The sequence below is a fragment of the Bombina bombina genome, chromosome 1, assembly GCF_027579735.1.
Source record: "Bombina bombina isolate aBomBom1 chromosome 1, aBomBom1.pri, whole genome shotgun sequence".
Lineage (NCBI taxonomy): Eukaryota > Metazoa > Chordata > Amphibia > Anura > Bombinatoridae > Bombina > Bombina bombina.
The window spans coordinates 871,952,342-872,096,520 of NC_069499.1; the positions used below are offsets into that span (position 1 = coordinate 871,952,342).

Consider the following 144,179-nt stretch of genomic DNA (forward strand, 5'->3'; position numbering starts at 1 on the left):
TCAATGGGATCTTTCTAACGCTGGTATTTAGAGTCGTTTCTGAAGTGAGCGTTAGAGCTCTAACGACAAGATTCCAGCCGCCTGAAAATAGCAGGAGTTAAGAGCTTTCTGGCTAACGCCGGTTCATAAAGCTCTTAACTACTGTACCCTAAAGTACACTAACACCCATAAACTACCTATGTACCCCTAAACCGAGCTCCCCCCACATCGCCGCCACTCGATTAAAATTTTTAACCCCTAATCTGCCGACCGCCACCTACGTTATACTTATGTACCCCTAATCTGCTGCCCCTAACCCCGCCGACCCCTGTATTACATTTATTAACCCCTAACCTGCCCCCCACAACGTCGCCGCCAGCTACTTAAAATAATTAACCCCTAATCTTCCAAACCGCAAAGCGCCGCCACCTACGTTATCCCTATGTACCCCTAATCTGCTACCCCTAACACCGCCGACCCCTATATTATATTTATTAACCCCTAATCTGTCCCCCTCAACGTCGCCGACACCTGCCTACACTTATTAACCCCTAATCTGCCGAGCGGACCTGAGCCCTACTATAATAAAGTTATTAACCCCTAATCCGCATCACTAACCCTATCATAAATAGTATTAACCCCTAATCTGCCCTCCCTAACATCGCCGACAGCTACCTTCAATTATTAACCCCTAATCTGCCGAGCGGACCTCACCGCTATTCTAATAAATGGATTAACCCCTAAAGCTAAGTCTAACCCTAACACTAACACCCCCCTAAGTTAAATATAATTTACATCTAACGAAATAAATTAACTCTTATTAAATAAATTATTCCTATTTAAAGCTAAATACTTACCTGTAAAATAAACCCTAATATAGCTACAATATAAATTATAATTATATTATAGCTATTTTAGGATTAATATTTATTTTACAGGCAACTTTGTAATTATTTTAACCAGGTACAATAGCTATTAAATAGTTAAGAAAATAATAACAAATTTACCTGTAAAATAAATCCTAACCTAAGTTATAATTAAACCTAACACTACCCTATCAATAAAATAATTAAATAAACTACCTACAATTACCTACAATTAACCTAACACTACACTATCAATAAATTAATTAAACACAATTCCTACAAATAAATACAATTAAATAAACTAGCTAAAGTACAAAAAATAAAAAAGAACTAAGTTACAGAAAATAAAAAAATATACCCCTAATCTAACCCAAACCCCCTTAAAGAAACCTAACACTAAGCCCCTGAAGATCTTCCTACCTTGTCTTCACCATACCAGGTTCACCGATCCGTCCTGGCTCCAACATCTTCATCCAACCCAAGCGGGGGTTGGCGATCCATAATCCGGTCCAGAAGAGGCTCCAAAGTCTTCCTCCTATCCGGCAAGAAGAGGACATCCGGACCGGCAAACATCTTCTCCAAGCGGCATCTTCGATCTTCTTCCATCCGGAGCGAAGCGGCAGGATCCTGAAGACATCCAGCGCGGAACATCCATCCGGACCGACGACTGAACGACGAATGACTGTTCCTTTAAGGGACGTCATCCAAGATGGCGTCCCTCGAATTCCGATTGGCTGATAGGATTCTATCAGCCAATCGGAATTAAGGTAGGAATTTTCTGATTGGCTGATGGAATCAGCCAATCAGAATCAAGTTCAATCCGATTGGCTGATCCAATCAGCCAATCAGATTGAGCTCGCATTCTATTGGCTGTTCCGATCAGCCAATCAGAAAATTCCTACCTTAATTCCGATTGGCTGTAACTTTTTTAATTTAGAATAGGGTAGGGAATTTTTTATTTTGGGGGGCTTTGTTATTTTATTAGGGGGCTTAGAGTAGGTGTAATTAGTTTAAAATTGTTGTAATATTTTTCTTATGTTTGTAAATATTTTTTTATTTTCTGTAACTTAGTTCTTTTTTATTTTTTGTACTTTAGTTAGTTTATTTAATTGTATTTATTTGTAGGAATTGTGTTTAATTAATTTATTGATAGTGTAGTGTTAGGTTAATTGTAGGTAATTGTAGGTAGTTTATTTAATTATTTTATTGATAGGGTAGTGTTAGGTTTAATTATAACTTAGGTTAGGATTTATTTTACAGGTAAATTTGTTATTATTTTAACTAGGTAACTATTAAATAGTTCTTAACTATTTAATAGCTATTGTACCTGGTTAAAATAATTACAAAGTTGCCTGTAAAATAAATATTAATCCTAAAATAGCTATAATATAATTATAATTTATATTGTAGCTATATTAGGGTTTATTTTACAGGTAAGTATTTAGCTTTAAATAGGAATAATTTATTTAATAAGAGTTAATTTATTTCGTTAGATAAATATTATATTTAACTTAGGGGGGTGTTAGTGTTAGGGTTAGACTTAGCTTTAGGGGTTAATCCATTTATTAGAATAGCGGTGAGCTCCGATCGGAAGATTAGGGGTTAATAATTGAAGTTAGGTGTCGGCGATGTTAGGGAGGGCAGATTAGGGGTTAATACTATTTATGATAGGGTTAGTGAGGCGGATTAGGGGTTAATAACTTTATTATAGTAGCGCTCAGGTCCGCTCGGCAGATTAGGGGTTAATAAGTGTAGGCAGGTGTCGGCGACGTTGTGGGGGGCAGGTTAGGGGTTAATAAATATAATATAGGGGTCGGCGGTGTTAGGGGTAGCAGATTAGGGGTACATAGGGATAACGTAGGTGGCGGCGGTTTACGGAGCGGCAGATTAGGGGTTTAAAAAAATATGCAGGGGTCAGCGATAGCGGGGGCGGCAGATTAGGGGTTAATAAGTGTAAGGTTAGGGGTGTTTAGACTCGGGGTACATGTTAGAGTGTTAGGTGCAGACGTAGGAAGTGTTTCCCCATAGGAAACAATGGGGCTGCGTTAGGAGCTGAACGCTGCTTTTTTGCAGGTGTTAGGTTTTTTTTCAGCTCAAACAGCCCCATTGTTTCCTATGGGGGAATCGTGCACGAGCACGTTTTTGAGGCCGGCCGCGTCCGTAAGCAACTCTGGTATCGAGAGTTGCATTTGCAGTAAAAATTCTCTACGCTCCTTTTTTGGAGCCTAACGCAGCATTTGTTTGAACTCTCGATACCAGAGTTAATTTTATGGTGCGGCCAGAAAAAAGCCCGCGGAGCGTTAACAGCCCTTTTACCGCCGAACTCCAAATCTAGGCCTTAATTTCTTGGGGAACTGACTTAGGATTGCAATGTAATAAAGCTGTAGGAAGGAAGGGAAAACTTACGTTTTTTTCAAGTTCGTTATTTGTTACATAATCTTTATTTAGTATCCAGTCTACTACTATTCGAGCAAGAAAAGCCAAATTGTAGAATTGTATATCTGGTAGTGCAAGCACGCCATATTTCTTAGGTAATGAAAGTTTTAGTAGTGAAATTCTAGGTTTTTTGTTCTGCCATATGAAATTTCTTATCATACTATTAATTTTTCCGGTATCCTTTCGTTTAAGAATTATTGAAGTGTTCTGTAAGATATATAACATTTTCGGAAGAAGAATCATTTTAAACGCAGCAATGCGGCCTGAGATTGAAAGTGGGAGCTTTTGCCATAATTTCATACTAGTCCCAAAGTCTTTTAATATTGGTGCTACATTAAGATTGTAGAATTTATCTGAGTCCGCAATGAGCTCTATTCTCAGATATCTAAGGGATTCTGGGACTTCAAAAGATATATCTGATAAAGAGTCAGGGTTCTTTCTAATCCATAGTAGCTCTGATTTTGAGGCATTGATCCTATATCCTGAAAAGGATCCAAATTGTTCTATAATTGAAATAATTAGGGGTATATTGTTTCGTAGATTAGAAACATATAACAGGATATCATCCGCGTAAAGCGCGATCTTGAGCTCTTTCCTTCCTATCCTGATACCTTCTATTTGTTTTCTTATTGCTATCGCCAAGGGTTCAATCGAGATGTTGAAGAGAAGAGGGGAGAGGGGGCAGCCCTGCCGTGTTCCTCTTTCCAAAAGTATCTCCTGAGACAGTGTATTGTTAACAATTATTCTTGTATGTGCTTTTTTGTATAGGTTCTCCACAAATTTGAGTAGATTCCCTCTGAGACCGAATTTGTAAAGTGAGAGGAGTAGGTGGTCATGATGAATTGAATCAAACGCTTTCTCTGCATCGATTGAAACTATTGCTAGATCTGGGAGGTCCCCCTCTCCCCTCTGCCCCGCCACCCCGATTGATTTGAAGTAGTCTATTGTTAATAATACTTCCCTGATTTTTGCTGATGAGTTACGCTTCTGTATAAATCCTGCTTGGTCTTTGTGAATTATTTCAGAGAGTACCGTTTGTAATCTTTTAGCTATAATAGAAGTCAGAATCTTATAGTCGACATTTAATAACGCTATAGGCCTATAGGATTCCTTCTTCGTTGGGTCTTTGCCAGGTTTAGGAATCAGAGTGGTATATGATGCACTAAATTGAGGAGAGGCTACATTCCCGTCGACATATAGATAATTAAAGAGTTTAATCAAAGGAGAGACAATGAGTGGTGTAAGAGCTTTGTAAAATTCGCTAGGAAGCGAATCAGGACCTGATGCTTTATTTAATGGTAAATCTTGGATAACCTTTAGAATCTCTTCTTCCGAGATTGGAGCATTCAGAGCTAACATTTTTTCGTTATCAAGTATAGGATGGATAATTTTACTCCAGAATTCATCAGATTTAACCTTATTTGAGTTTCTGGAAGAATAGATTTCTGTAAAATAATCTGCAAAGATATTAGAAATGTCTTTTGTATCTATGTGAGTTTTCTGGTTATGATTAAGTTCATCAATTAGTGGAGATCTTTTTTCCCTTTTTAGCAAATTAGCCAATAACTTTCCTGCTTTGTTACCATAACGGTAAAGTCTTGACTGGAACTTAAGATCCTTCTGTGTTTCTCTGTAAATTAAAAACGAATCTCTTTCGTTTTTTGCTCTAGTGTATTTAGCCCAGTTTTCCGCTGAGTTGACAAGTATATAGGAGTTATACGAGTTAGTTACAGATTTTATCACTTCTAGTTCTCTTGCTTTTAATGTTTTAACTCTATTAGCGGTATATGAAATTATATCGCCCCTAAGAACTGCCTTTGCAGCTTCCCAGAAGACATCTGGGCGATTAATATAGGCTTTGTTAAACTCGGCATATTCTTCATATCTACTCTTCAACCAACTTTTAAATTTTAGGTCATTCATCAGCCACGTGGGGAAGAAAAAGCGAGAAGATCTTAATCTAGGCTCATTATAATGTATTTCTAATGTAATGGGACTATGATCTGATATAGAAATAGGTAAGATTTTTGCTTTAATTTGCTTTCTACATAATCTTTCGTCAACAAGAAATAAATCTATCCTTGATAAAGTTTTATGGGCTCTAGATGAACAGGTAAAGTCTCTTCCATCTGGATTCTGTATTCTCCATATATCCTTAACCATCAGATTTTGCATTATTTTCTTAAACATCTTGATTTCTAAACTGTCTCGCTTGTTCTTCCCCAGCATAGGCTTCTGTCTGAGCCTGTCCAATGGATAATTAGGAGCCATATTATAATCCCCCCCTAGGATTAAATATTCTACTGATTCGGTGAGAATCTTGGACTGCAAAGTATCCCAGAAAACTGGGTCAAACACATTTGGAGCATAGAGATTACAAAGTGTGTACATGATTCCTTCTATTTTTAATTTTAAAATTATATATCTCCCTTCTGAATCTGAGATGTGATGCAGAATTTCATATTTATTTCTTTTTCCTAAAAGGATTGCCACCCCTCTCTTCCTCTTTACTCCTGTGGAGGCGAACACCTCCTTAACCCACGAAGACTTTAGCTTTAATACCTCTTCTAAATTTAGATGGGTTTCTTGAAGGAAAGCTATATCGGTGTCAATTTTTCACAGGTGGGCTAGAATTAGTTTTCGTTTAATGGGAGAGGTAAGTCCCCCAATGTTCCAAGAAGTTATTTTACATTTATCTATTTTGCTCATCCCTTAACCAACCAGAGAGAACATAGCGATAGAGCAGAGAGGAGGGGGGGGGGGAGAGATGGAGAGAGAGAGAGAGAAAAAAAAAAAAAAAACGGGAAAAAGAAAAAAAAAAAAAAAAAAAAAGAAAAAAACCCCAAAATGACAACACAAGAATCCCCCTCCCCAGCGGCTCTGATGCCGGGGAGGATTCCTAAAATTAGATACAACCCTAGTGCGGGAAAACCCCCTGGGGCCCCGCATAACCCCTTGATGACCCTTATACCTTGTATCATAGATGAAGTAATAATTTCCAAGGTAAAAAGTGAGAAAGAAAAAAGAAAAAAGGATAACCAAAGAATTACAGCCAGAAGAAGCTAAATTTTCTATCACCTATTAACATTTTTCTCTAATTCTTCTACAAATTTTTCTGCTTCTCTAGCAGATTCAAAAAAGTGAACTTCACTATCAACTGTGACCTTTAGTTTTGCCGGATAAATTATAGTAGCATTATATCCCCCCTTGATAAGCTTTGTACAAATAGGGGATAGCTCTTTCCTTTTCCCCGCTGTTTCAGCGGAGAAATCTTGAAATAAAAGTATGTTAGCATCCCCAAAAGAGATTGGTTGATTTTTCCGATAGTACTGAAATATAGTGATTTTATCCTGGAAGTTTAACAGTTTTGCAATAATTGGCCTTGCTCTAACCTTTCCCCTGCCCTCTTCTACTTGACGACCTATTCTATGGGCCCTTTCGACCAGTATTGAAGGGTATGCAGGGGGTAGTCCTAGTAGTTGCACTAGGGTTTCTGATATAAATTTCCCTAGATCTTCAGACTGTTTCCCCTCAGGGACCCCTATTATTCTTATATTATTCCGCCTAGAGCGGTTCTCCAGGTCTTCAATTTTAGCTTGCATTTTAGACAGTATTCTCTCTGTAGCTTCTAGTTTGGTTGTATGAGTTGTACTGTTATCCTCCAAGTCTGACACTCTTTGTTCTACTTCTTCAAGCCTATTTGAAAATTGTCTGACTTCATTAGTAAGGGAAAGAATGTCTTGCTTAATCTCAAGTTTCAGAGAGTCAAATCTTGGGGCGAGTGCCTCCGTGATACTGGCTACTAGGATCTGAGTATCTGGTACTTCTTTGTTATATAAAGGATTGATAGAAACTGGATGAATGTCCACTTGGGTTTCTATAGTGTTTTTATTTTTCCTATCTCTGTGCCTTGCCGCCATGGCTGGTGAAGGAGTCTTAGTGTGTGCGTGTACAAATTTATCCATAAGTTAATTGTGTTTTATAGAAGGTGGGGGAGAGTGCCCCCTACCTAAAAAGTGCCGATTGTGAGAGAGAGAAAAAAATAAAAATAAAATAAATAAATAAATAAATAAATAAATAAATGGGGGAAAACAGGGAAAGGGGGGAAGTGAAGGTGGATGTGAATGTGAAGGTATTGCGTGAGGACGTGTGGGGGAAAGAAAAAGGGAGTGACAAAAAGGAAAAAGGAAAGAAGTGACTTATTGCCACAATTTATGTTAATTTTGTGAGATTAGGTAAAAATTACTTCATGTTAGCAGACTTTTAAAATAATGATCACATCCAGTCTATCTGAAGTACACTTTGTGATATCTTATCTAGTAACTTGTCAGAAAAAGCAAGTGTCACCTAGGACTACAGTACCCCTTAGTAGGTTTAAACCAAATTTTGTGTGTATTCTATGTGTTAAATCTACCTGTGTCCAATTTATCTATACTCTAAACCAAGCTACCTTTTATGTGTGTACAAAGTTTGATTAGTCGACTATTACCAAGAGTAGATCCCAATTCACCTTTCAGATGATCTGATTCTTATATTTTTTTTTTTTTATTTTTTTTTTCTTTTCCCCTCTTTTCTCTAAATATAATCTGGGAATCTCAGGATGTATTTTTATTTTAAAATACTGTGATGGAGTCTAACCTTATAGATAGTGATGGATTAGTTTCCCAGAATAAAAATAGATGATCCAAGTTGACTTTGTACACCTTCTAACTATTATGTTTTTGAGGTACCTCTATCTATTTAGCTAAATTAATACCTAATGTGTTAGCAGGTTATATTATTCAAGGCTTTAAGAATTATACCTTGCTATTGTACACAATGCAGTTATCTCTCAAAAAAAAAACCAAGTCTAAATTAGTCTTCTATCTTTTACACACCTAGAGCATAATATATAATCTCCCTCTCCCAGCCAAAGTGGGAAGAAGAAGTAAATGTGCACTCCTTGCAAATTGTTTGCCTAACCCTTATGTATACAAGTAGATATAGATGATTCACACTTTTCTCCAGTTACTTAAAAAATAATCTAGATGTTATCTGCGGTATTTGTTACACATTGATACTTTGTACACAAGGCCACATTATTCAATTGTTTAGCTTGTTTTAGCTTTGGTTACTAGAAATTTGGCACAAATTGGTTACAAATTATAAGCATAACCCAATATTTTCTTATTCACCATAGCATTACTATACAATGTATAATATTTTTTAGACCCTTTAGCGTTATACCTTAAATAAGGATTTTTTTTTTTATTTTTTTTTTCTCCTGATTCTTTCTTTACATAGAAGACCAAAAAAAAAAAAAAAAAACAGCTTAGCGCTATTCTCTATTTTTTACTTAATACTTAAATTATCATTTAAACTCCCTATGACCACTTAAACTTATGCTTCTATAGTTTTACATAGCAGGTAGCCCGTGATTAGATTTGCAGTTTTAGAGAACTTAAAATGTATTTATAGTTTCCATTCTTTCTTCCTTGCATCAAAGAAAAATAAGGATAGGCAAAAAATAAGAAAAGGAGCAAGCAAGCAGTCAGTAGCGTTGCAAGAGATTGTTAGCACAAGCAGTTAGTACAGCAGATGCAGTTCTCTCCTTTTTTTCCCCTTTCCTTCCTTCCTTAGAAGAGAAGATTAGCCACAAAATGTCTCTTTCCTTTTGAGATATTCTTTAATTTCTTCAGTCTTAATAAATGTAAAGGTTGTTTTGTACAGAATGTTGGGCTTATTTTCTCTAAGTGAGTAATTGTAGCTAAGGAGACTTTCTGAAAAAGGTTTTTTTTCCGATATTTTGAGCCATTGTTTAAACAAAAAAATGTACCTTTAACCATGCAGCTCTGTGCATTAGTTAGCTCCGAGATTCAAACTCTGTTCTCTTGCTTGGCCTATCCTCCAGTCTGTGGTAAAGAATAAGGGTTGGCGCTAACTGTAATCCTAAAAGCCTAGTTATGAAAACTACTCCTCCTTAGTAGTTTGATTAAAGTTAAATACAGAATACTGGAAATGAATAACTGGCGCTAAATGAATAGCTAGGATTACACTACCTACGGTGGAAATAGATTCAATACCTATATATTGGACGTCAGTGGTGAATAAAAACTCGTATGGCAAAAATCACATATATGTGAATTACCTATAGAAAACAAGTGCACTTGCTACTTGGTGTCAAACCTTAAAAAGCAAATAATAAAACTCTGTGGTCTAATCCGTACTATAGTGTGTACTAGAATCTAACAATAGCCTTAACTAGTATTAAAATGCAGGAAAAGGATACAGTGTGTAAAGGATGCAGTGTGTAAAAATATATATCAAAATACAATGTGTAAAAAAATATATCAAAATACATCAAAATACAAATGCGGTGTATAGCGGTCTGCTAAGTGAAACAAAAATCTGTTGCAGTATATAGGATCCGGTATATGCAAATAAATCTCTCTTACTATAGTTTAAAAATCATAAATATATTTAATATTAGACATTAAACATTCGTATAAAAAAATGGCTGACTGATATATAAAACTCACACTAGGGACGTCTCCCTTGAGTGTATTAGGCAAGAAACAAGTATTGGCTCCAAATAGAATTAATATATCAACAGATGTCTGATACAACAAAGTTCCTGTATGATGGGAAAGTCACAGTTTTATAACTAGTAAGGTACCTTACTGAACTCGGAGTTACGGGAGCTGACAGCTCGACCATATATTGATTCCTAGTGCTTACTTCGGCGTCTGTGTCTTACGGGGTATTTCGCGGCTAAACAACAAACCGCCCGCTTCCGTGATGATTGGCGGTTTGGGCCACACACCCTTTCTTTGATATGCCGGATGGATCCTCTTACTGAGTATGTGTGACGGTATCTCTGATGATAGGTGTAACCGTCCGGTCAATGTTACAACGTCCCAAGGTGCCTGTGACCCTTAGATTTGGTGGAAGTGTTCCTTAAAAACTGCACTTCATGTAGTATGAGCAGCAAAATAGGACCACTAATATTGGCGCTGATCAGATCCCTGGTCCTCAAGTGGCAGTTAGCTTTGTTCGTCCACAAGAGGGGGCTGGATCGCAGCTATTAGTGTTGTATAAGTCTCTTAGTGTCCAATAGTAAAAACAAATCACTGGAGTAAATTTCTACGCGTTTCACCCCAGGAGGGCTTGCGATCCAGCCCCCTCTTGTGGACGAACAAAGCTAACTGCCACTTGAGGACCAGGGATCTGATCAGCGCCAATATTAGTGGTCCTATTTTGCTGCTCATACTACATGAAGTGCAGTTTTTAAGGAACACTTCCACCAAATCTAAGGGTCACAGGCACCTTGGGACGTTGTAACATTGACCGGACGGTTACACCTATCATCAGAGATACCGTCACACATACTCAGTAAGAGGATCCATCCGGCATATCAAAGAAAGGGTGTGTGGCCCAAACCGCCAATCATCACGGAAGCGGGCGGTTTGTTGTTTAGCCGCGAAATACCCCGTAAGACACAGACGCCGAAGTAAGCACTAGGAATCAATATATGGTCGAGCTGTCAGCTCCCGTAACTCCGAGTTCAGTAAGGTACCTTACTAGTTATAAAACTGTGACTATCCCATCATACAGGAACTTTGTTGTATCAGACATCTGTTGATATATTAATTCTATTTGGAGCCAATACTTGTTTCTTGCCTAATACACTCAAGGGAGACGTCCCTAGTGTGAGTTTTATATATCAGTCAGCCATTTTTTTATACGAATGTTTAATGTCTAATATTAAATATATTTATGATTTTTAAACTATAGTAAGAGAGATTTATTTGCATATACCGGATCCTATATACTGCAACAGATTTTTGTTTCACTTAGCAGACCGCTATACACCGCATTTGTATTTTGATGTATTTTGATATATTTTTTTACACATTGTATTTTGATATATATTTTTACACACTGCATCCTTTACACACTGTATCCTTTTCCTGCATTTTAATACTAGTTAAGGCTATTGTTAGATTCTAGTACACACTATAGTACGGATTAGACCACAGAGTTTTATTATTTGCTTTTTAAGGTTTGACACCAAGTAGCAAGTGCACTTGTTTTCTATAGGTAATTCACATATATGTGATTTTTGCCATACGAGTTTTTATTCACCACTGACGTCCAATATATAGGTATTGAATCTATTTCCACCGTAGGTAGTGTAATCCTAGCTATTCATTTAGCGCCAGTTATTCATTTCCAGTATTCTATCCTCCAGTCTGCCTAGAGTATACACGGCATTTCCCGTCACAGCCTTAATATAGTGACCAAAAAATAAGCTGTTTTTTTCTCCTTTTCTTCCTTCTCAGGTCTGTGACCTGTCTACTTCTATGAGGCTGATGTCTTATCGTGCCGTGTCCTCCTTACACACCAGTGTTGGGGGAAATGAAGACCAGCAGCCAGACTCACTCTGTACTATTCCGGCTGGGGAAGCCACAACATTTCTCGATGTGGGAAAGGATCCTCCGATTTGCGCTTCACCTGCTGCGGCGTGCGGCAACCATATCACAGCAGCTATGCCTCCGTCTCAGCCCAGGAAGATCCGTCTCCGGTGTCTGCATCCGCTCCACCACCTCACGCAACACCGGTGGGAGGGGTGGAGATCAAGCCACACACCTTTGCTTCTTTTCGGCGTCAGCGCCCGTGAGTATGTTCTCCTCGGCTTCCTCTCACAACACTAATGGGAGGAGGAGGGTCCGTGAGAAAAGTCCGTTAGCACTGTCTCAGCCAGGGAGACCAGTTATGACTTTGGGTATCAAGCAGTCCCAGAGGATATATTCGTTTTTAGTATGGAGCCTTCAGGTAATTATGCGCTGTGTTATAGCGCTCAGCATAGGCAAAGAGAAAACCGCCTTTGATTCAAATGTTCTTTTTGCCGGTTTTACAGCAACGGCGGAAGGGATAGAAGTCAAGCCACCCAGGCTTCCCCCTTGTCTCCCCCTAGAAGGGAGAGGGAGAACAAGCCCAAAAGATCAGCCCGTTTTCAGGGGGGGCAAGGAAGCACAAAAAGGTATGCGGGTAAAAGCCCTCTGGTGCGGTTTAGTGGCACCTCTGTGGAACCGGTATCCTGAGTTTCTTTAGATAGATAGTCACCCTGGACTAGGGTTTCGGCGCGAGTTGCCGCCAATGACTCAAACGGGAGTTAGTAGAGAGAGCTTGCTCAGAGCCTGTCCAGCATTCAGTCTCCTCCCCCGGAACCAGCACATTTCCTCCACCTGATTTTATTGTTTTAATAAATGTTATTTTTAACCAACATTGGAACCTTTGCTGAGTGCCATATTTTTACTACCTTCCAATCATTACCACTGGGACCGGATCTGCTTATTGTGGAGGTCTCTGTGGCTCATTTGTTGTTTGCCTGAGTTCTGTGGAGCTTCTCCTGTTGGCAATCCATACAAGCTCTAGGATATTAGAGCCAAAGTGTCCCTGTACACACGGTGGAGAGTCCAGCAAGCTGGGTTGCTGTTGATTACCGAGTATGCGCCTAATAGCACTGTGTGAGTGCTTCACTAAAATGTGAGTATCCTGTTGTGGGTGAATATAAGCTGTTTTACCTGCTAAACTGGTACACACAAGCGCCTCTCTTTTTTTCCCTATCTTCGTGTCTGATGGGTTCTAGCTTGATTGAAAGACCACTGTCTCTTCACAAAAGTAGAAAAGTGCCAATTCCATCAAGCTACCATAAAATTCCTTGGATAAGTAATCTCTTCTACCGGTGTTCAAATGGACACTGAAAAAGTATCTACAATCATAAATTGGCCTAAACCTACTACAAACAAAGGCCCTTCAGAGTTTTCTTGGCTTTGCCAACTTTTACAGAAAGTTTATCTCTCATAATTCTACCATTGTCAAACCTCTCACACAGCTAACTGGAAAACAACACTATATCTGGTTTTCAGAAGCAGAATTGGCATTTAGTCAATTGAAGCAAAGCTTCACATCGGCTCCTATCCTCCATTTACCTGATCCAGACAAGCAATTTATACTTGAGGTGGATGCCTCCAACAATGGATTAGGAGTGATTCTTTCCCAAAGGAGTATTCATCAGCCTTACACTCTATTGCCAATTTTTCAAGAACCTTAACACCTACAGAACTTAAATATACAGTCAGAGACAAAGAACTACTGGCAATTAAATCATCCCTGGAGATTTGGCGATACCTGCTGGAAGGCATGAAATACCCTTTCATCATCTACACAGATCACAAAACTTGGAATATCTTTGAAGGAATAAAACTCTCTCTTCTAGACAAGTTCATTGGTCCTTATTCTTCAAAAGATTTGATTCCTTATTACTTACAGATTGGATGAGAAAAATGTTAAGGCATGAAAAGTCATCTACAGTTGAAAATCCTGACTATATTGTACGCCTTACAAGCACTAAACTCAGATATACAAATACCAAAGTCAAAACTCATAAGGAAATCTTCTGGACTCTACTATCACTTGGATCGTCTTTACATTCCCCCATCACTATGTGATTATCTGCTTCAGCACTTCCATGATGCACCTCTTTCGGGACATCCTGGAAGACTTTAAACCATATAAAAAGATATTTCTGGTGGCCCCAGTTAGACAAGACCATTTATGATTATGTCAGACGCTGTGATACCTGTGCTTGCAATAAAGTCAATCACAACAGACCTTTTGGTAGTCTTATGCCTTTACCCATCCCCAGTACACCATGGGGTTTTATTTTGATGGATTTTATCGTGGATCTTCCTTTATCCTACGGATATAATACTATTTTTGTTGTCATTGATCATTTGATGAAACTTGCACATTTCATCCCTCTCAAGAAATTACCCACAGCACTAGAAACTGCTGAAGATATGTAATGCTTGTGGGATACAACAGACCTTTTGGTAGTCTTATGCCTTTACCCATCCCCAGTACACCATGGGGTTTTATTTTGATGGATTTTATCGTGGATCTTCCTTTATCCTACGGATATAATACTATTTTTGTTGTCATTGATCATTTGATGAAACTTGCACATTTCATCCCTCTCAAGAAATTACCCACAGCACTAGAAACTGCTGAAGATATGTAATGCTTGTGGGATACTCCTCTATCAGACCGAACTCGGCCAGTAGTCTTGTTCTCCTGGAGTCGAGCCGGAATGATAGGGGATATCCCAGAGCAGAGAAAGTTAGTAAGATGAGGAAGGCGGCACTCACCACAGGCAGGACAATCCCCAGCGGTAACTGCAGAGCAGTCCAAGGCAAATCACTAGAATGGTCAGACGGGCAGGGTTTGGCAACAGTAAAGCAGTCCAAGGGCAAACCACTAGAATGGTCAAGCAGGCAGAGTTTGGCAATGGTAAAGCTGTCCAAGGGCACACCACTAGAATAGTCAGGCAGGCAGGGTTTCGGCAACAAAGGGGCAATCCAGAACAACGGGGGTTAATAAGCAGAGTAGTCAGATAAGAAGAGTTCAGCAGCAGTAAATCAATCCAGCAGTTAAGGGGTAAAGCAAGCAGAGTAGTCAGACAAGCAGAGTTCAGCAGCAGTATATCAATCCAGCAATTAAGGTGTAAAGCAGTCAGGGTAGTCAGACAAGCAGAGTTCAGCAGCAGTATATCAATCCAGCAATTTAGGGGTTAAACAGGCAGAGTAGTCAGACAGGCAGAGATCATACACAAAAAGGCTAATTTAAGCAACGATCTATCACACCCAGCAGCACACAAAGTAACACTTATAGTTGGGCAGTGATAGATTGTTGTAACAGGACTTACATAGGCGCAGGATTCGCGCCACAGACATCCAGACTGGCATCAGGGAGAGAGGAGCTTGCGGCGATGAAGTCAGTGCCGTACGCATCCGGAACTTAATAAAACCCCTAGCAATGAGCAGGGAAGGAGATGTTGCACCACTAGCAAAGTCTAGAGCGGTGCGGCTGTACATAGCCCCCTTCCCAAAGGTTCCCTCCGGGAACCAGAATCGGCCTCAAAGGATGAGCAGCATGGAATCTGGAGACCAAAGAAGGAGCATGCACATCACGGGCAGGATCTCAGGAACGGTCTGCCACACAGTAACCCTTCCAATGTATCAGATACTGCAGTTACCTGTGCCTGTTTCTGGAGTCCAGGATCTTAGCTACCTCATATTCAGGGTCACCACGGACCAGGAGCGGAGGAGTAGAAGCTTGGAGCCAGGTATATCTATTCTTGATGTAAGGCTTGAGTAGTGAGATGTGGAAGACTGGGTGTATGCGCAGGGTTTTGGGCAAGGCCACTTTGTAGGCATTAGGAGACAGTCTTTTCAGGACCTTGTAAGGTCCGAAAAACCTAGGCCCCAATTTGTGACAGGGTTGATATAGACGAATATGTCAAATAGAGATCCAAACACATTCACCCACTGGGATGGCACATACAGAACTCTATGACGATCAGCAAACTTCTTATATCTAGAGACAGCTGAACGTAGCTGAAAGCGAATACGTTGAAAATGAGTGGTGAGTTCAGTAACGTGTTGGTCTGCAGCAGGAACCCCAGCTGGCTGAGCAGAAACAGGGAAGACACGAGGTTGATACCCTGCTGCAGCTTGAAATGAAGAACATCTAAGAGAAGAGTAACAATGAGTGTTTCTTGCCAGCTCAGCTAGGGCTAACAACTCAGACCAGTTGGTATGGCAAGCGTTGACAAAGGCTCTAAGGTAGGCTTCAAGATCCTGGTTTACTCTCTGTTAGTCCATTGGTCTGAGGATGGTAGCCAGAAGACAAGGAAACAGTGGTTCCAATCAACTTACAAAGGGCTCTCCAAAAGGTAGAGATGAACTGTGGACCTCTGTTGGAAATAATATTTACAGGAATGCCATGAAGTCGTACCACATGCAAGAGAAAAAGAGACAATAATTCTTTGGCAGAAGGACTGGTTAGAGGTACAAAATGAGCCTGGAAAAGCGATCCACCACAACCCAAATAACTGTATGGTGGTCAGAAGTGAGGAAGGTCCACAATTAAATCCATTGTTATGTGTCCTTGGTTGTTTGGGAATGGAAAATGGTTGGAGAAAGCCAGGAGGCAAGGATTGGGGAGTCTTGTTGGCAGCACAAGTTGTGCAGGCTTTCACATAATCCTGAGCATCAGACTTCATAGTAGGCCACCATACATGTTGGGAAAGACGCTTAAAAGTCCTAGTCAAACCAGGATTTTCTGAGAGTTTACTATCATGAGCCCAGGATAGCACAGGGGTGCGTAGATTCAGAGGTACAAAGAGGGTATCGGAGGCCACGGGGGCTCCACAAGGTTTACTAGACTGGGCACGTTGCAATCTTTGCAGAAGGGTGGTATTTAGTTGAGCAACCACACAGGAGGGAGGTATGATGTGTTCAATAGGAGCTTCAGAGGAGTCACTTGACTGAGGGAACTGATGGGAAAGGGCATCCACCTTCTTGTTCTTGGTCCCAGGAAGATAAGATACCACAAAGTTAAAACGGGAAAAGAACAAGGTCCACCTGGCCTGTCGAGGAAAGAGTCGATGAGCAGTCTCTAGGTAAGTCAGATTCTTGTGGTCGGTGAGAATCTGAATGTGATTGGCGGTGCCCTCTAACCAATTACGCCATTCAGTCAAAGCCATCTTAATGGCTAAGAGTTCATGATTACCCACATCGTAATTCCTCTCAGCAGGAGTAAAGCGTTTAGAGAAAAAGGCTACAGGTTGTGACTTGGAAGTCAAAGGATCCCTTTGGGTTAGAACTGCTTCAGCCCCTATCTCAGAGGCATCAACCACTAAAGTGAACTGTAGGTCAGGATCAGGATGGTAGAGCACAGGAGCAGAACAGAAAGCCTTTTTCAGACAAGAGAAGGCATTTATGGCTTCAGGAGGCCAATGTTTACAGTCTTTGTTCCGTTTTGTCAATTCAGTGAGAGGAGCGACTGTTTGTGAAAAGTTCTTTATAAACTTGCAGTAATAATTGGAGAACCCGAAAACCCTCTGTAATTCCTTTAAAGAAGTAGGTTGAGGCCATTCTAGAACTGCGGTAAATTTAGCAGGAACCATGGAAAAACATTCCTTTGAGATGATATAACCAAGGAATTGGATTTAAACTTGATCAAACTCACATTTTTCTAGCTTGGCTACCAAAGAATTGTCTCTGAGACGTAGAAGAACTTGTCACACGTGTTTATGATGCTCCTCTAAAGTGGAAGAGAAAACAAGGATGTCATCCAGATAGACGATGACAGTGCGGTTGAGGTCACAGAAGACATCGTTGATAAATGCCTGGAAGACTGCAGGGGCGTAACACAGCTCAAAGGGCATTACAAGGTATTTGTAATGCCCAGATCTTGTGTTGAAGGCGGTCTTCCATTCATGGCCTGGAAAGATACGAATCAGATTGTATGCCCCACGTAAGTCCAACTTGGTGAAAAAGTGAGCATCCTGGAGCCAGTCATACTATTCAGTGATCAAAGGAATGGGATAGCGATTCTTGATAGTTATGTTGTTCAAGGCTCTGTAGTCGATGCAAGGTCTGAGCCCACCATCCTTCTTACTGACGAAAAAGATGCCTGCCCCAGCAGGAGAGGAGGAAGGGTGGATGAAAACGTTAGCTAGGTTCTCTTGAATGTACTCCTCCATGGATTTGGTTTCATCTTTGGAGAGTGGATAAGTCCTACCTTTAGGAAGTGGGGCTCCGGGAAAGAGGTCGATCTTACAGTCATAAGGATGGTGGGGTGGCAGCACGTCAGATGCTTTTTTCTCAAATACATCTGCAAAGTCCGCATATACTGAAGGATGGTTTGGAGGAGTCTGTATACTGGCTATGGGAATGCAGAGCAGAGGAGTGACTTAAGCAAGGCAGGAGTGGAAACAGGAGGCACCCCAAGAGGCCAGTTGTCCCTCAGCCCAGTCAAACTGTGGATTGTGTATACAAAGCCAAGGAAGACCAAGGATAACAGGCTGTGCTGGGGAATGAATGACCTCGAACTGCAGCTATTCGGTATTAAGGACTCCCACAGTCAGGGTCAGGGGTGCTGACTCAAAATGGATCAGCCCTGAACTAAGGGGGTGCCATACAGAGTAGTTATTTTGAGACAATGTCTTTTCTGCAAAAGAGGCAAACCAGCTTGAATCATGAAACGGTGATCCATGAAGTTTCCAGCTGCCCCTGAATCAATGAAGGCTTTAGTGTGGACAGTATTCTGAAGGAAGGTAAGGGTAACTAACAGGTACCAGGATCCGAGAGGAGTGAGGCAAATGTATCCGGGTTATACGTCCAGAAGCAGAGGAAGAAGTTGCAGTAGTAGGAGTAGGGACTGGCAGTGAAACAACAGGAGCAGTATTTCTTGCTGTAACTAGTAAGGAGAGTTGAGTGGTAATAGCCTCTAGCTTGGAATCCATATTCTGCAACTGTGTGGTATGGGTTCCCAAAATCTGTCCCTGAAGATAAACAGCTCGTGCCACCTCATCTGGCTCCATGGCCCAAGTATAATGTAATGCTTGTGGGATACTCCTCTATCACACTGAAATTGACCAGTAGTCTTATCCCAGTGTCGAGCCGGAATGATAGGGAATATCCCAGAGCAGAGAAATTTAGTAAGATGAGGAAGGCGGCACTCACCACAGGCAGGACAATCCTAAGCGGCAACGGCAGAGCAGTCAAAGGCAAATCACTAGAATGGTCAGACAGGCAGGGCTTGGTAACAGTAAAGGATTCCAAGGGCAAACCACTAGAATGATCAGGCAGGCAGGGTTTGGTAACAGTAAAGCAGTCCAAGGGCAAACCACTAGAATGGTTAGGCATGCAGAATTTGGCAATGGTAAAGCAGTCCAAGGGCACACCACTAGAATGGTCAGGCAGGCAGGGTTCGGCAACAAAGAGGCAATCCAGAACAACGGGGTTTAATATGCAGAGTAGTCAGACAAGCAGAGTTCAGCAGCAGTAAATCAATCCAGCAGTTAAGGGGTAAAACAGGCAGAGTAGTCAGACAAGTAGAGTTCAGCAGCAGTATATCAATCCAGCAATTTAGGGGTTAAACAGGCAGAATAGTCAGACAGGCAGGGATCATACACAAATAGGCTAATTGAAGCAACAAAGTAACACCTATACTTGGGCAGTGATAGATCGTTGTAACAAGACTTACATAGGCGCAGGATTTGCGCTACGGGCGTCCGGACCGGCATCAGGGGGAGAGGAGCTTGCGGCAATGATGTCAGCGCCGCACGCATCCAGACCCGATACAACCCCTGGCAATGAGCAGGGAAGGAGACGCCATGCCCCTAGCAATGGCTAGAGCGGCGCGGCATGACATCATATAGTTAAGCTGCACGGTCTTCCAACTTCAATTCTAAGTGATAGAGGATCTCAATTCACTTCCAGATTTTGGAAACAACTTTGCCATATCCTAAAAATCAAAAGCAGACTCTCAAGTGCCTATCATCCTCAGACAAATGGACTCATTGAAAGGATTAACCAGATACTTGAGCAATATCTCCATTGCTACACTTCCCATCTCCAAGACAACTGGGTCAAAAAAACTCCCAATGGCAGAATTTGCCTACAATAATTCTACAAGTATCTCCACAACAACTTCTCCTTTTTACACCATGGCCTCTAGTTATGAAGCTCCATATTTCCCTGCATTCGCCGGCCCAATACGCTCGCCTAAGCTCGCCTAACATCGCCGCCGCGGACCTGAATACGTTCGCCAAAGTTATCAAAAAAGCTGTCAAGAAGCCGCGCACCAAGTACGGAGCGATGAGCAGCGGACTGTTGTTAACTGACAGTCATCGATCTCGCTGCTCATCGGCTTCTTCACAGCTTTCTTGCTAGCCTGTCACTAAGCACCCACACTAAAATATACTGTTATATCCCCTAAACCGCCGCTCCCGGAGCCCCCTGCACCTAAATAAAGTTATTACCCCCTAAACCGCTGATCCAGGACCCCTCCGCAACTATAATAAATATATGAACCCCTAAACCGCCGCTCCCGGACCCCGCCGCCACCTACATTATACCTATTAACGCCTAATCTGCCCCCCTACACCGCCGCCTCTACTTATACTTATTAACCCCTAAACCGCCGCTCCCGGACCCCGCCGCAACTATAATAAATATATGAACCCCTAAACCGCCGCTCCCGGACCCCGCCGCCACCTACATTATACCTATTAACCCCTAATCTGCCCCCCCTACACCGCCGCCACCTACTTATACTTATTAACCCTAAACCGCTGCTCCCGGACCCCGCCGCAACGATAATAAATATATGAACCCCTAAACTGCCGCTCCCGGACTCCGCCGCCACCTACATTATACCTATTAACCCCTAATCTGCCGCCCCCTATACTGCCGTCACCTACATAAAGTTATTAACCCCTTTCCTGCCTATCCCGGACCCTACCGCAAATAAATTAATTGTTTAACCCCTAAACAGCCGCACCCGGACCCCGCTGCCACCTACATTACATTTATTAACCCCTATCCTGCCCCACCTATACCGCCACCACCTACAGTACATTGATTAACCCCTAATCTACCCCCCCTACACCGCCGCCAATATATTAAATTAATTAACCCCAAAACCTAAGTCTAACCCTAACACCCCCCTAACTTAAATATTATTTAAATTAATCTAAATAAATATTCCTATAATTAAAAAAAATATTCCTATTTAAAACTAAATACTTACCTATAAAATAAACTCTAAGCTAGCTACAATATAACAAATAGTTACATTGTAGCTATTTTAGGGTTTATTTTTATTTTACAGGCAACTTTGTATTTATTTTAACTAGATACAATAGCTATTAAATAGTTATTAACTATTTAATAGCTACCTAGCTAAAATAACTATAAAATTACCTGTAAAATAAATCCTAACCTAAGTTACAAATACACCTAACACTACACTATCAATAAATTAAATAAATTAACTACAATTATCTATAATAAAATACATTTAAATAAACTAAAAAAAATTACAAAAAATAAAAAAATATTACAAGAAGTTTAATCTAATTACACCTAATCTAAGCCCCCTAATAAAATAAAAAAGCCCCCCAAAATAATAAAATTCCCTATCCTAAACTAAATTACAAATAGTAGTAATCAGCTCTTTTACCAGTCCTTAAAAGGGTCTTTGGCGGGGCATTGCCCCAAAGTAATCAGCTCTTTTACTTGTAAAAAAAAGAAATGCAATACCCCCCCAACATTACAACCCACCACTCACACACCCCTACTCTAAAACCCACCCGATCCCTGCTTAAATAAACCTAACACTACCCCATTGAAGATCACCCTACCTTGAGCCGTCTTCACCCAGCCGGGCACCACTGGTCATACGATGCGGCAGAAGAGGACATCCGGACCGGCAGAAGTATTCATCCGATCGGGGCAGAAGAGGTCCTCCATCCGGCAGAAATCTTCATCCAAGCGGCATCTTCTATCTTCATCCTTCCGGCGATGAGCGGCTCCATCTTGAAGACCTCCGGTGCGGAACATCCTTCTCTGCCGACGACTACCCGACGAATGGCTGGTCCTTTAAATGACGTCATCCAAGATGGCGTCCCTCGAATTCCGATTGGCTGATAGGATTCTATCAGCCAATCGTAATTAAGGTAGGAAAAATCCCATTGAACTTCAATCCGATTGGCTCATTACATCAGCCAATGGGATTTTTCCTACCTTAATTCCGATTGGCTGATAGAATCCTATCAGCCAATCGGAATTCAAGGGATGCCATCTTGGATTCTTCAAGATGGAGCCGCTCATTGCCGGAAGGATGAAGATAGAAGATGCCGCTTGGATGAAGATTTCTGCCGGATGAAGGACCTCTTCTGCCCCGATCGGATGCAGACTTCTGCCAGTCCGGATGTCCTCTTCTACCACATCGGATGACCAGTGCTGCCCGGCTGGGTGAAGACGGCTCAAGGTTTTTACAGGTAAAAGAGCTGATTACTTTGGGGCAATGCCCCGCCAAAGCCCCTTTTAAGGGCTGGTAAAAGAGCTGATTACTACTATTTGTAATTTAGTTTAGGATAGGGAATTTTATTATTTTGGGGGGCTTTTTTATTTTATTAGGGGGCTTAGATTAGGTGTAATTAGATTAAACTTCTTGTAATATTTTTTTATTTTTTGTAAAAAAAATTTAGTTTATTTAATTGTATTTTATTATAGATAATTGTAGTTAATTTATTTCATTTATTGATAGTGTAGTGTTAGGTGTATTTGTAACTTAGGTTAGGATTTATTTTACAGGTAATTTTGAAGTTATTTTAGCTAGGTAGCTATTAAATAGTTAATAACTATTTAATAGCTATTGTACCAAGTTAAAATAAATACAAAGTAGCCTGTAAAATAAAAATAAACCCTAAAATAGCTACAATGTAATTATTAATAATATTGTAGCTATCTTAGGGTTTATTTTATAGGTAAGTACTTAGTTTTAAATAGGAATAATTTATTTAATTATAGGAATATTTATTTAGATAAATTTAAATAATATTTAAGTTAGGGGGGTGTTAGGGTTAGACTTAGGTTTTGGGGTTAATTCATTTAATATATTGGTGGCGGTGTAGGGGGGTAGATTAAGGGTTAATCAATGTACTGTAGGTGGCGGCGGTGTAGGGGGGGAAGGATAGGGGTTAATAAATGTAATGTAGGTGGCGGCGGGGTCCGGGTGCAGCGGTTTAGGGGTTAAACAATTAATTTATTTGCGGCGGGGTCCGGGATCGGCAGGATAGGGGTTAATAACTTTATGTAGGTGGCGGCGGTATAGGGGGCGGCAGATTAGGGGTTAATAGGTATAATGTAGGTGGTGGTGGGGTCCGGGAGTGGCGGTTTAGGGGTTCATATATTTATTTAGTTGCGGTGGGGTCCGGGAGCGGCGGTTTAGGGGTTCATATATTTATTATAGTTGCGGCGGGGTCCGGGAGCGGTGGTTTAGGGGTTAATAAGTATAGGGGGGACAGATTAGGGGTGTTTAGACTCGGGGTACATGTTAGGGTGTTAGGTGCAGACACTTCCCATAGGAATCAATGGGATATCGGGCAGCAGCGAACATGAGCTTTCGCTGCTATCAGACTCCCATTGATTCCTATGGGATTGAAAACCAGGTACGCTGGGCCGGAATAGTGCCGAGCGTACCTGCTAGTTCTTTGATAACTAGCAAAAGTAGTCAGATTGTGCCGAACTTGCGTTCAGAACATCTGTAGTGACGTAACCATCGATCTGTGTCGGAGTCCGGCGGATCGTATTTTACCTCACTATATTCTACTTTTGCCGGGCTGTAGGGCTTGAAAACTATGGCGAATCAGCCTCGCCACAAATACGCTGTGGAATTCCAGCATATTTGCGGTTGACGGCTTGATAACTAGAGGCCCATCCATGTATGGTTATCACCCAAACATACTACCTCCTTCTACGATATCTCATTCTTCACCTGTTGCCATGACTTCTCTAAAAACATCAAGGATTGGTTGAAGTTGTTAAAAACTAATTTATCTGAGGCTAAATCTAAACAAAAGTATTATGATAATAATACTGCTCCAAATAATCAATACAGCAATCTCCCAATCAACAAAGACAGATTGCATAAATACAAATTGTATTATGCACAAAACTTTTACCAATCATTCTGCTATGGTAGTGAACATTATTCAGTGCAGTTCCTACATACTGCCCTGAGGTTACTATCAGCTACATTTACAACTCAGTCAATTACTATGTACCTGACATCAGGAATAGATACATACTATCCTATCCAATGACCCAAGGTAAATCACTAAACTGAAATACAGTTTATGTATTGCAGGTAGGTTGGAACAATGAAACCCTTGTTGCCGCCTTTGCTCATGGGCTTTCCGATGTGATTAAAGATGAAATTGCTGCCAGTGATTTACCATAGGATCTTGAGGCCCTGGTGTCTTTTCTAATCCTAATTGACATCAGATTAAGAGAGAGGCCCTCCTTCAAGGAGCGTGTGTGGAAGCCTCCTGTCGAGTGGGCTCCTACGTTTTCGTGCCCACACATTCCTCCCTCACCTCCCATGCCTCATGGTTCCGAGACCCCAGGTACTGTTGAACCTGCAGCTGGGATTCACGTGCCTTTCCACATCAGAGAGGGCCTTTAGGAGGAGGGAGGGGTTCTGCCTCTATTGTGAGCTACAAGCCCACCTTTTAAAGTCTTGTCCTACACGTCATGGAAACACTCACACCTAAGGTCCTGTCAGGTACAGACCTTGGGTGGTTTATGCTCGTCCCCAGAACCTCAAAAAGAGAAACCATTGGTCATGGTTGTCCTCTCATGAGTGGACTCCTCTATAGTCACCCAGGTTCTTGTAGACTCTGGTGCTGCAGTCTATTTAAAATAATAAAGAATAAAGCCATGGAGTAGTACGTTGCCAATGCTGTTTCATGGGGAATCATCCACAAACCCTCCAGTAGGGGCTGTCTTTTTCTTCGTGAATAAGGACAGCGAATCATGTCTGCCCGGCACTTTAAATTGACCCTAATATATCTCTTTTAAACACTTTGTATATTTTAATATGATTTACCTTTTGTTTTATTATACTTTTCTTGTAGCCCTAACACTTTACTTAATTTCTCAGGTTGCGCTAACTTTTTTAGTGCTGTTCTATAAATTTCAACTTGTAATATGAGAGATGATTAGCGAGGTTGCATTTTCCATTGAAAGTATAGGATGGGCTAAAGGGATATCTAGTAATTCTGTTTTACTGTTGACTTGTAATAGCTAATTGCACATTAATCTTAGTGCTGTCTAGCAATATGGAAAGCGCACCCTGTGCTATCAGAAGCGCTCCACTTATAATCTAGGCCTGTATGTGGAATGCAATTTTGAGGTCTGTGCCTTAAACAGATTGTTGATGATGATGACCCCCTCTGCTATTTGTTATTCTTTTTTCCCTTCAAACTCCTTCCCCAGCTCTCAGGCATATGTCCCTGCATGCTGCTGTCTCCTTTTTGTCCTTCTGCTACATCTTATACTTGCTGATGCCTGATATTGGGAAGTTAGTGATGTAAAGGCAGAGGGAGGAGGGGGCAGCCTGTTAAGTACAATGTCCTTTTAAAACATGAAATGCATTAGCAGAATGGAATCATTTTGCTAACATTATGTAACATTGTTATCTCAGGGTTGTAACACCCAAAGGCAATATTTACTCTAAATAAATAGTGCAGGGATAATATTTACTAGGAATTTTTACTTTGGAATTGGAATCTGTATCCTTTATCTGTGCAGTTCCTCTTCCCTATTTTTATTTCCTACGCTGCTGCATTTATTTACTCTATTCTCTAATCAGTATTTACTCTGTTTATTTTCATACTATTTTCTGCATGTCTGCCTTAGTTGTCTCTCTCTCTCTACTTGGGAAAACTCTCACTCTACCTTAGCTGTTAACATTTTAAAAATTATGCCAGGGAGACTTTGCAGCAGAGCAATTAACCCCTTAATGACTACAAGGTACGCTGTACGTCGCTGGTCGTTAAGGATTTTTCAGGCCATAATAGCACGGGTCTCGCTGCGAGCAGCAGGACAAAGCTATTATGACCTCCCTTCCTTCTGCAGGCATCCTTGATTAGCATGGTCTTGTCGCTGGCAGTGATGTACAGGGTACATCGCTGGTCGTTAAGGAGTTAAGTAAGCGCCTTACACAGTCCATTAAAATGTGACGATAAACTGCTGAGGGTGGATAGAAGGCCAGACCATCCTACCTGTGACAATCCTGCAGGACGGTTTAGAGATATGAACTTTTTATTATTCAATGTGATCTGTAAATTCATAGATGTACGTTGATCAAATTACACCATGGAACAGGAAGCCAAAAACTAGGACTGTCCCAGGAAAATACGGCAGGTAACAATTGTGCCTGAACTATTCCTCTTGCCTGATAATCTTCTCCAGTTTTCCACAGTGTTCCATGTCACAACTGACAACTGTTTTTTTGTTGTTGTTTTTTTTAGTGAGGAATCCAAACTTCTAACACCTAAATCTATTCATAAACTTGACTTCATAACACCAGGTAGAGAGGTTGCCCAGAGTGGGGAGTGAAAATATGGCTCATCGCCCCAATCTACCATGCCCTGCTTTAAAAGGACATAAATGCATTACATCATTTTATTATTGCCTTATTTCTTGCACACAGCTGTGGCCTAGTTTCCATTGAAGTGGTAAAGTTTGGAAACTGGTGGTAACATAGAAAATCTCCATAGACTTTAGTGGAGATAAATGTTTTTACCACCATTTTTCAAACGTTACCACCTCAATGAAAATTAGCCCTGTGTATTTAAAGGGTTAAACATAGTTAAAGTCTGCTCCAGAATTGCAATGCACTACTGGCACACAGCTGAACACCTCTGGTTAGCTAATGACAAGAAGCATATGTATGTTGCCACCAAATAGCAGGTAGCTACCATGAGTGCATTGTTGCTTCTGGTGTGCTTAAGAGAACAAAGTAAATTTGATTAAAAAAAGTAGGATTTTCAAATGACATGTGCATTCCATGAAAGTTTTATCTTGAGAGCCGCCAGTCTTTAATGATAGAGCATCTTTGCAGGGTAGTTACATGACAAAAAACGCTTTAATACTGTAGAGCATTTTCTTTCTGCCTGTATATGTCCTTTTAACTCTTAAAGGGATAGTCTAGTCAATCAGCAAGCGCTACCCAGGTGCTGAACCAAAAATGGTCCGTCTTTTAAGCATACATTCTTGCTTTTTCATATAAAGATACCAAGAGAATCAAGAAAAGTTGATAATAGGAGTATATTAGAAAGTTGCTTAAAATTGCATGCTCTATCTGAATCATGAAAGTTTCATTTAGACTAGACTGTCCCTTTAACTCTTGCTTTGGCTATCTGCCCTCAAAGGGTAATAGCTATCTCTATCCCTCCATTATCTCTATCCCTCCATTTTTGATTTGTATGTTTAGTTATTTTATTACAGTTCTGTATTATTATACACTGTACAATATCTCATTTGAATGTATGTGCTTTGGCTCTACCACTCCATTTGCACAAATGTACAATGATCTAGATGATTAAATATTTTAAATATGTTTATATTCATGAAGCTGTTATAGATTTATTTATATGAAAAATATATTCATTTCAGCTACTAACAAAACAAGAACTCTAAACATATTCTGATATATGTTACTAAACTTCTAAGAGTATTTATTTCAACATAGTCTTTTATATATTTTTTTAGCCTCTTTGTTCAGTGTTTTTCATAACATCGGACAAGACAACTCTGAATTTCCTCTTACGGAAGTGTAATGCGAAGAAATTAGGAATCACATGTGCTGTCTTTAGTATGTATGTATTCATTGTCTAAGGGAAAATAAATCTATTCATATAGATGAACAACTACTTATTCCACCATCCCGTGATACTGTCTTCTATAAATTATAATAATCTGTTTGCAAAATTTTTAAAAAGAAGCAGACGCTGGGGAAAATAAAGATCTCTGCTAGTCCCTTTAAAGGACATTAAACACCTCTTGCTTTTGTGTAAAACATTTGTGCTTGTCTCATATACTGTCCATTAAACCATAAAGCAAATTCTGTAATCAATGTTTTCTTAGAAATGCTGAAAAGTTGCCTATATTTGCCGCCTGCCATGCAGCATTTTGAAGATAACCTTGGTTATAGTATATGCTTTTTGGCATCTTATGAAGCGTAGGAAAAGCATAGTTTTTATACAAAAGAAAGAGGTGTTTTATGCCTCTTTAAACTTAACTCATAACATTCCAGGATATTTCAGGACTGTCATTGGTTGAAAAAGTCTGCCCACTGTCCCTCCTATAATTTTCCCTTGATTTTGAGAAACTGCCCTGGTTCCACCACTCCAACTATGACATGCTTTGATGTATCCTTATTCATCCATCTTTTATTAACAGGTCTAATCTGAAAAATTCTAATATGTTTAATATGTCCCCACACGTCACTCCACTTGAGAGAGAGGCTCATAGTGTATATAGAAGCAGCATCCAACTGCTAAAGACAATGGTGACGATTTATCAATGTCTGTCCGACATGATACGCTGTAGCGTATCATGTCCGACAGACATCGCTGAATGCCGACAGCATACGCTGTCAGCATTTAACATTGCACAAGCAGTTCTGGTAAACTGTGCAATGCCGCCCCAGCAGGGGGTGTCAATCAACCTGATCGTATAGGATCGGGCGGATTGATGTCCGCAGTCTCAGAGGCAGCGGACCAGTTAAGGAGTAGTGGTCTTAAGACCGCTACTTCATAATTGCTGTTTCCGGCGAGCCTGAATGCTCGTGCGGGAACTGGCACATCAGGGGCCATTCGGCCCTTGATAAATCGGCCCCTGTGTATTGTATGCTTTAGATCCTTTGCTGTAACTCATTGCATGCTGTATTGTAGTTTGTTTTTGACTCTACAACAAACAAGTCATCTTTCCAAGCTATGCATAACACATGTACCTGTGTTGTCTTCCTCGTCTCAGGGTTGCTGAAGTTAGGTGTGGTATGAGGCTTCAGCATTCAAGATATTAGTGAATATGGTTTAGAGTTTAAAAAATCTCCAAAATTAGAAGACCAGTAACTTAGAGGATTGTATAAAACTCAGATGAGTGCTTTTAATCATTTTTTAACATTGATAAGATATTTTTTTAATCATTAATAGGCCAGCTATGTTGTTGAGAATCTTGATTCAGTAAAAAACCATTGTACAACCTGTGCAATAAACAACATGAGACCTAAAAAAAAACAAGTATTGCAGACTGGCCTGGATAGTTTAGCTTATATTGCATGGCGTTAATAGTACAGCTGGGAGACAATTCAATATATCTACAAACCTTCAATCTTACTCTAAATTTAGAGAACAGTAAAGGGTGTTTAATATTTTCTATTAAAACATACATACTTCTGCTGCAAAAGAGTTGTTCTTCTCTGACTTCATCTGTAATATCCATGAAAAATGCATGTGAATGGGAACCATTTGTATTTCAGATGGCAAGCAATAGTTTTTTTCTTCAATATTCTAAGAGAACTGGCAATTTTAAACAACTTTCCAGCTTACTTCAATTATCTAATTTGCTCCACTCTCTTGATATCCTTTGTTGAAAAGCATACCTAGGTAGGTCCAGGAGCAGTGATGCGCTACTGAGAGCTAGCTGCTAATTGGTGCCTGCACATATATGCCTCACTTATTGTGTTCAGCTAGCTCCCATCAGTGCATTACTGCTCCTTCAACAAAGGATACAAAGCAAATTTGACAATAGAAGTAAATTGGAAAGTAGTTTAAAATTGTATGCGCTCTCTGAATAATAAAAGAAAAATGTGGGATTTCATGTCCCTTTAAATTATTACTATATTTTATTTTTATCTTATTTGCCTTGCAACTTTGTATGCACATGAGCAGCTCATGTGGCAAGCTCCCTTCCCTATGGTCTGAATCAATAGGCTGAGCCTGATGATGCTAAGTGAAAGTTGTGCTTTCTATAGTTATTCTTGCACGTAGGAGCTGTTTTTAAAACACTAGGATTTACCAGTGCTACAAATAAAGGGGACTTTCAGTCATGAAGTAAAAAATACTTCATGCTGAAAGTTTCTTTACAGCGAGTTTATGCCGAGCTGAGCACTTCAGGCCTCCCATGGCAAAACACTATTTTTTTTCAATAAGGAAACGTTTCTGCCTCTTAGCCAATCAGCAAAATGCCAGATGGCTAGCATGCTATTTGCTATGAGGTGAAAACGTCACCTCATTGAGGAAATAGCGTCTTGCTATGGGCTGCCAGAGGCACTCAGCTCATCATAAACTTGCTGCAACTTTCAGCAGGAAGGATTTATATTTCATGACTGAAAGTCCCAGGGGTCAAGTCTAGGGTTACCACCTCGGCCATGTTTTCCTGGACACTTATGAGTTACACATGCTGCAGGGTATACAGAGAGGAACATGAATAGTGCTGTCTAGGATCGCTATTAGTGTGTTGTCCAGGAGTGCAATTCATGTTTCCCTCTGCACACCCTGCAGCATGTTTAACTAATAAGTGTCCAGGAAAACATGGCTGAGGTGGTAGTCAAGTCCTACAAAAAAAAAAGTGTGGGAACTCACCAAGACTTCTATCCCCCCTCACAATTAATAATGTATTTTATCCACTGCTGATATCTTAATACGCAAGCTTAAGGCCTCGGGATTAAATTATAAATCGTTAAAGGGATAGAAAGGTCAAAAATTAAATGTGCATGGGTGCACTCCAATTGCAAATATAAGCATTTTTGCAATATACTTCCATTAGCAAAAATGCTTCTTGTAAAATAAAATGAGTTTTTTTTCTGCAGCATACGCACATGTCCTGTGAGGTCTTGTGAACCATTATTCAGATGCTACACCTTCTTAGCAGTGGTTTGTATGACACAAATTACAACTTCAGAAGCAATACAAACCACTGCCAGCTCTTTGAGAAGGTGCGCTGTTTGCATACTGGTACATGGGCCCTCACAGCATATGTGCGTATGCTTCAGAAAACCTGTAATAGCTTTTACTAGAAGCATTTTTGCTAATGGAAGTATATTGCAAACATGCTTCTATTTCAAATTGAAATGTATCTATGCACATTTCAATTTTTACATTTATATCTCTTTACATTGGTTCTGCTCTTATTTATCACACAAATCTCAATTTTTGTCTATTTCTAACAATGTTTCCGGCTGTCTCAAAGCAATGTGCGGTATACCCTAGGGTTCCTCTTGTTCTCCATATTCATAAATGATCTTCCGTTAGTTTGCAAAACCTCAACTGTACACGTATGCGAATGACACTATAATATATGCTGTGTTGCAGCAGGATTTTTCAGAGGTTGAAAGATGGATCTGTAAAAATAAACTGTTTACTAAACACTGACAAAACAGTAACCGTGGTTTTTGGGACGAATTTAAAAAAATCAAATAACGCAGAGCTAAACATAATTACATTATCAAACTGTAGGCTGGTCCCTGTCAACTCCTATAAGTATCTCGGTATTAGGCTTGATCCTAACCTGTCGTTTGTACCTCATATTAACCAACTATTGTCCAAACTGTACCCTAAAATTAGAGCCCTTTTTAGAAATAAATTCTGTCTAAATCTTGAGGCTAGGAAACGTATTTTACAACAAATGCTGATCCCGGCAATTGCTTACAGGATGTTGTTTGTCTGCGCCTCAGATCCATCTCAGTAAACTTGCAACTCTCTATAAGTCGTTATGCTGATTTATCCTGCAATGTGATTACGAAGCTCATCAATGTGATATGTTAAAAGAACTAAACTGGCTCTCTCTTGACTCTAGACATTTTCTTCACCTCTCTTGCCTTACCTATAACCACTTTTCAGAAAAACTCCTGCGCTACCTGAGCAGTATGCTCACCCCTGCTCCACCTATAACTTAAAGGGACAGTGTAGTCAAAATTAAACTTTCCTGATTTGGATAGGGCATGCAGTTTTAAACAACTTGCCCTTTTACTTTTATCATCAAATTAGTTTTTTTTAACTCTTGGTATTCTTTGCTGAAAGCTAAACTGAGGTAGGCTTGTATGCTAATTTCTAAGCCCTTGAAGGCTGCCTCTTATCTCAGTGCATTGATAGATTTTCACAGCTAGAAAGCGCTAGTTCATGTAACACTGTACTCACTCCCGTGGAGTTATTTATGAGTCAGCACTGATTGGCTAAAATGCAAGTCTGTCAAAAGAACTGAAATAAGGGGCTAGCTCGTTTTTATACCGTGAGCAGCTCGAAGTGTCTGCCACTACCCAGCAATTTCTAGTATCATCATTTTTATTTCTCCAAGATCACAAAGCTGTAGATATTTGCTAAGGCTCATGCACGTACATTAAGATTGTTTGACAGGACAGCAAACAACAACTACTACAAGTATTATACCACACTTATATGGTATCCGGATTTTTCTAGTAAACATGCTAGCCTGGGAACATGAGTATAAGTTTTTTTTTTCTGCAAGCAAAAAACAGTTTTAATATATTTTAATATTGTAACTGTTCTTTCAAGGCCAACACACAGAATAAGCAAGCATTAGTTTATTTCCATAGTTAGCCTGGGAACATGAGTATATTACTTTATTATTATTTATGATTTAGACAGAGCATGCAATATTAAACAACTTTCCAATTTACTTTTATCAAATGTGTTTGGTCTTTTGGTATTCTTTGTTAAAGGTTAAACCTAGGTAGGCTCATATGCTAATTTCTAAACCCTTGAAAGCCGCCTCTTATCTGCATTGTATTATCTTTTCACAGGCAGACAGTGCTTGTTCATATGCGTCATATTAGATAACATTGTGCTCACTTTCATGGAGTTATTTATGAGTCAGCACTAATTGTCTGAAATGCAAGTCTGTCAAAAGAACTGAGATCTGAGCCTGCAAAGGCTTAGATACAAGGTAATCACAGAGGTAAACAGTACATTAATATAACCGTGTGGGTTATGCAAAACTGTGGAATTGGTAATAAAGGGATTAACTATATTTTTTAACAACAAAAAATCTGGAGTAGACTGTTTCTTTAAGGTCCTCTTCCATTCTACTCTCTACATTTAGCCACCAATCAGCAAGCACAACCCTGGTGCTAAACCAAAAATGGGCCGGTTCCTAAGCTTACATTCCTGCCTTTTCAAATAAAGATACCAAGAGAACAAAGAAAAAAAAATTATAATAGGAGTAAATTAGAACGTTGCTTTAAACTGCATGCTCTATCTGAATCATAAAAGATACAAAAAAATGGGTTTTATATCCCTTTAAAATAAGCACATTGCAGCAGCATACGGCGGTAAGTATATTAAACTGCTAACAAAATATATTCTGCATGTCACCTTACTTGACATTTCAGAAGTCATTTAGCGAGCAGTTTCGAAATGCTTCATGTCTTACGGCGCCCCATGACATATTCACTGTTAGAGGTTATCGTGAGGACATGTTGTCAAACAATGACACAAACAATCATAATGGACGCGTAACATGTTATTTTCGACAACGTATAACATCTTATCTCACAGCCTTATGTGTTTTCTACACGCAAGAGGGAATGTAATTCCCTTTCCCTAATCAGCGCAATAATATCCGCTTCTGTTAACGAGCGGCAGCAAACAAATTCAATACACAAATCATTATGCTCATAGGGGAGGGTCTATATTGCTAAGAGCTGATGGATGGGTGTAATAGGTGGAGTTTCCTTGAATATATTACAGACATTAGCAATCGTCTAGTTGCTTTGTAATAAATGTTACTAGGAAAGAAGTGTGCGGTACTTGACTGCTCTGATCTTATGCTCACAGGTTTGCCGGGTGTCTCTAGGTCAGAATACGGCGTGCGATTAAGGACATAATTGCGCAAGAGTCGTAGTGCAAGGAGTCAGTTATATATCGGTGTCTGAGATCCTAGAGCTTATACCTCTCATACTCTTGTTTGTTCCTATTAACTCTTGTCCCGTCCAAATTCCTTTTGTTTTATCCCCCTATTCTTACTGTATCTTTTCAAACTCTTGTCCCTTCCAGTTTGTCTGTACGGAGTTACCCTCACATTATTGTCCCAAGACCCCTCACACTAATCTATTCGTCTCTTTACTCTCTGCTCTTTTTTTTACTGCCCCAGCCCCGTCTCCTTGCCTTTCACTGACGTTATGCTCGGTTAGACATGTTTCCAGGAGTCAGGTCCCTGCGGCTCTACCAGCTTTTCTATGTCTTCCTCCTGCTCTTCCCTCCTAGCATCCTTTCGCTGCCTTACCGTGGTCCTACGTGTGGCATGTCCGGGTGTTCCCCGGGTCCGCCAGTGGTGCTAGGTGAGTCCTTAATTTGTATCTCAGTATAGTGGGTAACATTACAATGGGGTTAATACTAACGCTCGTTTGTTTGATGTTGTCACTCATCAAGTTCCATAGCAATTCAGCCGGATCTTGTCTGATATAATGAGCTAAATATGGAATCTGGCAGCAAATTTTATTATTAACTATTGTGTAATTGCCGAGCTACGACCAATATAATGCTAGATAAACACACCTTACAGTTCCATTATGTGACTAGTAAGTTAAACCGCATCTATGTAGGTAGGGCATGGACTGATATCCTGTAAATAGAGGGGCTGCTTAGAACATGAATCCTGTAAATAGAGGGGCTGCTTAGAACATGAATACAGCATATTATGAGACCAGCTGTTCTCTAGAATGCTCAGTCCCTCATAAAGATAATATTTCACTTGATAACAATGCAATCGCAACCATGTTTACGAGTGTTTTGCGTTTGTACCTCCTTGTTTACTACTAGACTATTATCAGGGTTACTAGGGTAAGGGTGTTAGGGATTGATATATAATCACATTTTACCTCTTGGTGACGATGCCAGCACTGCTCTGGTTATGTAGGGGTTAAGCAAAATAATGCAGGTTCGTAGAGATCTCGTTATAGAATGATAAACTTGTTTATCAGGAATCTTGTATGTGTCAGAAATGCATAGCTCATAATCTTGTATTTCCTTACCTTCAGGTAATCCACATCTAAATATGGTTTCTGATTCATAAGTAACCTGTTTGATTTCTATCTTTAATATACATTGGTGTATAGTAATACTTGCTCACTTTGTTTTATGACTACACATTTATGAGCAACCAAGCTTATGCTTTTTATTTCTACTTAAAATCAATTTTAAATCGTGATCTAAATCAAATGACCCATAACGAACTATAAACCATCTCCCAGGGATGATGGGAGGATCAACGAGAGATGGAAAGAACAGGTTGTGGTAATTATTAACTAAAATCTCATGTGACTGCTAACTAGACACAAGAAATGAAAACAAGGAAGCCTTGGGCTATTATGTGCTGACAGTGTGTAGTAAACCTGCTGAGAGTTTTTTTAAGATCAGTTCTTAGAATGCTACATAACACAGAAAGGCCTCCCTGTTTCCCAGGCAGTGTAGCAGTAACATCTCATGCCATTTGTGTATAACATGAATGTGATGAGTCATGTGATGTAGCAAAGCAGTACTGTCTTATGATTGGCTGTAATCTGATACCACCCAGACCCTCACCCCTTCCATTTGTTTATTTTGTTGATGTTGGATACATAATCCTTTCAATACCAATTTTCAAATTCTTGGCAGGTGTAGAATGACAAATGCTGTATTGGTGAATGTATTTACATGAATAAATTGTAAACATTCAAGCATAACTTTCTGTATCAGTGTGTGCAATATTTTATAACTTAACTCTTCGGTTTCCAGAGTTTGCCAAAACATCTGATTGCATTGCTGTTGTCAAGGAGTTGAGTTCTTTAAAATATTTGAGGGATGCATTCTAGCAGTGATTTTGAGGAAAATAGGAAATTATGTAGTTGAATCAGTTTAGCTTTTTCCCCCCAGCTAAAACACATACATTATTTCCTCTTGTAAGTGTATACATGTTTTCTTGTTGCACTGAGCCTGTTCATAGCATAATATCATATGAGCTGTTTTACAAAGAAAAACACTTATCCCTGTCTAAACAATACAAAGTCCTTTCCAGATGGTCATAGACAGCCCATCCAAGAAATGGATGGGTCCCCCGGGGGAATGGCACAATATATGTATAGGATGGTTTCAAAGGGCTTTTTTCCTTCTACCATAAGAAATCATTCTGTAAATTTAACTTTTCATGGATGGACTGTCTTACATTGATATCCGTTACAATATTGTATTGGCATACCTTATGCCTTCAGTAACCCTTCCCATATGGTGTCCTGCAATAAATTGGGATATTTTATGCCTTCAGTCACCAACCCCATATGGTGTCCTGCAATAAATTGGGATATCTTATGCCTTCAGTCACCCACCCCTTATGGTATCCTGGAATAAATGTGTCCCAATGCAGACAGGACAGAAAAGTCTGAGTACAGGCTTCCAAAACATACTTAAAAGCATTTTACCAGTATAATGAAACTTGAATGGAGCTTATCTATATAAGTATCATTTTATGCATATTGTTTTGCCTTCACAGTAATGGTAACACTCTTTTTATTTATTTTTTCTCTCATGGAAAGTAATATGTGTTTGTGTGGCACATGCAACATGACCATTGCAATATAAAATAAAACTGCTGAGGATCATAGTTTTTTTTTCATTTACAGGTGGTATTGTATGCTAGTTTATGCCATGGATAGCACATGACAGTTTCTGAGTCCTTCTCCATTTCTTATCTGCAGTTGTATTCACCAGTTTATGTGCATTCTGACTGTTCCCTTTCATTCACATGCTTCTTCTCCAACAGTACCTGGAGATCTTGGAAATCAAATAGAGGCAAAGCTGGATAAACCATCAGTTGTACACTACATGTGCTCAAAGAAAACAGATTATTATTTCACTCTGTGGCTGAACCTTGAATTGCTGCTGCCTCTGGTGATTGATTGCTGGATTGATAACATTAGGTGAGTGCTATTACAGGTCATACATACTAAGTTTCTATAGTTGCAGATTCCAAAAATATTATGAATACACTGCTCTATAAATAAATATTTGCAGCTTTTTTTCCATTTCAAATGCAATGGCTGCAGAACCCTGGGAGGCACAATACATTATTTCCAATACAAATAAATATACTTAGAAATGCTTGTAGTAAAAATATTTTACATACATGTATTGATGCATTTCAATGCTGAATGTAAGTATTCATGTGTCTTTCTGTTTTGAATTTGAAAATCATTATTTGTGTTGGCTGGTAGTTCAGATGATGTTAAAAATCAATATACTGGTGTAGTTTAGTTATTATTATTATTATTATTATTATTATTATTAATAATAATATTGGGTATTTGTAGAGCGCCAACAGATTCCGCAGCGCTATGAACATATGCGGTATACAAAATAACATTTACTCTGGTCAAGTGGGTAGAGGGCCCTGCCGAGAGTTGCACTGTTGTAGTCGGCTCTTATGAATGTGAACTACAAACAGCTGGGCTCATAGTCTTTCATGCTATGGGGTTTAAGGGGATAGCAGGGGAGATAGGAAGGTTAGTGTAGGTTGTATGCATCCCTGAATAGTAGAGTCTTCAGGGAGTGCTTGAAGCTTTCAAAACTAGGGGAGAGTCTTGTGGAGCAAGGCAGAGAGTTCCATAAGATGGGAGCCAGTCTGGAGAAGTCCTGTAAACGGGAGTGTGATGAGATAACAAGAGAGGAGGAGAGTAGGAGATCATGAGCGAAGGGGACGGGAGGAAGAGTATTTGGAGACCAGGTCTGAGATGTAGAGAGGAGCAGTGCAGTTGAGGGATTTGTGTGTCAGTCAGAATTTTGTGTTTAATCCTGGAGGCAAGAGGAAGCCAGTGAAGGGATTGGCAGAGAGGTGCAGCAGATGAAGAGCAAAGTGTAAGGAAGATGAGCCTGGCAGAGGCATTCATTATGGATTGTAAAGGAGCTAGGCGGTAGCTAGGGAGACCAGAGAGGATGGAGTTGTAGTAGTCGAGGCGGGAAAGGATGAGAGAGTGGATTAAAATCTTAGCTGTGTCTAATTTTAGAGATGGGGTTTTTAACCCTTTAACGACGCATGTCGTACAGGGTACGTCGCACACAACCTTGTCTTTAAAGACCAGCGACGTACCCTGTACGACATCAGGGTTTAAAGCGGCTGGAAGCGATCCTGATTGCTTCCAGCCACTTTCAAGGTATTGCTGTGATGCCTCGATATTGAGGCATCACTGCAATAACTTTTTTCCAAAACCGATGCAGAGAGAGCCACTCTGTGGCCCTCTCTGCACCGGTAGCGATGGGCCCGATCGTTGGTGGGTGGGAGCAGCTGCAGGGAGGCGGGTGGGCGGCCCATCGCTACCCGGCATCCGGTTCCTGAATGTGCAATATGCACGCCGGGAGCGTGCTGTGGGCTGCCGGGAGCGCGCGTGTGTAACAGCCACTGCCACCAATTATTGAATGAATGGGAGAGAGGGAAAGGGAGGGGGGGGGGGGGAAATAACTGTCAAAAGGATCTGGGAGGGGGAGAGGGAAGAGGGTATTGAGGGGGGGCAGCTACACTACAGAAAAAATGTAATTGCATAAAATAAAATAAAATAAAAAAAACATTTTTGGGAAGCAAATTGGGTACTGGCAGACAGCTGCCAGTACCCAAGATGGCAGCAAATGGGTTGTGGGCAAGGGTTATAGAGCTGTTTGGGGGGGGGGATCAGAGAGGTTGGGGGCTAAGGGGGGGGGGGTCCATCACAGCTAAACAGATATAGATAGATATATATCTCTATCTCTATATATATCTATCTCTCTATCTCTATATATATATTATATTATTTTTTTTTTTTTTTTTTTTAAATAAATTCATAAAAAAAAAAAAGCCTTTTATTTTAGTACTGGCAGACTTTCTGCCAGTACTTAAGATGGCGGGGACAATTGTGGGGTGGGGGAGGGAAGAGAGCTGTTTGGGAGGGATCAGGGGTTCTGATGTGTCAGGTTGGAGGTTGATCTCTACACTAAAGCTAAAATTAACCCTGCAAGCTCCCTACAAGCTATCTAATTAACCCCTGCACTGCTGGGCATAATACACGTGTGATGCGCAGCAGCATTTAGCGGCCTTCTAATTACCAAAAAGCAACACAAAAGCCATAAATGTCTATTTCTGAACAAAGGGGATCACAGAGAAGCATTTACAACCATTTATGCCATAATTGCACAAGTTGTTTGTAAATAATTTCAGTGAGAAACTTAAAATTGTGAAAAATGTTTACATTTTTTTTTATTTTTTTTATTTGATCGCATTTGGCGGTGAAATGGTGGCATGAAATATACCAAGATGGGCCTAGATCAATACTTGGGGTTGTCTACTACACTAAAGCTAAAATTAACCCTAGAAGCTCCCTACATGCTCCCTAATTAACCCCTTCACTGCTGGGCATAATACATGTGTGGTGCGCAGTGGCATTTAGCGGCCTTCTAATTACCAAAAAGCAACGCCAAAGCCATATATGTCTGCTATTTATGAACAAAGGGGATCCCAGAGAAGCGTTTACAACCATTTATGCCATAATTGCACAAGTTGTTTGCAAATAATTTCAGTGAGAAACCTAAAGTTTGTGAAAAAAATTATGAAAAAGTGAATTTTTTTCTTTATTTGATCTCATTTGGCGGTGAAATGGTGGCATGAAATATACCAAAATGGGCCTAGATCAGTACTTTGGGATGTCTTCTAAAAAATATATATATATATATATAGTAACTAGCGCTAATTTGGAAAAAAAGTGGTTTGGAAATAGCAAAGTGCTACTTGTACTTATTGCCCTATAACTTGCAAAGAACATGTAAACATTGGGTATTTCTAAACTCAGGACAAAATTTAGAAACTATTTAGCATGGGTGTTTTTTGGTGGTTGTAGATGTGTAACATATTTTTGGGGTCAAAGTTAGAAAAAGTTTTTTGTTTTTTTTTTATAAAAAAATGTTTATAGTAAATTATAAGATCTGATGAAAATAATGGTATCTTTAGAAAGTCCATTTAATGGTGAGAAAAACTGTACATAATATGTGTGGGTACAGTAAATGAGTAAGAGGAAAATTACAGCTAAACACAAACACAGCAGAAATGTAAAAATAGCCCTGGTCCTTAAGGGAAAGAAATTGAAAAATGGCCTTGTCCTTAAGGGGTTAAGGTGGAAGCGGCAGGCTTTAGCCAAGGACTGAATGTGAGGAGAGTGAGAGAGAGATCTGAGTCAAGTGTGACCCCAAGACATCGGGCATGTGGGGCTGGGGTAATGATGGAGTTATCAACAGTTATAGAGAAATGGGGGCTGGAGATTTTTGAATAAGGAGGGGGAATATAAGGAGCTCAGTTTTGTAGAGATTTAGCTTGAGGTAGTGAGAGGACATCCAAGATGAGATATGAGAGAGACGGTTAGTGACACGGTTTAGCAAGGAAAGGACTCTGTTTCCTCAGTACATGCACACGTCAATGCAGTATTTCAAACTAATTGCTAATATATTTCTGCAAGTGTTTGAACTTTGAAATGAAAAATCAGTCTTAAAGAAATATTCTTTTATAATGTTAAAATACTTGTATTTTTTAGGGCGTTATATTAAACAAATTCTTTATAAGCGTGTTTAATCCTAACAAATACAAATTAAGTAGCAACTGCATGAAGCTTCAAGTAAAGGTCCATTTTGATGAATTAGTTCCCGGTTTTTAATAAACCTATTAAAAACAAGGGCACTTTAGTTCATCAAAATTGACATTTCACTGTTTTGTTCAAAAAACGTACCTTTTTTTTTTAATCCTGAATGCCCCTCCAGCGATTTCCCTCAGCCGTCAGAAGCCTCTGCAGACGTCATAAATGATGAATCGGGCTTCTTCCAATCACGGCTTCCCCCCCCCCCCCCCCCGGGGAATCTTGGCCTGATGCAACGCTGTGATTGGAGGAAGCTGGATTCGTCATTTTGGACCCGCGAAGACAGCTTGCGATGGGCGGAAGAAGTGCTGGAGTAGCTGCCAGGATTAAAAGGTAAGTTTTTGAAGAAAACAGTGAAATGTCAATTTTGATAAATTAAAGTGCCCTTGTTTTTAATAGGTTTATTAAAAACCAGGCACTAATTCATCAAAATGGACCTTCACTTTCAATCACCAACTGTGTTCTGCCCTAGGCTTTAATGGTGTTTTCATGTTAAAAATCATTAGATAGACCCCTTGGTTAAAAAGGCTGAAGGTTACAATGTATATTTATATCGGATATCAATCCAAACCTAACTAGGCCACTATGTTAAAAAGATTTAATGATACATAGTATATAACATACAAACTAAAAACAAAATATGTAATAAAAGCGATACATTCGGAATAAGATACAATAAACCTGCACAATGTTTGCCTAAAGTATGTACGACGTATGAGTAAAAAATAGAAGAAATGTATGTAAAAAGTATGAGGACATCTGACCAATACATCTATATGACTTTTTGGAAATCCCATTTTCCAAAACCATGGATATTAATATGGAGCGCCCCCTACCTCCTATTTGCAGCTATAACAGCTGCCACTGTTCTGGGAAAGCTTTCCATAAGACATAGGAGTGTGTCTTTGTGTTCCCCCACAGCAAACTCATCAAACCACGTCTTTATGGACCTCGCTTTGTGCATAGTAGCAGTCATTCCAGAACAGGAAATGTCCTTCCCCAAACTGTTGCCACAAAGTTGGAAGCACCCAATTGTCAAGAACGTTTTTGTGTTCTTTAGCATTAAGATTTCTATTCACTGGAACTAAGGGGCCTAATGAAAAATAGATCCAGGCCACTATCGCTCCACAGCCAATCTTTACCGTAGTCACTATGCATTCCGGTATGTAGCATTTTTCTGGCGTGTTCCAGTTTCTTCCATCAAACATCCAGATAGTGAAGTGCAATTCATTGTTTCGGAGAACACCTATTAACTACTCCATAATCCAATGGTGGTGTGCTTTACACTACTCTAGCTGATGCTTGGCATTGCACATGTTAAGCTTGTGTACAGCTACTCAACCATTGAAATACATTTCCTGAAGCTCCTGATGCACAGTTCTTGTGCTGATGCGGTTTCCAGAGACATTTTGGAACTCTTTAGTGAGTAATGCCAGAGATGCTTCCAACTCACAGTAATAGCACTTACAGTTGGTTGACAAGGGCAGATCTAATAGTGCAGAAATCTCACAAACTGTTTTGTGGCATCCTATGACCGTGCCACATTTACTGAACTCTTCAGTACTTCCAATGTTTGTCAATGTAAATGCCATGTTGTGCTGGATTTTATTCACCTGCTAGCAATGGGTGTGACAAACATCTAAACTCTATAAATAGTAGTGGTGTCCACATACTTTTTGCCTTCTAGTCTAAATCAGACTGCTTAAATTAAACAAGTTTTGCATAAATTAAAAAAAAAAAAAAAAAAAAAAAAAAAGTTAATCACGCTTATTTGCTTCTGTTTCATGTGCATTTTTTTTTTTTTTTTTTTTTTTTTTTTTTTTTTTTTTTTGTGGCATGAGGGCTTGAGAAACATCCTGGTTAGTCCACCAGTTAGACATTTCTGCTTTTAAATTCAGATAGAACATGAAAAACCTTTCTAATTTACTTTCATTATCAAATTGTTCACAATTTTTGAATTCAGATTGTATATGGGAGTCTGTAATTGGCTGATGGCTGTCACCTGGTACACAGAGCCATAAAATTTAAGTAAACATTTTAAATTTGTTTGGAAAAACTCTGCTTATTTTAAAATTCAGAGTAAGTTCTATTGCATGGTCTTTTTACTATACACTTGTTGATTATGCAGTTCTACTGTATTTAATGGTCCATTAATTGAAAAGCATACTTAGATAGGCTCAGGAGCATCCATGCAGTGCGTGGGAGATAGCTGGTGATTGGTGGCTATTACTGATTTTAACTTTGTATTTACATCCTCTGCAGAGGTTTCTAACCTATTTGAAAGCAACAGTAAAATGCTCTGAGTGAATAGAATCCATTTTATTTTGTAAAATGGTTGTTCTAACATTTTTGTGCTTGTTGTAAACATTTTAAATTGTGCTTTTATTATGCACAAGAAATGCCCATGTTTTATTATTTTTAAAACCTTTTGTATGCTTAAAGGGACATAGAAACTCCACATTTTTCTTTCATGATTCAGATAGAGCATACACCCCCCCTTTAAAATAATGTATTTGTTTATATTGGTATCCTTTGTTGAAAATCATACCTAGGTAGGCTCAGTAGCTGGGCCCTAGCTGCTGATTGGTGTCTGCATATATATGCCTCTTGTCATTGGCTTACTAATTTTGTTCAGCTATCTCAGAGGAGTACATTGCTGCTCCTTCAACAAATGTATACCAAGAGATTGAAGAAAAATTGATAACAGAAGTAATTTGTGTGCTGTGTATTTTTTATTTTATTTTAAGTGTATGCTCTATCTGAATCACTAAAGAGAAAATTATAGTTTTGTCACTAAAATATAATATTCTGAGTTCTATGTATTGATGTTTTTACTCTCTGTAGGTGTGTGGTGTTTTTTTTTGTTTGTTATATATATATATATTTTTTTTATCCCCCCAACTTGATCATAAATGCAAAACTCACCACCTTTTAGAACTACAAATTTTACCACTGTGTAAGATTCTGCTTTCTAGGATGACTTACACATTTTCAATATCGGACTCCCCAGTCCTCCCCCCCCACACACACACACACTTACTGTGGAGTAAGTGTGTGCTAACATCTTAAGTGGAACTTTACACTTAAACAAACATAGCTGGGATGTAGTTGCTTTGTGTTCAGTGGTCCTAGATAAAGGTAAGTGCAAGCTAAGCACTCCAGTTGTGTGTAATCCAATATTGACACACCACTGCCTATGAGCTCTGAAAATGTGTGCTTTTTGATAGGAGAGCCATCAGATTTTGTTTTTACTGCATAGTAGGTGGCTGTGTTTGCCTCTTCACTATTTTTTTTTTTTCCTGTTCAGAAGGCTCACACCCTAATGCTGTACAGTTCACATTTGGTTATAATGTTTATAAAGTCAAAATGTAAACTTTCATCTTTCAGAGCATGCAATTTTTAAATATAAAATTTGCTTCAATTAACACTCTTCATTCTCTTGGTATCCTTTTGTTAACAAAGCATAACTAGGTCGGCTCAGGAGCAGCAATGCACTACTGGGAGCTAGCTGCTGATTGGTGGCTGCACATATATGCCTCTTATCAATGTGGTCAGCCCTATAGGTTCCAGTAGAGAATGAAACAAGTTTAATATTGTATGCTTTCTCAAGGGCCTCCCTAAAAGGCCAGATTTTCAGGATTACCTTGAGCGAGAGCAGGTTAATAACCATGTTTACCAATCCGCTGGTTATTGAACCTGTGGTCCATTTTAGATATCCTAAAATCTTGTCAGTCAGGGAGGCCTGAGGACTAAAGTTGGGAAAAACCCTGCTCTATCTGAATCATGAAAGAAAGATATACATTTGGGGTGCAAACAAGTTATGGTGCATGAATATTTTGATTTCTATTGTCTGTCTCTCCTAATTTTAGATTTAATCTAGCTGTGTACTGCTGACTGTTGGTTTTTTATCAAACTAATAAATAAAATCATTTAATAAGTTGGTCAGTGATCACCTCTGCCGTTAGGCACCAGGTGGGTTACTTATAAGGGGAGTTAAGGCTCTTTCAGATCTTGTATGTGCCCCAATTAATCACACAATTTGGCATCTGTAAATCCAGATCTTTGAGCGTTGTAAAATATATCTATCTCTTTATCATCTCTATTTTGACTTCCATGTCCCTCCTTTAAGCTTGTTGGGAGAGTTATGAGTATTATGTCTGTCACTCACTAGCGTTCTTTCTTCACCTAGGTTGGTTTACAACATGACAACTAAAACTACAGATTCTCCTGAAGGAGTGGATATCCGGATCCCAGGTTTTGGTCAGACCTACCCTCTAGAATTTCTGGACCCCAGCAAAAGAAGTGTGGGTAAGTAACTTTGTAACTTTATTTTATAACGGTATATTAGATGTTGTGTCTTGACTCGTTCTAGTTGTGTTTACCAGTGAAGATATAGATTTTAAAAAATTAAGAAATTGCTAAACAGAAGACCCCTTCTCCCATGCTTATTAACATCTTATATTTTTTCTGTCTCTCAAACAGGAAAGAGAGATCACTTTAGTCTGTATTTAAAGGGTCTACTCCAGAATTTAATTTTTTTTTTATTGGTTAACAAATGTTATACAGTAAAGAATACATATATCTGACAATAATATATTTGTAGAACAACATCATTACATCACTTTAAAGAATATTTGTATCAATTGACCAATAAAGATAGGAACATTACTAACCTAAAATCCACTCATAAGAAGTTGTTACATCTCGGAATTAGTTATACAGCCAAAGTCCATATCTTCCATTTCGGCAACTTAACCTATCATTGAGCTCACCTCTGGTTCCGAATAAAATAATTCTGAAGGTAGGCCTTATTCTTCTCACTGACAAGATCAGGAAAGACGGGCAATGTGCTATTGGATACTAAATAGCTGTAGTGTAGGTAAAACGATGAGCAGAGGGTTACAGGTGAGGAAGGAGGGGGGAGGCCAGTCGAACATAAATGGTTATCCCATCCAATATAATATTTTAATGTGTCATAAAGTGTTAAAATTATGTGTTTTAACACCTATTCTATGTGGTTTTTAGTGAATCTTCCCAGTAAAACTTTGTCAAGAAATGATAATGTTCTTTTCTGTTCGAAATATCCATATTCCTCCTAAAGCTTGGAGCTCTGTACTCCAGAATTTTTATTGTTTAAAAAGATAGACAATCTCTTTTTACCCATTCCATAGATTTGCACAGCCAACATGGTTTATATTAATTATACTTTTTACCTCTGTGATTACCTTGTATCTAAGCCTCTGCAGACTGACCCCTTATTTCAGTTCTTATGACAGACTTGCATTTAGCCAATCGGTATCCTCTCATAAGTAACCCAACGGCATGAGCACAATGTTATCTATATAGTACACATGAACTAACACACTCTAGCTGTGAAAACGTTTGAATGCATTCAGATAAGAGGCAGCCTTCAAGGACTTAGAAATTGGCATATGAGCCTACCTAGATTTAACTTTCAACAAAGATTAGCAAGATAACAAAGCAAATTTGATGATAAAAGAAAATTGGAAAATTGTTTACAGGGACAGTCTACAATAGAATTTTTTTTTTTTTTTTTTTTTTTTTTTTTTTTAAAAAAAAAGGATAGTTAATCCCTTTATTACCCATTCCCCAGTTTTGTACAACCAACATTGTTATATTAATATACTTTTTTACCTCTGTGTTTACCTTGTATCTAAGCTTCTGACAGCCCCCTGATCACATGACTTTGTATTTATTATCTATTGACTTACATTTAGTATTGTATTGTGCTAACTCTTAACTTCCCGGCGTGAACACATTGTTATCTGTATGGCCCACATGAACTAGCAGTGTTACCTCTTAAATAACTCCACTGGCGTGAACACAGTGTTATCTATTTGGCCCACATGAACTAGCAGTCTCGTGTTGTGAAAAGCGAATTAAAAAAGCATGTGATAAAAGGCTGTCTTTAGTGGCTTAGAAACAGGCAGAAATTTACAGGTTTGCATGTTATAAATTAAATTAATCTAACAATGTTGGTTGGTCAAAGGTGGGGAATGGGTAGTAAAGGCATTATATATCTTTTTCACCCAGAAGTGCATATATCGGTGTGGAGCAAGTAAACACATAAGTTGGATATACAAGGGTAGCTCATGGCTTTTTTTTTTAATAGTATAATTTTTTATTATTTTATCCATTTCACAATACAAGGAATAAAATAAGGTTACAAAATATGATTTTAAAAAGAGAAGAGCATTTCAGTCATTAATACTCAATAAATCTTGCACACAAAAAAACATGATATACTATTTATATACTCTATAATGGATAGCAGAGACTGTAAGAAGTAGCTAAGTCTGATCCTCAATAGTATATTTTATGATATTGAGTAATACTTCTTAATGTACTCATTTATAAGTTCCATCTAATAATACATTTTTAAAAATGATAGTAATATAAGGAAAATAAAAGAAGGGAATAGAAAAAAAAAATGGATATATCAACCTTTGTGGAATCTTACGAGGCTTTGAAAATATATAATTACTCCATTTTTTTTTTTAAGAATACCTCTATTTCACGCTCGGCCATTATTGAAGTTTTAACTGTTCTATTACTAATTTAGTATTGAGAAATTCAGAGAAGTTAGGTTTTTTTTTTTTTTTATTTTATTTTTTTTTTATTTCCAGGAAGAAAATATGTTTTTTTTTTTTGCACATAATACTGTAAAATTAATAAAGTTTGTATTTTCTTCCCTGATCAAATGGTCTCTAAGAAAAATGATTTCCTCCTTACGAAGATTGATCACTTGTTCTAATATTTTGGACAGCCAGTATGACACCTTACCCCAAAAGTTGCTCACTTTTGGACATTCCTAAATACAATGTAACAAGCTAGACTAAGGCACTCTCCATCGAATACATTCAAAAGATTGAGCCGTATTCTACTTCCCTAAATCTTCTGGGGTTAAATAAACCCTGCTACTTAATTTTAATATGAGATTCACACCACGTTAGCCAAGGTGTTGCCACCCAAGCCCTAGAAATACTTTTTGTAATTGTTGTTTCTCTATTGAGGGGATATCTAGACACCAATTAGGCAAATTAGATTCATCACTAAGTATAATGCCCACTGGAATAAAGTTAAAACTATTCTGAGTAACAACTGGAATTTACTTTCTAATGACTCTAATCTTCACGAACATGTGGGAGATTACCCGCTTATGACTGCAAGGAAACCAAATAACCTTAAAGATCTCCTCGAAAAGAGTGAATTTGTAAAAGTTCCTACATGTAATTGGTTAGAACTTAATGCTCAAACAATAACTGGTAATTCTCCCTGTAGCCATTGTGTCTGTCAATTTATGCAGAGGGCTAAGACATTTAGTACTAATACTGGGACCAAATATAGAATTAATTCCTTTATCAATTATTCAACTAAAGGAGTCATTTATCTGTTATAATGTTCCTGTAAATATTTCTATGTGGGAAAAACTTTCAGAGAATTGTTCTCGAATCACAGAACACAGGGATGATATAAAAGATTTCAACAGTGACAGCCCAGTAGCTAGGCATTTTGCTCAGTTTCACAGATCTAAAACGGATGATCTTCGTTTTATTGGAATAGAATCAGTTCAATTAGGTCCACGAGGGGGTGATATTGACAAAATCCTATTACAAATGGAAACAAGATGGATGTATAAATTAGATACATTATCCCCAAATGGCCTAAATGAAAAATTAGAATTCGCCTCCTTTTTAGGGTGAACAATCAGCCATTTCTCCCCACTATTTTGTCACATTATCTTCTCTTGTTTTTTAGTAGAATCTCCCTACTTAAAGTTAGATTGATTACGATCTTGTATTTATTACAGCTAGGTATTAGCATTTTTGGTAGTTTTATTATGTATAATGCATTTCCATACAATTTATAAATGACCTAAAGGTGCTTTAGCAGCTTTCTTTCTCTGCATGGGATCACCCCAGAAGACGGCACATCTTGGGAGCAGTGAAGGCAGGAGGAGCGTGAACGAGATACAGGTACATCATTTTGACTTTTTGGTCTTGAAAGAATTATTGCTACGGCACTTATACCTGTTGACACGCGTTAGTATACGGCTTCTCCTTTCCATGCTCATGTGCCTCTCTGCATTCTGTATTGGGGATGATGCCTGACTCACCGGCTTGGTAGCACTTTGAGTATCATACTTTCACGATAACTCTGTGTGATTCATCTCCATTTGGATTACAAATGAATAACATTCTATAGTGTACTATTATCATCACTATTAATTTGTCCTCCAGTTATTTTAACTGTTTGTTTGGTGCACCAAACTACCCTCTGCCGGCTTAATCTATTGATGTGTGATTATAGGGATCCCTAGCATGAGTGTGTTTTTAACTTAGGTTAATAAAGTGTGTTTTTCATTTTTGCTAATTTGGATTTCTCCTTGTTCTTATTTCCTTAAACAGTTGTGCTAGTTATTCCTAGACTTTTAGGAACTCCTTATTTGGAGTATCTACTCTCTTTTTTTTTATATGGTTTATACCAGTTAGGCATTATCTATCTTTTTCACCCAGTAGTGCATATATCGGTGTGGAGCAAGTAAACACACAAAGTTGGATATACAAGCGGAGCTCATGGTGTCTTTGAATGTGTCTGGATTCTGACAGTGTATCTAGGAATGTCTTCTTATCATTGTGGTTGAGTTGTTTACCTACTGCTCATTACCTCTCTAGATATTAAGCAATGCTGTGGACCGTGCAATAGATTTTTTTTTTATTTTTTTTTTGGGGGGGGGGGGATTTATTTTGCTGCAAGATTGCAAATTGGCACTAATCCTTTTCTATGATACCACCGGTGGTAATTATTTAGGACCGGTTTTATTGCAGTTTTTATTTTTACCATATTGTTTAATACCAGTAAATTTGTTATTAATACATATTGGTTCAGTTTGCAAGATTTCATCTTCGTCCACAACAGCTTTGCCGGTTATGTCAGTGGATTGGAGACCAATCTAACCTGTCACAGCTCATTCAGTTGAACCAGGTAGTATTAGTCTTTCTTGGTGATCATCCCAATTCCAGTGTCTCAATGGATATTTTCTCTGTCAATCATGGGAAATAATTCCATGGATGCCAGTTTCTCAGGTTCGGAGCAGTCTGGGGCCCTCAAATATCTCAGGAAGTTTGATCTTCTCAAGGCAAGACTATCAATAAGTGTCTTGGACTTTTATGCAACTTTCAGATCGCTTCAGACTTGGCATATTCTCAAATAGGTTCCAGACCTTATATTCTGGGGACCAGTTGGTGCTTCACTAGGGTATTCCAGAGATGGACTTTATTGCTTCCTGGCAGAACGAACCACACATTTCCCCCAGATAGATTCTCAGGTGGAATTAATAAATGCTCTAGCAGTTCCTTGGTCCTATCAGCTAGTCTATACTTTCCAATTGTTATGCGACAGAAGGTATTTGCTCAGATCAAGCAGGAACAATTTTCTGCAGTATTTATTCAGTCTTGGAGGGGACTGCTTGGAGATTGAGCACTTGGTTCTTTTTCAAGGAGATTTTTCCAATTCAGTAAGAGACCTTGATTCAGGTGTGTAAGCCTGTCATTCAGAAGATTAAGCAAAGGGTGTAGATGGTATATTTCTCTTGGTGTGCATGGGTAACATGGCATTCTGTTACAACCTACAAATCTTACAGTTCCTTCATGGTGGCTTTGATAAGGGCTTATCGACCTGCACTCTAAGGGTTCATAGTTCCGCTTTTTTGGCTTTCATACATAGGACACTTGCTTGTCTTCCAGATATTTGGACTTTCATTAGGTTTTGGTTATAAGACCTTTTGTCAAACCTATTTCTTCTCCATGGAATTTGGAGCTGGTCCACAAGGTTTTTGCAATATCCATCCTTTGAAAATTGGAAAGTTTAGCTGTATTGGCCATTTCCTCAGCTGGGGGAGTTTTTCAATTGTTAACTCTTCTCTTTTGACCCAACATGTTGAGTTTTCCATCAGGACAAAGTTATATCTTCTCTAGAGATTATTAATCGGGAGATTATAGTGCCTTCTTTAATGACCTAATCCAAAATAATCCATGGAGAGATTACTGCATAATCTGGAAGTGGTTAGGGCATTGAACTTCTAATGGCAGGGTTTCAAGGATTTCTGTCAGTCCTCTAGCTTGTTTGTCTTGTTCTGAATATAGACCTTAGGATAAGAAGGCTACTACTGTTTTTCTTTAGCGTTTATGATTAAAAGGATTTTTCTTCTCAGAACTTACTGGGAGGCTGGATTTTTTTTTTTTTTTTTTTTTGGAGAAAGGTACTTCAGGTGGTGGTTCTTGGTATAAAAGGTTCCTGCTTTTCCTTCTTTCCCACCTGTTTCCCTTTGTGGACTCCACAGCTTGGGTATTGGTTCCCACAAGTAAGGATTTTGGTGGATTCTTACCTGATAAATTCCTTTTTCTTTCTTGGTGGTGAGAGTCCGTGAACCCGGCCATTTTCTAGTTTGCCTCTTTACCCTACTATCTTAAACGTATTCCTCCTATCCTTGAATATATGTACTACTGGGAGGGAATGGGAAGTAGGAGGGATATGTGAAGCTTTGCCTCCTCCTGGTGGCCAGGAGATGAATTTCCATAAGTAAGGACTCTTACCACCAGGAAAGAGAGGAATTTATCAGTCCAAATCCAGCTCTTACATCTAAGTTGGAGAGTGCTACATGAGGACATTACAGGCAGTTTCATTTTAGTAAACCATAAATTATTCCAGTGTGAAACACACTAGATGTGCATGCAATATTCAGAGATGTTTTGTGGTTTTTTTTAAGTTTAATGTATTGCTTTGTTTTTCAGGGAAATTAATTACTTGGCAAATAGGACTGGATTGTTTTTTATTTAAAAATAAAATAAAAAATAAAATTATAATAACTGTATAGGAAATGTGATGGTCCGTAAAACATCTAGGCATGGGTTAAAAATGGATTGTGCTTCTTGCCTGGCCCTCAACATGTCTGTAAATGAGGCAGCTATAACTTTTATATTAGATAATTTTATGTTATATACTATTTTTTTTCACTCGGCATCTCTTACATTTGCCTACTTTTTATATTTGACCTGTGACATGTTATAGCCACATCCAAATAACTATTGTTTACCGTGGTAAAAGGTTATGTTGAGGACACAAATCTGGTGGTCATTTTTTTTTTTTTTTTTTTTTGCAATAGCTGGGTCAGTGTCTTAATGCAGAAAAATATATTGTGTTAATATTACCTGGTCTGATATACGTTGTGGCTGACTGGCTTAATTTTCTCTTTGCTACTGATTGCAAGGGCAGTGAGATCTGTCAGTGTGTGATGCACTTCTCAGCCCTTTGGGAGGGAAAATTGGATTAACTTACTTTTCCAGAAAATATTTTGCTAAATTCAAAGTAAGTACTATTCCATTGTCTTATTTTGTGTTTGGCAAATATTAAATTCTATTGTATTTAGTGGTCTTTTTAATTATTTTGCTTCCACTCTGTCTGCTGTAGTTTCTCTTTTTAGAATGAAATTGAATTGTAACTTTTTTTTTTTTTTTTTTTTTAAATAATTTTTTTTAATGTCTAAATATTTTTACTTTCCCTACAGGGACATATTTCTACACAATGGTGCAGAATATGGTGGACTGGGGATACACGCGTGACCAAACTGTGCGAGGAGCACCATATGACTGGCGTAAAGCTCCCAGTAAGCATTTTAAGGGAAAAATGTATATGACCTATAAAATATATACTTTCAAATCCATTTTTTTCATACAACAGGGAATTTCCACAAGTCCCACACCAGTGAGAAATGTGGCTTTCCTATCTTTAGCACTGAGTGGGCTAGTAACTTTTCTGACTGATACATTATAGTTTTATGCATTTGCTTTCAGCTCATAGAAAGTCTGGCACTCATTTGCATGCACCTAACTAGATTAAAAAATGGAATAGTTACAGCATTTGTGATAGGCCCAGGACCACATCCAGATCTCATTCCACTTTTGTCCCTTACATACAACCATACAATGTATTCCTTCAACCAAATAAACTGAGGTACAATCAAGGGTAACACAGACCTTGTGTAATTTCCCTAGACTCATACAATACACGGAAATGGACTGAACTCTCAAACTGGAGTGGGTACACATTTCAAGCCACTAGCAAATTTCACAGCCTTGGGTGCTTATCCAATGCTTTTTTTAGTTACTCTGGCACGTAAAGGGACATAATACTGATATGCTATATCACTTGAAAGGGATGCTGCATAACTGTAAAACGCTAATAGGACAATATCACATAAACATCTATATGTAAAAAAGGAAGGTATTTTACCTCAATTTCTTCAGCTCATAAGTGCTCTGAGCAGTTATGCTTCAGCTACTGTCAGCTGCATGTTGGGGGGGAAAAAATAAAGCCAATCATCTTTATCAATGCTGATGTCACACTTTGCTTTAATGTGATCTCAAGAGATTTCACAGAAAACTTCCTTAAACTGAGGAGGGAATTAACATGACTGTGCCTGCACATGTCAGATGTATGCTCCCTTGCAAGTCCCGGACTAGAATCCTGATTGACTGCTTAAAGTCTCTTTACAATGGAATGTAGGTGCTAAGGGAATTTTGAGATAAAATATCTTCCCTTTTTCCCATAGAGATGTTCAGGTGATATTTTCTTTTCAGCTTTTTACAACTATGCTGCATCACTTGGCGCTTGAGCATTTAGGTATCATGTCCCTTAAGACCAGACAAGCCTTAGTGCAGAGCTCATAGGAAAGTTGCATACAAATATAATCACAACACACAGAAATCCAGCACTCCTTTGCATGCACGCAACTAGATTAGAATTATTATATATTTGTGTAAAGTCTCATTAAATCCTCCTTTCCCAAATGTAGTGTTCTGTGATCCATCCCTTTCCTCCCTCCTTCCTTCCTCTCTGGTATACCAATGCCTTTTTATTCTCTCCTCCCTCTCTTGTTGTGGCTTCAACTCTCTCCTATGAAGTAATTTTTTCTTTTCTTTTTCCTAGATGAGAACTTGGAGTACTTTGTGGCCTTGCAGACGTTGGTGGAAACTATGTATGAAGAATACGGGAGCCCTGTAGCACTGATTGCACACAGCATGGGAAATCTCTACACTCTTTACTTCCTCAATCACCTGTCCCAGGACTGGAAAGACAAATACATACACTCTTTTGTGGCTCTTGGGCCTCCATGGGGTGGAGTGGCTAAAACCATGCGTGTCCTGGCTTCAGGTGAGGGTGCAATGGAGCTGAAAGCACACAAAGTGCCAATCACTATGTTTCACCCCTTTTGTGAGGGTTATGCAAACATAGGATTGTGGCAGTGTGTGTGTGGTGTGTTTGCGTGTTGTGTTTTTTTTTTTTTTTGTTTTTTTTTTTTTGTCTGTGTTAAGACAATCATCCAATATTTAATTTCACATTTGTAGGTCTCCGTCAGTTAGTCTATCTTCAGTAATGCTATGCTGGGAGCTTGGGGGAACCACATCAAGTTGTAGATTAGATTATTGAGGGTTACTGGTAACTGGGCCATTAAAACGTGTCCTCTCTGGATTTAAAGGGACAGTCTAGGCCAAAATAAACTTTCATGATTCAGATAGAGCATGTAATTTTAAACAATTTTCCAATTTACTTTTATCACCAATTTTGCTTTGTTCTCTTGGTATTCTTAGTTGAAAGCTTAACCTAGGAGGTTCATATGCTAATTTCTTAGACCTTGAAGCCCACCTCTTTCAGATTGCATTTTAACAGTTTTTCACCACTAGAGGGTGTTAGTTCACATATTTCATATAGATAACACTGTGCTCGTGCACGTGAAGTAATCTGGGAGCAGGCACTGATTGGCTAGACTGCAAGTCTGTCAAAAGAACTGAAAAAAGGGGCAGTTTGCAGAGGCTTAGATACAAGATAATCACAGAGGTTAAAAGTATATTATTATAACTGTGTTGGTTATGCAAAACTGGGGAATGGTTAATAAAGGGATTATCTATCTTTTAAAACAATACAAATTATGGTGTAGACTGTGCCTTTAAAGGGACCTAATACCCATATGTTAACTTGCTTGTAAGTGGTACAGCATCACTGTAAAAGCTGTCCAGAAAATATCACCTGAATAGCTCTATGTAAAATATTTTATCTCAAAATGTATTTTTTTTTTTAAAATAGTAAGTGCTCTGTGAAGTTATTCCTCTGCTACTGTCAGCTGCATGTTAGGGGAAAAAATCAGCCAATCGGCTTCATCAGTGCTGTGTCACTTTTGACATGTCTTTGAAATGTCTTTTGACACTCAAGTCAAAATTAAACTTTCATGAGTCAGAGTATGCAATTTTAAACAACTTTCCAATTTACTTCTATTAACAAAATGTGCACAGTCTTTTTATAGTTACACTTTCTTTCTAATGACACACTGAGTCCACGGATCATCATCAATTACTGTTGGGAATATCACTCCTGGCCAGCAGGAAGAGGCAAAAAGCACCACAGGAAACTGTTAAATATCACTCCCCTGCCCACAACCAGTCATTCTCTTTGCCTATGTTAAGAGCAAGGAGGTGGTAAAGTTTAGGTGTCTGGAAGCAGATTCTTCAATCAAGATTTTATTTTTTAAGCAGTGCAAGTTTTTGTTCTGCTTTTTCCTGGGTTTTAGCCGTAGCCCATGTCAGTCTCTTCAGTAGAGCAGTGGTGGCTTTTAAGCAATTGGGAACTTGTGGGGTATAATCCCCACTGTGCCTCCCAAACAGTTACTGCTGCCCTGAATTGAAAGCCTGAGTAAGATAATTCAGTCTTTCTTCTTTCCACAGGCCCATGTGAGGGAGGAAACATTCTCAAACCAGGTGAGCTGTCCTGCTGCCAGCAGATCTACATTGAGGTAAGTGCCAAATTTAATTTTCTGACAGAAGAAAGGAAATATATGGCACTTTAACAGTTAATTCTGTTAGGGATTTTAATACATTTGTTCCTATTATGGGTTAATAAGATACTGTGTGGCAGTGGTGCAGGCATTGGGGGGACCAAATTATATTTTATTAATACGGCTCAGTAGTATTTTGTGTACAGGATTCTCAGAGAGGAAAGGGTTAACTTTCTAAAATATAAGGGTTTTAGACAATTTTATTATGTTTTCCTGTCTATAAATGGGACAACCCGTTAAGATCCTGAGTTGGTCGGAAGATCGGTCTCAGTTCTGACAGCAAAATTGTTTTGTCTTTGTCAGGGGACCGTTAGAGCGTGATGGCACCATTTCTGAGGGGCTGCGTGGATGGGTTTGTATCATCCTGAACACGCATTATTGTTAGCCTTTATATTTTGTAAACTCCGCTTTCAGAAGTGGTTCAGGAGGCTGCACAATGGTGTCAGTGTCCTGATGGGTTAAGGAAATGTTTCTGCAAGGATTCCTTATATTAAGGGGAATTAATCAACGCAGTGAAGCTCCATTCCGTGCTGATTTGTGGCCACGCCTCCTTCCTTGCTTTTTCTCAGTGGCGCCATTTCAGAGGAGCTGAGTATATTTGAACTCTGCCTTTTTCTCCAGAATGAGATCGGAACGGACTAGTTGTTCTGTTTACCTCTAATTGTTAAAGCATACGGATGCTAAATAATATGCAATAGGATTTCCTAATCTAGTTACCTTTTGGAGTATAGTAGAATCTCTCCTATTTAGATGTCTGTGTTAAAAAGGCAGGCTATGGAAATTCTCTAGTACTTGTGAACCTTAGTAGCATGAGAATTGTTTCAGTATGCTCATTCAAACACATGGATGTTGTATATATCACTTGCTAGTTTTTCTACTGTGATACAGACATAGGGTATGAAAATATGTTGCTATGTTTTCTTTTACAAATAAAGATAGGATGAGGTTCATACTGCTTATATTAGCTTAAGTTTGGAGATATATATTATAAATGTTATTTTTAATTATATGTTATAGTTTAAATATTTTAGAATTAAGATTTTAAAAAATATTTTTTTTTATAGTTTTTTTTTTATTTTGTTTTTTTTCCTCTAAGAAGAAAGTGAGACATTTTTAGATGTTGTTTTTGTGCCACCTTGTCAGTTGAACATTTGATGGTACTATTCAATATGAGCCTTATGTTTCCCAGTATGATGCTGTTTAGGCAATACCACAGCTATCTCCTTTTATGTCCCAAGCCTTTTGGTGTCCCATGCAGTGCCCTGTGGTTTCTCTAAATCTCCAGGTGGAGTATGTTTGCTTTCAGATTTTGTAGCTCAGATATTCTCTGCGATATCTGCGGTTTTGTCTGGTTTTTCCTTTCTTTCAGGAAATATGCAAGATGATTTGTTATATCTCAGATTGTAAGGTTTCTGCTCCATATTTTACTACTATGGTGAGGAGTTTCGCCGGTAGGTTTCTAAGGGTGAATTCTCAGATTTGGACAGTTTAGTTCCTTCATCTGACGCTGAAGTCATATCATTCAGATGTATGCTTGATAACCTCGTGTAGTTTTAAAGGAGGTTTTGGCTACTTGGGCACATCAATCCCTTGTCGTTGTCAACCTTTGAAAGTTTTTGTGAACTTTATCATTTCAATGATGTTCCTTCCTATGAGGAAGTGTTTCCGGACGTGCCTGGGATATTGTCACAGGAATGAGAGAAGCTAGGGATACCATCTCCCTGTCTCCCGTCCTTTAAGGGACTTTCCTGTCACTGACATCGTTATAATGCACGGTGCCCTGAGTAGAAGGGAGTTTTTTTTTCTACTAGGACTCAGATAACTTCAATCCCTTATGTGGATAGCTGCTCCCTTAAGGATCCACGCTTCTAGCGTTTTTCTTTTTCAAGGATGAGACCTTGTTTGGACTTGGTCTGGCAGAATTATCATCTGACTGTATTGGGTTTTTTCTACTACACATCAAGAGAGTAAGACTAAAGGAAAGTTTTCCTTTTTCCTTTTATGCAGTGTCAGTACTTGTTTTTGGAGTCCAATATAAGTTTCCCTCCCAAGGGCAGATTTATCCTTCTGAGTATCTGCAATCCAGGTATGATGAGAGACTTTGCTTGAATTGGGTTCAGGACATTTCTCTCTGGGGAACGGAATCTAGGTATTTACCAAAAGTTTTCTCAGGTTCTGACCTTCAATATAGTATCCATTCTCTTTTGATTCAAGAGGGCCTGTTCAGAACGAACATAGACTAGAAGATTGGGTATTTTATTGTACCCGTGATCAGGATCTTTTCAAGTTTCTGATTTTCATCTTCCTAGTAAGACTTTTCAGTCCTGGGGTCGTGCAAGGGTGCTTTTCTGGACAATATAGGGTTCAATCTATTTTCCCAACCTGCTTGACTAGGAAGCAGTCTGGTATTTGCTTTCAAGTGCAGGGAGAATGCGCTCTGAGTGTCTGTTTTTCCTCCTTATCATATTGGATTGGAGAGCGATTTACAATGCTCTGAATTGGTCTTAGTTGTCCTTAGTTTGGTTCCAGTCGGACGATATCACCTCCATGGCTTTCATTATCACCAGGAAGGAACTAGGAGTTCCTTAGCCATGTAGGAGGTGACTGGGATTGTTCAGTGGGCGGAAGCTCACTGTTGATGTATGTCATGAAATATCAGTTATTTCATCCTGGGGAGTGAGAACTCCATTCAGAGGTGTTCTCCAGTTTATCCCTCAAAAGGGGGATGCCGGAGTTAGAGGTCCTTTGGGGTTTCATGACTTAACTGGTTCACCCATTGCTCTCCTTCCACAAGTCATTGCTCGTGTCACACAGTAGGGAGTTTCGGTGATTCTAATAGCCCCTGCGTAGCCTTGCAGTATCTGGTGTGCAGACCTAGTGGAGATGTTGTCTCTCCCACATTGGAGGCTGCCTCTGAGGAAGGACCTTCTGAAAGGGTCTCTTTCATCAGGGTCTGGTTTCTTTAAAAGCTGTCTGCTTGGAGATTAAAGGTTTAGTTCTGTCTAAGCGTAGTTTTTATGGAGTCAGTCATTAGGCCATGGTTCGGGCTCAAAGACTGGTTTTTAGGAGGGTTCTCATACATATATATATTATTTTTTAATTTTTTTTTGGGTCTGAATCCATGGGGCTCTCCTTGAGTGGAGTCCGAATTCCTTTAATCTTTCCCTTTCTTCAGGATGGCCTGGAGAAGGGTTTGTCAGCAAGTATCCTGAAGTTTTGTTGCATTGTATATTTTTGACACTTTAGCGTCTGGCAGTCTTCCAATTGGGCCATTTTCTTATCAGGCTCTGTTCGGTATCAGACCTGTGTTTAAGTCGGTTACTCCTTCTTGGGGTTTTAACTGGGTTCTTAAGGTTTTCGCAGCCGACTTCGTTTGAACCAATGCATTCTATAGAATTCTTGAAGGGTTTGTTTCTTGATACTAGCTGTGCAGTGTGTTTCCCCTTATCTTTCTTGTGGATAAGGTGGGGTTTTGTACTAGATAAGGTTTGTTCCTAAAAGATGTTTCGGACAGGTATTTTAATCAGGAAATTATTATTCCTTCTCTATGTCCTAATCCTTTTTCTCCTAAGGATCGTTTTGTTATACAACCTGGATGTTGTGCGTGCTTTGAATTTCTTTTTTACAGGCGACTAAGGTTTTTCGACGGTATTCTGCCTTGTTTGTTGGTTTGTTTCTCTTTGAAACACGAGGGTCAGAAAGCTACAGATTCTTCTGTTTTCTTGGGTTGAGAAGTATACTTTGGTTGTCTTATGAGACTGGTGGACAGCAGTTTTCCTGAGAGAATTGCAGCTCATTCTACGAGGACTGTTTCCTCTTTCTGGGCTTCCACACATGAAGCTTCTGTGGCACAAGTTTGCAGGCTGCAACTTGGTCTTCTCTGCATACTTTTTCCAAATGTAATACTTTGTCTCGACTGAGGTTTCTTTGGGAGAAAGGTTCTGGTGCTCTTTGCCGCCTCCTGCTGGCCTGGAGCGATATTCCCAACAGTAATTGACTATCCGTGGACTCGCTTTGTCAAGAAAGAAAGAAATTTATCAGGTAAGCATAATTTTTTTTTTTTAAATTTTTTTTTTTTTTTTTTTTTTATCCAGCAGCCCCTACTGAGCATGTTTAAGAATTCACAGTATATGCATTTGTGATTGGCTGATGGCTGTCGCATGATACATCGGGAGTGGAAGTAAACATACATATGAAATTTGTCAGATAAAAATCTACTACTCCATATAAAGTTCAGACTAAGTCCTATTGTATTGTCTCTTTATCATGCATTTTGTTGATTATGCAAATCTACTGTTTTTACTGGTCCTTTTAGAGGGACTTGAAACCCAGAATTTTTATTTCGTGATTCAGAAAATAATTTTAAACAACTTTCCTATTTTTACGTTTATTCTTTAGTTTTCTTCATTTTCTTTGTATCCTTTGTTAAGGAAACAGTAATGCACTACTGGGAGCTAGCTGAAAGCCAATGAGAGGCGGCATATATGTGCAGCTACCAATTATCCGCTTCTGTGCCTAACTAGGTATACTTTTCAACAAAGGTTACAAAGAGAACCAAACAAATTGGATAATAGAAATACATTGGAAAGTTATTTATTTAAAATTGCATGCTGTATTTATTTGAATCATGGAAAAAAAAAATTTTGGTTCCATGTCCCTTTAAACTGAGGAGGGAAATAACATGACTGCTCATGCCAGATGCAAGCTTCCCAGCTAGTCCCAGGACTAGCTTCCTGATTGGCTGCTTAAAATCCTTTACAATGGGTTGTGGCTAGTGAGGAGATTTTGAGGTAAAATATCTTTACATAGAGCTGTTCTGGTGATTATTTTCTAGACTACTTTTTACAGCTATGCTGCATCTTAAAGGGACACTCAAGTCAAAATTAAACTTTCATTATTCAGAAAGAGCATGCAATGTTAAAGAACTTTCCCATTTCCATTAACAAAATGTGCCCAGTCCTTTTTATATTTATTTGCAAATTATGACACTTAGGGAAGTCTCCCTAAGTGTGATGCGGGAATCCAGACGTGGACCCGTTGCTCAGTGTGTGGCTGCACCTCACTGACGAGGCCCATAATAGGCCGAAACGTACGTCTGGGGTTTTGCTGTTTCTCTTGTTCAGAGAGGGATTGCCTGGTATTTCGGGGCTGGACTGTACTGTGAAGTCAGGATCAGACTGATATGCTACAGGAAAGTTCTTCACTGTGAAAGGCACATATTGAGCAAAAAGAGGCTGCTTCTAGGGTGGTAACTAGCCATAGAACAAGCTATTATGCTATTGTTCGTTCCCAGGTTGAGCGCTTCTCTCTTTTTATTTCTTTTTATATTTAAACTTTGTCCCCAGCTCCTACTGAGCATGTGCAAGAATTCACAGAATAAACCTATATGTATTTGTGATTGGCTGATGGCTGTCACATGGTACATGGGAAGTGGAAATAGACATAACGTTTTAAATTGTCAGAAAGAAAAATCTACTACTTATTTGAAGTTCAGACTAACTGATATTGCATTGTCTTTGAATCTTGCATTTGTTGATTATACAAATCTACTGTGTTTACTGGTCTTTTAAGTTCTCAAATTTGCTTTCTCTTGGTATCATTTGTTGAATATTTAAGCCTGATAAGAGCTTAGGAGTGTGCACATGTCTTTAGAATTTTATGGCAGCAGTGTTTGCAACTATGTATAACATTGCTATAAGCATTGTTGCAAACATCAAATGGCTAACGACCCTTGCACACTCCTGAGCTTCACCTAGCATTACTCTTAACAAAGGATACCAAGAGAACCTATGCAAATGTAATAACTGAAGTAAAATGTAAAGTTGTTTAAAATGTCATCCAATCCATTTAAGTTTAATTTTGACTGCACTGTTCCTTTTAACTATGGATGTAAACCCTTTTGTAGGGATTAAAATACTGATTGACAGGGTTTGGGGATTACAGAAAAAGAGAGAAAGGAACATACAATAGCGTTATAGCTTGTTCTATCGCTAATTACCACCCCAGAAGCAGCCTCTCTTTTCCTAGCATGTACCTTTCACAGAGAAGAACTTTCCTGTAGTATATCAGTCTAATTCTGTGAACCCATTGCCCAATGTGCCTAGAGAGATATGGCTGCACCTCACTGACGAGGCCCACACTACGCAGAAACGTGTGTCTGGCGTTCAGAGAGGCATGTCCTGGTATTTCGGGGCTGGGATAGTCAGGATCAGAATGATATACTACAGAAAAGTTATCTGTGTATGGCAGATGCTGCTTCTGGGGTTGAATGCTTCTCTCCTTTTGTGTAAAGGTTTTGTGATTGCCTCTTCTGATTGGCTCACCAGATGACTGCTTAGGACCAAAAGTTCTCTGCAGCTTAGTGGTACTTAATCCTTGCAAAAGGGTTAAATACATAGACTTGCAGGCTCAGCAGTGCAAAATTACGTTCTATAAGGAATTAGAGCATATATTATTTTGCGATACAATATTCATTTAACTTGGGTAAGCACTCTGGTGACCCTTTAAAATCTTATTTTTTATCATGTGATGCAATGTCTTTTCCTATGATAGTGTAATGTAATTACTACCCGTTTCTAACTTCCCTTTTTTGAGTTGCATTTCAAGAAAGTGACTCTAGAATTAGTCCTGTATTGTTATTTCCTGGAAATATCTAGTGCGTACTGTAGAATTTTTAAATACCCACTTGTGCATGACTTAAAGGGACATTAAACCCATACTTTTTCTTTCATGATTTTGAAAGAGCTTGCAATTTTAAACAATTTTCTGATCTACTTCTATTATCTAATATGCTTTATTCTCTTGATATACTTTGTCGAAAAGCATATCTAGATAGGCGCAGTAGCTGCTGATAGGTGGCTGCACATAGGTATCTCGTGTGATTGACTCACCCATGTGCACTGCTATTTCTTCAACAAAGGATATCTGAAAAATAAAACAAATTGAGTAATAGAAGTAAATTGGAAAGTTGTTTAAAATTGTATTCTCTAGCTGAATCATGAAATATTTTTTTGTTTATTGTCTCTTTAATATTCAAATGTTTTATCTGATGGAGAGAGTAAAAAAAAAGTTTTAAATATAGACAGCACTATATATAATTATGTATCCAAATGAATAAACCTATTTACATTAGGGTTATACTATTGTCTCAGTACTCATGGTGTGTGCCTAGGGCAGCATAATTTAATTATACATTAAAAATTATTCACAGCATAGCAAACAAAATATTTTAAAATAATATTTAAAACCTTTAATTTTGTTAGGTAAATACACATTATTTTACAGTCCAAGGACCCTGTTAAAAGCCTCTTAAATGTTTCACTTCTTTTACTGTAGCCAATTAGGAAAAGTTATAAACCAGTCTCTGCAGATATTGACCAATCACTGTGCAGCAGGTTTGAATGTCAGGGTTCTGCACCCCAGTCTCTCTCTGGAGAGTGGATGCACTACAATTTTAAATTAAAGAACAAGCAGACCAAACCAACGATGAAAGTGCATTGCAAAGTGTTTTAATGTAAATTTATATTCTATTAGGTTTTTAATTTTCCTTTACAAGAACACAATGGTGTCTGGGTTAGATGAGGACAGATTTTGACTCTAAATGTTCATTAGGAAAGGTATTGCACTATAGAACTGATTGCAAAGGCTCACATGGCCAGCTCCCTTCATGAACAATCTAGTAAAAGCTAGCTATGCTTCATATGTGTTTTAAGGTGCTTATGAATACAGCTTAAGAGACACAAGTGTAAAAATGTTATTTTTGTGTTAAACATTGTTAGAGCAATTTAATTATTGCTATTTAATTATTGCACTATTGCTTGTTGCCAAGGATTTAAATAAATTCTCTACTCAAAAATGTTTGTATAAAAAGATAGACAATCCCTTTATTACCCATTTCCCAGTTTTGCATAACCAACACAGTTTATATAAATATAGTTTTTTTACCTCCTGATTTCCTTGTATCTAAGGCTCTGGAGACTGCCCCCTTATTTCAATTATTTTGACAGACTTTCATTTCTTTCATATAGGTGCGAGAGTCCACAAGCTGTTATGTATGGGTTATACATTCCTACCAGGAGGAGGAAAAGTTTCCCAAACCTTAAAAGCATATAAATACATAACACATGCCTCAGTTTTAAACTTTGCCTCCTTAGGAGGTGGTTGACGCATAATGGCGGATCTGGTCTGAATTTCCAGTTGCTCACCGTGGCTTCTTCCTCTAAGGCCAGACCTTCTGTCTCAAGGTCCCTTTTTCCATCCAGATTTAATGTCTCTAAGACAAATAGGTTGATCAACTGCTAGTTAAGGGAACTGTGTTTAGTTCACACAGTTCAAAACCTTGTAGTATACTCTGCTGAGCCTTGCAGTATATAGACAACTTTTGCATAGACACTATGCAACTGTAATAGCGTTCCTTTGGTATATAATATGTAAGTTGCTTACCCAGTCTTCGTTATGCTTCTACGGTAGAAAATACCTGGTACAAAACTCCTTCCGTAGCTGCTAGGTAAGTGTCTTGTAAAATCTCCGAGCTCCACTTTGTTGCGGAAGACAGCCCCTCCGAGCTCCTCCCGTTAGCGCTTCACTCGGTTGCGGTCCCGTGACCTGTCCGGAAGTATTGTATCACAGGTATAAACAAAGGCAGAAACAACCACGTTGAGGAGGCGTCCAAACCTTCGATCAAACCTTGATACTTAATGAAGCAAAGAGCGGTTGCGTGGTCATCAAGCTGTGCAATTTATTTCGCAGTGTAAACAGCAACACATCATACGTGGTACAACAGGTCGGATATATCCTAGGCATTTAATGCCCACTGGCACTTCGTCAGGGATGGTGAAAAAACTCCTCCTTTTGCTTTATACATTACAAACCCATTACAAGTACATTCAGGTGCTTTGATAATAAAGCATTAAAGTGATACATACTCTAAACTGTTATCGAACAAACGTGCCATTCTTATTACTATTATTACTGCAACTCTTATATTAATGCAGAAATACAAAGATGCCCTTACACCTAGAGATAATATGTTTTGGTTTCAAGCCATAGATTGTGTTCCCAAAGATATCAGGGGAGGAGATAAATTAGCTAGGCTAAATCGAAGAGAAGCTTATTGGATCTATATGCTCCAAACGGGGACTCCCTTAGGTATTAACATGATATGGGATTTGAAGACCTACACCAGTGTATAATGTTAAGGTCTTTTAACATTAATGTGCATGTGGTTTCATTGATGTATATAACAGAGTCCTACTTATAACTTAATCACATAGTGAACATAGACATGCCTCCAAAAACAGATGAGACAGTTAAATTGTAATCTAGTTTGCATGTGCTTTATTAAACAACGTATATATAATTTTCTTTGTAGTTGTACAAAAATATTGTATAAGTGGATTTTAATATCATATAAGGGAAACATATTTGCTTTCCTAGTGGTTCACCTAACACAATATAGCTTAAATATAGTAAGAGTAGTAAGCTATGTTGGTGTAGATAACAAAACACTTACTGGGGTAAAAATGATAACTCAGTCATGTGTCACCTAACCGTGTAAACTAAGATTCGTGTTCTCTGATATTTTTACGCAATTAAATTTCTTATCATATATTTTCTAAGATTTGAGAATTGAGAGGTGACTGTTTAATATATAGTTGTTACTTGTGATCTTCTCAATATTCCTACACATAATGTATATATGTATTTTTTAATTAGTTCCCAGTCCTGCTAAAGTAAAGATAATATTAATTTTTTTGTCCTTTGAGATAGCATACATTTGTAAAGGTATATAGTTATGTATTTATCAATATACATACGTGATTTTGAATAGTAGTAGTATGTTTTAGTAAAGAAAAGAAAAAAACTGCCACTTTGTATCACAATTTAGTTTTATGTATATTGCAACTTAGTAGGCAATTGTAGATTGTTTCATCAGCTGTATATGTTTACTTAAAAAATACTTATCACTTTGCCACAAAACACAATATCTTGAAATATAATGTTGCTATAATAGTGTGACTAATGACAGTAAGGATTTACGATAAATGTTATGGCATCTTTGTATTTCTGCATTAATATAAGAGTTGCAGTAATAAGAATGGCACGTTTGTTCGATAACAGTTTAGAGTATGAGTCACTTTAATGCTTTACTATCACAGCACCAGAAGGTAATTGTAATGGGTTTCTAATGTATAAAGCAAAAGGAGGAGTTTTTTCACCATCCCTGATGAAGTGCCTGCGGGCATGAAACGTGTAGGATTTATCTGACCTGTTGTACCATGTATCATGTGTTGCTGTTTACACTGCAAAATAAATTGCACAGCTTGATGACCACACAACCGCTCTTTGTTTCATTTAATGTCTCTAAACTTAATGGCATGGAAATTAAACGCTTAGCTCTCAGTCATAGAGGATTCTCTGATTAAAACACTGATTCAGGCCCGCAAGCCTCTTTCTAGAAAGATATATCACAAAGTTTGGAATTCTTATGTGGTGGTCTACCCATGATTATTCCTTGCATTCTTTTAGAATTCCTAGGATTCTTCAGTTTAAGGACTGTTTAGATGAGGGTTTATCTGCCAGTACATTCAAAGGACAAATATCTGCCCTTTTCTGTAATGTTTCATAGGACAATTGCTAATCTTCCTGATATTCATTTTTTTTTTTCAGGCTCTAATACAGCTTAAAGGGACTGTCAAGTCCAGAAAAACTTTCATTTTTCAAATATGGCATGTAATTTTATACAACTTTCTAATTTACTTTTAACAATAATTTTGCTTTGTTCTCTTGGTATTCTAGTTGAAAGCAAACCTAGGAAGGTGCATACGTTAATTTCTAAACCCTTGAAGACCGCCTCTATTTTATTTACTTTTCACAGCAGGGGAGAGCAAGCTCATGTAGGCCATATAGATAGCATTGTGATCACGCTCGTGGCTAGTGGCAGACACTGCACTAATTGGCTAAAATGCAAGTCAATAGATAATAACTAAAAGTCATGTGATTAGGGGCGGTCAGAAGATGCTTAGATACAAGTTGGTCACAGAAATAAAAAGTGTATTAATATAACAGTGTTGGTTTTGCAAAACTGGGGAATGGGATTATCTATCTTTTTAAACAACAAAAATTCTGGTGTTGACTGTCCCTTTAAACCTGTTATTTGGTCTATTTCTTAACCTTTTTTTTTTTTTTTAAATTTATCTTTATTGACCAATTCGGTATATAATTCATATAACAGAGCAAACACAGAGAATCAGATTAAAAGAAAAACACAAAAAAAAAACAATCCAGAGGATGCGAAATTCTTATATATACAATACTATGTAGCAGATAGAGATAATTTCACCACATCCTTATACAGTCAGAGATTTGTACATATCTTATTACCACTTGAAATCAGTGCAAAATCTATGTAAATGCAAACTTTTAAAGTATCTCTGTGAAATTCCAATAGCTATATTTCATACCAAATTAGGGGTTTTATGATAGAAATAATAAACAGAAAGAAAGAAAAGAGAAAAAAGAGAAAAAAAAAAAAAAAAGAGTAAGAATAAATTTCCCCTCTCACCCTTCCCTCACCTCATTTTAGATTCTTAACCTGACCTCCACTCACTGTAAACCCTGGGACAGGCTATTCATTTCCGCTTCCTTCCCCTTTATAGACTTGGTATATATCAATACCATTCATTTGGGAAAACATTTGAAAGAATCAATGTCTCAAAAAATTCCGATCTACGCAGGTTACGAACAAGTAGGAACTGACTAGCAAGTGGATAGGACAATATAACTCTTAACCATTTCATAAAAAAAGTTTTGACCCTTTTCTCTTCGGAAGGAGCTATATTCAGCTGTTCAAAAATTATCTGGGCGTGTATCATATTTATAAAACAGCCCATTGTAGGAGCTTTTCTATTCTTCCAGTCTTTTAATATGAGATTACGACCAAGCATAATTGCCGTGTTAAAAAGATTAATGTTAGCTCTATTATGGTCCATGTTATAGAGAAAAAAGATATGGTTAGCTTGGATTTTTAGCCTAACATCTAAAGCCTTGTTAAGCCAAAATTCCACTTTTCTCCAGAACTGGAGTATTTTGGGACAATTCCAGGAACAATGAATAATATCTGCACAAGAATTATTACATCTTGGGCATTTTTCTGCAGAATTCGCGTACCACTTAGATAATTTCCCTGGGGTCAGGTAAGAATTATTGAGTAATTTTATATGTGATTCTTTCCAAGTTAACGGAATATTCGCACCTTGCACCCATTTATAACTTGCGTTTAATGATTCTGCTGAAAAATCCGTAAAGCAAACATTCCACTTCTGGACTAAATTATCCCTAAACAATTGGGCCTGTTTATCCAGCATAATTTTATATAAAAGAGCTATGCTATGTTTGCCTGACTTATAACTTGCTATATATTTTTCAACTTCCCCCCCCACCCACTCGCGTCTGGATTTAATCTGTTAATTCCTGCTATATAATGTCTGATCTGAAGATAAGCAAAGAAATTCTTATTAGATAAAGAAAATTCTGTAGCAATATCCTCAAACGTTCTTATCTGAGACATATTATTTAAACATTGATTTACATAGAGCAGACCTTTGTGCTTCCAAGTCTTATAGACTTCATGGGATAGTCCAGGCATAAATTGTGGGTTACCTTGTATCGGGAGAAATGGGGAAATCTCGAAATTAACTTTGATCGTTGTATTTAACTTTTGCCATGCTTCAATAATATTGGATAGTGTCTTTAAATGTTTGATATGGTCTGGTAATTGTTTCGCCGGGCAATGCAATAAGGCTTTAAGAGAGAAAGGTGCGCACAGATTTTCCTCTATAGATAACAGTGAGAAATAGCTAGCCTCTGATAGCTAATCAATTGCAAAACGGGCTAATATAGCCAAGTTATACTTTTTGATATCAGGGAAAGATAAGCCTCCTCCCTCCAGTCTTGGTGTGAGTTTGGCTATGGATAACATATGTCTTTTGTTGTTCCATAGAAATTTAGCACATTCTGTGTTAAACCTTTTATTGTCGTGAGACAAAATAAAGAGCGGCATGTTTTGCATAATATACATCAATTTGGGAAATAGAATGGACTTAATAATCATTATTTTGGCAGATAGAGATATAGGGAAGGCGCTCCATTGTACAAGTTTCTCTGAGGGTTTTTTTAAAAAAAGGAGCATAGTTTAGTCTGTACCATTGTTTGGGGTCAGCATGGAAATATATTCCTAGATATTTAATACTAAGAGATTCTTGAAAGGGATGTTCTTGAAAACTATTTTTATTTTTATTAACCCATAGAATTTCAGACTTATTAGCGTTAATTTTATAGCCCGAGATAGAGCCAAACAAGTCAATAATTTTTAAGGCCTGTGGTATACTTTTCTTTGTGTTTTTAACGTATAAGAGCAGATCATCCGCATATAAAGATAGAACAGATTTTTGTTCCTTGAAGCTCTTGACGTAACATTATAGCCAGTGGTTCTATGGCCACGTTAAATAGTAACGGAGAGAGTGGGCAGCCTTGCCTCGTCCCCCTACATAGTGTAAGATATGCAGTATAGCTACCATTAATTAGTATATTCGATCTCGGGTGGTCATATATAGATTTAACAAATTTAGGGAATTGCCCTGTAAAACCAAATTGCGCTAGCGTGGTGAACAGATGGTCCCATATTATAGCATCAAATGCCTTTTCGGCGTCTATTGTTATTATCGCGATATCTTGGTTGATTATTCTTTTTTCCGCTAGTTTATTCCAAAAATATTCTAGTAATAATGCTACTTTCCGTGTATTTTTAGTTGGGGATCTTTGATGCATAAAACCCACCTGATCAGGATGTATAATAGGATCTAGACATTTTTTCAGTCTATTAGCCATTATGTGAGTTAATAGCTTATAGTCTAGATTGAGCAGTGAGATAGGTCTATATGACTTAGGGTCTAGTGGCGATTTGCCCTTTTTCAGTATCAGTGAGATTGTAGACTCAGAGAAATACTTTGACATGTTTTGCCCCTCAATAAAATAACCATTGAATAGTTGTACCAAGATATCTATTATCTCCATTTTGAGAATTTTGTACATCTCTGCCGGAATTTGGTCTGGGCCCGGGGCTTTATTAAGTTTAGCATTTTTAATAGCTTCCGCTACTTCTTCTTGGGTTATTGGGCTATTTAAATCTTTGTCCATTTCTTGTGCTAATTTAGGAAGGCAGATTTTATGCCAAAAGTTGACTTTATTATTGGCATTTATTTCTTTCGCAGCATATAGGTTTTGATAGAATTGAAAGAATACATTTTGAATCTTAGATTGATCTGTTACTCTTTCTGTCCCATCATAAATAGCCTCTATTACGTTAGATTTTTTCTTTGCTTTATCTAATCTAGATAAAAACTTAGCTGACTTCCCATATTGGCCTTTATATTTAACAGTTAACTTTAGTTCTTCCCAAGCGACTTTCTGCTTAATAAAAATATCTCTTTCTGTTCTGGCCCCGTTGTATTTATCTCTTAATCTCCTAGAGGGATTATTTATATATTTACGATATGCGTTTTGGACCTGGTTAGAGAGCTGACTTTCTCTCCGCTGCAACTTTTTTTTTTTTTAGAATCATATAGGCTTTAATCTCACCTCGCAGATAGGCCTTTGCGGTTTCCCAAAATATTTCAGTTTTTTCTCTGTATGATCTATTTAAAGAGACAAATTCTTTCCATTTGTGTATTAACCAATTATTGAATTCCAGATTATTCACTAGATAATTTGGAAAGAAAAAATTATTTCTATTGTTTCTCTGGGGAGGGTATAAATGTATATCTAGGAAAATAATTGCGTGGTCAGATATCAGAATATCAAATATCTTAGTTTGAGTCTCTAATTTAATCATGGAGCTGGAAATCAAGAAGAAATCTATGCGTGATAAGGAGCCATAGGTCCTCGAGTTGCAGGTAAAGGACCTCGTGTCAGGGAATTGTAGGCGCCAGATATCATGTAATTTCAAATTTTTACATATTTGTTTAAATATTTTGGCCTTCTGACCAGAGAAAGTGGAGTTCCTAGAACTAAGTTTGTCTAAGGCTTCTGATGGTATTAGGTTAAAGTCACCCGCTAAAACAATATTCTGATCCATAAAATTAGTTAGCATAAAGACTAAACTATTCCAGAAGGTGGGGTCTGCTTTATTAGGTCCGTAGACATTACAGATCACCATTTTGAAATCCTCGACCTGCAACTCAAGGAGGACCCATCTCTCCTCAGGGTCTAGTGATACTCTTATAATGTTATACGTAAGTTTTTTATTTAACAGAATAGCTACTCCCTTTTTCCTTCTAGAACAAGGGGTGGCAATCACCTCTCCCACCCATTTACATTTGAGCTTAATAACTTCCTCTTGCTTTAAGTGTGTTTCTTGTATTAAGGCTATATCAGGGTTATGCTTACCCAATTGTCTGACTATAGTTTTCCTCTTGATTGGGGAGGTGATGCCACCCACGTTCCAAGATAACAACCTGATATTGCCCTTCATCTAATCAATATATTGTAGCATGATTAAAATAGGTTTGGGGGAGAGCTAGAGCAGACGGGTAGGGGGAAGAGGGGAGACTGGTAAAAAAAAAAAAAAAAAAAAAAAAGGAAGATACAGAAAGAAAATTGCAAACAGAGATTATTTACAACAAAAACCTTATCAGGCGAAGCCTGGTACACTTTTGGCCGCAGGGGCAGCCTATAAGTTGACTTAGGCATAAACATTCTTAACTCTAAATATTTATACAGCATTTCCATTATAAACAAGCACAGTAGTGCCCTAACTAAAAAAACACAGATAAGCTCTATTTTATAGCTATCCCAGTCCTCATGTAAGTGTTAGCTTGTGGTCTTTAAAGTAGCCTTTAGCTTCTTCTATGTTGTCTAGTCCTAACTATGCCTTCCTTTTCTTCTATAATAATTCTTGCAGGGTACACTAATTTGGCTAGAAAACCCTCTTTGATTAACTTGGTACAGAAAGGGGCCATTTCTTTCCTCCTGAAAGCAGTATCAGCAGAGTAGTCTTGGAATATTAAAATTCTGTTATTTTCGATATGAAAGTTATCTGTTTTCCTATATAAACGCAGCATACTTATTTTATCTTGGAAATTTAAGAACTTTATCAGGATTGGTCTATGTATGTTTTTACCATTTGCTCTGCTTCTAGGGGGACCCAATCTGTGAGCCCGTTCTATCGGTATTGGTAATTGAGAATATTCTACCCCTAGAGCTTGGGGCAGTGTTGTCGCGGCAAAATGTAGTAGGCCTTTAGAATGCTCTGACTCAGGAACGCCTATGATTTTTAAATTATTCCGCCTTGAGCGGTCCTCAAGGTCATCTAGCCTGGCAGTCAGGCTTATATTTTTCTTTTCTAACTCTGAGATTTTTAGGGACTGATTATTAGTTATATCTTCCACTTCTGAGATTCTGTCTTCTGCTTCTGAAAGTCTGTTAGCAAATGCTTTTAATTCCGGCGACAGGCTAGAGATTTGGCATTTGATATGTTCAAATTGTGGAAGGAAAATATCACTAAGTTGGGTGATCAAGGGCTGTAGGTCTGTCTTTGGGCTTAAACCTTCACTACTATTTTCAGTCATAATATCAGATATACGTGGTCTTCTGTCCTTACTTTTTGGGGGCATGGTCTGAGGTGGTGTGCTGTGCGGGAGGAGAAATCTTTCCATAGATTTCTCGTGTTAGTGAGGGCAAGGCAAGAGTAGGTCATACAAAAAATAAATAAAAAGAGAGAAAAAGAGTGATGGGGGGCAGTGAGAACAAATAGAGAAAAGAAAAAAAAGACAGCTCTTGGCTTTTTTTTTTTTTTTTTTTTTTTTTTTTTAATGGATTGAGTGTTTGTGGGGTACGTCCCCAGGTGGGGAAATATCTAGAATATATTTTAGTGTATATTAAAAATAAGAAAAAAGTGAACAATAATCTATGTGAGTTAGGTGACCAGGCCCTAAGATGAATGTGTTATAAAAGTAGTCACAAGAACAGAAGATCTGGGGTTCTCTTATTTAACAGGTGCCTTCAAATTCATGCTTAGACATGGTTATGATTAGATTTTTGCAAAAAATAGAAACAGCTCTTTTACCACCTTTATTACATATCCTTGTTGTCTAATCTAATCAGGACCTATGGCACAAAATTACATTGAATCAGCATACATTCCCCTTCTTAACTGGCAATATTCTGTAACAAATATAGCAATGGCATTACAATATTCTTAGCCTTGTATACTCATATCACACACTGTTGCAAAATTCAAAAAAGAAAACTTATAAGAGGAAAATTTGAAACCTGAGTTGCCACACTTAGTAGCAACTACTAATATTCCTAGCCAGCAATATGTTTCGCTTGCTTGCTTATAAACTCTAGGGAATAGCAGGATATAGATTGAAACGCTATTTTTCTGTTTTATATTCTTTGTTCCTAGCGAAAAAGAAAAACACTTATAAGCCTTTTGACATAATTGCTTAACACTAATAGGGTGCCTAACAGTGTAAACCTGCGATATTGATATAGGTCTAAACATACATCTGTATAGGCTTCAGATGTAGATAACCCAGATGGAAAGGCAAGAATAAAAGTAATAATAGAAAATGATTGTGGGCTTTGCAAGTTCTAGCCGTGCAGACTACAACTTTTGGTAGGCTAGTGTTATCTGCTTAGATATTGCAGACCTTAATGCCAGGATGTATTTCACAGATACCCCTTTAAAGTTTATCAGCAGCAGACTAGTTGCATAAATCACAATTATCCTTGAGAGTCCCTGATTGATAAGGGACTAATACCAATAAGGTGTATTACAGACCAAAAGTTTATATTGCAACTATAACTCTGGTTGCAAATGTAGAGTGCCCGGTGCTTTTACAGTACTACCGACTTTGCAGCTGATAGGCAGATGTAATGTCTGTAGTATATTGCGTATCCTTCAGAGAACTGAAAACTGAAGTGTCTTTTTAGTCGCAGGCAAGTATCAGGCTGAGTGTTCATATGTAGAGCCAGCACAGAGCATAGCTTTTCTTACACAAGCTAAGTGGTGTAACATGGAGGGTATGGCAATGCCGAGATAGACAGTCAGTGTCACTCTTGAAAAAAATAAGCAACCAGTGCCACTTTTAGGGCAACAAATACTGTTATAAAGACTTTGGAAATCTTACCCTAAGGCCAAGCAGTTGTATTGCAGCAGGCGGCATATATACTCAGCGTCCATAGATGACTCTCCCGGGTATTCCATGATGTATTACCCAGACCTGGGAGGTGATAATAGCAAAGCTGCAGTGCTTCTTTGATGCAGCTCGGGCGAGCTCCGGTGAATAGGTGAGCTGGATTGTCAGGTAGAAAAGCCCACAGCGTGCGCCTGAGCTGTTGTGAGTCCGCGGCGTGCTTACACTCGCTGTGGGTTTACCCTTCGCTGCTAGCCGCCCACTTGTTCTGTCCGCCCGCCGGCGGGAGCAAGAGCCGGTAAGTCTTGACCTTTGGGGCGTCCTTAGGGTATGCCTTGTCTCCAGCGCATGGACTGCTTTATGGGCTACTGGTCCTTGACCCTTGGTGCAAAAAAGCACATAGATAGGTCCGGAGCCGTGGTTTAGACCGTTCCTCTCCTGCTGTACTGCTCACCTTGGTTGCCGACTGTGAACCGTTCTCATCTGAGTATGATGGACGTGTATCCAGTACCTCGTCTGTGGCTCTAGCGAGTGAGCCTGTGGACGGCTATTATGGTGCTTCCAAGCCAAACCCTGGTAGAGGTAGGGTCGTGTCCTAGGGAGCAAACGAAAGCGCTCCAACAACGGACCTTGGCTGGGGTTAGTTCTTCGGTGAGCTCCGACAGGTAACACGCCACTTTCTCGTGCACCTGTTAGCTCCTCCTCCTACAGGAAGCCTCCGGTCTATTTCTTAACCTAGTATTAAAGTCTTACAGGCTCCTCCCTGTTGATACATTGAACATTAAACTACTTTCTTAGAAGGTGTTATTTCTTTTGGCTATTTATTCTGCTAGAGTTTCTGAACTCTCTTGTGAGTCTCCTTATCTGATTTTTCACCAGGATAAAGTTGTTTTAGGAACTTCTGTTCAATTTTTACCTAAAGGTGTTAACTCACACAACATTAATAGGGAAATTATCGTTCCCTCCTTGTGTCCTAATCCTAAAAATGGTACTGAAAAAGTTTTGCATTCTTTGCATATTAGAGCATTGAAATTAAAGTTCTTCTCTGTGAAAGGCACATGTTGAGCAAAAAGAGGCTGCTTCTTGGGTGGTAACTAGCCATAGAACAAGCTATTATGCTGTTGTTCGTTCCCAGGTTGAGAGCTTCCCTCTTTTTATTTATGCAAATTATGACACTTAGGGAAGTCTCCCTAAGTGTGATGCAGGAATCCAGACGTGGACCCGTTGCTCAGTGTGTCTAGAGGGATATGGCTGCACCTCACTGACGAGCCCCACAATAGGATGAAACGTACGTCTGGGGTTTTGCCGATTGACTGGTATTTTGGGGCTGGGCTGTACTGTGAAGTCAGGATCAGACTGATATGCTTCAGGAAAGTTCTTCTCTTTGAAAGGCACATGTTAAGCATAAAGAGGCTTCTTCTTGGGTGGTAACTAGCCATAGAACAAGATATTATGCTATTGTTCGTTCCCAGGTTGAGCACTTCTCTCTTTTTATTTATGATCTCACTCACTGGGCCTTGCGCCCAGCACCCTGTTTCCCCTTCCAATTGGCTGCTTGCCTGCCAGCTGTCCCCCTCCGTTTCCAGACTGAGCCCTGCAAGAGTAAAGTTCATACACCGGCAGCACTTGCATTCTAACACAATTCAGAAATGTCAGCACACTGCTTCTGTTTAGGGACAATAGAACAGACAGTCCTCAGATGCCACTGCATAGAATCTACACCACACGCATTATAATAAATATATATGACCGATAGGTAAACTCACACAGACACTGCATCAGGATGTGCTATTTCCGGAAGCTCCATCATTACAATCTGCGAGCCCTGTTATTACTTTATAGCAATGTACAGGCTGTTATTATGTGTTATAGATTGTGGTATCCCAAAAGGGGGGATACAAAGGCACGCTGTCAGAAAAGTGTTTAATTCTTAAAATAAAAGCTGTGACTCCTATTTGTAACTTATGACGGATCTACCGTACTTAACTTTCAATATGTAGCCGTAACAGTAAGTGTCCAGAAAATGGAATCCCAATTGTCAATTCTTGATGCAGGCAGCTCCTCTTGATCCCAGAGAGCGGGGATATTGCTGTTAGCAAATGGAAATAGAAAGAGGGCGCCACATAGCGCGATAACGTTTCAGATGAGTTGGACAATATGTAAAGGTAATGAGCTTACCAAAAACTGTGGTACTGTGCTGTGACCAGTACAATTTCGCCTGCTAGCACTTAATCAGTGGCTAGTACACTGCCAAACGACACACCTCCTAAGGTTCTGTGAACACCTTTTGCTGTAGCCGTTAAAGTTCTTTGTTTTACAAGGAGCGGTCCTTTTAAAACAAAGAACTTTAACGGCTACAGCAAAAGGTGTTCACAGAACCGGGGGGGGTGGGGGGAGAGGGGAGTGGAATTGATGCAGAGACACAACGGAGGGCAGAGAGGAAAATTTGCTGTCCATGGACATCATCCCTTTTGCTTGGTTCCATCTGCGACCGCTGCAGCTTTGCATGCTCTGTCAATGGAACGGAGAACAGTCAGATTTGTCAGAGGATAAATCTGGACCCCCCTAACAAGAGACTCGTGGTGGATGTCTCAGTAGCATCTGTCTCAGGGCACTTGCTTCTTGAGACCTTCCTGGGAGATTGGGACTACTGACCCAGCTGGGAGCTGTTTGGGGTTCTCTGAAGGCTCAGGGCCTGTGGTCTTGGGAAGAGTCCTCTCTTCCCATAAACATATTGGAGTTGAGCTATCTGCAATGCCCTATAAGCGTGGCCTCAACTATCTTTAGTCAACTGGGAGGTGGACTTTCTGAGCAGACAAACTTTTCATCCCAGGGAGTGGGCTCTCCATCCGGAAGAGTTCTCTCAGATAACCCTCAGGTGAGGGGAGTTCCAGAGTTGGATCTGACGGTGTCCCGCCAAGGTTCCAAAGTACGGTTCAAAAATAATGCATGCCAATTGCAAACTTTGTATACATCAAGGGTTATATTTATCGTATTGCGAGCGGATGTGTTACGATGTAGCGTATCATGTCCACTGCATACGCTGTCTGCATTTATCATTGCACCAGCAGTTCTTGTGATTTCTGTCCGTGGCCTCAGAGCAGGCAGACAAGTTATGGAGCAGCGGTCTTTAGACCGCTGCTTCATAACTTCTGTTTCCTGCAAGCTTTAAGGGACATCAAGCTCCCAAATTTTGTGTGTGTATACTGGCCCTTTAACACCTCACCACTTGGCTATTCTGAGGTATGTGTGAAGTGCGAGGGATATTTATAGGCTTTGCCTCCTTCTGGTAGGAATGTTTATCCTATACGTAACAGCTCTAGGACTCTCGCCATCATGAAATAAATTTCTTTTATCAGGTAAGTTCTTACATAAATTATGTTTTAAAGCTATCAGTGCTGACTCAAAAAACTCCAGGGGAGTGAGCACAATAATCTATATGACACACCTAAACAAGCGCTGTCTAGCTGGGGGAAACTGTCAAAATGCACTGAGTTAAGAGGGGGCTTTTAAGGGCTTAGAAATTAGCACATGAGCCTACCTAGGTTTAGTTTTCAACAAATACCAAGAGATCAAAGCAAATTTGATGATAAAAGTAAACTGTAAAGTTGTTTAAAATCGCCAATCACCAGCTAGCTCCAAATAGTGCTTACCTAGGTATTCTTCAACAAAGGAAACCAAAAGAACAAAGTAAACTTGATAAAAGATATTAAATTGAAAAGTATTTTGAAATTGAGGGGCTGTATGTGAATCCTGTAAGATTTCACCTTGACTTTGAAATTCCTTTTTAATATCCCTTTCGTGTGTTTAAAGTGAATGTAAAGTTTAATGTTACTGAATACTGCAATGCTTGTATAATTAGTCCCTTGATGTAGTCGCTAACTTTTTTTTTTTTTAAAGCTAAACTATTGTTTTTAAAATAGTGTTTAGAATTTCTACCTTTTTTTTTACTTGCGACTTCTCCCCAACCATACTTCCTTGTTCGGATCGTGTGACATCCCCAGCGGTTCCACCCGCTTTCTACGTCGATTCAAATCGCGTGCACGATCTTGATTTTCACTGTGCATGCGTCAAACTCCGTAACGGACACATAGTATTCAATGAATAAATTACTACATTTTTACGATCGTCTAACCGCTCTGTAAGTAATATCCATTATATGTGCAAGTTTGAGAGATGATCCCTACTGAGCATGCACATCTCGTGAATTAGCATGTAGAATCTACAGTGTTATTCTGGGCCCAACGCATGCGCATATTAATCGCGTGACGTAGATGATATTGGGTTGAACACCCCGGAGGGAAACGATAATTGGTTTAATCAATCTGACTCGCCTGTCTATCAGTCAGTCAAAATGGTGGGCGGAGTAACGAAGTTCATTGTATGAAGTTTTAAAGGTAACAAACTGCAGTAAATAATTCTATTTAAAAAAATATGATGAATTAAACTTGTGTTATAAGATCTATAGACCTACGTGACCGAATTGTCTAAACTTTACATTCACTTTAATTGCATCCCTTATATATGCATATTAGACAGTCCCTAGGTTTAATGAATATTTATCCCTATTACATACATGCTTTTGCAAGTTTTCCTAAAAAAGACTTCATATAATTGAAAGGAAAAATAGTATCTGCAACTGAATTTAGAGTGTTAAAACCTTTTGTCGTTGAAGAAAAAACATGCATTTTGACCACTAGAGGGCATTAGTTCATGTGTTTCATATAGATAACATTGAGGTCATGCACGTGAAGTTACCCTGGAGTGAGCACTGATTTGGTTAAAATGCAAGTCTGTCAAAAGAACTGAAATAAGGGGGCAGTTTGTAGAGGCTTAGATACAAGATAATCACAGAGGTAAAAAGTATATTTCTATAACAGTGTTGGTTATGCAAAACTTGGGAATGGGTAATGAAGGGATTATCTTTCTTTTTTAACAAAAATTCTGGTGTTGACTGTCCCTTTAAGTGCCTGTATGTGTAAAACTCATCTTTTTCCATATACATTTCCTATATGTCTGTAGTGTATGTTCTATATCTACGAGGCTTTGAAATGTATATCAAACACTCAACTGTATTAAAAATGTACCTGGGACACAAGTACATTAGCAGACACAAGCTGTTGTACCTCATTTGCATATATACCTCTGCCCTAGATCTAGTAGTGTAGGTTTTTGTGGGTATTTCCCCTTATGATATAGATAAAAGGTACCTTTCTAAGGGAGAAGCTAATAGTCTACATATTTCTATCCTATGTGATTATATAACCTTTTTGTATAACCTTTTCAAAGCACATATAGGTGTGATATGTGTGTGCTGCCTCACCTGATGTAGATAGTATATGTATCCTACACTTTGAGTTTAAAAAAAAAAAAAAACAACAACCCACAAGAGTAAGTTGAGAAATGCGTAGGGCCTTTCTGCTATGACAGTTCCATATAACTGAGTGAACTAACATATTATTTTTTCCCCCTCCCTTCAGGAGATAATAATAGAATTCCAGTCATCAGCTCTCTTCGAATCCGTGACCAGCAGCGATCGGCTGTTTCCACCAATTGGCTTCTACCATATAACAACACTTTTCCATTGGACAAAGTTTTTGTGAGTACTCCTAAAGCCAACTATACAATACAGGATTTTCAGAGGTTCTATAAGGACATTGGATTCCCGGAAGGTTGGCTTATGAGAAAAGAGACAGAAGAACTTGTATCTTCACTGACTCCTCCAGGAGTGTCAGTTCATTGCCTCTATGGTACAGGTGTGGACACCCCAGACTCTTTCTTCTATGATGCGTTCCCAGACAAGGACCCACGGGTAGTGTATGGGGATGGAGATGGTACTGTGAACGTAGTGAGTGCTCTGCAGTGCAAGAAATGGCAAAATCGACAGAAGCAGGTGGTTTCCTTGGTAGAGCTACCAGGAAATGAACACATCTCCATGCTCTCCAATGTTACCACCATCTCGTACATCAAACAGGTCCTGCTAGGAGTCTAGTGCTGCAGTCATTAAGGGAAGACGGCCTGTCTCTGCATGGAAGAGTCATCTTTGGTGGTGGGCAACTATGCATTGGAATCTACATTAGCATAAACCATGTATAAGCTCCAGAGGACTACATCTTCAATGTGGCATCGAAAGAAGCAGCAGGACACTTAAATTATTGTGCTGTTTTTACATGCATACATAACCGTGTTATAGTGATGTTTCTCTGAGGAATTTTTATTCACTCAGATTTCAGCGATATCCAGAAGTGTTTTTCAGTTAAAGTTCGGTGCCCAGTATTTTCTCTCCCTTGCAGACTGATCAGATTGTATCCTTACAGTTGCTCTGATGTTTATGTATCCCATAATTGTGCTTTATTGACCAGCCTACAACCTCTCAATGCTTGTATGATGGAATGTCAACTGTTACACCTCACCTGAAAAGCATTTGAGGGAATCTCTGGCCACTAGGTTATTAAAATCAATGAGGTGTCTTCACATTTCTTAAAAATAAAGAGCCAATGAAAATATTTCTACTAATAGGTTCTGAAACCACAGTGTAGATTATTTTTTTGTACTTAAAGATAAAACTGTTTACATCTAATAAAACACAAATCCAGTAGCATTTTTCAGAATGTTTTTTGCACTTTTTTATAGACTGAGATTTGCCATACTTTTCAATGTTTGTACCTCATTTATAAAGATAGCACAGTTTGTTTACACTGTTTTTTCTAGAACAAATCTTTCAACTTCCGTTTTTTTTTTTTGCTATCAATGTCATTCATTGCAATTTTTTTATTTTTTTTTTGGTGATGGATATATTCACATTTCAGGTTAATGTGTTGACTAATAACACTTTAATCTGTATTTGCACAATCTTTTTAAAGTCATTAGTACCTCAAATTAGTCTCTTTAAAATAAAAATAAAAAAAAATAATGATCACCTCATAGTCTTATCTTCCCAGTAATGCTGGCTGCCTTGTATGGTTCTGTTAGTCCTGTTCTATTTAGAAGTCATTTTCATAGGATACAATTTCTATAGCTGGTTTAAGAAATCTTGTTTAAATTATGTTACATGAAAGCTATGTTATAGCATGTGTTTTTTTTTTTTGTATTTGTCTTCCTTTTAACAGAATATACACACATATATATACACACACACACATATATATATATATATACACACACACACACACACACACACACATATATATATACACACGCACATATATATATATATATATATATATATATATATATATATATACATACACACACACACACACACACATATATATACACACACACACACATATATATATATATATATATATATATATATATATATATATATATATACATACACACACAATTATATACACACACTACATATATATACACACACAATTATATACACACATTACATATATATATATATATATATGCATACACACACACAGTGTGTGTGGTGTTCCATATCCCTTTAAAAACGACTTAAAACGTGTACGTGTGTGTATGTATATATAAAATTGTGTATTCTCTCTGTGAATTACAAAGGTGTAATTCTAACTTCCATTTTAAGTTAGCCAGCCCTGTAATTTAGTGCTATTTGCTGTTCTCCAGAGCTCAAACTGCCACATTGTATCTTTTGTGACTGACAAATGTATTATTCTGTATTTGTAAGAGTTTTTTGATGTATTTTTTTTGCCTGTGGTGCCTCAAACTTGTATTAAATGAATTAATTTCATCTTTTGATTGTAATGTATTTAAATACATTTTGAATTATATATGCATTGCATCTTTAATCAATCCTCTTCCACACACACTGTCAGAAGATACTGTTTGTCATTTCTCACTTTTGTAGAACCATATTAGGTACTGATGGGTAGACGAATTCGGTAGAAACACCTTTTAGATATCTTAGGAAGTGGTAAAAAAACCTCCGAATAGTGTTGGGGTTCTCCAGCGTTCTCCAAATGAATCTGTTGGTGTTCTATAAATAACTGATAATAACCAGTCCTGTTCTGGTATAGTCAAGCAGAACCTTGTTGACTGTTCCTTTTGTTTGGCTAATTTAGAGGGTATCAGTCTGAACCCAAATTTTTTCTTTTGTGATTCGGATAGAGCATGAAATTTTAAGCAACTTTCTAATTGACTCCTATTATCAAATTTTCTTCATTCTCTTGGTATCTTTATTTGAAATGTAAGTTTAGATGCCAGCCCATTTTTGGTGAACAACCTGGGTTGTCCTTGCTTATTGGTGGATAAATTCATCCACCAATAAAAAGTGCTGTCCAGAGTCCTGAACCAAATAAAAGCTTAGATGCCTTCTTTTTCAAATAAAGATAGCAAGAGAACGAAGAAAAATTGATAATAGGAGTAAATTAGAAAGTTGCTTAAAATTGCATGCTCTATCTAAATCCCGAAATAAAAAAATTGGGTTCAGTGTCCCTTTAACTTTTGTAGTTTTGCTAGCAGTTTGAGTAGCTTATTTACATACAATAAAAAAAAGTATGTACCGTATATTTTTTTTTAAAGGTTCAACCACAAATATTTTGTGCATTCTTTATAATAGTTTTACTATGGCATTTAACCTATGTAATAACTTCCAGAAATTGTTTCTGATCAGCAAGCTCCTGTTTCTAATGTATTCCTGTCAAGCTCCAGAGAGAAGGCTTCAGAATTACGTTGGCATTTTGAAATGCATTTCAAGGAGGCAGATAGTCCTTTATAATATGATCTAGAAAGAAGTTCTTATGTTTTAACAACTAGCCAACATAGAAGACTTCTTACCTAACTGCTATCAATGCAGGCATCACAGAAGAAAGTTTGTTTGCTAACCCTGTAGGAATTTGTTATCCTGTATCTTGGTGAGACATTAAACAAATAAGCTGCTGTTAGAAATCTCTTCTTGTGTCCTAAGATTCTGTCTTAATTTTTTTTTTTTTCTTTTCAAAAGAACAGAAAGCTGTTACCCCCTTGTAGATATTATTTGTAATCCTCTACTAGGATTCATTATTGTACAGACACATTCAGTTCTGTTAATGCAAGATGTATTTAATGCCAGATGTATTCTTATTGGAGACAATATTCTGTCATCTTGTTGGGTACTACACTTTGTTTGGGCATCATATTTCATTAAAGGGGCATAAAACCCACAATTTATTTTTCTTTACCAATTCTGATGGAGCATACTATTTTAATCTTTGTAATTTACTTTTTTTTTTTTTAATTTTGCGTAACTTTTATATCCATTTGGTGAAGCAGCAATTACTACTGGGACATATGTGTGGCCATCAATCAGCAGCTAGCAACTAGTACTACAGAGAGCAAAAGAGTGGGGGAGAGAGAGCAAAAGAGAGCAGGGAGGGAGAGAGCAAAAGATAGGGGGGGGGGAGCAAGAGAGGAGGGATAGAGCAAAAAAGGGGGGAGAGCAAGAGAGGAGGGAGGGAGAGCAAAAGTGGGGGGGGGGGAGAGCAAAAGATGGGGGATAGAGAGAGAGCAATGGGTTTAACTGCTGTACCGCAAAAAATGGCCTGCAAACACGGCTTTAGGACTAGTATCTTATAATTTACTATACTTTTTTTTTTAATAAAATATGATGGAAAAAAAACACAGTTTTTCTAGCTTTGACCCCCAAAATCTGTTTTACATCTACAACCACCAAAACACAACCATGCTAAATAGTTTCTAAAATTTGTCCCGAGTTTAGAAATACCCAATGTTTTCATGTTCTTTGCTATTTTTGCAAGTTATAGGGCAATAAATACAAGTAAAAAACCAAAAGAGAAGTGTGAGGGCACCAAAACACCTAAACAATAGTGCTGCTACAGTCCCGTATCATAAATACCACAGGGAATTTATCCTTATAGTATACCCAGTGTGCTCACTTTAAATCGCTTGGCAGTTATCACGGTTTGACCAAATTCAACAGTAGGATACAAGTGAGTTCGTGTATGTACACGATGTGGTCTCACCTTTATCGACAGTCCAAGGGATATCCTTTATGCAGGGCCGTCTGTTGCTTCCATAGCATCCATAGGTAGGTAAGAACCACACTTTCTTTCCAATCCGTATATGCCGCACTTCATTCGGAACTTTTACAGAGGCGCCATAAACTTACGCCCACCCGGGGGCGTGTCCGACATGGACTGGGCAATCCTCCAACCGGATGATTCCAGGCCGCAATAGAGATTGACGTCACACCAGAGTTCCACCAATCCGATGTACCCTCAGGGACCGCACCTTTTCGGCAACGAGTCAGCGACTCTGCATAATATGTTGGTGCCGATTTAGTGTCCAGGATAACCAAGCACTCCGGGGATAATTAGGGTAGCACAAAGCAGGGATACTAGCGCTCTCCAGGCAAAAAGATCCACCGCAACAAAAAAGAAGATGAGAGCGCTAGTAATTATAGATAAAACATAACCTTTATTTGGTTATTAAAAAGTAGAACAGACAGTCATTATTAGAACGAATAGAGGGGGTACCTCTGGCTGGCAGGCTTACGCGTTTCGGCTACGCCGTAGTCATAGCATATTGATGTCAGCCACAGGTGTGCTTTTTATACATAATTGCACCATCATCATTGGATAAAACAAACATTTCATTAAAAACAATAACACGCCCAGAATCTGTTTAACCCCTTACATTTAGAAGGTAATACGGACTCATTTGAACAATTCAGAAAACATAAATTAATCAATAAAAGGTGTTGTTTGTTACTGTACAGATTGTTATATATATATATATATACTAGCACAAATGCAGTTTGTTGGTTCAAACATTGCAAACTTCGCTTAATACGTATGTGCACAAACAACTTGAATACCGATTTTGATATAAATGGACATAGACATATGGGTTAGATGGAATCAGATAATATCCTATTTGTACTATTCAGACTATATTGATCACAATGCATAATGTTATGTTTGTACAGCAGAAAAAGATATATATATGAATAGAATTGAACACAACAAGATCAGTTTGTGTAACCGTATGCTGCTGGGTTAATGTGTATATATGTTTTATATATGTTATAGCGCATACCCAAATGGACACAATTCAGACTGTGATAGAGCATAATACATATGTTTTAGAATATATGGATACTATAGTATCTAAATGCTTCAGATACGAGAGAGAGAGTGACACTGTTCTATGCAATGCAGTTAGTAGCTGCAAGCTTGCTCCTGATCCATATTTTTAGAGCATGTATATATATATAGATCTTAAAGATTACCTTATATATTACATGAGTATGTACCTATCACAGATAAATAAGACTGTGATCAATATATATAATATGGTAAACAATACTCAATAGTAACAATAAGGTAATAAATCCAAAATATATTGGATTATATGCAGGGAGTGAACCAACTGAGGTAGGAGACATCAGGACTTTTAGGGAGAGGAGTAGATGAAAGAGGGGGAATAGAAGAATACTCAAATGATTGTATCCAAGTAATCATATCAATATGTATGGTAGTCTATCTAACAGACTAGACTAGAGACCCCAAGGTAAGGTGACTTATTCCCAATAGTTTATAAGGTCGAACTCAGAGTTCAGACCTCTTGGTATCCTAGTATCTAGCTTGAAGATCCATAGCATCTCTCTCTTGGATAGTGCTATTTCCCGATCTCCCCCACGCTTGGGTCTCAGTACCATATCTATAGGTTGCCAAGAAAAACATGTTAAGTTTTTTCCATGGATTTCAGCAAAGTGGTGTACCAGGGGGGTGGTAGCTTTTCCCACCCTGATAGTGGACAGGTGCTCAATAATTCTTGTTCTAATCTCCCTGGTGGTGAGTCCTATGTACTGCTTTCCACATGCTGTACATGTGATACAGTAGATGATGTAGGTAGATGTACAATTCATGCAGAAATTGATGTCATAAGTTTTTCCTGTCACCGTCGAAGTGAATTGTTCTGACACAGTCAGATATTCACACGCCCCACATCTAGAGCTACCGCATCTATAGGAGCCTTTACAACTTAACCAGGCACTACCCTGGGAAGCATCTCTTGTAAGGACTGTCGGAGAAAGTATATTACCCAGAGATCGATTTTGTCTATAGGAGCACCTGAGCCCCTCTTTGACACACTGTATGAGTCTATCATCTGCAATTAACATTCCAAAGTGTTTTTTAACAATGTTGCAGACATCCTCATATTGAGCACTATATTCAGTGACAAATGTCACACCTCTCTGGGCTTTACTCTCTTTGGGCGGTTTATCTTTGAGTAATTCACACCTATCCACTTTGTCCACCTCTTTATATGCTCTATTCAAAATTCTTTTTGGATAGTCTATTTGAGATAGTCGTTTTTTAACTTCTACCATTTGTACTGTACTCTCTCCAGTTTCAGAACAATTCCGTTTAGCTCGCATGAGCTGTCCTTTTGCGATTGCATATGGCACATGCTTGGGGTGACAGCTCTTAGCATGCAATACAGAATTTCCTGATATAGGTTTTCTGTATAGACTTGTTTCAACAGTGCCATTAGGGTTACCTTTTAGCACTATATCCAGAAAGATGTGGGACGGCTATGGGGGCGAAATTTGCCCCCTCCTATGCCAACCTATTTATGGGTTGGTGGGAACTGTCCCACATCTTTGGAGATAGAAATCCCCAGCGTGGCTCCATCACCTTCTATCAACGCTTTATTGATGATTTGATCTTGATCTGGCATGGTGAACATGATGATTTGGGGAACTTCCTAAGGGACCTTAATGCCAATGATATTGGTTTGAGGTTCACTAGTGAAGTTGAACCTACCAAGATTAACTTTCTGGATATAGTGCTAAAAGGTAACCTAATGGCACTGTTGAAACAAGTCTATACAGAAAACCTATATCAGGAAATTCTGTATTGCATGCTAAGAGCTGTCACCCCAAGCATGTGCCATATGCAATCGCAAAAGGACAGCTCATGCGAGCTAAACGGAATTGTTCTGAAACTGGAGAGAGTACAGTACAAATGGTAGAAGTTAAAAAACGACTATCTCAAAGAGGCTATCCAAAAAGAATTTTGAATAGAGCATATAAAGAGGTGGACAAAGTGGATAGGTGTGAATTACTCAAAGATAAACCGCCCAAAGAGAGTAAAGCCCAGAGAGGTGTGACGTTTGTCACTGAATATAGTACTCAATATGAGGATGTCTGCAACATTGTTAAAAAACACTTTGGAATGTTAATTGCAGATGATAGACTCATACAGTGTGTCAAAGAGGGGCTCAGGTGCTCCTATAGACGAAATCGATCTCTGGGTAATATACTTTCTCCGACAGTCCTTACAAGAGATGCTTCCCAGGGTAGTGCCTGGTTAAGTTGTAAAGGCTCCTATAGATGCGGTAGCTCTAGATGTGGGGCGTGTGAATATCTGACTGTGTCAGAACAATTCACTTTGACGGTGACAGGAAAAACTTATGACATCAATTTCTGCATGAATTGTACATCTACCTACATCATCTACTGTATCACATGTACAGCATGTGGAAAGCAGTACATAGGACTCACCACCAGGGAGATTAGAACAAGAATTATTGAGCACCTGTCCACTATCAGGGTGGGAAAAGCTACCACCCCCCTGGTACACCACTTTGCTGAAATCCATGGAAAAAACTTAACATGTTTTTCTTGGCAACCTATAGATATGGTACTGAGACCCAAGCGTGGGGGAGATCGGGAAATAGCACTATCCAAGAGAGAGATGCTATGGATCTTCAAGCTAGATACTAGGATACCAAGAGGTCTGAACTCTGAGTTCGACCTTATAAACTATTGGGAATAAGTCACCTTACCTTGGGGTCTCTAGTCTAGTCTGTTAGATAGACTACCATACATATTGATATGATTACTTGGATACAATCATTTGAGTATTCTTCTATTCCCCCTCTTTCATCTACTCCTCTCCCTAAAAGTCCTGATGTCTCCTACCTCAGTTGGTTCACTCCCTGCATATAATCCAATATATTTTGGATTTATTACCTTATTGTTACTATTGAGTATTGTTTACCATATTATATATATTGATCACAGTCTTATTTATCTGTGATAGGTACATACTCATGTAATATATAAGGTAATCTTTAAGATCTATATATATACATATACATGCTCTAAAAATATGGATCAGGAGCAAGCTTGCAGCTACTAACTGCATTGCATAGAACAGTGTCACTCCCTCTCTCGTATCTGAAGCATTTAGATACTATAGTATCCATATATTCTAAAACATATGTATTATGCTCTATCACAGTCTGAATTGTGTCCATTTGGGTATGCGCTATAACATATATAAAACATATATACACATTAACCCAGCAGCATACGGTTACACAAACTGATCTTGTTGTGTTCAATTCTATTCATATATATATCTTTTTCTGCTGTACAAACATAACATTATGCATTGTGATCAATATAGTCTGAATAGTACAAATAGGATATTATCTGATTCCATCTAACCCATATGTCTATGTCCATTTATATCAAAATCGGTATTCAAGTTGTTTGTGCACATACGTATTAAGCGAAGTTTGCAATGTTTGAACCAACAAACTGCATTTGTGCTAGTATATATATATATGACAATCTGTACAGTAACAAACAACACCTTTTATTGATTAATTTATGTTTTCTGAATTGTTCAAATGAGTCCGTATTACCTTCTAAATGTAAGGGGTTAAACAGATTCTGGGCGTGTTATTGTTTTTAATGACATGTTTGTTTTATCCAATGATGATGGTGCAATTATGTATAAAAAGCACACCTGTGGCTGACATCAATATGCTATGACTACGGCCTAGCCGAAACGCGTAAGCCTGCCAGCCAGAGGTACCCCCTCTATTCGTTCTAATAATGACTGTCTGTTCTACTTTTTAATAACCAAATAAAGGTTATGTTTTATCTATAATTACTAGCGCTCTCATCTTCTTTTTTGTTGCGGTGAATAAATACAAGTAGCCTTTTGTTATTTCCAAACCACTTCCCCCCTCCCCAAAATTAGCGATAGTTACATTGTAACACTGATATCTGTCAGGAATCCCTGAATACATGTGTGTAAGTATTGACCTAGGCCCGTTTTGGTATATTTCATGCCACCATTTCACCATCAAATGCGATCAAATTTTTTTTTTTCCACAAACGTTAGGTTTCACACTGAAATTATTTACAAACAGCTTGTGCAATTATAGCACAAATGGTTGTAAATGCTTCTCTGGGATCCCCTTAGTTCAGAAATAGCAGACATATATGGCTTTGGCATTGCTTTTGGTAATTAGAAGGCTGCTAAATGCCGCTGCGCACCACACTTCTATTATGCCCTGCAGTTAAGGGGTTAATAAGGTAGCTTGTAGGGTTAATTTTAGCTTTAGTGTAGAGATCAGCCTGACACATCCCACCCCCTGATCCCTCCCTGACCCCTCTCAAACAGCTCTCTTCCCCACCCCACAATTGTCCCCGCCATCTTAAGTACTGGCAGAAAGCTGTTGTACTTTGCAGAACATTCTCTCCCCAGCCTGCTAAAAGTACCTGCTGAATTCATTCCAATGAAAGCTGAGAGGGTGCACAGGATTGGAGGTGGTAGAACATCTTCCTCTGAGAAAAATGCCCTACCAAGGGGAGTAATGATCAAATACTTGAACTTTTAGTCCAAAATACACTTGATGAGGGCCTACCGCAAAGTGCAGATGCTCCTCTATGATAAAAGAGACTCTACATCTTTCAAGATTATTCTGCGGAAGTTCAGAAAAAAAGAAAATAATTTGCACCGTTATGCACAACACTTCATAAAGAGAATCATCAAGCCACACTGCTTTTCCCAGCACGCCTCTGTCTTCTCACCTTGAGAGGCCCGAGAATCTTCGAATCACCCAATAAAAAGAACAGGAATTTCTAGTTCATCACAGAAGTGCTCTTTCACAGTCAGCATCGCAACAACTACAAGACTCCCCTGGTTGAAGAGAGTGACCAGGAAACAACCTATATCAATATTTCCAGTGCCCCCCAAAGAAGGGGTTCTTTGAGAAGTACTCTGAGTACATGATGCTTAGGACTGGATACACATTCAGGTCGTATAACATGTACAAGCTCTGTTTATCATGTATTTTCTTTTCTTCTACAAGATATGACTTGTGGGATTTATCCTCCTGCTAACAGGAAGTGGCAAAAAGCACCACAGCAGAGCTGTATATATATATATATATAGCTCCTCCCTTCCCTCCACCCCCAGTCATTCTCTTTGCCTGTATAGTAATAGGAAGAGGTAAAGTGAAAAAATCAAGAAGTTTTTTATTTTCAAATGGTGCCACTGAGTACTATTTTTCTCAGGGAAAGTGAGGATGCTTCCTACCCTGATGTTGATGATCTTAGCAAGCATTTTCTAAGATCCATGATGGTTCCCACAGCTGCTGAAGATAGTGTAAGAAAATCTTCAGGGTGGAGACCGGTGTGTTGCTACAAGCAACTTTGAGGTATGTTCAGTCTTTTTGTTTCTGGGGAGACTTGATACACAGAACAGGCTGACATTTTCCCCTTTATGGGGAGAGGTAAGCAGTATACACATGTATAAAGAAATGGTGTACCCGGAATCCCTTTTTCTTTATTACCATACTATGTTAAAGATTTTTGGCTGATAAAGAGGGGCTTTGTCGCTGGGAGTTGCGGTTCTGTTTCAAAGGGTCATGTTATGAAAGGCACATGGCTTAGTGTTAGAACATTTTGTGTAGAGTTTTTCTCTTAATATACCAAGTGTTTATAAGAGAGCACATGGCTTATAGGGGACATGTTTATTTTTTTTACTATGACCCACGCAGGTCTTGCCATACTTGTATAACGCCCACGGTGGGCGGGGACTTTTTCATGCGCTCAGACGCGCAGTACAGCTGGATCGCATGGGCGACAGAGTCCTGTTCTCTGGAGAGGCCTGAGTGTTCCGGACTTCAAGAGGGCCTTAATAGTTCCTCGAGCAGTAGCAGTCACAGTCGGGGGCAGGTAGGTGCCACAGCAGAGCTGTGGCGTGGTGCAGGGGCCCAATTAGAGAAAAAACATACTTTATTTGTTAAACATCGTTATTATATTGGTTTACCATATTTGAGCAAGTGGATGCAATTTTGTTAGTGTTTTTGATCAATTTCAAATAAATTTATTGCTAAAAGACACGTTTTTGAACGTCTCAGAAAAATAGTTGCGGTTTTAAAATTTAAAGGCGCAGTACAGTATTTTTTTCTACATTAACTTTTTACTATAATTGAAATCAGAGCAAACATTTTTTAATAAAGGAACCTCTATTATAAGAGTACTAATCTGTTTAACATGTCTGACACTGAGGGGGAAACTCATTGCTCTATGTGTTTAGATGCCACTGTGGAACCCCCTCTAACTTTTTGTCCCTCATGTACTGAGAGGGCCTTGCAGTGCAAAGCACAAATTTTATGTAAAGAAAATATGTCTAAGGATGATTCTCAGTCTGAGGAGAATCGGGGTATACCGCTAACTTCTCCCCAAGCATCACAACCTTTAACGCCCACCCAAGCGACACCTGGTTCTTCAACCGTGTCTAATTCTTTTACTCTGCAGGATATGGCTGCAGTTATGTCAACTACTCTTACAGAAGTATTATCTAAGTTGCCAGCGTTGCAGGGTAAACGCAGTAGGACAGAAGTCAATGTGAATACTGAGTCCTCTAATGCTTTATTAGCTATTTCCGATTTACCTTCACAGGGATCTGATTTGGGGGTCAGGGAACTGTTGTCTGAGGGGGAACTTTCCGATTCGGGAAGTGTGGTACCTCAAACAGACTCGGACACCATGTCCTTTAAATTTAAGCTTGAACACCTCCGCCTGTTGCTTCGGGAGGTTTTAGCGACTCTGGATGACTGTGACCCTATTGTGGTGCCACCAGAGAAATTGTGTAAGATGGACAAATACTTAGAAGTACCTGCCTACACTGATGTTTTTCCGGTTCCTAAGAGAATCTCTGAGATTATTAAGAGGGAATGGGACAGACCGGGTACCGTTCTCACCCTCTCATAATTTCAAGAAGATGTATCCCATAGCTGACACTCTTTGGGACTTGTGGCAAACAGTCCCTAAGGTGGAGGGAGCTATATCTACCCTGGCGAAGCGTACAACTATTCCTATTGAAGACAGTTGTGCTTTTAAAGACCCTATGGATAAGAAATTGGAGGGTCTTCTAAAGAAATTGTTTATTCATCAGGGTTTCCTCTTACAACCAACGGCCTGCATTGTTCCAGTTACCACTGCGGCAGCCTTCTGGTTTGATGCTTTAGAAGAGTCTCTTAAGACTGAGACTCCCTTAGAGGATATATTAGATAGAATTAAGGCTCTTAAGCTGGATAATTCTTTTCTTACAGACGCTGCCTTTCAGATTGCTAAATTGGCGGCTAAGAATGCTGGATTTGCTATTTTAGTGTGTAGAGTGTTATGGTTAAAATCTTGGTCGGCTGATGTGTCATCTAAGTCAAAGCTTTTGGCTATTCATTTCAAGGGGAAAACCCTATTCGGGCCTAACTTGAAGGAAATTATTTCTGACATTACGGGAGGTAAGGGTCATCTACTACCTCAGGATAGAACTACTAAACTGAGGGGTAAACTAAGTAATTTTCATTCCTTTTGGAACTTTAAAGGAGTCCCCTCTTCTTCCTCGTCTTCCGCCAAGCCGGAAGGGAATTTTGCTCATACCAAGTCAGACTTGGAACAAGGGTAAACAACCCAAGAAGCCCGCTGCTGCTACCAAGACAGCATGAAGGGGTGGCCCCCAATCCGGGACTGGATATAGTAGGGGGCAGACTTTCTCTCTTTGCCCATGCTTGGGCAAGAGATGTTCAGGACCCCTGGGCACTGGAAATTGTGACCCATGGGTATCAACTGGAACTCAAAAATTTTCTCCCAAGAGGGAGATTTCTTCTTTCACGATTGTCTGTAGACCAGATAAAAAGAGAGGCGTTGTTACGTTGTGTAAAAGACCTCTCTACTATGGGAGTAATTCGTCCTGTCCCAAGACTAGAACAGGGGCAGGGGTTTTATTCAAATCTTTTCGTGGTTCCCAAAAAAGAGGAAATGTTCAGACCCATTTTAGACCTCAAGAGTCTAAACAAGTTTCTCAGAGTCCCATCCTTCAAGATGGAGACCATTCGAACAATTTTACCAATTATCCAGGAGGGTCAATATATGACTACCGTGGACTTGAAGGATGCATACCTTCATATTCCAATCCACAAGGATCATCATCAGTACCTAAGGTTTGCCTTCCTGGACAAACATTTTCAGTTCGTGGCTCTTCCCTTTGGGCTGGTCACATCACCCAGAATCTTCAAGAAGGTTCTAGGGTCCCTTCTGGCGGTCCTCAGACCGCGGGCATAGCAGTGGCACCTTATCTGGACGATATTCTGATTCAGGCATCGTCTTATCATCTAACAAAGACTCATACAGACACAGTGTTATCCTTTCTGAGAACTCACGGATGGAAGGTGAATCTAGAAAAAATTTCTCTAATTCCACAGACAAAGGTTCCCTTCTTGGGAACTCTGATAGATTCTATAGCCATAAAGATTTTTCTGACGGTCAGAAAGTCAAAGATTCTAAATACATGCCGAGCCCTTCAGTCCAATCCTCGGCCATCTGTGGCTCAGTGCATGGAGGTGATTGGATTAATGGTGGCGGCAATGGACATTTAGTTTTCTCGGTTTCATCTCAGACCACGGCAACTGTGCATGCTCGGACAGTGGAATGGGGACTATGCAAATTTATCTCCTCCGATAAATTAGGACCAAGAGACCAGAAACTCTCTTCTTTGGTGGTTGTCATCTGTGTGTTTCTGCAGACCCTCGTGGGTGATAGTGACAACGGACGCCAGTCTACTAGGCTGGGGAACAGTCTGGAATTCCCTGAAGGCTCAGGGTGTATGGACTCAGGTAGAGTCTCTACTTCCAATCAATATTCTGGAATTGAGAGCAATATTCAATGCGCTTCAGGCGTGGCCTCAGTTGGCTTCATCAGATTCCAGTCGGACAACATCGCGACTGTGGCTTACATCAATCAGGGAGGAACGAGGAGTTCCGAAGCAATGACAGAAGTATCCAAGATAATTCAATGGGCGTAGGCCCACTCTTGTTCTCTGTCAGCAATCTACATCCCAGGCGTGGACAACTGGGAAGCTGACTTTTTAAGCCGACAGGCATTTCATCCGGGGGAATGGGAACTCCATCCGGAGGTCTTTGCCGCACTGATTCTCCGATGGGGCAGACCGGAATTGGATCTGATGGCGTCTCGACAGAATGCCAAGCTCCCAAGATACGGATCCAGGTCAAGGGATCCTCAGGCCGAACTGATAGATGCCTTGGCAGTGAGTTGGTCGTTCAACCTAGCTTATGTGTTTCCACCATTTCCTCTCCTTCCCCGGGTGATTGCTCGGATCAAACAGGAGAGAGCTTTAGTAAGTCTAATCGTGCCTGTGTGGCTACGCAGGACTTGGTATGCAGATCTAGTGGACATGTCCTCTCTGCCTCCGTGGAAACTTCCAGCGAGACAGGACCTTCTCATTCAAGGTCCTTTCCAACATCCAAATCTAATTTCTCTGCAGCTGACTGCCTGGAGCTTGAACGCTTGATTTTATCTAAGCAGGGATTTTCTGATTCAGTCATCGATACCTTGATTCAGGCACGTAAGCCTGTCACTAGAAAAATCTATCATAAGATATGGCGTAAATATCTTTTTTGGTGTGAATCCAAGGGCTACTCATGGAGTAAAGTTAGGATTCCCAGGATTCTGTCTTTTCTCCAAGAAGGATTGGAGAAAGGGTTATCAGTTATCAGTGAGTTCCTTAAAGGGACAAATTTCTGCTTTGTCAATTTTGCTACACAAACGTTTGGCAGATGTTCCAGACGTTCAGTCTTTTTGTCTGAACCAGAATTAAGCCTGTGTTTAGACCAATTGCTCCACCCTGGAGTTTAAATTTAGTTGTTAATGTTCTTCAAGGGGTTCCGTTTGAACCCATGCATTCCATAGATATTAAGTTATTATCTTGGAAAGTTTTGTTTTTGGTTGCTATTTCTTCTGCTCGTAGAGTTTCTGAGCTTTCAGCATTACAATGTGATTCGCCTTATCTTATCTTCCATTCTGATAAGGTGGTTTTACGTACCAAACCTGGTTTTCTTCCTAAGGTTGTTTCTAATAAGAATATTAATCAGGAAATAGTTGTTCCTTCATTATGTCCTAACCCTTCTTCTAAGAAGGAGCGTATGTTACATAACCTGGACGTGGTCCGTGCCCTGAAGTTTTACTTGCAGGCGACTAAGGATTTCCGTCAATCTTCTTCATTAATCATTGTTTTTTCTGGAAAGCAAAGGGGTCAGAAAGCTACGGCTACCTCTCTTTCTTTTTGGCTGAAGAGTATCATCCGTCTGGCGAATGAGACTGCTGGACAGCAGCCTCCTGAAAGAATTACAGCTCACTCTACTAGGGCTTCCTCATGGGCATTTAAAAATGATGCTTCTGTTGAACAGATTTGCAAGGCTGCGACTTGGTCGTCTCTTCACACTTTTTCCAAATTTTACAAATTTGATACTTTTGCTTCTTCTGAGACTTGGTCGTCTCTTCACACTTTTTCCAAATTTTACAAATTTGATACTTTTGCTTCTTCTGAGGCTGGTTTTGGGAGAATGGTTCTTCAAGTGGTGCCTTCTGTTTAGGTTCCTGTCTTGTCCCTCCCTTTCATCCGTGTCCTGTTGCTTTGGTATTGTATCCCACAAGTAAGGATGAAATCCGTGAACTTGTCATATCTTGTAGAAGAAAAGGAAATTTATGCTTACCTGATAAATTTATTTCTTCTATGATATGATGAGTCCACGGCCCTCCCTGTCATTTTTAAGACAGGTTTAGATTATATTATATATTATATAAACTTCAGTCACCTCTGCACCTTTGGCTTCTCCTTTCTCTTCCTTACTTTGGTCAAATGACTGGGGGTGAAAGGAAGGGAGGAGCTATATATACAGCTCTACTGTGGTGCTCTTTGCCACTTCCTGTTAGCAGGAGGATAAATCCCACAAGTAAGGATGAAATCTGTGGACTCGTCATATTGTAGAAGAAATAAATTTATCAGGTAAGCATAAATTTCCTTTTTTAAAATGTTTTGGTTCTGTTTATTATGTATTTTCATGTTTAGATTGTTTTGGTTAAAGGGATACTAAACCCATTTTTTTTTCATGATTCAGATAGAGCATGCAATTTTAAGTAACTTTCTAATTTACTCCTATTATCAAATTTTCTTTGTTCTCTTTCTATCTTTATTTAAAAAGCAGGAATGTGATGCATAGGAGCTGGCCCATTTTTGGTGTCCATTGCCGCCACCATTAATCCACTCTATACCATGCTTCCAAGTGCCCGCCTCCTTAGAAGTATAGCATATGCACCCCTACAACGTCCTCCCCGTACCTCCTTTGTATTTTTTACCCTTAGTAATGCCCCAATGAAAATTATCTCCTGGAACATAGGAGGGATAAACTCTCTGATTAAGAGAGAGACAGTTCTGACCCACCTTAAAAAATTGTGCGCATCTTTAACGTCCTTGATCATGAAAAACTTAAAACAAATTGGATATCTGAGATTATTTGTGCACCTTATAATAACTCTAGTAGAGGTGTGGCTATGCTTCTACATAAAGATTTAGAATCTGAAATTTACACTAAAATAATAGACCCAGGGGGTAGATTTGTTATAGTAAAGCTAAAATGGCAAGATCAATGGGATACTGTATGTAATATACATTTGTGCTTCTAAGGCACATAACATACACTCCCGCATAGATCTTTTCCTCACATCTAATGCATTAGAATTCCTAATTTCTGAAACCACAATTCATAATATCACTATATCTGACCACGCTCCGCTATCCATGAGACTGTTTCCTACTCCTCACCCTACCAACAAAAGAGTATTTTGTTTTCCTACTTATCTACTCACTTCCCCATACTTCAATGCATACCTTACAAGACAATGGGATGACTTTGCATCTAATAATACCTTTCACATTGATAACACCAAACAATATTGGGAAACAGTGAAGTCTGTTCTACAAGGAGATATCATTGCCTACCTTACTAAAAGAAAATGCCTACACAACAGTAAAGAGAAACATCACAATGACACCCTGACCAGTGCTTACATGGCATATAGGCAATCCCCAACTCCAGCACATAGACTAACATATTTCCAGGCGAAAAAAGAAAGAGACCCCTTCTTAACACAAAACACAGTACAAGAGGAATATAGGAAACAAGGCAGATTCCTAAAACATGGGAAGAGAACTGGTAAATTTCTGGCCTCCTTAATTAAGATTAAACAAGCTTATAAAAGTATCCCAGTACTTAAAAAGGGAAACTCCCTACTCCACAGACCAACTGATATTGTGGCTGAATTTGCAGAATACTATTCTAGCCTTTACTTGGCACAACCCAACAATGTAGAAGCCTAGAACAGTTTTTGGGATAAGATTACCCTACCCCAATTAACCCCTGACCAGATAGACAAACTAAATGCCCCAATAACTCAAAATGAACTATGCTGGGCAATTAAATCTCTTGCTTTAGTGAACGCCCCAGGTCCAATTGGACTCCCTACAGAATTTTATTGCATGCTCTCCAATCAGATTTCCCCTATATTGACTTCGCTATTTAGCTTATAATTTACTCACAAAAAACAGCCCTCAGTGAGCTTCTCGGCAGCCAACATTACAGTGATTCATAAACTGGGATAGGATCCTACACTACCGGAATCTTATAGGCCCATTTCCCTCCTAAATGTGGACTATAAATTGTTAATGAAACTCTTGGTGAATCGCCTTAAATTCTTACTGCCGACTGTTTTGCATTTCGACTAAACTGGCTTTACAGCAGGCCGCTTTTCGGTATACAATATCCGGTGTGTTTTACATGCAGTAATACACTACTGGCTGGCAGGGGGGATCGTACCGGTTCAGTTTTGCCGGTGGCCTTCCTGCTGTCCCTGGACGCATAGAAGGCCTTCGACAGAGTGGAGTGGAACCACCTATTCCACTCAATGGGGAAGTTCGGTATAACAGGTTGCTTTCTCGATTTTATTAAAAACATCTACACCAACCCCAGTGCATATTTACTAATTAATAGCCTCTACTCCTCCCCAATACACCTACAAAGGGGAACCCGACAGGGATGTCCTCTATCGCCACTCCTCTTCAACATGGCCCTAGAACCTTTGGCAGTTTATCTGAGAACCATATTCTCTGGTATTGACCTACAATAACACAAATTACAAATAGCCCTCTATGCAGACGATATGCTTCTTTTTGTCTCCAAACCTAAGGTTTATATTCCCAGAATTCTGGAAGCCATACAATCATTTGGAGAGTTCGACGTATATAAAATCAACGTAAGTAAATCCGAAATCTTACGGCTCGGCCGCGCGGAGGGGGAAAACTTGTTTTCTTCACCCTTTCGTGTGGTCGAAATCTATCTAACTTATTTAGGCATCCATATCTCAGCTAATCCATTCAAATGGTATGATCACAATTTTGCCCCAATATTTGGTAAAATAAAAAATGACTTGAAAGCTTGGCAAAACCTGCCCCTCTCATTAATGGGGAGAGTACACGTGATCAAAATGAATGTGCTCCCCAAACTCCTCTACCCTATGCCAATGCTCCCCATACAGATAAGACGTGGAGACATGGCAGCTCTACAACGTGCGCTTCGCACCTTCCTGTCGAAGGGAGGTAAGCTGAGAATCAGTCTAGATAGGTTATACCTGCCTTATGCGAAAGGTGGCTTGGGTCTCCCCAACATTACCTATTATAATTGGGCATCTCTGGCCAAATTCACTCTAGATTGGCAGCTAGGTACACAACACTTCTCACCCTTACATCTGTAAGAGGCTTCACTCCCTCAAATCTCTCTTCCCTTTCTACCACACTAGTCGCTCCACTACCACCCAATGTTTAGAAACATCTTCTGAACATGGCACACATTGCACAAACATATCGGCTTAGATCCCTCACACTCAAGATACCTACCTATATGTGAAAACCCTAGATTCATCCCAGGATCCCTGTACCCTGTTTTCCACACCTGGGGACTGTTGGGCATCACAAATATGAGCAAACTTCTAGATGACTCCACAAAATAGGTTCTACCTTTTGACCTTATCTGTAGAAATTACCACATTCCCCCAAATCAAAGATTTGCCTATTTTCAATTGCGCCATTATATAAATGGGATTCTACATGATGAACACATTTTGGAATACTATATCACTAACATTAATACACTCTAAATTTTGCATGAACAACTTTGCCATTTCTCCAATATATAACCTACTGATCCACTCTAGATATGCATTGTCCCAACAAGTACTACTACATACCTAGAACAAACATACAGCCAGATAACATGATTTGCAACAGCTTAAAATTAGCCTGGACGGCCACCATGGCAACAGACCTTAGAGAATCCCAGATCAGGGTCATATACCAAGACTACCTCACCCTAAATTGAATGAGCAAATGGAGGAAAGATTTCTTTAATGCTTGCGGTAAATGTTCTTACCCTAATTCTAATTTTCTACATCATATACAGTGGGGAAAAAAAGTATTTAGTCAGCCACCAATTGTGCAAGTTCTCCCACTTAAGAAGATGAGAGAGGCCTGTAATTTTCATCATAGGTATACCTCAACTATGATAGACAAAATGTGGGAACAAATCCACACAATCACATTGTCTGATTTGGAAATAATTTATTTGCAAATTATGGTGGAAAATAAGTATTTGGTCACCTACAAACAAGCAAGATTTCTGGCTCTCACATACCTGTATCTTCTTCTTTAAGAGGCTCCTCCACTCATTACCTGTATTAACGGCACCTGTTTGAACTTGTTATCAGTATAAAAGACACCTGTCCACAACCTCAAACAGTCACACTCCAAACTCCACTATGGTGAAGACCAAAGAGCTGTCGAAGGACACCAGAAACAAAATTGTAGACCTGCACCAGGCTGAGAAGACTGAATCTGCAATAGGCAAGCAGCTTGGTGTGAAGAAATCAACTGTGGGAGCAATAATTAGAAAATGGAAGACATACAAGACCACTGATAATCTCCCTTGATCTGGGGCTCCACGCAAGATCTCACCCCGTGGGGTCAAAATGATCACAAGAACGGTGAGCAAACATCCCAGAACCACACAGGGGGACCTAGTGAATGAACTGCAGAGAGTTGGGACCAACGTAACAAAGGCTACCATCAGTAACACACTACACTGCCAGGGACTCAGATCCTGCAGTGCCAGACGTGTCCCCCTGCTTAAGCCAGTACATGTCCGGGCCGGTCTGAAGTATGCTAGAGAGCATTTGGATGATCCAGAAGCGGAAAGGGAGAATGTCATATGGTCAGATGAAACCAAAGTAGAACTGTTTGGTAGAAACACAACTTGCCGTGTTTGGAGGAGAGAGAACACCATACCTACTGTGAAGCATGGGGGTGGCAACATCATGCTTTGGGGCTGTTTCTCTGCAAAGGGAACAGGACGACTGATCCATGTACATGAAAGAATGAATGGGGCCATGTATCGTGAGATTTTGCATGCAAACCTTCTTCCATCAGCAAGGACATTGAAGATGAAATGTGGCTGGGTCTTTCAGCATGACAATGATCCCAAACACACCACCCGGGCAATGAAGGAGTGGCTGTGTAAGAAGCATTTCAAGGTCCTGGAGTGGCCTAGCCAGTCTCCAGATCTCAACCCCATAGAAAACCTTTGGAGGGAGTTGAAAGTCCGTGTTGCCCAGCGACAGCCCCAAAACATCACTGCCCTAGAGGAGATCTGCATGCAGGAATGGGCCAACATACCAGCAACAGTGTGTGACAACCTTGTGAAGACTTACAGAAAACGTTTGACCTCTGTCATTGCCAACAAAGGATATATAACAAAGTATTGAGATGAACTTTTTATATTGACCAAATACTTATTTTCCACCATAATTTGCAAATAAATTCTTTCCAAATTAGACAATGTGATTGTCTGGATTTGTTGCCACATTTTGTCTCTCATAGTTGAGGTATACCTATGATGAAAATTACAGGCCTCTCTCATCTTCTTAAGTGGGAGAACTTGCACAATTGGTGGCTGACTAAATACTTTTTTTCCCCACTGTATGGTACTGTTCTAAGATACGATACTGGAGCTACATTTCCATTTGGTTATCCAAAATGTTGAAACAACCAATATGGGATATATGGGAACAGCAATGAGACAACACAAGATGTACTCTTAGGTGGCCTAGTGACTTCCTGCAACTCCATTGAATTTGTTTGATTAAGTTTGGTTAGTTCAATTAAAAGGTTAAGTTTAGTATGAATGTTTATTATGTGATTAATATGTTTATAATATAATGTGAACCAATTTGTATCTGTTTCAAATGTTTACATTATAAACTCTTTGACCTGCACAGACTAATAGTGCTGTGGTCATTAGTATGGACACAACAAAACAAAAAAAAAGGGAAAAAAATCCTTGTGTCAACAGTGGAACATGTTTGATGGACATTTAAGATCTTTTGTGAAAGGACTTGTTATCTCTACCTTATAAATTTGTAAATGTTGTATGTAGACAGTTCTCAGTCCATCTCTGTACACATTGTATACTACTATTTGACATGCCAAAAATAAAAGTGAAAAAAAGAAAAAAGAAAGTGGTTTCTGATAATCCCTCCTACTAGCTTTTCTGATTTTAATTAAATAATCTGAATGTTCCAGGACTTTCTTTTCTGATTTATCCGCTAAGGGTGAAGTATTTTCAGATGATCAAGAGTCGGTCTCTGATCAAGAAACTGTATCTTCCACTTTTTTGTTTAAACTTCAACTCCTTCTTTCTCTTTTAAGTGTTATGCGCTTTAGGAGCTCAGGATTCTAAGTTCCTGAGGATGTATGTTAAACAACTGATTTAAATTTTAAACCTTCTGTTATGTCAAAGATAGTATCAGGAACTGGAAATTCTTTAGGAGACTTAATTTCTATGAATGGTCTAAGTCTGGTATCCACGACACAAAAAGCCGCTGCAGATCCTGTTGGGCACTTCCAATGCCACTGGAAGTATGGGGATTCCCGTGTATCACTACACGGCCCAAGGGGTGCAAGCGACCATGTCTGCCGCACCCATAATAAACAAAAAAGAAAAAACAGCTGCACACATGAAGGCACTGTATAAGGTAAAAAAATGTTTAATTAAAAAAAAAAAAAAAGGAAAACATAGAGGCAGGTAACTGTAATCTCCTTAGGTTGTTTTGTGCCTGTAGTCGTCTCTTAATCATAGGAATGTCTGTTATATTACTGTCCCTCAATTTAAAGGGCTATTGTCTAGTCAAGTTAAAAATATAATAAAACACAATAACTAAAAGTTTTCTGGATACACATTAACAAAATATGATGCAAGAGAGACAAGTTACATTTGTAATAAACAATTCACGGAATAAATTACATTAAACACACTAATAGGTTTACAAAGGCTATGAAAGCTATAACCGACCAACATTTTGGTTAAAAAAAAGATTTTTTTTTATGTACACTGTATATCAATTGTTTTAAAGAAATTCAGACATTCAGCAGGTGCATTGGTTCCTTTAACTATGTTTTTTTTTAATGCTTTAACTTTTATTTGCCTAATCTGTTCAAATATGGCACCCCACTAGTGATGTCGCGAATTGTTCGCCAGCGAATAATTCCTGGCGAACATAGCATGTTCGCGTTCGCCACGGCGAACATATGCGATGTTCGATCCTCCCCCTATTCGTCATCATTGAGTAATACTTTGACCCTGTACCTCACAGTCAGCAGGCACATTCCAGCCAATCAGCAGCAGACCCTCCCTCCCAGACCTCCTGTAGGGAAATCTATAGCTAGGCTAGTGTATTCAGTGTCCACTACAGTCCTGAAGGACTCATCTGATCTCTGCTGTAAGGACAGCACCCCAAAAAGCCCTTTTTAGGGCTGCTTTTTTTTTCCTGTGTAATCTAATTGCAGTTGCCTGCCTGCCAGCGTGTGTGTCAGGCTCACAGCGTATACTGTGCCCACATGCCCAGTGCCACCACTCATATCTGGTGTAACAGTAGTGTAGATTTAAAAAAACAACACTTTTTTGACTGTGTTAAATAATAGCAGTCAGTTTCCTTCACACGTGTGCGTTTAAGTGCCTGCCTGCCAGGGCACAGTGTCACCCCAGTGCAACTCATATCTGGTGTAACAGTAGTGTAGATTTAAAAAAAACAACACTTTTTTACTGTGTTAAATAATAGCAGTCAGTTTCCTTCACACGTGTGCGTTTCAGTGCCTGCCTGCCAGGGCACAGTGTCACCCCAGTGCAACTCATATCTGGTGTAACAGTAGTGTAGATTTAAAAAAAAAAAAACACTTTTTTGACTGTGTTAAATAATAGCAGTCAGTTTCCTTCACACGTGTGCGTTTAAGTGCCTGCCTGCCAGGGCACAGTGTCACCCCAGTGCAACTCATATCTGGTGTAACAGTAGTGTACATACCTGATTTTTTTTTTTTTTATGTTTAAATCATTTTTATTGAAAAACTTTCATTCGTGCAACAACAGAGCAAGTGTTATATGTCTACAGGCATCATCAAATACAACATATACAATTGTCACTATCAGTTGCCATCAGCTAATACATCTATTAGCTCTCTATATTCCGTCTTATGTGCTCTTCACCCTTTTACATTGCCGTGTTGGCTAGTCCCAAAAAGTCCATAGTTGAGTGGGTGGTCTCTGTTGTTGCATTACAAAGCGTAAGATAACTTACATCAACTTTTTGTGGTTTTCTTTTCTCTACTAACAAACTAATAACCAAAACAAACTGAAACAGTTATAAAATAAGTGTCCGGATGCCGGGAAGTGGTTTACCTGTCTTAAATTCCTATAATGCCTCACAAGTCCCTAGTTGTTGCTCCTTTTAGTCCTATCTAGCCTTCTAAGTAGACCAGTTAAAGCCATCTCTAAGTATCCAATAATACCATATTTCATCATTTTTATCTTTTGTGTTTAGCGACCAAGCTGCACATTCATACATGTTATATGTGTGTTGAATTTTATTTTTGATTTCTGGCCAGGTGGGTGTACCCACCTTCCAATATTTGGCTATACAGGTTCGTACTATCGTGCATAGGATTCTAATAAAGGCATTTATTGGCTTATTGTATTTTTTAATTCTTTCATGTAGTAGTGCCTGTGTGATGTTGAGGTGGATTTGTTCATCTAATAGGTAGCTTAACATGGAAGAGAGCTTTTTCCACACGGTTTGGACCTCTGTGCAGTCCCATAAGATGTGTCTGTAAGTTCCCACTTCCCCACACCCTCTATAGCATTGTCTAGAGTTGTTTTGTGACATATATGAGGTTCTAGTTGGTGTTAGGTACCATCTGAATGTTGTCTTCAGACTATTTTCTCTCAAGTCTGCACTTAGCAATCCCTTCGTAGCTGTATTAAATACCTCGTACCATGTGTCTAAGTCTACCGTCTTCTCTATGTCTGCTTCCCATTTGAGCATTAGTGTGGTTTTAGTCTTAGATCTTGCTTTCTGAATACCTAGGTATATTATAGAAATAGCATGTTTCGGTCTCCCCTGTGAATTGCTAAGTCCCTCCAATATTGATTTATTTTTGTCATTTGTTTTTCTGAGGTATGCCCGTAGAGACGAAGTTACCTGCAAATACAAGTACCAATGAATTTTTATAGGGGCCAGTTTCTCCTGAATTTGGGTGAAAGTCATTACCTTATTCTGAACCAGCAAATCTGCCACACGATATAGTCCTTTGTTTTCCCATTTAGCTACTTCCCTCTGTGACTCCCCGTGTAGTAGGTATCGAATAGGTTGCAATGTTGACCCCACTGGGCATAGTCCCTTTTTGTGCGCTAACTCTAACCAGATATATTGTGTGCACTGACTGGCCAGCGAAAGGCAGGCATCTGTTCTGTGAGTAGTAGTTTTACACTCCCATAATATAGCGTCAGTTTTACTCCACTTTCCCATGTCGGATTCTAGCTGTGTCCAAAGAGCCTCATGTTTAGATCTGAGTGTTAGTGTGTCTTGGGCTAATCTAGAGGCCTTAAAGTAGTCAATCAAGTTTGGCACACCCAGCCGTCCCAGGCTCCTATGTTTCGTCATAGTTTTGCTAGCTATTCTGGCATTCTTTTTACCCTTAATAAATGTTAAAATGTCTAACTGTAGCCTCTCTATATCAGAATATATAATTTTTATGGGAAGGGCCCTGAATAGATAAAGCAGGCGGGGTAGTATCGTCATCTTTACCGCTGACATCCTTCCCATCCAGGAGAAGTTACATTTTTTCCACTTCTGCAAGTCTTGTCTTATGGACTTATATAGCGGAAGATAATTGGCTTTGTATAGTTGGTGTATCTGTGGAGTTAATTTTACCCCTAAATATGTTAATGTCTGTTTTGTCTGTTTTAGTTCAAAGTTGATATCTAGTAACTTCTTTGTATGTTGGGGGATCTCTATTGGTATGATTTCGCATTTATCTAAATTGATTCGATATCCTGAGAGTGTTGAAAAGTCAGCAATTATCGAATAGAGATTGGGCAGAGAGAGGAGAGGCTTGGTCAAAGTGACTAACACATCGTCTGCAAACAGATTTAATTTGTATTCAATGTCTCCTATTTTGACTCCCGAGATGCCTGGCGTAGCCCTAATCTTCGCTGCTAATGGTTCGATGCATAGCGCAAACAGCAAGGGTGACAGTGGGCACCCCTGCCTTGTGCCATTTAAAATAGGGAAAGTGTCAGATCTATATCCATTTGAGGAAACCTGTGCCGTCGGGCCAGTATATATTGCTTCTATCGCCTCAACAAAGGGACCCCCAAAGTTCATTCTGGCTAAAGTTTTCCTCATATAGCCCCAGTCCACCCTGTCAAATGCCTTCTCCGCATCCAGAGACAGGAGCAGAGAAGGCGTTTTTGTCTCATTAAAGTAATGTATAGTATTTATAAAGTGTCTAATGTTGTCCGGGGCTTCCCTATCTTTTATGAAGCCTACCTGATCTTTGTGTATTAGTTTGGGCAGTATGTGTGTGAGTCTATTAGCCAAAATTTTAGTGAAGATCTTCAAATCTTGATTTATTAAAGATATGGGTCGGTAGCTGGCGCATTTCTTTGGGTCTTTGCCTGGTTTAGGTATGACTATTATTTTTACTTGGAGCAATTCAGGGGGAACTGGGTTACCTTCCAATATGTAATTGCAAAATTTAGTTAGATGGGGAACTAGGCATTCTCTGAATAGTTTGTAGTATTCACCGGGAAAGCCATCTGGTCCTGCAGCCTTTCCCGGTTTTAAGGCTCTGATTGCTAGAACCACCTCCAATTTTGTTATGGGTTTGTTCAAATCATCTCTATCTTCCTCCGTCAATTTTTCTAGGGGGTAGATCCCAAAAAATCTTGTGTGAGTTTCTCCACTTCCGGAGAATGTTTAACTTTTTGGCCGTTATAAAGTTCTGCATAAAATTCCCCAAATGTGTTAACTATCTCTTGGGGGTGGGTGGTGTTAGTGCCGTCTTTTTTTTCGATTAATGCTATATTGGCTGCTCGAAATCTCTCTCTGATCTTATGGGCCAAATACCTGTCCGGTTTGTTGGCGTATATAAAGTATTGAGATTTCAGTCTCATTATGGCTCTGGTGGCTTGAGACGTCATGTGTTTTGCTATTAGTTCTCTTTTGTTTTGTAGTGCCCTTAGTATAGAGTGGCTACCTGTCAGCTTGTGTTGTCTTTCCAAACGTGTTATTTCACCTAGTGCTTGTGTTAGGTCTTTTCTTGTTTTTCTGTTATGTATTGCCTTTCCCTGGATAAGTGCCCCCCTAATTACTGCCTTGTGAGCCGCCCATACCTGAATTGGGTTGTCTGTTGTCCCTGAGTTTATTTCCCAGTAGTCAGTGAGGTGTTGCAAGGTTTTGGAATGTATTTCTGGGTTTTTATGTAGTACGGGGTCATAGGTCCACGACCTAATTCTATGAGGGTCACTCAGACCTTTCAAGCTAAGCTCCACTATAGAGTGATCCGACCACACACATGGAGAGATAGAAGTGGAAATTAACAATGGTTGCAGTATTTGGCTAGTGTATATATAATCTAAACGAGAGTAGGTATTGTGTGCCGCTGAATAAAATGTGGTTTCATTTGTGTCGCCATTTAAGGTAATCCATGTGTCAAGTAGGGCGTGGGAGCCCAGCGAGTTATGTATAGATTTAATGATACTGCTGCGCCTCTGGAGTTTGTTTGACCCAAGTGTCTTATTTGGGTTACCCTGAGTTGTCATGGGAATGTTGAAGTCTCCTGCTAGAATTATTCTGGTCTGCGACCATTGTATCAGAAGGTGTGAGAGACTTTCAAAAAATAAGTGTTGTTTTTCATTAGGTGCATAAACATTACACAAGACAGTGTCCACACTGTCTAGTTGGCCCTTTAAAATTATATATCTGCCTTCTACATCGGTGATAGTGGATTCGTGTACAAAGTTTATTGTGGATTGAATTAATATCGATACCCCTCTTTTTTTTGTTCCTGCTGTGGCATGGTAATGTGTTGAATATTTTTTAGTCCAATAATAAGGGAGGAGTGGTTCAACCAAGTGTGTCTCCTGTAAAAATAGTATGTTGGCTCTGAGTGTATTGTACTGTTTAAAGGCCAGTCGTCTCTTGACATCTGTATTTAAACCCCTTACATTATGGGAGATAATCCGCAACTCACCTGCGATATTCCACCTGGTTTAAGTTGTCTAACTTACCTCGCATCGATACAGCCCCAACACCTATGTCACCCTTCTTGGCTCTACTGTTTTCTAAGTTGCATTTTTTCTCCATATATTCTTGGGAGTCTAACATTGGGAGCTTTCCACTCCCGGCATCCTTAAACACATAATAAGATAAATAACATTCAAACATAACATCATAACTTGTAACCCAAAGAGTGGGTCCCATAAATCTCTTCCTACCTAGCAAGATATAAACTGAGGCCAAAAGAAATATAGCCGAGGCTGAAAGAGAAGGGAGGAAAAAGGTTAGGTAGTAAGAGGGGGGGGAGAGGTGATAGAGTAACAAAAGGAATGAAGAAGAGGAAAATTAATGAAAATCAGAAAAAAGTTACTGGAGGTGTTGCTCCAGCAACACTGGCTTAAAAAGTTCTCAAGTGCTGATACGTGATATTTAAGCTAAGTTGTTCCCATTCACTGTAGCCGGGTAGCTTCTTCCCACAACAAAAAATGGGAGAGGGGGGAATTATCCCCAGTGACCACATTTTAGTTTAAGTCTCATCAGTCCATCTTTGCTTTCCAAGTCCTTATCAAGTAGGTCTGAGTATATACTGATCTGCTGTTTAGGAATCTTCTAGGTCTTCATTGAAGTTTGTTTTCCCTGTAAGAGAGGGATCTCCTAAGTTCTTTGTTGGTTTGCGGCAGGGGTCTCATGTTTTCTGTTTTTTCCTATTTGACTTGGACCATTGGGCTTTTGATAGCTGTTCCACTACTTTCTGTGAATGAGTTGACTGTGTAGAGGATGGAAGCTGGGGAGCTTCTAATCCTAGAATGGTACAGACTTCAGGTATGTCCATTGGTTCTTTGATGGTTATCGTTTTGGAGTCTTTGGTAATATAAAGTGCAAAGGGGAAGCCCCATTTATAGGGGATTTGATGTTTCCGCAAGAGCTGTGTAAGTGGTCTCATGGAGCCTCTTCGCTGTAGAGTCCTGATACTAAGATCTTGATAGAATTGTATTATGTTTCCTTGGAACTTGAACGTGGGGTTTTTTCGGGCTGCTTGCAGGTCCTTATCTTTGTCTTGAAACAGCGCCATCCTGATTATAATGTCTCTGGGAGGCATACCCTCTTTAGGTCTAGGTTTGAGGGCTCTGTGTGCTCTTTCAATGCCCATGTTGAATTCTGCTTTCTCCGCCGTCACTTGATGAAAAAGTTGGGCTATATAGGTGAGGAGATCTTTGTTTTGGATAGCCTCTGGCACCCCTTTCAGTCTAATATTATTTCTCCTACTCCTATTTTCCAGGTCTTCTATTTTCTCCTGGATCTCATTTAGCTCTTGATGGTGGGCAGCAACCGATTGAGTGACATTAGTAATATCTTCCACTAGCGTGTCAGTGTGTTCCTCTAAGGAGTCAATGCGGCCTCCTAGCTCCGTTATTTCTGTTTTAATATCTGCTAGGCTGTTAGCCATTGCCGTATGCATATTATCGATTTTATTCCATAATCTTTTGAAGTTTGATGTGATATCTTGTTTAGAGACCAAGTCTCTCAGATCCCCTTTTGTAACTGGGGTCAGGTCTTCATCTGTCACTGTAGGCTCCATATTTGATTCCTCTTGTACTTCTAGATCTGGCTCTGTTAAAAGGTTCGGTTTTATGTTCTGTGATGTTTTGAAAAAAGCGTTTACTGTGACTGTTTTGGGTGTTTTATCTCCCTTAATCAATCTTCTAGTAGACATTATAGTAGTGTCCTTGTGTATATATCTGGTACTGCAGCCTCTACACGTGGTAGCTTATAATAAGGGGTCAAGTATGTCTCTATTTATCAGATCTCGTTGCTGTGTTTCTACCCCTTGACTTTAAGATAATAATTGTTCCCTGTGGCTGTATAGTTTATTGTCTCTTGTTCTCTTTGATTGTCTATGCTGGAAGTAACCGAAGCCACAGGCTGCTCCTAATTGCGGTTATAGGCAGATATTAGAGTTCAATTTATCCCCTTGTTTCCCCTCTGTGATATTTTATTTGAGGTATGGCTCCGCTGTTATTTTATGACATCCATATGTGAACTGTTAATATGCTTTCTGCATGGTCTCACCTTAGCTTCTGTGTCGAGGATTTTCCCTCTAATCTGTCAGACACCATGCTGCGTCTTTATTTCTGCAGCTTCTGTAGGGCCGGCGCCATCTTGGTAACTCTGTTTGAGCCCTGTGGCCTCCATCCACAATGCTGCCGATCCTCTCACCATCTACCGCTCCTCGCAAGGAGCTCTTGATCCTCAGCCGCTTGTTGCTGTATATTCCACCGGATTCTGCTTTCTCCTGTCATCCGGTGAGTCTGTAATGGATCCGGTGCGGCCCTATACCTCTATGGCCGTCTCCGTGATTTTACCACTTCCTCGGCTGCCAGTTGCAAGATTCTCCAGTAGTGGTGGGTTTAGTATGGGCACCCCATTAATTTTGCTTGCAAGATACCGCACTTGGGGTCAATTAAACAGCTTATTAGCCAGTGTGCTGAGCGGAGCTCTGCGCTCATGCGACCATCTCCCTGCTCAGTTAGGCCACGCCCCCATACCTGATGTTTTAAAGCACGTTATTCCAAACAATTTAGGAATGTTAGGTGATTTATGCCCTTTATGGATTAAAACCAGACTCTGCATCAACTATGTAATTTTCCATGGGAGTTTTGCCATGGATCCCCCTCCGGCATGCCACAGTCCAGGTGTTAGTACCCTTGAAACAACTTTTACATCACTATTGTGGCCAGAAAGAGTCCCTGTGGGTTTTAAAATTTGCCTGCCTATTGAAGTCTATGGTGGTTCGCCTGGTTCGCCCGTTCGCGAACAGTTGCGGAAGTTCGCGTCTGCTGTTCGCGAACGCAAAATTTTAGGTTTGCGACATCACTACACCCCACCTCCACCACACACACACACAGAAGAAATTTGCTCCAATGGGGCTACAATTTCATTCTACAAACTAACTCATATCCCACTCACGATTTAAGCCATATGGGATAATGGTTTAAAGTCTGTATATCCAATATAGAGTTCCCGTTTCTGTAACAATTTACATCTATCACCATCTCTAGGTGGAAGAACGGCCCTGTCTATAACCATCACTGTGATCTGATAAACATTAGTCATGTGCACAAGATTAAGATGTCTGGCTGTAGCTGAGTCTTTACAATAATTTTTAGTATGTCTAATATGCTACCTCATTCTAGACCTAAGTTCCCTGGAGGTCTGACCTACATACTGTTAAAAACACAGGTATTATTCCAATAAGTACACCACAAAGTTCGTCCTACAATTAGCATAGAATTTAGTCTCAAACTTCTCATGGGTCGCAGAGCTCCTGAAAGAGCTACCAACACTTAAAATACCACTAGTAATACATGGACCTGTGCCACCCCTGTAGGTGTTCTTTCTTCTAATCAATTTATTCCTATCACAATCCTTAGAAAGTATCAAACCGGGAGCCCAGTTTGAGGATAGCGTGGGTGGTTTCCTTGATACAAATTTGCATTAAAATTAAACTGACTGGAGTTGAAAAAAACAACTGAATCCTATGTTAGACACATCCTTCTTCTAGATCCATAAATCAAATCTGTCTGTGATTTCTCCTTAACCCCTTAAGGACCAATGACGGAATTATTCCGTCATGAAACAATTGAGCAAACTGTCAACACCTTGTTGTCATAGCCCCTACGTTTTAACCTATCTGTGAATGCCAAGGTTTTTCAAATAATTCATCTGAGTTAGTGTTTCTCCTTATTCGCATAAATTGGCCCGTGGAAATAGAACTCACCAAATGTGGCAGGTGGCACGACTTAGTGTGTAAAAAAGTGTTCCCAGAGATCAGCTTGTGAAAGTTATCAGTCATTATTTTCCCAGACCCCACATCTCTTGATAATCTAATAAGTTGTCACTTTCTGTATTTCTCCAACAAACCTTTAAAATCATTACTATTCAAGTATGTCATAAAGGCCGAAAATTTGAAAGGATCTTTTTCAATAAATATGAGATCATCTTTAAATTTCATGTACATCACAATTTGGTTTACAAATGGGTTAACACTGCTGTACAGATAGAGGCTTTCCTACCATCCAACAAATAAGATGGCCAAGGATGTAGCCAACTTTGCACCAATCACAGTGCCACCTGAAGAAAATACTCATTATTAAACATAAAGAAATTATGTTTCAGCAAAAATTAAATCGCCTCACAAAGAAACTATTTGAACTCCTCTGAAAATCTAGTTCTTATATAAAAAAACTATCTCACTGCCCGTATGCCCAATGGATGTGGTATACTTGAGTACAAAGAAGCAGCATCAACCATAATCCATTTGTATCCCATCTTCCTCTCAACATTTTGTATTTTACACTAAATGGATAGAATCCTGCAAATTTTTCACCAATGGTTGAAGTATTAAATCCACCCATTCTGATAGGGTTTCAAATATAGACCTAATTCCCAAAAATAATTGGGAGGCCACGTGGCATCATCAAACTTTTGTATATCTTTGGTAAATAATGAAAGATGGGCACAAGTAGATATTCAGGAACCAAAAATCTGACTTGTTCTTGCATTAATACCCCTAATGTTAGTGCTTGATTCAGCAATCTCTGAAATTTCACTTCATTCATAGGTTTGATTTCCACACAGCTTCCTATATGTACACTTATCACCTGACGCTAAGCCTGGTATACCTTTTTAATCCTGCTCAAAGATTTAAAAGGATGTTTCCTTTGCCTGCTTCTAATTTAGAACTTTGGGAATATTTTCCCAAAGTAGATGGGGCTTACTTTGGTCGGCATAATTGAGGAGTGTACCTCTTTTAGAGTCCCTATGGAAATCAGAGTCTTTTTACAGAAAGGCTTTTTTCAGTAAGCAGGTTTTCTTTTTAGGTCAGCAATTAGTATTACTTGCATTGCTGCAGCCTCTACCCTTTGGTGTGGGGGTTTACTTGAGCTGCTCCCTGAGGAGTCTGCTGATGATGGTTTTTTTTAATCAATTAAAACTCTTGAGTACAGATAATGCTTTCGTTTGTGATGTGTTGTTGATCTTATTAAGATCAATTGTAAGAATATGGCTATAGCAGTTTTTGTCTTATGGGCCTTATAGTTGGTCTGCTGACATGGTTTCTAAATCTCAACCTCTCTCTCCATTTTAAGTGTTTCAGATCAAGGCTTTTTTAGATCTAGATTCTGTGAGGGTAATAGTTTTAGAATTGAAACAGGTTCAGGGTTTTTATTCCATCCTCTTTATTGTTCCCAAGAAAGTAACTTACAGACCAGTTCTGGTTTTGAAAACTTTACCCAAGTTTCTCAAGGTTCCTTTTTTACAAGAAGGAAACTATTCAGACTATTCTTTCTCTTGTTCAGTGAAGATGGTCTTGGCTTCTGTTCCCAGAATTATTTTCAATGGTTTTCAATGGTTCTGGGGTTTATCTTATCTGTGAGAAGAGCTTAGGCGTATGGTGGTTCCATACCTGGTGGTATCTTGGTTCGGGTTCCATCTTTACATTTAGCAGTATCTCATTTCATCAGACTTTTGTTGTTTCTTCAATTTCCAAGAAGTTTTCTGTCCCCTCCAGTCCAGGATTATTTTTGTTGGGTTTAATAATTGACTTAGTCTCCATGAGGCTTTCTTTGACATAACAGTGAAGGATGGAGTTTCTCTTAGCTTGTGTTAATCTTCAGTTAGTTCCTTTTCCTTCTGTAGCTTTTTGTATGAAAGTTTTAGGTCTGATGCAATTCCTTTGTTTGGTTTCACTTTGCTATAATATGTCTATTCTTTTTTTTTTTTTTTTTTTTAGGATCAATCATCGGCCCATTGTTCTGGGGCATCCTTTGTCCATACAAATTGGACTGTGATCTTGACAGATGCAGGTCTTTTAGGTTGGTGTGCAGTCTGGGGGTCACAGGGATCTTTGTTACTCCGGGTGATAAAGTTGTCCATATAGTTTCTGGGACTCTCTGCTATTTTTTTAAGGCCCTTCAGTCTGGGTTCTCCTGAAAAGAGAAATGTATCTGCATTTCTAGTCAGACAATGTCACGGCAGTGGCTTTCCTCAATCATCAAGGTGGAACTCGCAGTTTCCTGGTGATGAGGGAGGTTTCCAGAATTCTGGCGTGTTCAGAGAGCAATCCCTTCATTCAGGGAATGGTCTCTTTATATGGAAGTCTTCAGTCAGATTGTAGACATGTGGGGTCTTCCAGGGGTAGATTGATGGCTTCTCTTTTGAGCATCTAGCTCCCCAGATTCTTTGAGAGGTTCAGGGATCCTCATGCACAGTTTGTAGAAGCTTTAGTAGTTTGTTGGTTGTTTTGTCTGACCCTATTTTTTACCTCTTGTTCTGTTACCAGGGGTAATATCCAGGATCAAGCAAGAGATATAATTAGTATTTTTTTTTTATATATTAAGGTCTAAACCACCTATTCCGTCCTACATACTGTAGAACCCCCCCTTTAGATAAGAATAAGACAAGACAACAACGTTGGGATAAAGACCGGTCACATTTATTAAATAAATAAACAAATAACTGGTGCCTAAGTATTCTATATTCTTATACAAGGCACTTGAACATAACTCAACTTTAAACTTGTAAACAAGTTCGTAACACAAAAATCGGTGGCGGCATCTAACCCTAACCTAACCCCTACTAGCAGACGGCCAAGGCCCCTTTTGATGTTTGTGGCATGACACCCGGCTGTTCACACCCAATGGCACCGGGAGAGAGCTGTGAAGTTTAGAAATCTTCGGCCTTCACCTGCAAGGGAGAGGACCCCTAGGCCGGCACCTAGTGGGCATCTCCCCTCCCTCTTTTTAGACCGTCACTCTTCTCTCCCTGTGCCCTTGTCATGATCTGTACCTGTACCTTTAAGGATACCTGATACCAACTAACAACCTGTATAAAACGCCCTCCCACAGTTCCTTACTTGCTTAGTAATTTTTGACTGCTTCAGTCATAATCTTGGAGTTATCCTGGACTTTTTGATTACAAGCCTTCAAGTTGCCTACTTCACCTCTGTTACTAAGTTTTACAAGCTTAGTTACCTTAGCCCTTACAGCGAAGCTCGACTTCAGTTTCTCACGCTGTCTGTCAGCGTCTTCATCGCCTGCCGAATAGAGCGGTGACGTCACCCGCATCTCTGCTGCCTTCCTGATTCCGTCCGGACACCTCACCCTACGCTAGCTCCACACGCTTCCTTAGCGTGTTCCGGATTTGCACCAGACCACTTCAGCTTTTCTTCCAAGCCACAGGGTCTCACGGCTGCTACTATTCAAGGCTCCAATCTCTGCTGTAAGGTTCTCACGGCAGGTCCTATTCTAAGGCTCCGGTCTCCGCTGTCAGCCACATTCTTATCCGGACACTATCTGGTAATAATATTTCTAACAGCCTAAAAACCCTTATCTTGCCTGCCTTATATTTTTGCCTATTCCTCATATTGTCTTTTCGTTACATCAGAGTCCCACACTCTGTTATATTTTAACATATAAAACCACCAGGTGTTATAGTATTAATTAACCTGCCAACCATGTTGCCACCTTTTGGCTATAGGTTATAATTATACTATATTTACCTTATATTAAATGTAGAATTGTTGAATTATTAAATGATCCCCAGTATCATTTATAAATTGAGACCTTCCTAAGTCAACAATTCTTCCACATAACCATATACTTTTTAAGGTGAAACTATTCTTAAACTAACTATACCTTATCTACAGTTGGATTCATAAACTATACCTATACTTCTCTTCACAGGGAAATATAAGGACCTTGACTGACACGTGACATAAATTACTAAGCCCATCATGAATCCAGTAGGTATAGTGACCCATGTACAGACATTAACTGACAAGGTTGAGTCAATAACACAGGCACTAAACACCTTGCAACATGAGAATACTGCACTTAAGTCTTACATAAAGGAAATTGCTAAAAAACAAAAAACTGCAAACATTTTGGAACCTAATGTCAGCCCACCTGAACATTTTCAGGGAGATAGAAAACACTTCAGAGAGTTCAAGAATGCTTGTTATTTGTTATTTTCACTTAAACCTCTCACCTACCCCACAGATCAAATCAAGGTTCTTACCACTATCTCTTATCTCAGGGGGGAACCTCGTGTATGGGCTAACACATTTTTTGAAACAAATGATCTCATATTACTATTCTTAGAATCTTTCTTTTCTGCAATGTCACAATTGTATGACGATCCCTACAAGCAGCTCACAGCTGAGAATGGTATGAGAGCATTAAAACAACTAAAAAAGCCTGTAGAGGATTATATAACTGAGTTTAAAAGATTCTCTAAGGATAGTGGTTGGAACGAATTATCACTAAAAAAACAGTTCAGGTTAGGTTTATGTGATGCACTTAAAGACGAATTGGCAAGAGTAGAAATGCCTCAGACCTTGGAAGGGTTAATTAATCTCTCTATTAGCCTAGAGACGTCTGAGAGAACGTAGATCTGAACGCAGTCCCAGTGATAACACATTCAGACGTTCACTTTTTTCTACACCCTCTCCACAAAGAACACGTAGCCACTCACAAAACACACCTGAAGCCATGGATATTGGATTTATTAAAGGTCCACTCAATCCACAAGAAAAGCTCAGAAGAAGGCAAAATAACCTTTGTATGTACTGCGGATCTGCACAACACACAGTAAAAGATTGTCCAATACTGGGACGTCAGAAAAAGGGTAAGAAAACATGTTTAAATACCTGTTATAATGTTCAAACCCCTAATTCTACAAACTGCTCACTCACACTTATTTTGCAGTGGGAGAACCGAGTAACCTCCAGGGCGATTATTGATTCAGGAGCTAGCACCAATTATATGGATTTGAATTTCACAACCTTAAATAAAATTCCACTTATAAAAAAGACAAATCCAGTGTTGCTTAGAGTTATTGATGGTAGTCAAATATCATCTGGTCCAATATCACATCACACAATTCCCATAAAAGTATCTATAGGGGGAACTCATATTGAATATGTATCTTTTGACGTTATCTCATCTCCCATATATCCTCTGGTTTTAGGCTATTCTTGGTTAACTTTACATGATCCCATTATATCATGGAAAACTTCTGATGTTTCATTTTCTTCTGATTATTGTAAAAAAAACTTGTATTTCTAGCCATCACATTTTACAAACCGAGTCTAACAACATACCTCCCGAATACGCAGATTTTTTTGATGTATTTTGTAAAAGGGAGTCAGAAAATCTTCCTCCCCATAGGAAATATGATTGCCCAATAGACTTAGTCCCTGGGGCAGATATACCATGTGGGCATATTTTCCCTCTCTCAAAAATCGAATTAGATTATTTAAAAGATTATCTCGAAGAAAATCTTCATAAGGGTTTTATAAGACCATCTACCTCTCCAGCTGGAGCAGGTATGTTCTTTGTCAAGAATAAAGATGGCACTATTAGACCCATAGTTGATTATAGAGAACTTAATCGCAGAACCATAAAAAACAGATACCCACTACCTCTGATTCCAGAGTTAATAGAAAGACTTGAGGGGGCTTCATACTTTACAAAACTAGATCTAAGAGGTGCATATAACCTTATACGCGTAAGACAAGGAGACGAGTGGCTCACTGCTTTCCGTACGCGCTACGGACTTTATGAATATACAGTGATGCCATTCGGGCTCTGTAATGCGCCCGCCACCTTTCAGTATCTAATAAATGATGTATTTAAAGATCTTCTGGACATCTATGTTGTAATCTATTCAGACGACATACTCATATACTCACAAAACAAATCAGACCACATAAAACATGTTCGCGCTGTACTTTCCAGGCTACGTCAACACCATTTATACGCCAAACCAGAAAAATGTATTTTTAACACCAATAATATTACATTTCTGGGTTATGTCATAACTCCTGAAGGAATTGACATGGAAAAGAATAAAATAAAAGCTATCCTAGATTGGCCTACCCCTACGTCCAAGAAACATATTCAGAGGTTTATGGGGTTTGCGAACTTCTACAGAAAGTTTATAAAAAAATTTGCCCATATATCCAAACCCCTTACTAATCTCACAAAGAATAATGTCAAATTCCTTTGGACCGATGAAGCTCAAAAAACATTTGATACATTAAAACATAGATTCACTACAACTCCTATACTATCCTAACCCTTCATTGCAATATGTCATAGAAGTAGACGCATCAGATTATGCAATTAGTGCAGTTTTGTCGCAAAGACAAAGTCTTAAACATCCCTTACATCTTGTTGCTTTCTTTTCACGTGTTATGTCTGATTCAGAGATAAATTACACAATAGGAGAGAAGGAGCTTCTAGCTGTTAAGGCCTCATTCGAACATTGGAGACACCTGTTAGAGGGAACCTCCATTCCCATTCTGATATACACTGACCACAGGATCTTGCAGTACTTGAAAACAAATAGAACCCTTACATCACGCCAGGTCCGCTGGAATCTATTCTTTAATAGATTCAACTATCTAATAACATACAGACCTTCTAATAAAAATTTGAAAGCTGATGCTCTTTCTAGAATACCAGATAAACCTATAACTCATCACTCTCAAGTCTCAATAATTCCTCCTGATCACATTATAGGACTCACAGAAGATATAACTAGTTTATTAAAAACACATCTGACATCAGATTCAGATTTACCTAAATCACTAGTAACCTTACATACTAATGGACTGTATTATCATGACAAACTTGTGTACGTACCTAAGTCCTTAAGAGAGAAAATCTTATATAGTTATAATGACACTGCTCTAGCTGGTCATCCTGGAATCTCAAGGTCCATAAATCTTATTACCAGACATTTTTGGTGGCCAACCGTAAAAACAGATATTACTAATTACATCAATTCTTGTAAAACTTGTAAAGTCTCCAAGACGCAACAACGACCTCCATATGGGCACTTACTGCCCCTTCCTATACCTTCTCGACCTTGGACTGATATAGCACTAGATTATATAGTGGAATTGCCTAAATCCTCTAACTTTACCACCATACTGGTTGTTGTGGACATCTTCAGTAAGATGGCACATTTTATTCCTACCACTAAGTTACCAAACAGCCCAACTTGTGATACAACACGTAATAAAACATCATGGGTTACCTCTTAGTATAACATCAGACCGTGGATCCCAGTTCACAAGCAAATTTTGGTATGAATTATGTAAAACCCTGAAAATACGCCGCCGGTTAAGTACCTCTTACCATCCACAGACCAATGGTCAGACAGAGAGGACTAATCAGTGGTTGGAGCAATTTCTACGCTGTTTCATAAACAATCAACAAAACAATTGGTCATCTCTGTTAATATATGCAGAATTTGCTTACAACAACTCTGTAAATAGTACCACCAAGTTCTCACCCTTCTACATTAATTACGGATTTCATCCAGTTTTTCATCAGGAAGATTTACAAGATAGTTCTTTCCCCCTAGTCAATGACTTGGTTAACACAATATCTGATACTTTTACTACTGTTAAAGACAATATCGCTCACTCCAAGAATATGCATAAACTTTATTATGACAAGAAACATCTGATATCGCCTGATTACAAAATTGGGGACAAGGTCTGTCTTTCCACACGTAACCTGTGGTTACCTTATCCTTCCCGCAAATTGTCCTCCCTATACATAGGTCCCTATTCTATCAGAGCAATTGTGAATCGGAATGCTGTTACCCTCTCACTACCCGGGAATTTGCGAATCCACCCCACGTTCCATGTATCCTTATTGAAGCCTTACAAACCGACAAGGGAGACGGATCCTACCCCTCAAGTTCCTGATGTGCTCCAGGAGGGGGACCAGGAATGTGAGGTGGCTTCTATCACAGATTCTCACCGTAGTGGGGGCAAACTTCAATATTTAGTACATTGGAAGGGTTATCCGGACGAGGACGACTCTTGGGAACCTGCTGCGAACCTCTCTGCACCCCGTTTGGTTTCACTTTTTCACAGGAGACATCCTGACAGACCCAAACCTTGATCCCCTGAGTGGATCATTGACGGGGGAGTACTGTCATGATCTGTACCTGTACCTTTAAGGATACCTGATACCAACTAACAACCTGTATAAAACGCCCTCTCACAGTTCCTTACTTGCTTAGTAATTATAATTACTAGTAATAATCTTGGAGTTATCCTGGACTTTTTGATTACAAGCCTTCAAGTTGCCTACTTCACCTCTGTTACTAAGTTTTACAAGCTTAGTTACCTTAGCCCTTACAGCGAAGCTCGACTTCAGTTTCTCACGCTGTCTGTCAGCGTCTTCATCGCCTGCTGAATAGAGCGGTGACGTCACCCGCATCTCTGCTGCCTTCCTGATTCCGTCCGGATGCCTCACCCTACGCTAGCTCCACACGCTTCCTTAGCGTGTTCCGGATTTGCACCAGACCACTTCAGCTTTTCTTCCAAGCCACAGGGTCTCAAAGCTGCTACTATTCAAGGCTCCAATCTCTGCTGTAAGGTTCTCACGGCAGGTCCTATTCTAAGGCTCCGGTCTCCGCTGTCAGCCACATTCTTATCCGGACACTATCTGGTAATAATATTTCTAACAGCCTAAAAACCCTTATCTTGTCTGCCTTATATTTTTGCCTATTCCTCATATTGCCTTTTCGTTACATCAGAGTCCCACACTCTGTTATATTTTAACATATAAAACCACCAGGTGTTATAGTATTAATTAACCTGCCAACCATGTTGCCACCTTTTGGCTATAGGTTATAATTATACTATATTTACCTTATATTAAATGTAGAATTGTTGAATTATTAAATAATCCCCAGTATCATTTATAAATTGAGACCTTCCTAAGTCAACAATTCTTCCACATAACCATATACTTTTTAAGGTGAAACTATTCTTAAACTAACTATACCTTATCTACAGTTGGATTCATAAACTATACCTATACTTCTGTAACACACTTGTTACTTTTGTAAAGAGTTGTTTTTGTTGCTCTTTTGTATATTGTCTCTGATACTATTTCTGTGTAAAAGAGATCAAATACGGTGAGCTTATTGTTCAAAAAATAGTTGATATTATCAGAAACTTGATAGCATGTTCTGAGTAATATGCCTTTTCTGAACTAAAGAGGGTTTGTAGCATGATCATATATATATAAAGAGCTATAGTTTAGATAGCGAGTATAACTTCAGTTAGATAAATTGTATCTTAGTTATTATCCTCTGAGTCTCCGTTCATCCATTCATTTTCACACACTCACACACCAAAATAAAAGTTATATTTACAATATCCTTTAAGCGGTATTACACTTAACTTTTAGTTAGCTTGAAAGTGATTGGTGATTCAGTTCAACATACATCAGTGAAGATGAGAGCAGTTTTATGCGGTAAATTGTTGGCACAGTTCGTATGCATAAAATACAGTCAGGGTGCAATTTACCTTAATCCGATTCAAACCGATGCTGTAGGAAAAACAGGAAAGAGCGTCTTACCTGGAAGAGACTCGAGCGGTTTGTGAGACCGCGGCGTGTGAGCGTGACTTACTTCCGGTTATCGGTGAAGCGAGGAGACAAACAAACAGAGAGTTCAAACTGATAACTTGTAAGAAAGATTTCTGTAGAAATAAGATAACCAACTTGTCTTGATTGTAGTCCAGATTGAAGAGAATCAGAAGTTAAAGTTGAGATAACAATTTCTTGCTTTGACCTGAAAAGGAAAGTAACCTGCGAGTATAAGCAGGATAGAGAAGTGTGCTTGACATACACTTCAATTAACAGGCAATTTGTAAGTGGAAAGGTGAGCTTTAAATAGGGTTGAGCAGTTGATGGGAGGTTCTACTTAAAGAGATATTACATCTCCCCCCCGTTAAGGGAGCACCCCTGGAGAACCTGGATGAGGTTTGGAAGGATAGCGACGATGGAAACGTTTAACAAGGTCAGATGCATGAACCGCAGACTGAGGTTGCCAGGAATTCTCCTCAGGACCATAACCTCTCCATTGTATCAGATATTCCAATCTTTTCCTCCTGATTCGAGAATCCAATATCTTTTCCACTTCAAATTCCTCTTGGTTATCAAGAAATGTAGGGGGTGGAGGAGTTAGTTTTAATCTTTCATGATCTGATATATAAGGTTTTATAAGAGAGACATGAAATGTATTGTGTATTCGATAATGTGTTGGTAGGTGAAGTCTCACTGCGTTAGGATTTATGATTTTGTCAATAATGAAAGGTCCTATAAATTGTTTAGCTAACTTTTTACTTGGTGTCTGTAGCCATAAGTGCTTTGTGGATAAAAGGACTTGGTCACCTATTTTATAGTCAGGTGTTTGTCGTCGTCTTTGATCATAGTAAATTTTTTGTCTGTCCTTGGCTTCAGCTAGGTGAGTCTTTAGAATCTTTAACCTGTCTTGTAAGTTATTTGCAAAAGTGGTAGCGCTCGGGGAATTAACTGTTGTGTTAGTGATTGTTATGGAGGTAGGGTTGTATCCATAAGTGGCAAAAAATGGAGTCATTTTTATTGAAGAAGAGATGGAATTATTGTATGCAAATTCTGCCATAGGAAGGAGAGTGACCCAGTCATCCTGTAAGTGCGTAATGTAGCATCTAAGATATTGTTCTAATGTTTGGTTGAGACGCTCTGTTAACCCATTAGTCTGAGGGTGAAACGCTGTTGAATATCTTGCATCTATTTTTAACAACTTACATATAGATCTCCAAAATGCGGAGGTAAATTGAGTGCCCCGGTCACTTATTATGGTTGTTGGTAAACCATGTAATCTGACTATAGAACTGATGAAAGTCTTAGCAGTTATCATAGCAGTGGGTAGAGCTTTAAGTGGAGTAAAATGTGCTAGTTTGGTCAACTGATCAACTACTACAAATATCGTATTATATTGTTGAGATGGAGGTAACTCAACAATGAAATCCATGGATATGACTGACCATGGTCTATCAGGAATAGGTAGGGAGGTTAAGTATCCAATGGGTTTCTTGTGTTCTAACTTGTTCCTTGCACAAATATCACAACCTGTTATGTAATCTGTTATGACCTTTTCCATCTGTGGCCACCAAAAATAACGTCGGGTCAATTCGGTGGTCTTTTGAATTCCGGTATGACCTGATAGCATGTTATCATGTGTGTATGATAATATGAGTTTACGTAATTTTTGTGGGATATAAAGTCTTCCTTTATGATAAAGTAAACCTGTGGTTTCATCTTTAATGCAGTGTTCTCTGTTTGTACTTCAGTTAAACCATGGGCGAGGTAGTCTAATTTTTTGTTAATATTGGTAATTTCATTTTGAACCTCTTGTGCATCCATGGTGGAACTGTTACTTAGCAGAGTTTGAGGCCTGTTAATTCTGTAACACACTTGTTACTTTTGTAAAGAGTTGTTTTTGTTGCTCTTTTGTATATTGTCTCTGATACTATTTCTGTGTAAAAGAGATCAAATACGGTGAGCTTATTGTTCAAAAAATAGTTGATATTATCAGAAACTTGATAGCATGTTCTGAGTAATATGCCTTTTCTGAACTAAAGAGGGTTTGTAGCATGATCATATATATATATAAAGAGCTATAGTTTAGATAGCGAGTATAACTTCAGTTAGATAAATTGTATCTTAGTTATTATCCTCTGAGTCTCCGTTCATCCATTCATCTTCACACACTCACACACCAAAATAAAAGTTATATTTACAATATCCTTTAAGCGGTATTACACTTAACTTTTAGTTAGCTTGAAAGTGATTGGTGATTCAGTTCAACATACATCAGTGAAGATGAGAGCAGTTTTATGCGGTAAATTGTTGGCACAGTTCGTATGCATAAAATACAGTCAGGGTGCAATTTACCTTAATCCGATTCAAACCGATGCTGTAGGAAAAACAGGAAAGAGCGTCTTACCTGGAAGAGACTCGAGCGGTTTGTGAGACCGCGGCGTGTGAGCGTGACTTACTTCCGGTTATCGGTGAAGCGAGGAGACAAACAAACAGAGAGTTCAAACTGATAACTTGTAAGAAAGATTTCTGTAGAAATAAGATAACCAACTTGTCTTGATTGTAGTCCAGATTGAAGAGAATCAGAAGTTAAAGTTGAGATAACAATTTCTTGCTTTGACCTGAAAAGGAAAGTAACCTGCGAGTATAAGCAGGATAGAGAAGTGTGCTTGACATACACTTCAATTAACAGGCAATTTGTAAGTGGATAGTGAGCTTTAAATAGGGTTGAGCAGTTGATGGGAGGTTCTACTTAAAGAGATATTACAACTTCTCTTCACAGGGAAATATAAGGACCTTGACTGACACGTGACAGCCCTCTCCTCAGGGCCTTGACCACCCGCCAGCTAGGGCATCCCTATCCAGCCCTGTAAAAGTGACCCCTCTCAGTCGAATCGTGCAACCCTCCTGCTAGGGATGAATGGCTATATTAACAACCTGGGATTACTAAGGCTAGCTCAATTAAACCTACCCCAGCCTGGTCCACTCACCCTCACTCTGCCGCATCAACGCCAACTTCCTCCTCCTCTCCGGGGACAGGTGGGTGAGGAAACTTTCTCCTTGAAGTCTGGAACAGGGAGAGGCCGGTCTCACTGCTGCAGGACCCTATAAAGGTAAGCACAAACACCTGCCTCCACACCTGCAACATTGTAACAAACACACTCCAGCAATATCCAGACTTCAAGTTGTTAAGCCCTTAATGTCATTCCTGACCCACTAGAGGGCCCTCCACTATCATAAGGTCTAAACCACATATTCCATCCTACATACTGTAGAACCCCCCTTTAGATAAGAATAAGACCAGACAACAACGTTGGGATAAAGACTGGTCATGGTCACGTTTATTAAATAAACGAATAACTGGTGCCTAAGTATTCTATATTCTTATACTAGGCACTTGAACATAACTTAACTTTAAACTTGTAAACAAGTTCGTAACACAAAAATCGGTGGCAGCATCTAACCCTAACCTAACCCCTACTAGCAGACGGCCAAGGCCCCTTTCAATGTTTGAGGTGTGACACCCGGCTGTTCACGCCCAATGACACCGGGAGCGAGCTGTGAAGTTTAGAGATCTTCGGCCTGCATCTGCAAGGGAGAGGACCCCTAGGCCGGCACCTAGTGGGTGTCTCCCCTCCCTCTTTTTAGACCATCACTCTTCTCTCCCTGTGCCCACTCCCCAGGGCCTTGACCACCAAACGCCACGAGAGCCAAGCATACTCTTGCCGCCACTAAGCCAACAGGTACCCATTCTTCACCCTTAACTATAATAAATTTCGTATTTTTTTTTTTGCCAATGTAATCAAAATATTTCCTCTTTTTTTTTTTGCACTCCCCCTGTGCTCCCTCAGAGTATCCTTAAAAGCGCACCTCTGATGTCCTTTAAAAACAAATCCAGCCCAGCGTCCGTTAGGTGGACGCCATCGGGGCAAAATAGGTCCTTTTTGTTGGCTGTAATTGCCTTGTGTCTAATTACGAAGCCACCCAAAGCCATGACCGTCCTACCCAACTCCCTGTTGACATTTTTCCTCACATTGTAAGCTGCCTTTTGGGTCACTATTTATGCTTCCAATGCAGTCGAGCAACCACATTGGACCATCCCAGCTTCACGTCCTTTAGCCAGGTGTGCACCCATTTTAAATCAGCTACCATCCTCTTAATGAGGTCTAACGCGGGCAACGAACCCAAGTCATTCCCCCCCAGGTGCAGCACTAAGATGTTAGGCTGCCCCCACCTCCTGTGTGCCTCTTGCAGAAGAATTGGCAAATCTGCCCATGAAAGGCCCCTGCGCCCTAACCAGTGGAAGTTGGCCCTGGACATGGAAAATCCAAGTTGCTGACCTTCCAAAGACCGCAACGCCCTGATGGACGCCCAGTGGATAAAGGAGTGGCCTACTATCGACACACGAACTGGAGGGGAATTTCCACCTAACGTACCTGGCAAAACATGAGTAAACCACATTAACCCCTTTTGCCGGTCCCCAAAGACACCCACCTTGTTGTCCCCACTATAGCTTCATCTAATGAAACCCTCTTGAACCGCGAAAGTTTGAAACACCCCCAGCACACCCCCTCATGTAGCTGAACTACTGTAAAACTTTTCTCTCTTTCTTATAATTTTTATATATGTCTTTAGTCGGCCTAATGTATGTTTTATATCGGTCCGACTTCCATCTCCCTATGCTTTTAATTTCCTGTGTGGAGGCTCCCCGCGCCGCCGCACTGGTAGCCGCTCCGATCCTAAATGAATGCGGGGCAATCCTTCCAGGATCCAACCCAGCCTTCCCCGCTGCTTTGGCCAGGAACCTACGGAACTGAAAAACCGACAAGGCACTACCATCCTCGTGAGCCAAGAATTGCTGCGTGCCCGCAGGCCTAACTTTACTGGAGTCATCTACGCAGCTCACTGGACAACACTCCACAAACTCATGTTTTGCAAGTGGCAATCAAGTCCCTCTGCCCTCTTGATCCATCTTTGAACGCGGTATTAACAAAAGCAGTCCCCCTTCCGATGAACGGATGTGGTCTGCCAGGATACCCCCCGTACCCTTCGCCTTGGTAGATGACACTAACTCCCCCAGGAGTAGTGCCCCCGCAAATGCCAAGGCAAATGTGACCCTGAAAAGTACTTTTTTGTACTCCGACGTGCAAACGGAATTCAACTCCAAGGCCAACTTTCTAAGCCAAAGTGGAGTGATGGGTTCCCTCCAATCCACTGGACGGGGGTCTAGGGGGTCTACCCTACCCCACCCTTTCAGCACCTGCTTGACTAAAAACGTTCTTGAATGATCGGCGTACCCCAATGTTTTGTTGAAGAAGGCTATAGCAGACAATCTGCTCCCCGCCCCCATTCTACTGACCCCTTTCTGCCTCAGAACTGCTAACCAGTCAAGCACCTGCAACTGTGAAGCCCTCTGTACCTGCATGTCTCTCGGATGACAGAACGCCTCCCATTTTTTCCAGTGGCTCAAGTAAGCTGTCCAAGTTCTCGTGCCAATGATGCTCTGATTAAGGGGAGGATTCCTTCCCAACCTTCAACAGCTGCCAAAGAAAAGGTGGGCATGTCAGACCCTCTTTTTCCGCCCTGGGTGCTGCTTTCCTAAACTGCTCCCAATTAAATCGAGAGAGTGCATCAGCGATCACGTTCTGCACTCCCGGGACGTGTTTCACTGTAAAACAAATGTTGAGCTGCAAGCAGCGCAACACCAAATACCTAAGATAATGCACCACCCCCGGCAATGAGGCGGACAATTTATTAATGGTGTACACCACACTCATATTGTCCGTCCAAAACACAACAGACCTATTGGCTAACAGACCACCCTAAATCTCCACTGCTACCACAATTGGAAAAAGTTCCAACAGCGTCAGGTTCCTTGTACAACCCGCCGCTATCTACTCCTGAGGCCACAGTGCTGCGCTCCACTGCCCGTCCAGGTATGCCCCCATAGCCTGGCCTGCCTGCTGCGTCCATAAAAAGGTGCAGCATCTGGTTTGAAACTGGGGGGCATCTCCAGAGACAAACACCATTAAAATGCACCAGAGACTCCCCCACACATCTAAATCTTCCTTTACCTCCGCCATGACCATAACCCACTTAGCCTGCCCCGGTGGACCCTTCAGCTGGCCTTACAAATGGCGATTAAAGACTCTACCCATCGGTATGGCCCGCCCTGCGAAATTAAGGAGGCCGAGCAGCGACTGGACCTTCTTGATAGGAACCCTGTCTTGTCTATGCACCTCCTGCACAAGTTGCAGCATACCTTGTCTTTCGGTAGCCTACAACCCACGCTCACCGTATCAATCTCTATCCCCATAAACGTGAGACACGTGCAAGGGCCCTGTGTTTTTTCCCCTGCAAGCGGAACCCCAAACCTTGCCATCATATCCTTCATTAGCTCCATAAGCCTGTGGCACTCAGTGCCACCTGCTCTACCCACCAACAGAAAATCATCCAGGTAGTGGGCCACTGACCCTCCTCCCGATGACTTCTGCACCACCCAGTGGAGGAAGGAACTAAAGCACTTGAACAGGGCACAGGACAGAGAACACCCCGTCGGTAAACATTTGTCCACATAGTAAGAACCCTCGAACTTCATCCCTATCAGCCTGAAGGCTGACGGGTGTAACGGCAGTAGTCTAAAAGCAGATTCAATGTGCAGCTTTGCCATGAGCAGTCCCTGACTACCCCTAATGCATCATCGCACCGAGCTCAGCTCCGGGTCAATAGCGTCATTAACTAACTCCCCTTTCGGAAATGAGAGGTGATGAATCAATCTGAACTTCCCCGACTCCTTCTTGGGTACAACCCCAAGCGGGGAGACAACCAGATCTGCTAGCGGAGGAGCTGCAAATGGGCCGGACACCCTGCCCATTGCCACCTCCATTGCCAGTTTCTCCCTGACCACCTCTGGGAACTCATGAGCCTGTCAGTTTGCCGTGGACTGCTGTAGAGCCTCCGGAGTTTGCTCTGTCGAGGAAAGGCGTGCGCAGACGGTGTAGGGATCGCAAGCAGAGGCGTGGCAAGCATGGAGACATTCACAATAGACTGTCAGCGTCTCCCCATTGGGTTCCTTTGCCTAGTATTGTTCTTGCCAATGTGCGGTCTCTCACCAACAAGATGGATGAGCTAAAATTAAGGATCTCCGCATGCAAAAACATCAGAGACAGTAATATACTACTTTTCACTGAAACATGGTTAAACGGTTATATTCCAAACAATGTCATTAAACTTGAGGGTCATGATATCTTCAGAGCAGATAGGAATAGTATTGAATCCGGAAAGTCCAAAGGTGGTGGGCTATGTATTTATATAAATCACCATTGGTGCACTAAGTCTACAATCATTGAAAGCTACTGCTCAGTTAACTCGGACTATTTGATGCTAAAGTGCAGGCCTTTTTATTTACCTAGAGAATTTACTTCTGTTATTATCATGGCAGTATATATTCCACCTGATGCTAATGCAAAAACTGCAATGAAAGAATTACAAAAAGCGATAAATAAGCAACAAATTGCTCAACCGGATGGAGCTTACATTGTAGTAGGAGATTTTAATCACTCTAATTTAAAAACTGTATTACCAACATTTTATCAGAATGTTACTTGTGCTACATGAGAGAACAAAATATTAGATCATGTTTACACAAATGTTGTTGATGCCTTTAAAGCACTACCTCTTCCTCATCTGGGTAAATGTGACCACTTTGCACTGTTTTTATACCCCAGGTATTCTCCTATCATTAAATGTGAAAAATCTTCTGTAAGAACAGTCAAAGTCTGGCCTGAGGATGCGACCTTAAAACTTCAAGCACAGTTTCAATCTACTGACTGGACTACATTTGTTGCAAGAGGTAAGAGTGACTCCCAAACTGATCTAGACTTGTATGCATCTTCTGTTTTGGATCATATTCGCTCTTGTGTTAGTAATGAAACCACTTATAAGAGGATTAAAACCTTTCCTAACCAAAAACCCTGGATGAACAAAGAGGTTTGCCTCTTACTGCAAGTCCGTAACATTGCATTTAGAACTGGCAACGCTGAGGCTTATAGTTTAGCACAATCTAATCTAAAGAAAGGAATAAAAAGAGCTAAATTTGACCTGAAAACACGTATAGAGGAGCACTTTAATAACAATTCTGACTCTAGAAGTATGTGGCGAGGAATACAGGCCATTACTGACTATAAATCCACAAACATAGTCCCCACAATTAATGATGTTTCCTTTCCGGATGAACGTAATCACTTCTATGCTCGCTTTGATTGTGATAATAAAGAATCAATCACTAAATTCATGCATTCATCAGATGAATTGCCTCTGAACTTTTCTGTTGCTGAAGTGTACCCCGTTCTCTCTAGGGTAGATGTACACAAAGCAGCCGGTCCTGATGATATCCCTGGCCATGTGTTAAGATCTTGTGCTGGAGTACTGGCTACAGTAATCGCTGATATTTTTAACTTGTCTTTGGCTCAAACAACTGTTCCTACATGTTTTAACGAAACCACCATCATTCCTGTGCCTAAACAATCTGCAGCAGTATGTCTAAATGACTTCCGCCCCATTGCACTTACTTCAGCCTTTATGAAATGTTTCGAGAGGCTGGTCATGGCATATCTTAAAACCTGCCTACCACCTACATTGGATCCTAACCAATATGCTTATCATCAGAACAGGTCAACAGAAGATGCTATCTCGTCAGCGTTGCATTTTGCCCTCACTCATTTAGATCACAATAACACCTATGTTAGAATGCTGTTTATTGATATTATTTCTGCATTTAACACAGTTATTCCCATTAAATTGGCTGCCAAACTCCATGATCTTGGCATTAATACTTCATTATGCAACTGGATCCTGGACTTCTTGACAAATAGACCTCAATTGGTAAAAATTGGTAATCATATTTCGTCTGGTGTTCCACAAGGGTGTGTATTGAGTCCATTGTTATACTCTCTCTTCACTCATGACTGTTTGCCTAAGTATGAATCCAATAATATCATCAAGTTTGCTGATGATACTACTGTGATAGGCCAGATCAGTAACAACAATGAATCAGCTTATAGAGAGGAAATAATGCATCTGGTTACATGGTGTGCTGAGAATAACTTGGACTTAAATACTAAAAAAAAGAAATCATTATTGATTTTAGGAAATCCAATCGCTGTTTACATCTGCCCATTTATATAAATGGAACTGAGGTTGAACGTGTATCAAGTTTTACATTTTTGGGCATACATATCTCTGAAGATTTGACTTGGTCTTTGAATACCTCAATTTTAGTGAAAAAAGCCCAACAACGTCTTTATTTCTTAAGATCACTGAAAAAAAGTTAATTTATCTACTCAGATTTTTGTTAATTTTTATCGTTGCACTATTGAGAGTATTCTTACAAACTGTATTACAGTATGGTATGGAAACTGTACTAATTCTGATTCTGATCGTAAAGCTCTGCAACGGGTAGTTAAAACCGCCCAGTATATCATAGGTGCTCAGCTACCTTTTATCGAAGATCTTCAAAGCAGACGCACCCTGCTCATATTTCTTTTAACTTTTTATCTTCTTATTCTTTTTATTTTTTATGATTGGATTTCTTATTTTATAACAGAGAAACAAATTGATGGTTTTAACCTAATCTAATTGATTGTTAATGGTCTTTTTCACTTCACCTTTATTATATATAACTCACATCACACACATAATGTAAAATTACACATATGTGATTTATATAACACACATAATTCACATTATATACATAACGCAAATATACACATGTGTGATTAAGATGAGCAACTTTTTATATTGTATTTTGTACACATATATATACTCCTTTGTATAGAATAAATTTTTTGCACTTGCACTTTTTTACACTTGCATTTTGTGTCTATTTCTGTGGTATAGAAACTTTTTGCACAAGTCACTTGATCTTTTTTGTCTGCTAGATTTACCATTATAGTACTATCTGTGTATGGGATTGGTTAGATATTCAATTACAATTTCGTTGTCTCTGTTTTTTACTCTGTACAATGAGAATAAACGAATCTAATCTAATCTTTAAATTCCTGTGCACCGTAGACCCCACTACCGTACCTAACACCGGAATCGGAAACCCCCTCTCCAACCCAGACCGTATCAGCCGAGCTGCATCCCGATCCGGATAGTTGTCCAGCCATGTCCCCATGACCGCCAGCTTAAGCGGGGTTGGGGCCCTTGACACCAACTCCTGGCTTGGGTGGAGGTTTGACCTGCTCTTTTCTTTTGCCGCTGCAGAACTTGCATATGTGACGAAAGGAACAAATGCTCCCCTGTTTGCATTGCCTGTCCTGGAATTTCCAGCACTCCCTACCCCGTTTACTTAGTCGCGGACCCTGCCTTGCCAACCCCTGCCAAACCGGTCCAGGGTAAGGGGAATTCCCCTCCAACCCCAACTTTGACCAGAGGTGCATGTCCTGAGTACCAAAATGCAGCAAAGGGTTTCCTACCATCTTTCTACGAAAGGCCATGTCGTACTCACGCCATGCCCCTTCCTTAAATCTATTGTGGATATCCTCAATGGTGTCCTGATACTTGAATAAGTTATGCCCCTGCAGGGGCCACCTATCCACGTAACACGCTGCCAGCACCCTGAAGCATTTTAACCATTCCTCATAGTTCTCAGGCCTGCGCACCTTTTTGTGGCCTGTGCCATCCGCTGCCCATTCCTTGGCTCTAAACGCATCCAGGGAGAGCTCAAAAATGTTAACGTATCACCCTTCCTGGATTTTCTTGATGACCCTCATCTTGAGATGGCCATATAAAGAGTGCACCAGACAGGGATAGCTATCACCCTGCACCGCCACCCTTCGTGGAACCTGCCCTGGTGTGAGCTCGAGGCCCCCGGGCCCTGATGCCCCTACCATGCTATCCCCTAAAACTGGAGCCCCAGTCTTAGCCTTCGCCTGCCCAGCAGCCTCCGCTGGCCCTTACCCCCTAGCCATAAGTCTTCCCCACTATCTGAGCCTGAACCTCTAGTGGATGACCCTTTGTCAGCGTGTGTAATGTCAGGTGCATAGTACTCACAGTTTGCCGGCTGCTCGCCTTCCCATGATGTCTGTAGCGCTGCTCCTCTCTCCGCTGCCGGTTTCCTGCTTGGCCCAGCCACCGCTAGTGCACTAGATGTTCCTGAAACTGCAGCTGCTGAATCCTTTTCACGCACCTGCGGAAAGCAACTTGGAGTACTCTGGTCCACGAATGAGTCCCCAAAACATGCATTCGCCCTTATCCCCCCCCCTACATGCCCCAGCATTCATCCCCAAGGCTGTTGAAACAGCCCTCCTGATAATCTCCTCCTGGCCTAACCCCTCCTGGGCATGTCCACTGAACCCAGGAGAAGCCTGCGGCCTGCCTGCTTCCCGCAGTGCAGCCTCCACAGCTCTCCTAATGATATCCTCAGTAACCCTATCAACTGTCGCACCCATACCATCACCCATGTCTGTGGCATTCCTCATTCTCGCATCACCATGCACAATTTGCCCCCTTTCACAAAACTGTGTACCGTGCCTATCCTCATGCACCATCCCTGCATGTTCAGCCTCACTACTCACAGCCTCATTCCTAGCAGCCGTTATACCCGGTTTTATCATTGCTGCCACAGGGCCCCCACATACACACACATCACTCTGGCCCCTAGAGCACTCAGTTGGGCCTGCTTGATTCATCCCCGCCCCTATGGCTCTCATCTGTGGGCCATCCGACCCCCCCACCAACATTCCCTCCGGGCCGCCATCCGGTAAGTGCCCTGCAGCCCCACATCTTCCCAGAGCCCCATCCGTGAACCGGAGCCTCCCCAATTTACCTGGGGTGCTCTGCTCGCATAGGTCATGTCACTGTGCCCCGCCCCTCCTTCCAAGATGGCGGCCGTGATCTTCCTCACTCGATGATCTCGAGGAGGAAGTCTCGCAGGATCAGCCGTGTGAGGGGTAGTCTCCTTCCTCCCTGACCTCCATAGCCTGTGCGGTAGGCTGCGACTCGCCGCCTGCTCCACCGACGGCCCCCGGTGCATCCTGGCCCTGATTGTGAGCAGTTGGGCTCATTACAGAAGCCAAAGATTGTGCAAGGGCCAGGACTGCTGCCATGGCCGCCGGTGGCAATGCGGGCAACACAGTAGCTGCTGTCTCCCCTGACTTCTCCCCCTGCATCACCTGGCCTACCAGCTACTGGGAGAGCATTAACCCCTGCCTGACCCATACTGGGGACATCCATATTCCCTGGTAGCTGCTGCCGCATGGGGCCTTGTGCAGCCACTTCCCCTCCAGGACGCTGGGCCTGGCTCCTACATGCTGGAACCCCTTCCCCTGCCTGCCTTCCCTTATTAAATCTTCTCATGGGGGGGAAGTCTTTTGGGGGGTTGGGGGTACCACATTATCTGAAACATGCTCTTCTCTTCCTGCAGCAGGTCCCTTCTTCCTCGCCGTCAGCTCCACCACTTCACGAAACCTCTTCAGTGGCATCGCCTTCCTCCTGGCTCTCTCCATTATCCAAGCTCTGCCTAGGACACAAAAGAAACTTTCTCCTTGAAGTCTGGAACAGGAAGAGGCCGGTCTCACTGCCGCAGGACCCTATAAAAGTAAGCACAAACACCGCCTCCACACCTGCAACATTGTAACAAACACACTTCAGCAATATCCAGACTTCAAGTTGTTAAGCCCTTAATGTCGTTCCTGACCCACTAGAGGGCCCTCCACTATCATTCTTTTGCTAGAAGAATATCTGACTTGTCTGTTCTTTGTTGTGAGTATCCTTATCTTGTTTTTCTTCAAGATAACACAGTTTTGAGAACTAATTTGTTTAACTTTTTGACTAAGGGGGTTTCTTTTGTTAAAGGGACACTGAACCCAAATTTTTTCTTTCATGATTCAGATAGAGCATGACATTTTAAGCAACTTTCTAATTTACTCCTATTATCAATTTTTCTTTGTTATCTTGCTATCTTTATTTTAACAGCAGAAATGTAAGTCTTAGCAGCCAGCCCATTTTAGGTTCAGCACAATGGATAGCGCTTGCTTATTGGAGACTTACATTTACCCACCAATAAGCAAGCATAACCCAGGTTCTCATCCAAAAATGGGTCGACTCCTATGCAAGGTTGGATTGTAGTATTTGGTTAGGCTAATCATGATGGCCATGTAGACCACCACCGAGAGTCCTGGAAGTAACAGGGATGAGATGAAAGTGCTAAGAATAGTACTACTTGAAACAACCGAGTTAGCCATGGGTGTTAATCCAAGACCGCTTGGCTTTTTTTCTGGTTTGGGTGCGGCTAATCATGCAGGCCATATAGAGCTGCCACCATTCGGTGTTGTATCAGGTATTAAACTAATAAGAACAGTACTACCAAAATACAGCCAATGAAGGGCCTATGAAGACTGAGCCAAGGTTGGATTGTAGTATTTTGTTAGGCTAATCATGATGGCCATGTAGACCACCCCCGAGAGGCCTGGAAGTAACAGGGATGAAAGTGCTAAGAATAGTACTAATTGAAACAACCGAGTTAGCCATGGGTGTTAGTCCAAGACCGCTTGGCTTTTTTTTGGGTTTGGGTGCGGCTAATCATGAAGGCCAGATAGACCTGCCACCATTCGGTGTTGTAACAGGTTTTAAACTGCTAAGAACAGTACTACTTAACACAACCTAGTTACCATGGGTCCCAGAGCATTTTTGTTATTATATTCTGTAAGGGTAATCATGCAGGCCATATAGACCTCCCCCAATAGGGTGAGTAACAGGTATTGAAATGCTAAGAACAGTACTACTTAACAAAAAGTTACCTTGGGTCCCAGAGCATATGTCTTATTATTATATTTTGTTCGGTTAATCATGCAGGCCATATAGATCTCCCCCGATAGGGTGAGTAACAGGTATTAAAATGCTAAGAAGAGTACTACTTAACACAACCTAGTTACCATGGGTCCCAGACCGCATGTCTTGTTATTATATTTTGTAAGGGTAATCATGCAGGCCATATAGACCTCCCCCGATAGGGTGAGTAACAGGTATTAAAATGCTAAGAACAGTACTAATTAACACAAGCTAGTTACCATGGGTCCCACACCACGTGTCTTGTTGTTATACTTTGTCAGGGTAATCATGCAGGCCATATAGACTCCCCCCGACAGGGTGTAACAGGTATTAAAATGCTAAGAACAGTACTACTTAACACAACCTAGTTACCATGGGTCCCAGACCCAGAGCAGATGTCTTATTATTATATTTTGTATGGGTAATCATGCAGGCCGTATAGATCTCCCACGATAGGGTGAGTAACAGGTATTAAAAGGCTAAGAAGAGTAATACTTAACACAACCTAGTTACCATGGGTCCCAGACCGCATGTTTTGTTATTATATTTTGTAAGGGTAATCATGCAGGCCATATAGACCTCCCCCGATAGGGTGAGTAACAGGTATTAAAATGCTAAGGAAATTACTACTTAACACAACCTAGTTACCATGGGTCCCAGACTGCATGTTTTGTTATTATATTTTGTAAGGGTAATCATGCAGGCCATATAGACCTCCACTGATAGGGTGAGTAACAGCTATTAAAATGCTAAGGACATTACTACTTAACACAACATAGTTACCATGGGTCCAAGACCCAGAGCAGATGTCTTATTATTATATTTTGTATGGGTAATCATCCAGGCCGTATAGACCTCCCCAAATAGGGGGAGTTACAGAGATTAAAGTGCTAAGAATGGTACTACTTAAAACACAACCTAGTTAACATGGGTCCCAGACCGCATGTCTTATTATTATATTTTTTCAGGGTAATCAGGCAGGCCATATAGACCTCCCCGATAGGGGGGGTAACAGGGATTAAAGTGCTAAGAAAAGTACTAATTAACACAAGCTAGTTACCATGGGTCCAACACCGTGTGTCTTGTTGTTATACTTTGTCAGGGTAATCATGCAGGCCATATAGACCTCCCTTGATAGGGGGAGTAACAGGGATTACAGTTCTAAGAATAGTACTACTTAAACACAACCTAGTTACCATGGGTCCCAGACCAGATGTTTTCTTGTTATACTTTGTCAGGCTAATCATGCAGGCCATATAGAACTCCAACAAAAGGGGGGGGAAGAGGGATTAAAGTGATAAGAAAAGTTTTACTTAACACAACAATATTACCATGGGTCCCAGACCGCGTGTCTTGTTGTTATACTTTGTCAGGGTAATCATAACCGCCATATAGACCTCCACCAATAGGGGGAGTTACAGGGCTGAAAGTGCTAAGAATAGTACACAACCTAGTTACCATGGGTCCAAGACCGCATGTTTAATTATTATACTTTATCAGGGTAATTATATATCTAACAAATCTATCTATTTCTCTTCTATCGATTCTATCTAACTATCAATCTATGTATATCTATCTATCCTATCTATCGATCTATCTTCTGTCCGGACTGCTTTGAGACAGCCACTTGTGTTTTTGACAAATTTGAAGTAGGCGGACAGAACAATCATCTTCTTCCATCTCCCGGTTCCAAAAATGAAGGCCATATAGACCTCCCCCGATAGGGGGAGTAACAGGTTGTAGTAAACTGCTAAGAATAGTACTACTTAACACACCACGGGTCACAAACCGCATGTCTTATTGTTATAATCTGTCAGGGAAATTATATATATTTCAAATTGATCTATTTATCTATCAAATCGATCGAACTATCAAACGTATCTATCAAATGTAGATTGCATCTATTGATCAATGTAATTCGTATCTATAAAATGTATATTACATATTTTGGTTGATGTCATTTGTATCTATAAAATGTATATTGCATCTTTGATTCGATAACATTCGTATCTATCAAATGTATATTGCATCTATTGATCGATGTAATTCGTAACTATAAAATGTATATTGAATCTATTGATCTATGTACAGTGTATCGATCATATGTATATTGCATCGATTGAGCTATGTAATCTATGCATCTATCTATCAAATCTATCTATCTCGTGGTTGTGCAAGTGGACTGTTTGCGGTTGATTGCGGTGCGTTACACTTGGAGTTTGCTCTGTCACTGTGAAGCGGCTGTAACCCTTACACTACCTGATAGATACGACATCATAACTGATGTTTTAAAGCACGTTATTGCAAACAATTTGGGAATGTTAGGTGATTTAGGCCCTTTATGGGTTAAAAGCAGACTCTGCATAAACTATGTAATTTTCCATGGGAGTTTTGCCAGGGATCCCCCTCCAGCATGCCACAGTCCCGGTGTTAGTCCCCTTGAAACAACTTTTCCATCACTATTGTGGCCAGAAAGAGTCCTTGTAGGTTTTAAAGTTCGCCTGCCTATTGAATTCAATGGCCTGCCTATTGAATTCATTACAAGTGGCTGGTTATTGCTACCGCAAGCTCGCAGTAGCAATTAGCGCTCAGAAAATTAACCAGAGGTCAGACCTCTGGTTAATTTTCTAAAAGTGCCCCAATTGCCCCCGATATAAAGTATATTTTAGTTTTTTAGTTAAAAAAAAACACTTCACCAAGAAGTTTTTGGGGGATAAAGTTGGCTGGTGTGGGGTGTTAGAGAAAAAAACGTCACTAAAAGTGCTTTGTACCTCACTTGTAATACCAGCACACATTTACATGCACTAGTATTAAAGTTGAGCAGAAATATCGCTTTCACTGAAGCTATATTTTGCACTCAATTTGTAACCTAGCCCTAAATGTGTAAATGTAAAGACAGATATCTCCATGTTTCTGATATGTGACATAAACTGTGAACTTGCCCAAACAGTAATTATAATTTCTCCTTTTTCTTCTAGCACTTAAGATAAAAAATGTTGACCTGGAACAAGCTGAGATTAATGTACCTTTGGCTTCATCGATCTTGATCCCATGTTCATTCAACACTAGCAACCCAGCTGAGCTGCCCAAATATATTTTTATGGTATGGACATTTACCCCAGAGGACAGCAATGTATCCAGGCCAATTATTATGTTGTATACAACCATGAGAGAGCAGGTGATGACACCCAACAATAGGGTTAAAGCATTTAAAGATGCTGTCGTCACTGGCAATTGCTCTATTTTTATATACAACACCGACCTGAATGATTCAGGCACCTATCAGGTTTTTCTGGCTGTGAATGATGTTCCTTTCAACAAATCCCTGCAAGTGAGACTTAAGGTTTTTGATGAAGGTATGTTCTAGAGATGCTGTTGTAATGTTGTTTACTAACTTAACTAACTTACATAATAACCAATATGGATTTGAAAGAGTCAAAATGATGCAAAACAGCTTTAACTATAATAGACTATCACTTTTTAACAGAACAGTAATTTAATATTAATAACTTCTATAACAGTTGTGAGCGAATGCCAATGGGGGAAAACATATGTAGCCTCTGCTGCTAACCCGAGTGAAGGGCTGAAATGCTGGGTCAGTCCAACTTTGTATGGGCTTTATGGAGCAAAGCTGTGTCATAAAATATTGTTTGGAAAATATAATGTCATATAAAGGGATGAATTAAAATCCATATTCTATAATCATGTATTTTAATGAAGAATATGATGCTTGTGTATTATAATTAAAAAGTTACAATAATAATACTTAAATTTTTTTCATTGATCGTTTGAGTATTATCCATTTTTTTCTATTGATCACTCAGTATCTTAGCAGTGTTATTTTACCTAACAAGCTTTGTTTTTGTCTACAGAACAACCTGAGAACATTACCAGGTACAACATCGAAGTGTCAACAGAACAACCTGAGACCACTACCAGGGACAACATTGAAGTGTCTACAGAACAACCTGAGACCATTGCCAGGGACAACATTGAACCTAAGAATATCAGGCCGAAGGAATTAAGCACCAGACAACCTGTTTATGTTGATGATGAAGATGAAGATCTTGTTTCTACTCCGCAAACTTACAATATGTTGGAGAACAGTGGCCTGCTTTATGTCATTCTGGCAGCTGGTGGACTCTTGGTCTTCATCATATTAGGGGTATCTGCTTGTGCAGTGTGTCTTCGGTAAGTTAACTTATTAAATGATATGGATAGATAAAGATAATAATATAATGGACGGTTTAATTGAAATCAGTACAAATGATCACACACTAACGATCTGAAACCTTTTTCTACAGCTGCAACTATTTTAAATTAAAGACACATGGGCCTAGTTATCAAGCCGTCAACCTCAAATACGCTGGAATTCCGCAGCGTATTTGTGGCGAGGCTGATTCGCCTTAGTTATCAAAGGCTAGAGACCAGCAAAAGTAGAATTTTGTGACGTAAACTTCGATCCGCCGGACTCAGTCCGACACAGATCGATTCTTACGTCACTCCAGATGTTCCGCACACAAGTGCGGCACAATCTGACTACTTTTGCTAGTTATCAAAAAACTAGCAGGTACGCTCGGCATTTTTCCGGCCCAGCGTACCTGGTTTTCACCTGGAGGCGGCGGATCCCATAGGAATCAATGGGAGTCTGACCATAGCGAAAGTACAAGTTCGCTGCTGCCAGACATCCCATTGATTCCTATGGGAGATTTCTGCACCTAACACCCTAACATGTACCCTGAGTCTAAACACCACTAATCTGCCCCCCCTACACCGCCGCAACTCAATAAAGATATTACCCCCTAAACCGCCGCTCCCGAAGCCCACCGCAAGCTAATCTATACATATTAACCCCTAAACCGCCGCTCCCGGAGCCCACCGCCACCTACATTATACCTAGTAACCCCATACTGCCGCCCCTATACCGTCGCCCTCTATAATAAAGTTATTAACCCCTATCCTGCTGATCCCGCACCTCGCCGCAACTAAATAAATAGTTTAACCCCTAAACCGCCGCTCCTTGACCCCGCCGCAACCTATATTAAATTTATTAACCCCTAATCTGCCCCCCCTACACCGTCGCCACCTATAATACATTTATTAACCCCTATCCTGCCCCCCACTACACCGCCGCCACTGTAATAAATGTATTAACCCCTAAACCTAAGTCTAACCCTAATACCCCCCTAACTTAAATATTAATTAAATAAATATAAATAATATTTCTATTATGAACTAAATTAATCCTATTTAAAACTAAATACTTACCTTTAAAATAAACCCTAATATAGCTACAATATAAATAATAATTATATTGTAGCTATCTTAGGATTTATTTTTATTTTACAGGCATCTTTCAATTTATTTTAACTAAGTACAATAGCTATTAAATAGTTATTAACTATTTAATAGCTACCTAGCTAAAATAAAGAGAAATTTACCTGTAAAATAAAAACTAACCTAAGTTACAATTACACCTAACACTACACTATACTTTAATAAATTATTCCTATTTAAAACTAAATACTTACCTGTAAAATAAACCCTAAGATAGCTACAATGTAATTAATAATTACGTTGTAGCTATTGCGTCTCTTATAACGTTGATCTTGAAGCCAGGAAAGGACCCCTCAAAAAAAGAATCATATCGTCCCATAGCACTTTTAAACTCTGATTACAAATTGCTCACGTTTATACTTGCCAATCGGTTACAAAGGGTAATTCCTACTATTGTACATGAGGACCAGGTAGGCTTTATGTACAAGAGAAACTCTGCGGCTAAGATAAGGGAAATTTTCCTAGTAATAGATTTTTACAATAATTTACAGGGACCTGCCGTACAAGAAAAGAATCTTTCAGTAGATCCAGCGCTTATTTCAATTGACGCAGAAAAAGCGTTTGATTCAATACACTATGATCATTTGTTGTTCTCTTTGACCAAATTTGGATTTAAAGAAAATTTCGTTAGTTTTATACATAATTTATACAAATCACCCATTACAAAAATAGTAGTGAATAACAACCTATCACCTGAAATACATCTTAGAAGAGGTACACGCCAAGGCTGCCCACTATCTCCCTTTCTATTTAATCTATCAATTGAACCATTGGCAATTATGATATGACAGTTTTTAGAGGGTATTAAAATCGGAACAAAGGAAATGAAAATCTCCTTATACGCAGATGATATCCTTCTTTACGTAGCTAACACTAAGATAAATATTCCAAAAGTGCTATCGATTATAGAGTCATATGGGTCCTTTTCTGGCTATAGGGTTAACGTCTCAAAATCGGAGATTTTCTGGATTAGAGAGGTAGGGGACACCAGGATGGAGACCCCTTTTAGAGTTGCAACTGATTCCTTTAAATATCTTGGGGTTGTCATATCTCGACAACCTAAGAACTGGTATTCCTTAAATATCTCTCCAATACTTGACAAAGTTAAGGGAAATATGAAAAATTGGCAAAATTTTCCATTATCAATATCAGGTCGAATAGCTTTATTTAAAATGATACTTTTGCCTAAGGTGTTATATGACCTCCAAAATACCCCGGTCTTATTAAAAGGAAGGGACTTAAGAGATCTAAATATTGCAATTAGAAGGTTTATATGACAAAGTAGGAAACCTAGAATTTCAATTACAAAACTTTGTATAGCTAAAAGGTCTGGAGGTATGGCACTTCCGGATATTCGAATATACAATTTGGTGTCTTTGGCTAGGATAGTGCTAGACTGGATAACAACTTCAGATTACGTCACTAATAACACCCTTGAATACAACATGACTTATCCTTTTATACCGGTATCCTTACTACACTGTGGGCCTAGTAAAACACCAACAAAAATTAAACAGTTCAAATCTATATATACGCCTATAATAGCATGGCGCAAGATCCTTTCAGTTTTAGGGCTTAAAACTAATATCTGCAGATATCAAACGATCCTTGGAAACCCAGAGTTCCAACATGGTACCCAATCAAAGATTTTTCAGAGATGGAGAGACTCAGGGTTGTTCAGGATTGTACAGATATTAGATTTAGATATAGTTAAATCGTTTAGTACACTGAGGCAGGAGTTTAATCTAGAGAACAAAGATTTCTATGCATACCTACAAATTAGACATTACGTTTATACGCTAATTGAGGAACATGAGTGTAGCTGGGGATGGGGTGACTTGGAGAATTGGATTGTGATGGTTAAATACGGATTTTTTTCAATTTCCACAGGATATCAAATAATAATTTCCAGATTAAATGACCCAAATTTAAGAGAGATATCACAGCAATGGAGTAAGTTAAAAATATAGATATACCCCGCATAAAGAGATCTATAGAATTGGTTTCTCAAAGCACACTATCTTCAACTTGGACTGAATCCCATGTGAAACTCTTATATAGGACTTATTATACTCCAGAAAAGGGAGATAGATGGGGTAATTTAACATTTAATATTTGTCCAAAATGTTCTTATCCAAGGGCCAATATAATTCATATGATTTGGGAGTGTCCCAAAATCTGCAGCTCTGGCAGAAAGTTGTTTTTTGGGTCTCTAAATCTCTAAGGATACCGATTCTGAATTTTAGTATACTACAGATAGTATTTCTCTGGGACGAGCTACAAAACACTCAATATAAAAAGTTAATTAACGCAATTATTCTCACAGTTAGATATTTGATATTTAGAAAATGGAAGGAACCAAGCACTCTTAATTTAGCAGAAGTTAAAAAACACCTGAAAAAACAGTATTTGTTAGAAAAACATAACGTAGATATGAACACCGAGCAAAATATCCAAACTTTTTTAAAAAAATGGGCACCATTAATTAAGAGTTTTCCTATAAATGAAAAAGAAAATCTAATTTTTCCCTTTAGAAACACTGAAATAGTTATTCTAGGTATCTGGTAGGAAGAGAAAAATAACTTAATACCCTAATAATTTTCATTTTCTTTTTATTTCTCTTTTTTTTTTTTCTTTTTTTTTTTCTCTTTCCCCCTCCTCCGGCTCCCACTCACTAATAAGCCCTATAAATAATATTGAAGTGAAATGGGTTATAGATAATAGGGCAATTTAAGTGGTAGAGCAAGTGAAATTTAACTATGCTATACCTATGGTTTTGGATAGATGCCTTTTTGCTGGTGTTATTCGCTATAATTAAGGTAATAGGCGGTATAAAACTGAATGCCTAAATGTTTATGTTTAGTATTTTATTGTTAAGATAGCAAGATTCAGAACCCAGAAAATGTATGCAAACCTCTCCTATTATTTTTGTTAAGGCATCTATTTTTGTATTTTGTATTATGTTAAAAACGAATCAAAATTAATTTAAAAAAAAAAAAAAAAAAAAAAAAAAAGAACACTCCAGACTTCAAGTCAGCTATCCCTTAATTTTGCTACAGTCCCACTAGAGGGCCCTCCACTGCCATTATCTATCTTATTAAACAATAACATTTTTAAACCATTTAAACCATTTGAATCTGTGTATGAAAACTGTGAGCTGTCCCTTTTAAGGCTGTGTGTTTTTGTGCCTGCTGTTTGTTTGTCCCTGTAAGCCTGCGTGTAATGTGTGTGTGTGTGCAAGCCCATTTAAGACTGTGTCCGCATGGTGTAAGCTGTTCCTTTAAAGGGACACTGAACCCAATTTTTTTCTTTTGTGATTCGGATAGAGAATGCAATTTTAAGCAACTTTCTAATTTACTCCTATTATCAAGTTTTCTTCGTTCTCTTGCTATCTTTATTTGAAAAAGAAGGCATTTAAGCTTTTGTTTTGGTTCAGGACTGTGGACAGCAGTTTTTTTATTGGTAGATGAATTTATCCACCAATCAGCAAGAACAACCCAGGTTGTTCACCAAAAATGGGCCGGCATCTAAACTTACATTCTTGCAATTCAAATAAAGATACCAAGAGAATGAAGAAAAAATTATAATAGGAGTAAATTAGAAAATTGCTTAAAATTGCATGCTCTATCTGAATCACAAAAGAAAAAATTTGGGTTCAGTGTCCCTTTAAGGTTGCGTGACTCTGCGTGCGACTGTACTCTGAAGACACTGTGCATATGGTTTGAGCTCTCCCTTTAAGACTGCATGCACCACCTGTCTTGGTGCATGCTGTGATCTGTCCCTTTAAGACTGTATTTAGAGTGCTTTAAGTCTGTATGCATTGTGTGAGTGCATCTGTCCCTTTAAGACTGTGTGTTGTCTGTGTTTGTGTGTAGTGTAATCTATTCCTTTACGGGTGTGTACCATTATAATTGTGTGCAGTTGTCCCTTTAAAGGCTGTGTGCCTGTCTCTTTAAGACGGTGCCTTTTTAAAGCTCTGTTCGCTTAGGCGCTTCATGGGTCCCAGTAGCTAACAGCCCCAAATGTGTAATTTATGTGACAGGGGTAGTATCATAAAAGGCTTTTGTCAAAGAGTGATTTTTGTTCATGCTGCAGTAAGGTGTCCTGTACCTTTTTAAGGAGCATAGAAGATCAATTAGGCCTTAAAGGGACATGGATGTTAAAATCTTTCTTTCATGATTCAGATGGAAAATACAATTTTAGACAACAGTTCAATTTACTTTATTATTTAATTTGCTTCAT

General features: G+C 39.5%; 1 protein-coding gene across 1 annotated transcript; it reads left to right on the forward strand.

Moving 5' to 3' along the window:
• The first annotated feature begins 33,547 nt into the window (after positions 1-33,547).
• On the forward strand, positions 33,548-80,091 carry PLA2G15 (phospholipase A2 group XV). Its single transcript, XM_053699532.1, has 6 exons — positions 33,548-34,049; positions 36,506-36,662; positions 44,578-44,696; positions 51,976-52,074; positions 53,397-53,621; positions 78,974-80,091. Exons 1-6 carry the CDS (start codon positions 33,905-33,907, stop codon positions 79,483-79,485), a joined length of 1,257 nt encoding a protein of 418 aa, XP_053555507.1. The 5' UTR covers positions 33,548-33,904; the 3' UTR covers positions 79,486-80,091.
• Positions 80,092-144,179: the final 64,088 nt, after the last annotated feature.

Excerpts from the sequence above, each read along its gene's own strand:
- PLA2G15 (XM_053699532.1), top strand. The coding sequence starts at position 33,905 with ATGTTTCCAGGAGTCAGGTCCCTGCGGCTCTACCAGCTTTTCTATGTC. Across the intron at positions 34,050-36,505 it reads GGGTCCGCCAGTGGTGCTAG|TACCTGGAGATCTTGGAAAT; the intron begins GTGAGTCCTTAA and ends CTTCTCCAACAG. Across the intron at positions 52,075-53,396 it reads TGACTGGCGTAAAGCTCCCA|ATGAGAACTTGGAGTACTTT; the intron begins GTAAGCATTTTA and ends TCTTTTTCCTAG.